The sequence below is a fragment of the Haliotis cracherodii genome, unplaced genomic scaffold (assembly GCF_022045235.1).
Source record: "Haliotis cracherodii isolate W230 unplaced genomic scaffold, xgHalCrac1.p SCAF_11, whole genome shotgun sequence".
Taxonomy (NCBI): Eukaryota; Metazoa; Mollusca; class Gastropoda; order Lepetellida; family Haliotidae; genus Haliotis; species Haliotis cracherodii.
In genome coordinates this window covers 41102332-41246510 of record NW_027266266.1, presented here as the reverse complement: position 1 = coordinate 41246510, position 144179 = coordinate 41102332, and the positions used below count along the sequence as shown (strand labels likewise).

The following is a 144179-nucleotide window of genomic DNA, read 5'->3' as shown; positions in this document are numbered from 1 at the left end:
TTGTAAATATTGTTAAGTCAGTAGGTATATTTTTCAAACAAATTTCTACAAGATTTCTATCATGAATTCAGCAAATGTGGAGTCAGTCACGTAACTACAGCTATACTTGCCGCCAAAAGAAACGCAAACAATAGAAACGTATAGAGAAGTGTGTATGTTGAGAGGAGTTGTTTCCAATGTGTACCAATAAATGACAAAACTAACAATCAGTCAAGTGTTTCCACAGAGTGACCTTATTCTTATCACGATATGCTGCATGTGATTTCCAAACTTTACACAAATGGTGCATCTCGAATCCTTGATCTATGACGTCACATGTGATGCGTTCATGAGCATCTGTTCACACAACATACCAGTATGTTCCTTTGTGCCTCGAACCAAGCTATTATCTCTTGAATATGAGTAAGTCTTCATATATCAACCATCATGTATGGTATTCGCGTTTCCTTTTGGCGGTGAGTAAATATTTGGTTCAATCAATTGAGCTCTGGTCCAGCTGATCGAAATGCTGAATAAAAACGTCTGTCTGTCTGTCTGTCTGTCTGTCTGTCTGTCTGTCTGTCTGTCTGTCCGTCTGTCTGTGATAAAAAATAAAAATTGTGAAGTTAAAATGCACCCATGCATGGTGGCCGAGAGGTGACATCGCTTTCTCGCTTTCTCGCTCTATCGCTTTCTCACATTCTGGCTTTATCGCTGCATAGCTTTATCGCTCTATCGCTTTCTCGCGGTATAGCCATATTCCCCTGGGTCGCCTGTGCTATGTCTTTCTATACGATAAAAAGTATATACGTAAAACAACATTAATGAATTCTTAAACCTGACCTCGGTGGGCGGAGGCTGAGGTGGGTTTTAGTCATAAAAGAGAGCTGAGATTTTTCCAGTCACATTTCAAACTATACATATGGATGGAATGTTGAATATTATTCTCACTAACTAATTTAACAGTACAGACGTAGGTGCTTTTATAACAATCCATGGATCCCTGCGTAAAAAAGAATTTGATTGATTTATGGCCCTATTTAGGAGTTTTATTGGATCCCCCGCTCCCAGGCCAGGTTATCAAAACAAACTGCAAATAACACTACTCATTAGCGCTGAGTAGTACGTACTTCCTAATAAACAATAGAATTTTCCTAAAAACAACACTCCGGTTATAGCAATGTTTATTCTGATTGCGTCGTAGATGTCATCAAAATGGAAGTCCCCACCCAAGCAGTGGTAATACTACCGGATGTCCATTATGTAATTTCTAGTTTTTTGGATGACATATTGTTCTCAGTAGCCATAAATGCAAAGTTTAATTAATTAAGTCTACTCTCATTTTTTGCATGTATAATTAACTCTAACGTTAATTTCAAGATTTACAGTACATACTATTCAAAATAAGTAAAAGTACACCCGATTATTTCATATGACTATGGTTAGTCATAAGAGAGAGCGATAGAGCGAGAAAGCCATATAGCCAGAAAGCGATAAAGTGATAAAGCAATAAAGCGAGAAAGCGATAAAGCAAGAAAGCGAGAAAGCGATAGCGCAAGAAAGCTATATTTCCCTTAATGCCATACATTAAAACGGTTTTTGCTGATATTTGGTGATCCATTCCTGTAATTCTCACCGTTATTTTGCCTCTTATAATTAGATTTTTTTAACATCGTGTAGTAGATAAATATATTACAAACACATACATAATATTTTTCTCGTTTAGCTTGTATATACACACGTGTTTATTTTCCTGTAGTGTAGTAACCCCCCCGCCCCCCGATCTCCCCCCCCCCCCCCCCCTCCCCCCTATTCCTTCATCAATCTTAAAACTGGTGAAAAAAGAGATCATATATAGGCAAATAATTGTCAGTTTTATCAGCCACTGTTTGTATTGTTTGCAACGTCCAAAGAATTTTTTTCGGTCATTACATTTGGGGTTGAAGCCGAATATGTGCTCGTCCGATTTGTACGTCCACTGAGGTCAGGTTTAATTCATTCATTAATGTTGTTTTACGTATATGTTTTTTTATCGTTTAGAAACACATAACACATGCGACCCATACAGTGGCCAAGAGGGACTTTTGCTATACCACGAGTAAGCGATAGAGCGATATAGCGATAGAGAGATAGAGCGAGGAAGCGAGAAAGCGAGAAAGCGATAGAGCAAGAAAGTGAGAAAGCATTGTCCCCTCTCGGCCACCATGGATAACCCAATAAAACAACGCTGTCTCGTAATTATCCAGTGTATTTTTTTCAGCGTGCCTATACGTATATCGTCAAAGATATTTTCTTACTCGCGGAATGTGGGTATCCCATTCACATGCTCTCTCAGTGAATAGTGCACTTAGGTGCAACATCTCGCTTACTGTAACTTAGTAATACATCACTGTTATGGGTGCATGTGTCATGCGACTGCCTTTAGTAAAGCACACGAATAAATGCTAATTAGAAGTTAGTCGAAACAGCATAGAAGATGCTACGCCTCGGTTTACAACAAGCAATAGACTGTACGCAAGAGATGTAAATCGGAGAAAACTGTCAATACCCAATGTGAATGATAACACGCGAGTATAAGTACCCAATGTGAATGTTTTTACGTGAGTATAAATACTCAACGATAACACGTGAGTATAAAATACCCAGTATGAATAACACATGATAAATATATACTCAAAGTGAATGATAACACACCCAATATGAATGATAACAAGTGAGTATAAATACCCACAGTGAATGATAATACGTGATAAATAAATTATCAAAGTGAATGATAACACATGATTAATATATGATCAAAGTGAATGATAACACATGATAAATAAATGATCAAAGTGAATGATAACAAATCAGTATCGATAACCAATGTGAATGATAACACATGAGTATAAAATACCCAAAGTGAAGCATGACACATGATAAATAAATGTTCAAAGTGAATGATAACACATGATAAATAAATGATCAAAGTGAATGATTACATACCCAGTGTGAATGATAACAAGTGAATATAAATGACCAATATGAATGATAACACATGAGTATAAAATACCCAAAGTGAATGATAACTCATTATAAATAAATGCTCAAAGTGAATGATAACACACGATAATAAATGATCAAAGTGAATGATAACACATGATAATAATGCTAAAAGTGAATGATTACATACCCAGTATGAATGATAACAAGTGAGTATAAATACTCAATGTGAATGATAGCACACGAGTATAGAATACCCAAAGTGAATGATAACACATTATAAATAAATGATCAAAGTGAATGATAACACATGATTAATATATGATCAAAGTGAATGATAACACATGATAAATATATGATCAAAGTGAATGATAACAAATGAGTATAAATAACCAATGTGAATGATAACACATGAGTATAAAATACCCAAAGTGAAGTATGACACATGATAAATAAATGTTCAAAGTGAATGATAACACTTGATAAATAAATGATCAAAGTGAATGATTACATACCCAGTGTGAATGATAACAAGTGAATATAAATAACCAATATAAATGATAACACTTGAGTATAAAATACCCAAAGTGAATGATAACACATTATAAATAAATGCTCAAAGTGAATGATAACACACGATAATAAATGATCAAAGTTAATGATAACACATGATAATAATGCTCAAAGTGAATGATTACATACTCAGTGTGAATGATAACAAGTGAGTATAAATACTCAATGTGAATGATAGCACACGAGTATAGAATACCGGTACCCAAAGTGAATGATAACACATTATAAATAAATGCTCAAAGTGAATGATTACACATGATAATAAATGATCAAAGTGAATGATAACATACCCAGTGTGAATGATAACAAGTGAGTATAAATACTCAATGTGAATGATAACACATGATAATAAATGCTCAAAGTGAATGATAATATACCCAGTGTGAATGATAACAAGTGAGTTTAAATACTCAATGTGAATGATAACATACCCATGTGAATGATAACGTGAGTATAAATAATCGATGTGAATGATAGCACGTGAGTATATATACCCAAGAGCTTAAACAATTATCGTGATCCCTGAGTATTTACAAATGTGTCCATGTTGTTTTGATTAAATTGGCCTTTGCTGTATTTCGATGTTTCTTGGAAAAGTGCTGGTACAGGGGATGTGCAAGTATGTCAGTGAACTATTTCCTCATACATGGTGGTTATGTCGAACATGTGTTTCGGTCCACCGACGTCCTGTTCATATTCGTGCGTGCGTGTCTGTATGTGTGTGTATGAGCGCATGTATGTATGCATGCTTGCGTGCGTGATGGTGAGTGCGTGCGTTTATGTATATTATGTATACTGCTTTATTTAATGGCTACCTCGCCGCCTCTTTAAAGGGAATAGTTAGTTATTTTTTGGTGAGACATTATGACGTAAAAGAAGCACACAAATCAAAACCCTTTTTCCTTTTTCTTTACGTTCTTACTGATGGTTTATTGTTATTCTGCAATGAATTGGAAATTAGTTGATTCTGATTGGTCAATCAGAGGTTACAAATCACAATAACCACCTCTTTTTGAAACAACCGATTTGACGGCCACATCACTACGGAAACCAGCATGTACAGGAAAGTACTTATTTCTGTTATTGTAGCTACACATTTCAAATAATTATAAGTACAATTATAGGTTAGAAAATGAAGAGTTGCGTTTGCTACAATAGTCAAAGTATATGTGACAATAGATTTCGGCCAGAAAACGCGATAGAAATCTAAAAGGATGTATTTCAAGGTTCAGGGACAACTAATGACTTGAGGGTTGGGGCTTTTCTGTACACTACTGTGACGTCATATATATTGCGTCACAATGAGCAGAGTGACGTCATAATAGTGATGCACGTTGTAGAACGAAATTTTGCGGTGCTTTGTTACAACCCTTAATGTAAAATTTACTCTTAATGTAAAAAAAATTACATCAAGGGTTACGTTTTTACATTCAGAGTAACAACCAACAACCCTTAATGTAAAAAATATTTTTTCTACATTAAGGGTTAATATCGTACATATCGCCCCTTAATGTAAAATATTCTTATAAACAAAGGTCCAAGTTCGGGAGGTATTCGGGAGGAATATCTTTGATAAAATATTCACTGGTATGACGTGTTATTGATTTTCGCTACAGATAACATGTTATTACTATTCTGTTGGAAAAAAGTATGTTTGGTTTCAGTAGCGCCACATTATGTGTGTTTACATATATCCAGCCGGAGAGATCGACCTGGTAATAATAACAAAGATAGACAAAATAGGGTACAGATTTTGTTGTATTTGTTTATTGAGTACACTGGAAGAAGACCCAGCTGTTTCTATCATTGTACTTGGATTTGTTTGTTTGTTTGTTTGTTTGCCTGTTGTTTAACGCCGCACCCAGCATTATTCCAGCTACATGACGATGGTCTGTAAACAATCGAGTATTGACCAGGCAATCCAATGGTCGACATCATGAGCATCGATCCACGCATTTGGGATATGAGGACATGCATCAACCAAGTCAGCGAGTCTGACCACCCGATCCCGTTAGTCGCCTCTTACGACAAGCATAGTCGCCTTTTATTGCAAGAATGGGTTCTTGAAGACCTATTCTGTCCCGGATCTTCACAGGTTCATTGTACATGAACAGTAGGACCGGTGTGACGCGGGACTATGTGGAGAACGATGTTATTCACCATGTTGAAAGTAATAATTACTTAATAGATGTTTTTACACAATTTGAGATGGAAAGTTATTCATGTGATAAATTACTTTGGATAAACTCTTTGGGAAATGTGTTCAATTCTGAACATACATATTGTGAATGGAAGATTTGGAACTGACTATCAAATCGGTGACTGAACATTTATTGGGCATTTAGTGAGTGGGTGAGTTGGGTTTAACGCCATTTTAAACAGTATTCCATTTACATCATGGCTTAATGTCAGTTTAATGTGGGGGGAAAGCCCGAAGTGATGCAGGCCTCAGACACTTTACCACTTCGGTGAAACCCACGAGCACGGGTATGGTGCTGACAAACCTAGAAACATAATCGGGGTGAACCGGGATTCGAACCCACAATCACAGGTTTCTGGCGTACCTAAGGGACGCAACTCTGCACAGCGAATCGCGGCGCCTTAGACGATTGGCCACCCGTGCTTCCTATTGGGCATTTAGGGTGTAGTGTGATAGATTATGGTTTGGCATCGAGTGACATGTTCCCCGATGATGATGAATGTCTCTGTCAAAAAGATGAACGGTGCCATTATGTAAATGCGTTCAGAAATAACTAAAGATGACTCATACCTTATTAAGTAAAACAAGGTTTTACAATGAATACAGATAACTGTGTGGAATCAAGAAGGACCATTTTGCACAATGTAAAAGGAGTGAGCTAGAAAATGAAGCAGCGGTAAGCAACGTTTCTGGGACATCATAAAACGTATGTCTGGACGACCGCAACGACCCAACCCAATTGACTGAATTCTGAACCTATGGGTATTCAGGATAATCTTGGTGAGGTGGAGGACATAGTGACAGGTCATGGTTATGTGCAAGAACTGACAATTGAAATATTAGAATCCACAATCACCTGATCCGAACTTTTTGAAAGCATCAGTGCTTGGAAACATAATAAATCAGCTGGCTTGACGACATCTATGGAAGCCATTGAACAAACATGGTTTGAGTGAAATGGGTCAAATGTTACAATCCTTGTACAATAATGTAAAGCCTGTGTTCGTTCAAACAACAGCGTATCTGGTATATTTGTTGCTTCATTGGTGTGAGACAAGGGTGTATGCTTTGTCCCTTTTTGTTTCAGTTTTTTTCATAAACGAATTGGTTACAAAATGGAACAAAACTGTCGTTTTGGTGTTTAGTTACATCCAGAATTTATTTATATTTTTCTACATCTATTAGCGAAAGACCTTACTGTGTACAATTGAAGTTGAATATCTTACATGATGATTGTTGTAAATGGGAAATGCCAGTCAATCTATCGAAAACAAAAATAGTTGTTTTTCAAAAATGGGAGAGTTTTATCACGTTATAAAAAAATGCTATTATGATGGAAATGCGTATGAAGTAGTTACTGGATACAGTTATCTTGGGTTGTATTTTAGCAATAGATTACTGAGATCGAATGCTGATATTTCAATTGAGGCAAGAAAGGTGTTCATGGTCCTGTTAATTAGTATACATTCCTTGAAACGATACTCGCCTCACTTTTACTTAAACTGTTTTGATACAAAGATAACACCAATACTTTTATACGGGGCTGGAATTTGGGGGTTCAGTGACATAGAACCGAGTCTGGCAGATGTTCTATTCGGTCGCTCGCTGTTTTGAAATGTGTCAAATATTGGCTGTCTCTTTATAATATGCAGGAATCTCGTATACCCCAAAAATGGTACAATATGCTGCAGTTAAACAAGGCCACGTAAATTGGGTAACGAAACTTAAATCTGTTACTTTCAGATTAGGATTTGTTGATGTCTGGTACTTTCAAACATGTGGTAATAAAACCGCGTTTTTAAATATGTTACGTCAGCGGTTAAAACTTTTTTTTCGGGTTTGGCATTGTAATTTATGCGAAAAAACCCAAACGGCTTATTATGCACAGTTTAAAACATCCATTTCATGTGAGAACTATTTGAGTAGTCCTGTAAATAAAAACAGGACTCGTTTTGGGTTCAGTTCAATATTCCTCGTGAATTTAGAAAATGTAAAGTTTGTAACCCAAACCATATCGAAAATGAATATCACTTTCTTTCTTTTTTCTATGTTATAGCCATCTGAGCCAATATATTTCCAAATATTCTGAAGTTAAATACACTACTGTCATCGCAAGACCCTATTATCAATATGAACACAGAAAAGTACTTATTTTTACGCCAGTGCTGTAAGAACACAAATATTCAAACTTTGATAATATGCAATTATGTTAAAACTGCTTTTTCAAAAATAAAATGCAAAAGAATGTGTTGTATTTTATACTGTTTGCACCTTAATTGTATTTTATTTGTAAAAAAAGTCCCGTGGCCTACAAGTACTGAATAAAGTGAAGACTAATTATTCGTAATAGCTTCCTTCAACTGTGCGCGTTTATTCAGGAACAACCAAAAGTAGAGCCATTGAACTTGTGTAAGCGCACTACACCTTTCATACTCCAACAACCTCTCAACAACGACAACCTGGTCGTTATTTACAGGTTTAGAATTCATATCCGAATAATGTAAACTTTAAGTGGTTATACTTGACTCGGCACGGTATTTGGGAAATCTAAGGGGTTTCTTTTCTAACCAAACTTCACTGCATTGGAATTCCTTTCGTTTGTAATAGCATATGATTCTGGTGTATGCTTAACTGTCATATGTCATAACTCACAAAATGTCCATTATTTTATGCTTAAAACTCTGTTAATGGACCATTCTAACAACCCAACATCATCTACATCTTAGTCTGATCTGCTTGGGCTGAGTCCTCCTTTCCTTCGTTACGGTATTAGGACAGTAGCCTTGCCTAGCAGAGCATCGAAACATAACCTTTGTAAAACAGCAAGTTTGATAAAAATCTTTTAAAAGTGTTAGGGGTCATAAACCCTTTTATGGAGCCTGAATATAACAACCAGGTGTCGTTGTAGAGAGGGGATTTAAAAATGACTTGTCATTTGCACTTCTAGACAAAGTAACGATCAATTAAATCTGCGAAGTTTCATGAAAGTTCAATAAGTATTATGTCATAGTGATAACCCTTAATGTAAAAAAAAATATTATCTATCACTTCAAAACTTAATGTAAAAAAATGACATTAAGAATATTCTTTACATTTAGAGTCGTAACAAGGGTGAACCCGCAACTCTTAATGTAAAATATGTTTACATTAAGAGTAATTTGTACATTAAGGGTTGTAAATTATCAGCTCAGTGGGCAATTGTAAATGATGCAGTGACTTTTTGTTCAAGTTACAAACACATTTGTTAAAAAATATTTACATACGGTTACATATAATCTTCCTCTCCCGCTCATGTAAAAGAGAGCACTAGTTTAAACTTTTACAAATTGTTTCACATTTCCCTCTATTGTATTTACAAAACGTCGGAAACTCCTTTGCGTCAATATGTTTCAAATTGAACTGGTTTCAATTACGTGTTTCATATTTATAAAAAATTGTTTGGTTACAGTTGACTCGTCTTCCACAACGCTGTGAACAATATTTTCATTCCATGGTCCGTCCACTGTAATTATCCTCGAATAAAGATATTTGCATACATAGCATACTTTGAATCGTGCATGCTACCGTGAGCAGTTTTGTTTGACAGACAAATATCATGTGAGACGCCTTTGCCAGTATAGACGTCCGTTATGAATTGTCCTGGGTTTTACTTTTAATATTGACTTATTTACGCATTTTGGTGTGTGTGTGTGTGTGTGTGTGTGTGTGTGTGTGTGTGTGTGTGTGTGTGTGTGTGTGTGTGTGTGTGTGCATTGGAATTGTTTGTATCCCCACGTCACATGTTTTCAAGCCTAACTCTTTTCGAGCCCCGAAACAATACATGACTATGCGTTTAATGACGTAATCAAGGTGGACGCTTCAAGGTTCACTCAAGACATTAACGTGTTCGCCACATGCCGTTGACGTCATTAAGGTACACGAGGTCAAATATTTAATAAGTAGTACAAGCATACCTCAAAACTGACTTTTTCACTAACGCCCATTTTAATCAAACTTGAACTGATGATAAGTTTGCATCAAAACGTATTCACTGATGATGTATCGGCTGCTGCTGTAAACATGTGACTGATCTTGTGGTTCTTCTATTTTTTATTTGAATATAATGAAATGGCTCGAAATCACGTGACAGGACATTATCAGTCTTGGTTTGACTAGATATGGTCAATTGAAGTGTTAGAAGAAATATATGTTCTCAAAGGGAAGACTTAATTTTAGTGTATTGGGATTGTTATAAGACACGTAATCAGAAATACTTCTAAGGGGCTCGAAACACCGTACTAACAAACTAACAAACAAACAACATAGTAATGATCAGCATAAATGGAAAATACTTGGAGGAATACCAGCGTGAAATAAATATCTTCGCGTACGGTTGGTTGGTTGGTTTGTTGTTTAACGCCGCACTCAGCAATATTCCAGCTATATGACGGCGGTCTGTAAATAATCGAATCTGGAACAGACAATCCAGTGCTTGATACCATGAGCATCGATCCACGCAATTTGGATCGATGATATGCATCAACCAAGTCAGCGAGCCTGACCACCCGATCCCGTTAGTCGCCTTTTACCACAAGCATAGTCACCTTTTACGGCAAGCGTGGGTTGCCGAAGACCTATTCTGCCCCGGATCTTCACGGGTCTCTTCAGTATGTGGTACGGTCGAGTAGCCTAGTGGCCGAAAACCCGGGTTCGATTCCCCACATGGGTACGATGTGTGAAGTCCATTTCTGGTGTCCCCGCCGTGATACTGCTGGAATAGCGGCGTAAAACCATACTCACTCACTCAATATGTAACGGGTAGACAACATGTATAAGATCATACAAATATTTCGATTTCGTAGTATTTATTTCAGCAGTTGTCCCATCATACAATGAAAAAAAATGTGTTCAGCATTGACGACCCTTTGAGTATGAAGATTTGTTTGTTTGCTAACGCCTCACTCCGGAAATATTCTAGCTATTTGACGACGGCTTGTGGATAATGGAATCAGGTCAAACAATCCAGTGATTGATGTAATGAGCAACATCCCACGCTATTGAGGTACTAGGACAGTCCTAGTGACCCGGCCCAGCCTCCCGATACATGAATCCGTACGAACGATCAGGTGCTTGGATCCCCTACAGGATTCAAATCCTTACAAAGACATGGACTAAAAATTGACACTGTAGGCATAGCATGGGTAGAGACATTATACAGTAAAATTCGGATATAACGAACTCGAAGGGACCACTAATTTTACTTCGTTATAACCGTAGTTCGTTATAAGCATATATACAACATAGCTACAGCAATTAGTCGGGACAAAAAAGTAAGTTCGCTATATCCGTCAGTTTGTTATAAGCGTCTTCGTTATAAACGTAGTTTACTGTATATTGAACAAAGAAATAAGAGAACTTAATGGGGGAGGGGGATATATTTTAGAGTTATTTTTATGAAAGTTTGTGCTCTCTTCACTTTAGAAAATCCCCAAAATATTCGTGATCCCTAACTAATTTTGTACAGTATATTTCATGATGGAGACATTGACCTTTAATCCCATCGATTCAGAGCATCTATATGATTACTTCCGTGACCACTCCTGTCATGCAAGGTCACGTCTACTAGCGAATCATGTCATCTCCCTTTCATTGACTGCGCTCCGTCTTTGCGTAAACGATCATAAATAAATAAATTGTGCCGTCATTTCACTGTCAAACTTGCTGTTATTTTTACATGGATATTCTCTAAATGCATGTCTCCCTGGTGTAATGGATAGAGCATATGTGCCGAAAGCGGATAGTCGGGGGTCCGATCGCTGCAATACCAAAAGATGCTAAAAATCCTTACTTATAGTAGAGTAGGTACATAACAGTAATCTGGGGTCTTCATCTCATGGTACAGTATTATATTAACGGTAACAGCCCCGCCAGATCGTAGCTCTCCGCGTGGAACAGTCTGTTTATATGTGCAGATAAAGTTCGTGATAGTGGGGCGTTCAAATAAAAGAATAAAGCAGTAATTCTCTTTTTACAAAGTAAACATGTGGCTATCCCTCCCCTGTGAAGGATATCGGCGCCTATCTTTGCGGTCATCAAGACGGCAGATGACCTTGATCAAGCTGACCTCGTTGTCGGCGTTGTCGGCATTCAAGAGGGATAGAGTTCACTTAGCTTGGGATCGCCCCCCACCCCACCCCCCACCCACCCCCCACCCACACAAACACACACTTCTTCCATTCATATTACATACAACTTCACAACTACATTTTCTGCTATCTATAATGGGATATTAGCGTTCGTTCAATTCGCTAATGGCCGGGTTTTGATTCCCGTATGGGTACAATGAAACCCATTATTGGGTCTTCCACGGTATTGCTGCAATATTGTTAAAAAGGCACACACGCGCGCGCGCAAGCACGCACGCACGCACACGCACGCACACACACACCTGCACGTCGCTATATAAATGCAATATACTTGAATCCCACGTTAAACCCCATCTCACCACCTCTGAATAGGACAGCTGATGTCCAGTACCAATCAACATGGTTCCACACATAACGGTATTGGACGTACGTGCATTCAATTTGAGCATATCATCGAGTCTTTATAAAGTTTTGACTAAGTGATTCAATAATCCATTAACGAGAGATTCAATAATTCATTAAGAGAATCATGAGTTCAGCGATGCTATGTATTTAACGCGACCACCATCACACTGTTATCCTGGTTTAATGAATAGAGAGCAAACACATTCTGGCGATATCGTACAGTGTTCACTGCAGGGTGCATGTTTACACGCGTGCCACTTGTAGTCCATCAGAGACATCGGTGTCTGGGTCATGCCACTATCTCCTGTAACCCTGGAGTGTCATGTTTTTGCTCCTGGCGGATTATTAAACAACATCTTATTAGTCGAACATTAAACAACACACCGCCCTTCTTGTGTTTGCCAATACAATAAGTGGTTGAAACGTTCGCTTTAAACAAGATCTTACAATATTAATAATGAAAGAAGTCTTCGCTCGTCACGACGAAGGACTAGGTTCGATTCCTACATGGGTATAATGTGTGAAGCCCATTTCTGATGTACCCCGCTGTGACATTGCTGGTATATTGCTGACAAAATCTTATTCACTCACTTACTCAATTATGATAATTTTTATATCTCATTACTTATGATGCCATTGTTGCTCTTTCAGTTCGAAATATCACCATGCATTTCAAGCGTTTGCCTCGGACGGTAGACTAACACTTAGTCAATGAAAGCATTTCTTTAAAATATTTTTATATTTTCGAAGGTATCTTTCCTCTTCTTCTCATTTCAGAATGTGATACCAAGGAAACTAGACTTGGTTTAGTTTGATCTAGACTTGCCTAGGCTTTTAGTAAAAAAACATAGATAGATATAAATTCCACAGCCATGGCGCAGGACTAGTCGCACGGATGTCCAAGTCGTCTTAGGCGCCACAATTCTCTCCACGATGTGGCCAACCTTAGGCGTGCCATAATCCTATCATACATACATACTTAACCTTACTTGCCTGTTGACGTGGAGACCGCCTCCTTGGTCTAATGGTAGAGCGTCTGCCCGGAGAGCGGAAGGTCCGGGGTTCGATCCCCAGCCAAGTCATACCAAAAGACGTTAAAAGATGGTACTTGTTGTTACCCTGTCTGGCTCGGCATTGAGGGGCTAAAACAAGGACTGGTCGGCTCGGAGTCAGTGTACTGTGTCTGAATGGGGTATTCATGTTAAACTGCGGCATGGTATCTCAGTGTGCTAGCACTATAAATCGGCACCAGTCCGGACTAGTACAAGCAGCCACACACACACACACACACACACACACACACATAAACGTGCATGCATGCACGTCGCTATATAAGTGCAATAATCTTGGACTCGATGTTAAACCTCATTTCACGTCACCTCACTTCACCTGCTGATGTGGTTGTGGTAACAGAATTACATCATGCCCACTTATCACCGATAATCCCTTGGTTATACTGAACAAACAAGGCATTGGATGACCGGACGTGGGAGAGGACGTTGACCATGGTCATCGTCAGCCATGTGTGGTAGAAGGATAATCTACTTCTTTCTTTTTTTGGCAAGTTGTTTACAGGTATCCAGTTGGAGTGATGTATTGATATGGTGAAGCCTTGATGAAAGAACAGACACGGTTCAGAGCGCACTATAATCTGTATGTTTGTCCTCTATTGACTGGGTAAAATTGCCCTGGGTAAAGAATGTAAACTGTATTGTGCCTGGTGGATTGCTGCAAAGCCATTGACCAGGTGAAAAGAAATGTGCTTTGGCACAAACTATATTTTTCGGGTATTAATTACTCGGATTATGAATCATAATGTACCAAGACGTCAAATCGTGTGAAAGAACGGCGGGTGGTATCGATTCAAAATTATTTGGTTCCACTATCGGTCTTTGGCGAGGGGAAAGCTTATCTCCTATCTTATTTCCTTTGTACATTAGAACTCCATGGTCTAGTGGTAGAGCGTCCCCCCGGAGAGCTGAAGGTCAAGGGTTTCACCGGATGGTACTTGTTGTTACCCTGTCTGACGCTCGGTATCAAGGGGCTAAAACAAGGACTGGTCGGCTCGGAGTCAGTATATTGTGTCTGGGTGGGGTATTCATGTTAAACTGCAGCATGTTGTCTCAGTGAGCTAGCACTATAAAGCGGGGGACGTGTACAAGCAGCCAAACACACACGTGCATGCATCCAACAATCCTGGACGCGACGTTAAACCCCGTTTCACCTCACCTGTTTGTTTATTAATGATGTCGTTGATCATCTCCTTCCGATAGTTTATTTGTTTGTTTGATTGATTGATTGATTGATTGATTGTTTGTTTGTTTGCTTGTTGTTCAATACCGCACTCAGCAGCATTCCAGCTATTATTACATGTGTGACGACAGGATGGGGCAATCTGGACTTGCCAAATAATTCCAGACTAGAGTTGTATTATTTTTTTTATATATTGTTGTTGTTGTTTTGATGTTGTATGTTTGTTTGTTTGTTTGTTTGTTTAACGCCACACTTTTCCAGTAATGTGACGGCTGACAGTAAATAATCGAATCTGGTTCAGGCAAACCAGTGGTTGACATCATGAGCATAGGTCAACGCAATTGAGATAGATGACCTGCATCAACCAAGTGAGGAAGGCAGACCACTAGGTTTTATGTCGCGTCATAATATAATAGGGCAGTGCATTTCTGACACGTGATGTTAACTGACCCGGGAAAATAAGCAACGACACAAGGGTCTGTGGTACAGCAAGATAATGGTACCGACAAATCTAGAACGAACCAGGATTCGAACCCACAATCATAGATTTCTGGCGTGCCCAAAGGAGGCGTGCGTGCCTGCTTGCGTGAGAGTGAGTGAGCGGTAGTATCACGGCCTGCGGTAACAGAAATTGGTCAATCTATTGTACTCATGTAGGGATTTGAACCCGAATCTTCGTCTTGTCGGTAAACGCTTTAACCATTAGGCTACAATACCGCCTTACTCCACGCCCCACAGTCTGTTCAAGACTTTGTCAAACAATCACGATCGGGGCGAACCTGAGCACGTGACCCAGACTCAGCAGATCCTGCTAGCTGGGGCACGAACGGCGCCTTCGACGACTGGTCCAGCCGTGTGATTAAGAGGTGAGGTACATCAGTTTTCAATAAAGGGCTCATTTTCATTTTTTATTTATGAATACATTTTTCACTACAGCGTTTCGGGATATTTGAATACAATATGAATAGATTGACATAAAACATACAGAAATCACTTGAAATGATATCAACAGTCTATGGACTGGTGTAGACACTCGGCTCTCACCCAGTACGATGCGCTTTATAAGGCAACCGGATACTCAAACGTTAAAGGCTTGCAGCATGGGCGTACGTAAATAACCCTATGCAAACACCGCGGTACAGAATTATGCGTTCGTATTGAAATGGAGTTGCTTTACGTGTGAAATCAGTGGTCGATTTTAACCGGTGCGAATCTGGAATACGACGCAATCCGCCATTGAGAATTACGAAGCATTCTATCACTGCCCCGCCTCACCGTTGTGGCAATAATGAACTGACGATGATAAACGAAACAAAACCGATCCTTGGACGGTTAAGGGACGCAACTCTGTACAGGGTGTTACGACACATTACATCACTGCCTCGCACACACCATCCCCAAACCGTTGTGGTAATAATGATATTCATGATAATAATGATTATGATGATGGCGAATCAGGGATACGAAGACACGACCAGCGGATCCTTGGGCGGCCAAGGGACGCAACTCTGCAGTGGGGGAGTTGCGACACATTACATCAGTACCCCGCACGCACCATCCACAACTCCGTTGTAGTAATTATAATGTTCATGATAACGATGATCACGATCACGATGATAGTGAGTGAGTGAGTTAGTGAGTGAATATGGTTTTACGCCGCTTTTAGCAATATTCCAGCAATATCACGGCGGGGGACACCAGAAATAGGCTTCACACATTTAACTACTAGGCTAACCGACCGCCCCTGATGATAGTGAATCAGGGACACGAAACAGCGAGCAACAGATCCTGGGAAGGCTAAGGGAGGCAACTCCTGGGGGTAATAATGAGTGAGTGAGTTTAGCTTAACGCCACTTTTAGCAATATTCCAACAACATCACGGAGGGGGCACCAGAAATTGGCTTCACACATTGTATCCATGTCGGGAATCGAACCCCGGTCATCCGCATGACGAGCGAACGCTTTTACCACTAGACTACCCCACCGCCCGGGGGTTATTATAATCACATCAAGTACATAGTATACCCTCCAGTGGTCAGTGGCCAGTGATCTGAGCAGAGATTATGGGGTTTCAAGTTACAAATCACATTCTGGGCTGGTCACTGTATCTATCAGTTCTATCAGAAAGGGGAAATCTTATTACAAGCAAAAAACACGTTTAACAAAGTATAGAGAGGAATCACTGCATATTCATTACTATGTTTTACCACTGTGTATCGCCATTTCATTTACATATAGTCACTGGAGGGGCAACACAAAACAGACGACGTGCGTGTCACCTGCATCCGCTTCATCTCGACTATCACCAGCATCTTCACCTTGATGTATGAGGCAACATCAGACACCGTCGATATTATAAATCACTTTAAATCGAGTATCAGGAATAGATTCAAGATGTTTCTCGGGAATGTGCGGGTAAACCGTTTCATTCAGGATGCTTAAATATTTTTTAGTTTGTCCGATGACATTTCTTGTTTCAATATATATCTGTGAATGTCAGTATTTTAAAGGAAGTATGTCTTCCCTTGCTGTGTCGCCATGGTTAGTGGGGAGTTTGAATTAAGTCTAGGCATCTTGAGAAATACAGAAAACTACGTCTGGTGACCCTATCATTTTGAAATAAACTTTGTCTCACCTACCCGACAGCCTAAATTAAACTTCTATACATTAGGACTGGGATGGTCTCTGAAGTATGGAAATTAATTATACTTTTATCGAAATCTGATTGTCATAAAGCATGTTTTGAAACCTGATTTTGGTGGATGGTTTGGTTGTGGTGATATATGGATTGATGCTATCTCTGAAAGAGGCATGTTCTCGATGAATGGGTTACACGTACCCGCTAGGGGTCTGCTAATAATGAATGATTCACTAAAATATATCCTGCGGCAATTTACGGCAGCATTTTCAAAATAAACACTGTTTTCAGAAGCAGACATTCTGGATATGGTGTACATCATCTCCATGCTGTGTAGGTATATAAGTATAGGTTTGGGGGCAAAGGACCGTGGTCTAATCGGCCGAGACGCCTTCTTCTGAATCATGTTTGCCAATTAGAATTGCTCAGAGTGAGTTGTGAAATAAAAGTATGAAGTCAAAATATTGCGCACTGAAAGATAATCAGAGAGAGATATATACAAAATGTATACAGAGAGCGAGATATGGAAAGGTAGAAAGAAAGATGGCGAGAGAGTGATAGAGAGAGACATATATTTTAGAAATAGAAACACGTGTTTACGGGTGAGTGAGTATGTGTTTACGCCGCTTTTAGCAATATTCCAGCAATATCACAGCAGGGGTCACCAGAAATGGGCTTCACACATTACATTGTACCCATCTCGGGAATCGAACGCGGGTTTTCGGCGTGACGAGCGAACGCTTTAACCAATATATATATTCAAGCAATATTCGTGCTTGTCAATACTTTATCCACGGATGTAATGAAAAAATAAACGTACATTGTAGTCCTAACTATGATGTAACAGAGAGAGAGAGAGGGAGAGAGAGAGAGAGAGAGAGAGAGAGAGAGAGAGAGAGAAAGAGAGAGAGAGGGAGAGGGGGGGGGAGGGAGAGAGGCTACCCCACCGAGATCCCGAGATCGTCACGCTCATGATCTTATTCCGAATCCCCACGTGAAGGCCAATTCCTGGTGATACTGCTGGTCTATTGGTAAAAGCAGTGGTAGCTCATCCTCACTCACTCTCCCGCAATGGGAAACCTTGCCTGGTGATTCCTAATGAAAAAGGGAGTGGATAAACGTCACTTTGAGTAGTATTTCTGGTAGCTCACGCTTGTCGGCTAGATGAAACCCAAGATTCTGTGTTCTCACAAACAAAGAAACATAATCGTGCTTTTTGGATTCAAACTGTGGGGCGAGTTATGACGGTTTAGACCACCGTGCCATCCTTGCCACTATACTGTTGAGGCCGCGGTCGAATGCATGGCCATAGCTCACAGGTGCGAGTGAGGAAAGGCAGGTTCCATTGTTAACAAATGAAGGACCCTTTGTTGGTATTTTGGCACTAGTGCTCGTGGATCAGCAGTTCACCAAGTGGGGGTAACCTATAATTTATGTATGCAAGCCGTGGGGGGGACAGTATAATGGCTAGTCAGTGGCCCATGTTAACCGAAAACACAAAGGTTATATTCTCGGTGTCAAATCCACGCTGGACATACACATGATAAAGTTGACGATGGTGAAGTTGACGCCACACTCAGTAATATTTATTTCACGCTGGTATTCCTCCAAGTCTTTTCCATTTATACCGTTCTTTAGTATGTTGTTAGTTAGTTAGTTAGTTAGTTAGTTAGTTAGTTAGTTGTCTAACGCCGCTATAAGCAATATTCCAGCTATATGACGGCGGTCTGTAAATAATCGAGTCTGGGCCGGACAATCCAGTGATTGACATCATGAGCATCGATCCATGTAATTGGGATACGATGGCATGCATCAACCAAGTCAGCGAGCCTGACCACCCGTTCCCGTTAGTCGCCTCTTACGACAAGGATAGTCGCTTTTTACGGGATGATGATATTGACAAGTGATGATGATGATGATGATGACGACGACGACGACGACGATGATGATGATGATGATGATGACGATGACGACGACGACGACGACGACGATGATGATGATGATGATGATGATGATATTAACAAAAATCTCCCTACCTTACACACAGGGACGTTTGATCAACCCTTGTAAGTGCGACTTAAAAACTAGTTCCGTGTTTGCAAAATCTCAGTATATATAAACAAAAGTAACCAAAACAATTTGATCTCAATAAGATTCTTCATCATACATTTTTAATATGATTATAAACAAAATCAACTTCAATAAAAAATATTCTTAAAATTTACGAGACTGAAACATTTTTAAGAAAATAACAAACGTCAAGAAGCGATATTAAATCCATAAATGACCATCTGTCATTATTTTGCCTTGTCAATGTACAACTACCGTAAATAGGATGTCAACAGTTTGTGTACGGGCGAGACACTTATGATAAAGGGAGATAATTGGTGGGGAGGTAACTCTTGTAAGACAATAGCTCCGTCAAGGTGTCATATTCACTGCTGTGACATATCAAGTGCTATGTTCACTGAAATGAAAATATCACTTTTCTCAACTTCAGAAAACTCAGTCTTTCACACTGAAGCATATAAATTACAGTAAAATACGTTTATAACGAACACGCTTATAACGAACTGACGGATATAACGAACTTTATTTTTGGTCCCGGCCATTTGCTGTATAGATGCTGTATATATGCTTATGACGAACTATGGTTATAACGAACTAAACTTAGTGGTCGATTTGAGTTCGTTATGACCGTAGTTTACTGTATACTGATATACCCCGCGCCAGAATTACATCACCCCCCCCCCCCCCCTTTCACGATAAATTGCTGGTACATATATCCAAGCGATCAAGCTAACGACCCAGTATAGAAAATACCGTTTTAGATCCTATCGCAAACAAGTTCAACGGCTCCGGAGTTACATAACCAATCCAGTCATCAAATACAAACGCTGGACACAATTGGTCGGTCACCTTGAGCATTGAATTGTTCTCGGCCTTATTCGCATCACAACACATACAGCTCCATTATGTCCAGACTGCCAGCAGCGGTATATCACCTGCCAGACACGATGTAATACACTGGGTAATTTCAACTTAACCTCCTCCTTGTGGGGCCCATAATGACTACCCGAGCGTGGTCAACAGCACTGATATGGGCCCGTTATCAGTGGTGTTTTCTTGGTTGGTTTGTTGTTTAACGCCACACTAAGCAATATTCCAGCTATATGACGGCGGTCTGTAAATAATCGAGTCTGGACCAGACAATCCAGTGATTAATATCATGAGCATCGATCCACGCAATTGGGACCAATGACATGCATCAACCAAGTCAGCGAGTCTGATCATCCGATCCCGTTAGTCGCCTTTTACGACAAGCATAGTCACCTTTTACGGCAAGCATGGGTTGCTGAAGACCTATTCTACCCCGGATCTTCACGGGTCTAGTGTTATCTAATATACTCATAGTGAAATGTTATTGTGATTATATAAGTAACTTGATTGTTGGAGACAACTTATTAAAACTTTATAATAAACTTTAAAAATGATAACTCTTCAAAAATGTCTTCTCAAAAGTGAGGGAGTGAGTGAGTTAAAATTTAACGTCAGCATTATTTCGGCCATATAGCGACGAGAACATGTGTTAATAGCTACAAGCGGGTCATATAAATGCAAAGTTATATTTAAAACAAATTTGTCAAAAATATTTGCCAAGATAGCCAAACAGGGAAGAAAGTAACATTAAATTATGTAAAGGAACACACAAACTCCAAAGCAGAATTCGAATTTGAATTTGAAAAATTCCTAATTTGTCAAAGTTTAATTTAAGAAATCAGTTTTTAAAAATCAATAAAATGATGATGAATTAAAACAAGTAAACGTAACATCTTCAGAGAAACACAGTTTGTTTTTATTGCCTCTAAAAATTAGGAAAATGGTAAACACAAAACTATTCATAGTAACCTTTTCCTTAGGTGTAAACACAACTTTAAAAAGCATAGAATGTGTTACTATCCCATGAAAATGTGAGTGGTATATTGTGAATAGAGAACATTATCTGCCTTACTCAGGATACGGACAAAGGAACGGTGATATATACGAGGCATACGTGATATAGCCACGATACAGATACAACGGGCGCAATGGGGGTTTTAAGAAGAAGAAGAAAGGGAGTGCCGGGGGCAGGGGCAAAGGGAGGGGGGGGGTGCGGGAGAGTTGCTTCCCCCCCCCCCCCCCCCCCCCCCTCGCCCCTGCACCCCGAGTGTGAGAGAGAACACTGGCTCCGTGCTTTCGAACAGTCCTTGTTTTTATCCCCTTTTTTCTCTTACTGTAGACTAACATATTGTCTCTGAAATGAACATATCATATAGAAAAAAACAGTTGTTCAGTTATCTTAATAAAAATCTAATAAAAAGGGAGCCCAGTGATTCTCTTCATTTTCAGATTCCTGATACTGCAGTAATCTAGACTTGCCAAACATTATAGACTTGCATGGGCTGTAGTTGATATTCTTCACGGAGATGGAACAGTCTCATGTTTACTTTGTAAAAAGAGTGATATGGCTCTATTTCTTATTTCACTGCCCCGCTCGAGACCTCCTCTCTGTCACGAACTTTATCGCCACGTATCAGTGGCCTGTTCAACACTGAGAGCTACGACCTGACGCCGCTGTATTACGAGGTGCAGAGCAGGGTCATTACTCGCCACCCCACCACACACACCCCTCCACCACCCTAACGTGTGTCAATGTGCGATGTCACGTGTCAATGTTCGCACCCTCGCTTTTGATGCACGTCATCGATTGTACTGACTTCGTTTATTTGAAATTATTTAATTTACGTTACAAAGTTCGAATTTCAAACAAACATGCATGAAAGGGACATTGCTCCATGGCCACAAGCCTATCCGGGTCTAGACGTTACAACTAGTACCCTGTTTGAAATGGATTGTTTCAATTAAATTGGTGTCATCATTAATCATGGATAGAAATACGGCTTATTAATTTTCCGTGCGTTGATTTTAGGCTTGACTGTGTATTTGTTTCGGTTCATTGAGGTATGAATCGAAAAACCGATGTGCAAACTCTATAGTATACTGACTCCGAGCCGACCAGTCCTTGTTTTAGCCCCTAAATGCCGAGCCCCAGGGTAATAACAAATACCATATTTTAACGATTTTTAGTATGACGCGACCGGGGATCGAACCCCCTTCCGCTCTCCGGGCGGACGGTCTACCACTAGACCACGGAGGCGGTCTAAACCTATATGAGCACGTATTGCACTTTACACATTTCTATTTATATCTACTATATCGAAAATAGCATTCCTTTTGAAATCATATTGTAATGAGGGGGGTGGCATCTCGACAAATACAACAATAAATCAGTTCGATTGTGACTTAAAGTGATCTGTGCTATTCTATCACTGGTCGCAGTGTTTGGTAGAGTCTTGTCTGATCCAGGCTCTTTCACTTACAGACCGCCGTCATATTGCTGGAATATTGTTGAGCGTGGCGTTTACAAACAAACAAATATGACTGGCACTTGAATCAATCAATTCTGTCTCAGAGGTGTGATCTTTTTAAATAATGAATGATAAAGTTGAATGAATGTTGTTTTACGCCGAAGGTAGCAATATTACAAGTGTATCACGGCGATTTGTAAGCGACCGATTTTGAAGCTGACAACTTAATGACTGATCCAGCATACATTTTAACCATCCGATCCTCTCTTCAGTTTGACGAAAACATGACCTCCAGCGGTAATCAATTTCATTAAATAAATATGAAAACTACGACACACGAGGGCAAGGATGTCGTCTAGGGCACCCAATTCGCTATGCAGAGTTGCGTCCCTTGGGATCGTCAGAAACCTATTATTGTAGGTTCGAATACCGGTTCGACCCGATTATGTTTCTAGGTTTGTCAGCACCAGACCCAAAGTGGTAAACGTCTAAGACCTGCGCCACTTCGGGCTTTCCTCCCACATCAACCTGACACACCGTGATATAATGAGATGCTGTTAAAAGGAGCGCTAAACCCAACTCACTCACTCACTACCAGGGGCGGTTGGGTAGCCCAGTGGTTAAAGCGTTCGCTCGTCACGCCGAAGGCCCGGTTTCAATTCCCGACATGGGTACAATGTGTGAAGCCCATGTCTGGTGTCCCCTGCCGTGATATTCACAGGAATATTGCTAAAAGCGGCGTAAAACCATACTCACTCACTCACTCACTCACCCACGCTAATAACATGAGTGACATGAAATGAAATTGAATACCATTGAAATCGACACCCTATGCAATTAACAAGGATTTTTGCGCTAACTGATACCCGGACCAAAGGATAAACATTAAATTCCGCCCGTTGTTTCAAAGTCCGTCAGGAAATACCTCTGCTTGTAATGTGGGAAGTCGGTGCGCTAGATACATTAAGCATTTGATGTATATTTACATATATACTGTACTGAAATGTATCATTTGTCAAACACATTGTGTATTCATATCATAATAACTATGGTATTTTATATTTACATACAAGCACGTGTGGTTAAATATTTGGTTGCAATGTCAGGGGTCTCGTTTCATAGATACTCCCCCTATGAAACTAACAAATATTATTCTACGATTTATAACAATATTCACGCATGATCTATACGGCATTCCAACTTAAATATTTCCATTCACACTGACTAAAAACAGAAAAATTATTAACAGTACACAATAGTGTATGTGAGTTCAAATTTAAGGTCGCATCGGTATTGTTTCAGCCATACAACGACGAACACAATAGTGCATGGAAACAGCACAATCGTATTACAAACTATTGCAATTATCGTATTGAACAGTTCTAATATGTTGTAACTATATTTTCCTATTACGCAATAGGATACCATTCAAAGCGTAAATTATCCGAATAACAATAATTGCATAACTGTTATGCAAAAGTTAAACCCCTCTCAAGCTGCGTAACATGCGAAATTTTATCACGGTTCGGCTACCGTACTTTCTTTGCCGCTAACGAACAGGCTTTGCTCAGAGGGATATTACACGAATCACGTGACCCAGACGAATCCTCATTGAAGATCTTCAGGATAATTGGATGGCTGAAAGCCGTGTGCAAAATATGGTCGTACTATAAGTACCCTAAACTTTTGGTCTAAGATGGTGTGACAGACTTCAGGTTGTAGATTGAAAGCTCCGAGTCAAAAAATGGATTTTCTTAAAGTTCTCGCAGTCGCCGTTGTGGCACTCGTCCAGATGTTTCCTAGCGCCATTGGTAAGTTTCTTAAGCCATTTTTATCTTTTCTCAATATACTGTTATTGCATTTAAAAGTTTAAAACATCTATGAACTTGTGTATTTAAATTTTATAAAGATAGAAATAAGTGCGACGAAAACTGTACTGTAATTTTATTGTTTTTAATGAACCAATGTGTCCATCAAGTATTGCGGCATGATATAACTAAACCATCTTTATTATATATCTATATCTACCTTACACATACATCACTTAACAAAACCTTCTTTTTTGAAACTGAAAACAATTTATTACTATTTTACAAAAACCTATAAAAAAACAAACTTTTATTTTAATTTACAAATGATCAATAGTTTTGCTATGGTATCAAGCTCCCACAGCGGTTGAGAACACTTTTCCAATCTTGATCACCGAGCGATTGTAAATATTTTCGCTTTTCATCCAGCCGCTATAGGAACATAACGGATTCAAAGGGATGTCTTTCCCATCTAACGAAATAGGACATACACACACGCCTTATGCCTTTCTGGTGGTTAAGTGAGGAAATTTTCCTACCACGAGTGCGAAATCCCCTAACTGACTGACAGTGTTCGAGTACACGAAGTATGTGATGTGGTCAGATCCTGTTTTAAAGTGTGCGCTAACACAGTTTGAAGGATCTGGTTTATAACTATGAACTTCGCACTATTTAGGTATTTAACACAATCCGATATACAAGCTTAAATATCGTTTAAATCTTTGTGACACATTTGTATAAAGCTGATATCGTTTAAAAAGTTAAATACAACTGTACTGCGAAGTGTGGTTTACGTGAAGCTGATGTCATTTAAATAAAATTAAGATTCTGTTTTCAATTGTATACGTGTCCTGAAAAATTGGTGTTTTGTCAAACAGTTTTATAGCGTTGATTTAGAATTTAGATTTAGAATGTAGATTTGCAGGTGTGACGCGTAAATGTGTGGTATTTTGGATAATCAAAATATGTTTTCGATTTTCGTTTTCCAACGTCTAGGTCAAAACGTATCTAGGTTAAATAGAAACCGATGGTCGCAGAAAGGGTATTGTTAGAGGGAAGGTGAAGAGAAATTTGGTTTGACGTCGCGTTCAAGATTATTGTACTTATATAGCGGCGTGGATCAGCTTGCCAAGTGTGCATGACACTGCAATCTGCATTATACACTGAAGTTTACGCTGTAGTAGATCGTTTGTTTAGTGTGCAATCATTTATGCAGTGTCATTTATAACACGATATTTGTTTAACTGTAAAGGGTTTTGTTCTAGGTATAAAGCATTACCTCGGCTCCTATTCAAGTAAATCCTATCTCTTCAGATTCCGATAAAATAAAAAAATATCAATACATACCATATCAGTGGAACGCGAAGGTGAGAAATTTGATAATTAATGGCTTACAAATATTGGAGATGTATCTTTCATATTTACTTCGAACAGGGTGGTTTAATGGTCCAGTTCTCGGTCGCTTAGCTGCAGGATCCGCTGATTATTGGTTTAAATCCTAGATCATGGTCCTTGCTCTGCGAGCATTAGTCTCGTGATGGAGGTCCACGGGTGAACGAACATCTATAATCTGTTCCACTTTGGGCTAACTCCTACATGACGTCATTGTGCTGTAATACAGATTAGTTACTACTGAAAGCAGCATTAGCCCCTACTCACACACTAACACTTTCTCCCAGGGTGGTTCTCTTCAGTTTGTCAACTTCGCGCTCGATTTCCGTACGAAAACACTGCGAGCCTAGGGGTGTCGGGTTGAGTTCGGGCGAGTTCATTTTTTCATATAGGGCGAAAGGGAGACTATAACTGTTTCTAAGTATATTTACGATGCTATTTAGTTGTTACGATGAGAACATATATTTAATTTTCTTAAACTTGAATTAAACCCGGAAGACGAGTAATTAATATCGTATTTATATCAACAGCGTTAGGATTAAAACACAGGCGGTCTTGTAGGTTTAGTTTATTGTGTCAATAAGCGAAGCATGCAGGGAAGGCGGAGTGAACACTATTTGATTTGTTTGTTTGTTTTTTTGCTGTTTAACGCCGCACTCAGCAGTATTCCAGCCATATGACGGCGGTCTGTAAATAATCGAGTCTTGACCAGACAACCCAGTGATTGACATCATGAACAATTGGGATACGATGACATTCTTCAACCAAGTCAGCGAGCCTGACCACCCGATCCCGTCAGTCGCTTCTTACGACAAGCATAGTCGCCTTTTACGGCAAGCATGGGTTGCTGAAGATCTATTCTATCCGGATCTTCACGGGTTGAACACTATTTGAATGGTATCCCTCCCAAGTTATTTAGATCAGGTTATATTTATTTATTCAGATGATTATTTTATATCCTTGGATGAAAAAATGTAATTGAATCTTTTTCTAGGTAACCATATTCATAAAAAAAATATTAAATTGGTACCACGTGAGAAAGAACGTATTCCGCGATCACGGTTGATGGCGAGTTACAGAAACACGTTTCCATAGTTCTGCACTACGCCAGAGTGCACTCGTTGTCGGTGTTGTACGACTGTGTCCCAGGAAATGTCTGCCAGTTTCCACGAGTGACTAAGATTGAGGTACGTGATCTGCTCGGAAGTGAAATGGGTGGTACGGGGTTGACAGCCAACATATGCCTGTTCAGGGACGTAGATTTAAGGCAAGAAATACACTGTCGGCAGTACTTGTATGCAACGGCCAGGAGAAACTTCCTGCTTGATTGTTTGTCGTATGTCATCGTGACCCGATGGTGTGTTTGCGTGGACATGGCCCGATTCCTGCCAAGATCGCCGGGATAACGATGTACTATAGCTATATTATATCCGGATTGTAACTGATAAATTGGACAATAACCAATCATAGATGTTCAAGGGGTACATCTTAAAAAAGAGCGACATTAATGGGATTTCGGTAGCTTTTTACGTATGTACGTTCTCGTTTTATATAGAGATAGGCCTTAATTGAAGTTTGGGGCAGGAGGCGCCCAATGGTTTAAGGTGTAGTTGCGTCCCTTTCGATGCGCTAGGATCCGATAATCATGAGTTCGACTCAAAGATTCGTCCAGATCATGAACATGGGTTAATAAGCACCTTACTCCTTGGTTTCACCAAAGTGAGGTCAGGTCAGGTGAAATCGAGTTTAACGTCGCGTCCAAGATAATGTGTGTGTGTGTGTGTGTGTGTGTGTGTGTGTGTGTGTGTGTGTGTGTGTGTGTACTTGTTCTAGTTCGGACTGATGCCGATTTATAGTGCGAGCCGCAGTTTAACATGAATACCCAACTTAGACCCGTCTAATGACTCCGAGCCGACCAGTCCTTGTTTTAGCCCCGAGCGCCAGACAGGGTAACAACAAGTAACATCTTTTAATGTATGTTGGTATGACGCGGCCGAGGATCGAACCCCGGACCTTCCGCTCTCCGTGCGTACGCTCTACCACAAGACCACGGCGGTCTAACCAAAGTCATAAACGTCTAAACGATAAGCGCCACTTGGGGTTTTATTTTTTAACCCATAAACAAAACGATACATGTCAATATATTGTCCAGAACCCTAAAATATGAAGACACTCTCATTGGGCGGATATACCATATTATTCGAAAACTATTCATTCAAAAGGTGAAACAAAATACAGTCGAAACGAGAATACTCACAGCGTGCTCTTTGCCGATATGAATCATTAAAAAATATCCACATACGTGTTTCTCGTTCCCAACGCGTGATCTCTGTTGCGTCAGCTATTTACGGATTCTATGTGAAAAGAATGAGGTGGGATGTGTAACAACTATCCCAAACTATACATTGAGGACAACTTGGCCGACTACAAGCGCATGCAACAAAGTATGGTGATCACCAGGGCCAAAATTATTTTCGGTTTCGTTCGCACTTCTAAATTAGTCACAATTCAACTGTCCCTATATCTACAGTCCAGGGTAGGAGAATGAGAAACTATCCTGTACAGTCAATCAATCGTTAAACTTATATATCAGCCTTTCCGGGCCTAAAAAATGTATCGTAAAGATATTCAAATGTCATTTTAATGTAGAGTGTTAAAGCTATTTCCCGACGCTTACCACTTTGGCGGAAGCCACGAGCACGGGTTTGGTGCTAACACCCTTGAAACATAATCAGGGGAAATATCGGACCCAGGTTTCTGACACGCCCAAGGGACTCAATACAACACCAGCAAGTCGAGGCGCCTTCGATGACATACCCGCCCTGGAGCCCTCATTCTGCATAATGTCTGACAAAGTTCGGAGATATGTCTTTTCAGTGTGCCCTTGCAATGCTCTATCAGAAAATGGGCCAGGTTTGTTTTGCTACCCAGCTGGAAACGCCCAACTGCAAATGCCATTCCTACATGTTGTTAAGGTGTGATTTACTGGAGCATATGTTTATATCACCAGTACCAGTACCAATGCTGTCCCTGTTAATGTTATCCTTGTTAAACTGTATCGTAAACGTTCATGTGTTTAATGTAGTCAGTGCTTTCGCTGTTTGGGGAATGTGACAGGCAGTCAACCAATTGGTTTACGAACTAAAAGCCACGTCCTTGAAACCAGAAACCAGTTCAGCCCAGTGCAACAAAGGGAGTCAACTCTGTATCCTCATGGGCTTGAATTTGTAATTGAACAAGGACTGTTTTTCGTCACATTTTGGGGAACGGTTTGTTTGTTTGTTGTTTAACGCCGCACTCAGCAATATTCCAGCTATATGATGGCGGTCTGTAAATAACCGAGTCTGGACCAGGCAATCCAGTGATTGACATCATGAGCATCGATCCACGCAATTGGGATACGATGACATGCACCAACCAAGGCAGCGAGCCTGACCATCCGATCCCTTTAGTCGCCTTTTACGACAAGCATAGTTGCATTTTACGGCAAGCTTTGGTTGCTGAAGACCTATTCTAACCCGGATCTTCCTGATGCCGGGGAATGCTGGCTCAGTGGTCTAAGGTGCCGCAGTTCGCGTCCGTGACGCGTCAATTGAACCCAGGACCAGGTGTTTGAATCCCGGAATCGCCCTATCATCACTGGTTCCCCCATCACCATGGCCCAAATGCACAAAGCAATCTTAGCACTAAGATGATCGTTACTCACATACTTTAACATAGGCTTACGATAGTCTTAGCGCTAAGATCGCTTTGTGCAAATGGGGTCACGTGGGTTTCACGGAAAGCCTGCTTCGTTTTCGGCCATCAGGTTGACACACCATGATATACCGAAATACTGTTCAAAGTTGCGTTGACGCCAAATCACTGTCGTTATTTCTCACAGGCTCTTGACATATCAATTCGCTGAAGGGGGCATCAGTCATCTGAGGCGCCACGGTTCGCTTTGCAGAGTTGCCTCCCTTGGGCACTACAGAAACCTATGATCGTGGGTTTGAATTATGTTTCTAGGTTTGTCAGCACCATAACCGTACTCGTGGGTTTCACCAAAGTGGGAAACGTCTGAGACCTGCACCACTTCGGGCTTTCCTCCCACATTAAACTGACACGCCGTGATATAACTGGAATACTGTTTAAAGCGGCTTTAAAACCAACTCACCCGCTCAACACATAAACTGATTGGTAATTGTCCTTTGTTCGCTCATGTGATATATGACGTAGATGGAATCTCCCTATTCGTGCGTTATACCTCAGCACTTTGTGTTGTTTGACGTTAATCGCTAAACATAGATCATTACACGGTGACCCCAGCACGTAAACAACCTATGTTCCCAGATACATTACTTTTTTTACCAGCGCAAACAATTGGCTTGTTATCACAGCTTGAAAACATTACTACAGACACCCGACAATTGAAACACAAATACCTATTCAGGGCTCTTAGTTCACGCACATGCGCCAAACTCGGGTGTTCATATCACTTGCTGACTTGGGTCTTTTTCAGTCACCTTATTTACATTCTTAGTGCATTTCTACGCGTTCCCAGTTCAAGGTAACAAAGTGAATAATGGACAAAGTAAACAGCCCATCCCAAACCCAATTGACCTATGACTCTAGACTCTCTAGGCAAAGGCCCGTGAAGTTAACGTGAAGATCTTAGACGGCTACTGAATCGAATTGCAAGGCAAAACACCGACAGCATGAATGCAATTGTGTAAATGTATGAATGAATGAATGAATGAATGAATGAATGGACGACGCGATAGGAAAACGACATATCAAAATTTATCCTCGTCAATAGGTTTACAGGGGTTAGTGAATGCTAAAATTATTCAGTATCATGTTTAATGTATACTAAATATTGTTTTAAGTGTTGTTTAGTTCGAGTCAAACTAGATTCTCTCTTATCGTGTATGTACCCCTTCATGAACAACGCAGTTACAAATAGAACTATTTGAACGAGATAATTTAGGCCACGAAATTCTAGATACAAAAAGCATAAAGTCATTTTTCCAATATCTCTTGTTTAAAATACTGGTAAGAATATCCGACGTTTACGTGAAGAAAATAGGTCAAAGATAATCTCCTTGTTGAATGCCTGTTACCATAAAGCAATATTTATTAAATTTACCTGACTATAAAGAGCCGTGTGCCTACGTACATACCATAAAAGTTAGCTTGAAGTGGGGCACATGAAATTAACATAAAATTTCTAAACATTAAAAGAGTACATTGACACACATGAAAAGGACATTTTTTTTGTAAAGCTCATAGGAATAATACCAATGACAAACACCAAATGGTCGTGGTCTACTCTACCACACAAAGCGACCAGTAACGGAACAGCACAGAACACTTGAAGCCACAATCGAACTGGTTTATTGTTTTATTTGATGTAAACTTGTTTTAAATGCAGGTATAAAATAATTGCAGGTGTTTTCTTATAATATATGTACAGCATTCTCCTCAGGGACAGTATGCGTGGGGGTGCTGAATGACCACCCCACCCCCACCCTACCCCGTTATATGATCTCAAAAGGAAAACTATTAATTGTGTAAAGTGTGATACCTGCTAATATAGGTTAAGAGATTACGTGGCAAGTAGGCGTAAATACACAACACTGTAAAGCTAAATGTGGGTTAGGTAAATGAATGTTTGCAAAGTAAGATAGTCGACAAAACTGTAGTACCTTTTCACAAAGTCCAATGAAATGTTAAGGTTGAGACGGATTAATTTCTGACTAAATATGTACAAAAGTATTTTTTGCCGCATGATACAAATAGATTATTTCCCTCTTTAAGTACATGGGACAGTTTACACACATGTAGCACGAGCTTGCCTATTAAAGGCGTCCTAGACAGTTGGATTGAAGTCATTATCAAAGCACTGAAAATAAATAAGATGTATTTCTACCCAGTGATTAATGATGACGCAAATTTATTTGAAACAATCTATTTCAAACAGGGTGGTAGTTATAACGCCTATACCCGAACAGGGTCGTGGCCATGGAGCATCGTTCCTTTCATACATATTGATTTAAAATTCGAATTTAACGTAAATTGAATAATTTCAAATAAATGAAGTCAGCACAATCGATGACGTGCAACAATAGCGAGGGTCGCGAACATTGACCTGTCACCTCGTACACACGTTGAAGACACCCGCGGGGAGGTGGTGTGCGATCAGATAACTCGCTGGGGTGATATATTAGCGAGTGTCATCAACATGCGTCTCAACCAATAAAAGAGCGATTAAGACTTCATACAAGCATCCTGTGGGAAAGGTACCAAGAAAGGGTTTTGTGTAATGTGAGATTGTCGGAGATGGGGTGTAGCGTAAATCACGACGTCTGATCTTTCCTGTAGACTCTCCACTGTATCGTTGTGAAAGTCCAGTTCAAATCTCGATCAGTTAAACACCCCTGGATTTGGGCAAGGGTTGGCTTTCAGCGAGAACAAGAAACGTGAAACGTCATGTGACAAGGCGTCTGTTGAATGGCACTTGGAGTTTTCAATTGTGTTCTTTCATTAATACGACGCTACATTCTGTTTCTAATTCCCTGTTCTAATCTTGGGGGTAACAATACAACCCACAATCCTACATTACGTAATAGCACAGCTCAGTACATTTGAATTGGATTGCTTTCAATGCATAATCTGTTCGTTCTTTGATACGACGTACTATAGAAACACAAGACGAATTTGACGTAAAGGGGTAGCAATAAAACGTCCTAACTAGGCGTCCTGTAATAGCGTTCTTATCTCTTGAGTGGTTTTCTATACACGTTCATTTTGAAACATAAAGGTGACGGATAATGCAACCTCAACCCATTATTCATACACGCCAGAGTGAAAGCCATTAAACCTTTAATTGTCACATATAAATATCTGTATTGCGCTAGTCATTATCAACACCAAAGGACAATTTACTTTTTGTACGAGTACGTCTTGTAAGATTTGTTAATGGTCGACCGAGAATGCAATGGCATGTTTGGGATTTATTGGCACTTGTGTTTATTCTTGAGGGTCCTTATAATAGAATGAAAAAATCACAGGTGGATTTCAATCCAGTTTTATTTATACATGTACTCTTGAAAATACTAGCTGTTTTCTCATCTTATTTATAAATCAAATGTATATTAACATGACACAGTTTTCTATGGGCTATATACATTGTATATGTATATTGTAAGCACGTGTTTATGACTCACTATCAAATAGTGACGGTACCGGATGTTGTCGAATACCAGAACATATCCTGCCCCACTAATACATGCAAAGGCACGTCAATTGTTCACCAAAAATATGGGAATTGCATCGGACATCATTTTTGTCACTGATGCGTCAAATTTGGAAGTGACCTCCACATTTCTACATAAAACGTTTCGAAATCTTTACTGAGATCTCGAATGTTGGAACGTGTTGTAATTGTATGGTTCTGATATTTACTGGCGCGACCATTTTGACGTTAAATAATTCTCATAGCGACAGGACTGTGATTAAAAACCAATAGATCGTTAGCAAGATGATTGTATAATTCGAAATGTAAATAACCGTCACATGTATTAAGCTTATAATTCCCCACTTACAACCGCCTTGGACCGTTATTATAGACACATACGTGGTTGCTGCACGAATAGTTGGATCTGATTATATATCATTATTTAGCCGTGTTCCGGGCCGTCCTACTCGTATACGGGCCCTTTCATGGACAAATTAAGACATTTTAACCAGGTTTTTTACGTCCAAATCCCTGAGAGAGTACGTGATAGTTTGTGCATTATTTATTATTTAAAGAGTGTTAGTTATCGTGACGTTTAACATTTACAAGCGTGGGTTAAGAGACCAACAAGGAAGCTACACTCACAATATCAACGTTAAAATATTCAAATCAGCTTATGTTAAGAAACGAGCAAAGGTAGAATGCGTAACTCAAGACGAATTCAGTAGTAGTAGTAGTAGTAGTAGTAGTAGTAGTAGTAGTAGTAGTAGAAGTAGTAGTAGTAGTAGTAGTATCATCATAATTATTATTATTATTATTATTATTATCATCATCATCATTATTATTAGCTTATTTAAGTAAAAGCATTATAGTAACCTCTCTATTGGATCAGACGGACACTTGATATCGACATATCTTGCTTAAAGCTTTTCAAACTCCCCAAATGTCACGTTGAAATGATCGCCGACACGGCGCATGTTATTTTGACCCAGAAACTGTACCGTATATTTTGTGCAAGCGTTGAAAAGGTTCTTGTGTCTTCAAAGGTTCAAAGGTTTTCGTAAGTGGGGGGAGATGTATATACTTTATGGTTTCCACGTTTTACTAAGCATACCCACTCCTTCACAAACCTCGTGATTGTGCGGGGTCATTTGGACATCTTTTGAATTTCTGGCGCCACCCTTGTGTTAAAAAACTAAGTAAGCTAACTCTTGTTGGCATAACCAAGGACCTCTCCGTAGCGAAGAAGAGACAGATTATACAATTCAATCGTTACTCATCTGAAGTTATCTTACTCATGGCGGTTTACATTCGCTAAAATAATTGCCGTGTTGAAAATATAGATACCCTTTTCCGTTAAGCTTATATTCAGCATAAATGTCCAGAAAGTTCAATGCTCTCAATGTTGCTTGCTGTCGCTTCCCTAGACTAACATTTAGTCTCTGAAATCTTATATTACACAATATCCTTCTTGACTCTAAAAATATAAAAAAAATTCCCTATGCTGATTTGTGGAATAGAGCTAGCTTGAGCTGGTTAGACTAGCTTTTGTATGCATTTCTAGATTATTTTTTTTTCATAAAATAAATATATTCCACGGTCATTGTGCAGGACTATCGCTTCCCCATTCGTTAGTTTCCGTAATCTGCACGAAGACGGGAGGGCACGAGTGGTCACGAATGAGTTCTTGCAGTTACAGTTGGAAGGTTATGGATAAGATAGGAGCGGGCTGCATGTTTTAACTGATGATCCGAATGTAATAAAATGTGGATCAAAATAGGGTGTCTGCGCTGTGCCTAAACTCATTTTGATAGTGTGGGGTCCTGATGGAATTCCCACCTAGCTCGTGCAGAACACCTGATATCATTTACTGGTGATATCAGGGTGATATCGTGATGAAGACCGTGAACGGTGGAATTAGTTTCCCAGGGAAACTGGCAGGCCAACTGCCCCTGTCAGGACTTTCATCTGATAAGGTCTCTTACTGTCCAACAAGTGACCATGCTGATACTCTGCTGTGTACCAGATGTTCAACAGTCAAAACACAAATGGGGGGCACGGGTGGCCCAGTCGTCTAAGGCGCCGCGATTCGCTGTGCAGAGTTGCGTCCCTTGGGCACGCCAGAAACCTATGATTGTGGGTTCGAATCCCGGTTCGCCCCGATTATGTTTCTAGGTTTGTCAGCACCATACCCGTGCTCGTGGGTTTCACCGAAGTGGTAAACGTCTGAGACCTGCATCACTTCGGGCTTTCCTCCCACATAAAGCGGACACGCCGCGATATAACTGGAATATTGTTAAAAGCGGCGTTAAACCCAACTCACTCACTCACTCACTCAAAACACAAATGTTCAGGATGTCTAATCAGGTCAACTAGGCAAAGTCTACACACAGGTTTATTTGGCTATTATCTGCTGATAATAATAATGATAATAATAATAATAATGAGGCGACTAATGGGATCGAGGGGTCAGGCTCGCTGACTTGGTTGATGCATGTCATCGATCTCAATTGCATGGATCGATGCTCATGATGTCAATCACTGGATTGTCCGGTCCAGACTCGATTATTTTACAGACTGCCGTCATATAGCTGTAATATTGCTGAGTGCGGTGTTAAACAAGAAATATAATCTTATATGTTGAACATTACAGGTATCATTCCTTGGAATGTTTTTGGCTTTTGATGCAAACGAGTTATCAATAATCTTCTCAAGTAATTAGCAAAAGAAGCATTGGTCACTTCTTTGGTCATCAATATCATGGAGATTCCTGGCACCTCTGATATAAAACTGACTACCAGTTAAGATGGCAGTGGCTTATTTCCAGATGCATAGATATCCTCCCGGCGATTCCTACCGACTACCCCAACCTCCCTCAATATTTTCCGTATTCCGTCATATTCTCGATCGGTCTTTCATTACAAGATATTTACTTTCTGTTGTATGCTTAACAGGAGGCCTTAATAATACCTTAGCACAACAAACTGGTCTAAGCCTGGGTTCTACAAATTAGGGAGCACCCCCACCCCCCTTATAAAATCAATGGTTGCCCAGTTTATAAACAGAAAAAGTCTTTGTTCGTAAATTGTGTAAGAGCTTCAGTTTGTGTGGACTTGTACAGCGTCTACGTACTCGTAATCCGACATTAGTATGCAAAACTCTTTTCCAGTTTTACTTTCGACTTAACAAGACAAGCAAACATTGCACATTTAAATAATAATCTGTTCAGTAAACATTGAAATTTCTACTGCGATTCACCACACGCTGTTTGAGATATCAGGTCAGATTCTGGTGTCCTCGATCCAGGCGTGTGTTCATAACGTCATGGCCCTGTATCGGGATTCGTATCTCTGCACGTTAACCTTCTTTCTGCCAAACCCTTAACGAGTGTTCATAAATCTGACGAGAAACGCAATTAGTTGTAAGTTAAAGATGAAAAGACGTGTTCTATTTGATTAGACAACCATTGGTCTGCGGGAGGATGAAAGTAAGTTGGCCTGGCTCACGTGGAGAAATGTGTTGCCATGGATACGGGGCTAGATGTTATGGTTTGAGCAAATTTGGTATAGTTTTGTTTTACAATTTTTTATTTCTTTTTTACAGTACAGTTTAGGAAATAATCCCTTAGTGAATGTGCACTTTCTTGAAATGTTATAGTGGTATAGAAGTACGTTGTTGAGTTGAAGAACATACATGTACCAGTTGCTAAGATACTAACACATTTGGCTTTTAACGTGATGCAACACACATACGTTGGTTGGTTGATTGGTTTGTTGTTTAACGCCGCACTCAGCAATATTCCAGCTATATGACGGCGGTCTGTAAATAATCGAGTCTGAACCAGACAATCCAGTGATTAGTATCATGAACATCGATCTACGCAATTCGGATCGATGACATGCTTCAACCAAGTCAGCGAGCCTGACCACCCGATCCCGTTAGTCGCCTTTTACGACAAGCATAGTTGCCTTTTACAGCAAGCATGGGTTGCTGAAGACCTATTCTACACCGGCGTCTTCACGGGTCCAACAACACATACGGTTACATACTGGCGTGAACCTTTGTTATCTATTCATCAAACAAAATTCTCAACAGAAGTTTATTTGCAATCAGGGGCGGTCGGGTAGCCTAGTGGTTAAAGCGTTAGCTCGGAAAATAACCTCGTCCTGAAAACAATCGTCACATGACGCGTTTTAAATGACCCTCACTATAATGAGAAACATTTATTTCACTTTTCATGGCCTTACAAAATAATCATAACCGAATTATATCGTATTTTCCTGTTGCACTAAACGCCTTCGTGTAAATGTCTAAGCCATACTGATATTTTACCACAATCACCTGACGCAGTCAGTTCCCGTAGAGAGGAACATGTCTGTTAATAGCTGTTCCCGAGTTTCCTCTTTTCCCGTCGTTAATAGGTCACCGCCCTTCCATAACACACACCCCCCCCCCCCCCCCCCCCCCCCCCCCCCCAACCTTTATGTCCCTTACTAGCTGTTTTCTTCTCCCTTCGTGAGTTAAAAGTCACTGCCCCTCCATACGGTGTCTAGCCGGGAGAGCCACATTTCAGAAATGGCTATTGCCGGTAGAGCCACATTTTCAGCTGAGTGCATTTCACCTATTCTAGCGGGTAATAATTAATTAATCCGATTACCGATACCTGTATATGAGTGTCCCACATTTTAATTATACTCCTAATTTAATACTCCCAGACTGAGGGAGGCGACCAGTTCCTACACCGTGTTAGTGACGACATCCTCATCTTCACTGCAGACAAGAACATTGAACATTTGTGTACTGCAGACATTGTATTTTGTGATGGTATATTTTGGGGCCTGTAACCCTCCATACACACCATACACACCATACACCCCCACCCCCACCCCCACCCCCACCCCCACCCCCGGGCCACATCCCGAATTTGTGAGAAGAAATCGTGCGTGTGGTGTATGTATAGGTTTTCGGTCTAGTCATTAATTCCCCAGGTCAAGTGTTAGGCCCTATTAAGCCTGCAACAAATCGTATAGCTGCCAAACGAAATCAAAGTTTACACTGCAAATAAATTGTTTACCAGAGCGTCGAAGCACCCACGGCGCCATGATCCAATTATATCAGGGGCGTATCTAGCAAGGGGGTTGTGCATTAATTATTCCCGGAATTCGATTTTCCCCAAAACTTACACATTTTTTTTTATCGTATTTCTCTCACTGTTGTTTCTGTTTAATGGGACGAAAACTCGCAACCCCTTACATCCCCTTGATCTTTTGTAAGATGATAGAAACCTTTCAGTTATGCAATGTATCTATCCTAGTTGTCCCGTTTGTAAATAACGATGAATTATACCCCTTCATCATCAAAGGCGACACAGGCCCCGCAATTCGTTGTGCAGAGTTGCGTCCCTCTGACGTATCAGTAACCTGGCATCATGGATTCGAATCACATATTCACTTTTATTATGTTTCTAGGTTTGTGAACATCATGCCCCTGCTCGTGGGTTTCACCAAAATGGCAAACGTCCAATATTGGCACCACTTCGGCATTCCGTAAAAACCTTAGATTTAGTTTTTCAATGTATTAGAGACGATTTTGAAATTTTGCAATTCTAAAAAACACAATGAACTAAATATTATCATCGCAAGTTTTTCCTCTATTCTGCCCTCACACGTATTGAGTGAGTGAGTGAGTGAGTGAGGTGAGTATGATGTTGCGACGTTTTTTTAGCAATATTCCAGCAATATCAAGACCGGGACAACAGAAATGGGCTTCACACACTGTACCCATGCAACGAATATATCTGGAAATGCTGACGACTCACTACTTAGGGAAAAGAACAACAGGTACTTTTGTGCGGTAATGAGGAGAAATATCTTGGTAGATATATATGGCTCATGCTTGGAAGACGTGGTCGGAACGTACGGTATGGAAGCGCAGAAGGGTAATCTCTGAATTGCGAAGTCTTGCAATCTCCATCACCGTTATCTGGAACAGTCGCTGACTGCCGTTGTCATTCTCCCGTTGTTACATCAGCCGAAACAATGTATCCAGGGTAACTTAGAAGTTTCGTAACACTGACTTTTGACAAATGAAGATTTCGACCCAAATTGTCCTTCACGATTGCTCGGATATGAAACCACGCCATAGAAAATGCATTAACTCGTTTGGTCGTGTTTGATGTTGATAATCTCACCTGTCAAACTCTCCACAAGGCAGAGTATCTGTTTTCTCTTAGTCAGCTACAATTGTTTTAGATTACAAAGTACTGGAGAGTTCACAGATGGCGAAGATAACGAACTCGCCCGCAGTGGAATTCTGATATTAGCGTTCAATACGTGACAGACTGATTTATGACAAAGTGTGATTTTCGAATAGTAATTGTTTGTTCACTGATTGGGTACAACAGCAAGCTGTATTCGATTGGTTCGCCAACTCTGAAAGAAATATTCGAAAACTTCAAACAAGTCTATAATACTTAGGCAAGTCTAGATCTGAAGACATTCCATGGACACCTTTCAATTATCTTTTAAAAGAAAATGTAAAACAATTGGGCGGTGGGATAGCCTAGTGGCAAAAGCGATCGCTCATCTCGCCGAAGACCCGGGTTCGATTCCCCACAATGTGTGTTCATGTTTTCATCACTTGTTTGTGTGTACCTAGACTAACGTCTAGTCTCTGAAATGAACATATCGTACAGAAAAAAAACAGTTGTTCAGTTATCTTAAAAAAATATAGTAAAAGGAGCCCAGTGACTCTCTTCATTTTCAGATACTGCAGTAATCTAGACTTGCCAAACATTATAGACTTGCATGGGCTGTATTTGATATATTTGTATCAGGGTCTGTAAGACAGACTAGTGTGTACCAGACGCTTTAAATTACAGGACGCCGGTCCACAGCTCGAATATTGCACACTTCTCACTTGGGAATTTCGTTATTACCTTTTCGCAGAATTAGGTCTTTAATAAGATCATTATATATAATCATTTATTAATATGTATTTGTCAATGTAACATATACCTCCCCGTTCATTTCGTTCTCATTATCATTATTCAAACCCTACCTTGCTACTTTTACCAGAATAGCTACAGATGTCAACATCGGCTTATGATACTACTCGATGGGGGCCTTTGTACACATTATGTAAGCCCTGTACGTGTCTGTTTTAATTGATAAACGGTATTCGCCGAGGAAAGCTACACTTGTTTACTCGAGGTTTATACAAACCCACACATCTGTTTCCTGTGTCTGTTACGTGTCTACCATCACTGTATCCCAAAGCGGGCTGCAGTTTCTCAGGAGCTCCGACTCCGAAGAACGTACCTAGTTCGGTCGACTCAGACAGCTTGTGTTATTTACGAGATCTGGGGAAAGTCACTTTTGTATCCGAGATACTAATGATTGAACATGCCTGTGCTGATTACAGACACTTCGGGTCTTGGTTACGGGAATTTACGACATCTGAGGAATGTCACTTTTTTCATACCCGATACAATGCTAATTGTTTGAGTGAGAGAGTGAGTGAGTTACAATTTAACGTCACATCGGCTAATTATTTGTGCATGATAAGGTTATATTGTATCTTCATCGAAAATGATGTTGGTGTGAACTTTGTTAAACGAACACGACCATTTAGTCTTAATGCTGTGATTAAAGCCCCCCGTCTTGACGCCAATGTAAGAGACCCGTGAAGAATCCGGGGTAGAATAGGTCTTCCGAAACCCATGCTTGCCGTAAAAGGCGACTATGCTTGTCGTAAAAGGCGACTAACGGGATCGGGTGGTCAGGTGCGCTGACTTGGTAAATGCATGTCATCGATCCCAATTGCGTGGATCGATGCTCATGTTATCAAACACTGGGTTGTCTGGTCCCGGCTCTATTATTTACAGACAGCCGTCATGTAGTTGGAATATTGCTGAGTGCGGCGTTAAACAACAAAGCATCCAAATCGTGTTCGATTCCCAGTGTACACACATATATAACCAGTCTTGTGTTCCCGTCGTGAACCAACGCCGCTGAACAGACGGCAGTCAAGAAATAATATGATAGACATCCTACTTTCCGTACCACCTCTGTTAGGAGCCTCTGCATATATATTTGCTAAGGGATGATCCCTTAATTACATACTTTGATATCCGGATTATTTCACTGTAAAGGTTCTGTCCGCATTAACGAAATTTCACTGTTACCGGGGGCGGTCGGGTAGCCTAGAGATTAAAGCGTTCGCTCATCACGCCGAAGACCCGGGTTCGATTCCCGACATGGGTAGAATGTGTGAAGCCCATTTCTGGTGTCCCCCGCCGTGATATTGCTCGAATATTGCTAAAAGAGGCGTAAAACCGTTCTCACTCACTCACTGTAACCGAGGAAAAATGAAAATAAAAACCTTTTTATTGAAAAGGGAGTAAAAATGTGAACGAAGTCGTTTACGATTGAAACTATCTGTTGTATGCATCAATTACCAGAGGGTTTGACTCGCGTTAGTTTTAGGCCAGGCAAATGTGAGGATTATCGTATGTTAATCAATACTCTTCATCGGAAGGGCAAAACCAGTCAAGTGATATACTGCAGACAACAACGTTGTGTGAGACATTATCAGGACTTGGACATCGATAGATAAGAGCAACGACTTTTCAAATAGCCCATGGCTTGTTCGTGGCTGTATCAGTTCATATTTAACTGTAATAAAAAAAAAAATCGGCTAGCAGGTGATAAAAGAAGCAATGACCTGAACCTGTGACCTTAGGGCGGGTTCGACACTATTTTGAAAATAACGTTTAGATTTGGCAGTGAAAATACAGTTTACTAATACAAGACATTAAATTTATACACCGCTCCCAAAGCTGAAAATATATTGTCAAGAAATGTCTGGGAATGTTTTACACATTACTTTCGAAATCAGAGACCATTTTTTATATGTATTCACTAAAGGGGCCATTACACCAAACGGCGCTCGCTCTGCGCTCCATCTGCGTCCTAAAATGTGACTAGAGCGCAGTGGGGTCGCCATACTCAAGAAAACTCTCTTTTGGTGTAATCTCTCATACGACCGTTCTGCCTTCCTTCTGCGACTAAAAATGTTACTTTTGTCAATGTCACTGCGTTCCCTGAACGACCTAGGCGTTCACTGTGCGATATCTCTGCGCTCCCTCTGCGTCTCCTCTGCGTTCCCTCTGCGTTCCCTCTGCCGCCGTTCTGCCTCCCTTGAGCGACTTACATCGACGGCGATCTCACTGCGACTGTTTTAAGCAGGTTCAAAACTTTTCAGCGACAGTGGCGCTCTTGGCGATGGCTGAGCGTTCCCTCTGCCTCCCATGTGTGCTCTACGCGACCGTTCTGCGACCCCTCTGCCTTCAACGCCGACCTGGCAAAACTTAAGAACGCAGAACTTTCGCAGAAAGGTCGCCGTCCGGTGTAATGGGGGTATAAGTGTTCAATCGGATCTAGTCCGTTACCTACACTGCGGGATTGAGCTTAGCCGATTGGAAAGGCGTTGTCATTTTTGAATGCACGAGAAGGTGCACCTATCTGACCGAACTGGAGAGCCGTGATATGTGATTGTTTGGCAGTTGTGGATGCATTGTATAATTGCATAAAAACCACGTCAGCATACGAACCTGAATTTGTTGACAATTCATGATTATGACTATGAGTACTCTATTAATCATGCTAGGTGGGGATCAAAGATAATTATATATAATTAAATTAAATATTAGAATCGTACCACCTGGATAAGTGCAGATTCAGTCACATCTTTCAGTTTCCCAAGGGAATTGACGAGAGCCACTGAACACCGTCACATGAGCACTCCTCTGGGCAAAACTTTTATATATAGTCATTGCTTTACGTTGGCATAAAAAGCGAACTTTTGTTTAGCCCCCGGGAACAGCTTCAAAAACAAGTATCTATTTGGAAAGATAACGAGGTCTATATATAGTGGCAGCTAGAACACATCCGGGTCTCGGACCGCCTCCGTGATCTAGTGGTAGAGCGTCCGCCCGGGGAGCGAAAGTTATGGGTTCGATCCCCGGCCGCGACATACCAAAAGGCGTTAAAAGATGGTACTCGTTGTTACCCTGGTGGTGCTCGGCATTAAGGTCGGCTAGGAGTCGGTCTACTGTTCCTGAGTGGGGTATTCAAGTTAAACTGCGGCATGGTATCTCAGTTGGCTAGCACTATAGAATTCGGTATTAGTCAGGACTAGTTCAAGCAGCCAAACACACATACGTGCATGCACGTCGCTATATAAGTGCAATAATCTTGGACACGACGTTAAACCCCATTTCACCTCACCTCACCTGTCAAGCAATCGGCGAGGTCAGACACACACTGTAACCTCGCGATCCCCATTTAACAATTCACGCGGGTCCCAATTCAATGTTATCTGACAAGTGCTGTTTAATATGACAATACACGCCCATCCTCCACAGTTCGTACTATATATAAATCGTTTTCCGATGAGTGGGCAGCGGTCAAGTGTCCGAATCTAAGAACTTCCGAATACGTTGTTATCGGCTTCTGACTGTTGGCTTCCGGCTTGTTATGGTACTTCCGGTATAGAGGTCATGAGAACGGGTCTGAACATGATGTAAGTGATGAACTAGCGTTCATACTCATTGTATTCGTTTCTTTAACGTTATACGCTGACACAAGTATTTTGAAATCCAAACAATAATCGCTATACTGCCTTTTTAAGTCCACGTTTATTGGGTTTTTATAAATCTGCCCTTTTTTAAATCTCCCGCCGATAGCAGGACTGACCCAATCGCTTATTAAGCTGTGCAGAGTTTAACGCCGATTTGAACATTATTTCAACCATATCAATGCGGGTCAGCTAATGGGAGGAAAGACCGAAGTGATGTAGGTCAAGACGTTTACCACTTCGGTGAAATCTACGAGCACGGGTAAGGTGCTGACAAACCTAGATACATAATTTGAGTGAATCTGGGATACGGAACCTTTATTATAGGTTTCTGGTACGCCAAAGGGACGCCACTCTGCCAAACGAATTGCGGGGCCTTAGACAACTGGGCCACCCGCCACCCTGTTCATATCAGGGCATTTTAAACCGAATAGGATATAAAAAAATACTACTAGTTTTGAATATGAAGTGTGCATGTCCGATGTGTGCGGAGTGCTTTCGCGTATCTCCGAAGTTAATGTCCTATGTTGTGCGGAACGCATGTCAGATGTTCATGTCCGATGTGTTCTGATTAAAGGTCCGATGTGTGCTGGTTGTATGTACCATATGTGCTGATAGTATGCCCGATATGTGCGGAGTGATTGTCCGATGTGGGCCGATCACATGTCTGCATTATGTGCCCTTGTGATCTTTGCCAGTATCGCCACAGAAATACAACGCCGTGCATGAGACAGGTTCCGCCAAGCCATCAATTATGAAAAGCCTTTCTAGTAATGTATAAATTATTCACTGTCTGCCACAATACAAGCATGCGTGATCAGCTCGGGCAACCCGATTTTACCTCCCGCCATTGTTAGTGATGTCATCGGTGAACTTTGCACGTGGTGGTCGCACTCGTTATTAAAAGCCTGAAGATTGAAAGCGATACCATTTCAAAATCTAAATATTATCAAAACGGCAGTAGTGAAGCTGAAATTTCACTGATCTTTATAACAGGTGCGTCAGTGTAAGAAATACCCTCAGCTAACGCCTTTGCACAACCTTAAAGGTTTGAGTCAGCTCTAAAATTATTAAATCTGAAATATTCAATATGACATCATGATTATTTAATTTTATTAACTAATCATATACCATTAAAGTATTATGATAATCGTCAAACGATATTTGTCAAAAATATTTCTTTTTTGATTTTTTTTTGTTCAATTCATGGCTCACCCAAACGAAACATTTTAAATGAACTTAGGTGATATAGATTATCTTTTTGGAAGACGCCTCTCTCTTAATCCATTTTCAGGGGGCACGGGTGGCCCAGTCGTCTAAGCTGCGTCCCTTCGACACGCCAGAAACCTATGATTGTGGGTTCGAATCCCGATTCGCCCTATTATGTTTCTAGGTTTGTCAGCACCATACCCGTGCTCGTGGGTTACACCGAAGTGGTAAATATCTGAGACCTGCATCACTTCGGGCTTTCCTCCAACATTAAGCTGACACGCCGCGATATAACTGGAATAATGTTAAAAGCGGCGTTAAACCCAACTCACTCACTCACTTCACTAATCCATTTTCAGAAATTTAATATTCTTTTACCACTTTTGTGAAGCACAGTAGCGACGACGAGGTGCTGACCATTAGCAGCACCCGCTTAGAAATCGAACTCTCATCTACCGAATCCTGACAGGACTAAGGGAAGCAACTCCGCAGAGCGATTGCGACCCCATAGATTATTTCATTTTTGCGTCTGGGTCACTTTAAACCACATATTCCAAGTTAAAAATCGTTGTTGTCGGATCAAGTATGTCGGGTTTCACATATTTTTTAGACTGTCACAACATTAGACACGCCTTGTTGTTCTTGGTTTGATGACGGTAATGTTTACCCTCCATACGCCCTTGGTGATATTATTTTTGTCGCGCCGAATCACCTGTGACATTTACATGGTTGATCAAAGCCTTTCTCGCGTCTCCAAAGAAAGATTTGAACTTTTGTTCTCCGCCTTCCCGGTTATTCGTATTTTTGAAAAAATCTGAATTAAATCCAAAATATACTTGCACTTCATATAACACAGAGACCAACCCTGCAAATAAACATCCTGGTTCCCTGCAGGTCATAATTTAAAAGGCGAATTGAGAATTTTGTTTGATGAATAGATAAATAGATGAATAGAAGGTTCACGCCAGTATGTAACCGTATGTGTGTTGGACCCGTGAAGAATCCGGGTAGAATAGGTCTCCAGCAACCCATGCTTGCTGTAAAAGGTGACTATGCTTGTAAAAGGCGACTAACGGGATCGGGTGGTCAGGGTCGCTGACTTGGTTGATGCATGTTATCGTAGATGTATGCTCGTGATGTCAATCACTGGAAGGGCGGTCGTTTAGCTTTGTGGTTAAAGCGTTAGCTCTTCACGTCGAAGACCCGGGTTCGATTCCCGACATGGGTACAATGTGTGAAGCCCATTTCTGGTGTCCCCCGCCGTGATATTGCTCGAATATTGCTAAAAGCAGCGTATAACCATACTCACTCACTCAATCACTCAATCACTGGAATGTCTGGTCCAGACGCGATTATGTGCAGACCGCCGTCATGTAGCTGGAATATTGCTGAGTGCGGCGTAAAACAACAAAGCATCCAAACCGTGTTCGATTCCCAGTGTACACACATATATAACCAGTCTTGTGTTCCCGTCGTGAACCAACGCCGCTGAACACACGGCAGTCAAGAAATAATATGATAGACATCCTGCTTCCCGTACCACTTCTGTTAGGAGCCTCTGCATATATATTAACAAACAAACAAATAAACCCAAGAAAACAAACAAGCAATGGGGTCTAACTGAACCCACAAGAGGTGAATCTGACACGACAAAGAAAATAATTGTAGTCATGTTGCTCAATTCACACCTTTCGATTCTAAATATAGATGCGTGGGAAAATTGTCACCTTTCAAAATCAAAGGTCACTTTATTCATATAATCAATATCAATCAATTTTGGAGGTTTACCCCTGACCGTGACCCCACCCATCCTTAAAATACCATAATTTAATAATGATAATACCACGCATGTCAAATAGTCGAATAAATGTCACATACTCGAGTACATTATACGAAAATGATTTAGCCATTATTCCATGCCATTTGATCCATGCAAGATGTCCCATTTCTTCCCAAACAAATTCAAACATGCACGGAGATCATTGAAGCTTGACCGGAGGAAACTGGACACACAAGACACCGCTTTCTATTATCCTGAGAAAGTGTCTGTGTAAGACGCCACAATCTATTCACTTCAATTACAAATGATAAAGAGTTAATATCCTTGTTTATGGTGCCTGAGAAATACACCTACTTAGTGAATTGCAAGTGTTTCCCCCCTTCAGCTCTATGGTAATGACGCGACACTCTCCAGCTGGGGGCTTGCTGTGCGATTGTGGCCCGCCCGGTTCACCTTCGTTTACCACACCCAGTATGACAGCCTAAATCCCACAATGAAGTGTGGATATTGTCAAATGAGGCGACCTTGGCTATACTGAATTCACATGTCACATGCATGGTTGGTCTTGCAAGGCTTGCTTCGAGCTCCAATGGCGATGACCGCGGGTTGACACTGCAGATAATGCTTTTTCTTATTGTGTGAAACTATCAAGTTTTTTATATCCTTCGTCAACAACTTATCCCGGGGCGATAAGAATCTATATAATCCTTATATGTTGCACGCCAGAAACCTATGATTGTGGGTTCGAAGCCCGGTTCGCCCCGATTATGTTTCTAGGTTTGTCAGCACCATACCCGTGCTCATGGGTTTCACCCAAGTGGTAAACGTCTGAGACCTGCATCACTTCGGGCTTTCCTCCCAATTTAAGCTGACACGCCGCGATATAACTGGAATACTGTTAAAAGCGGCGTTAAACCCAACTCACTCATTCACTCCCTTAAACTTCAGAAATGATTTTCACTTAAATAGGTGATCGAAACGGTAGTCATTTGAATTAAGAGCTCCGCAATTCCCTGTGCAAAGTTGCGTCCTATAGGCACTCCAGCAATCATGACCGTGGGTTCGAATCCCGGTTTGCCCCGACTATGTTTCTAGGTTTGTCAGCACCATGTCCGTGCTCGTGGCTTTCACGAATGTGGTAAAAGCGTGACATTATTTTTATAATAATATGATAATTAAGGTAATATTTATTCACCGAGGGGCACTGTGTCCTTGCCGTCTATTTAGCCGCAATTCACTGTGAAGAGGTGCGTCCCTTGGCCACGACAGAAACTGATGAACGTGGGTTCGAATACCGTTTCGCCCCGATTTAAAGCGGCGTTAAACAAACTCACGCTTTCACTAAAATAATAATGCAAGCTCCAACGTTCACACCGTTTGACTCTCACTGTATGAAGGTTTATACTCCTGTGGACTCACGCCCTAGGAGCACGGGGCCTAGTCGTCTTTGGCTCCGAAATTCGCTGTGATTAGTTGCTTCCCTTTGGAACGCCAGAAACCTATGTTCATCTGCCTCCATTCTGTCGGATCACATTATCTGCACTACTTGAAATCCCATTCCGATATATATATAGCCAATTTCGGTGACGACAGAACGCAATCTCCAAAGCCTGTGAAATAGACACGAGTTGAAGAGATTTTCATCCTTAGATCTCTTGAAGATGGATACTTGTTAGTGTAAATTGACGTGGCTGTATTACATACGCTTCATGAAATTGATTATTTCCAAAATTTCAAGGCACATAATTGACGTGTGTTTATATACAGAAAATATACAAGTACACCTGTTTCCGACAAGCTTTGCTTTGCGACTAGAATTTATGATAAAATGACAAATTAACCTTGAATCACATCTATAAAAAAATGTTTAATAGAGCTATTTGTGGATACGGTGCAGTCTGAGCGCGAAGTGGTAGACTGACAACAATATGCAGGGGAGATATTCGTCTTTGATATTCCTTGATTTAAACAATAACTATTCCTTTAGATGTGACACACAAACTTTTTGAATAGTAAAATCAACACAGGAAATATAACAGCGTCATCGAGAAACACAGGTGCATGAATAAATAATATGAGTCGTAGGTTGATGTTTATTTTGAGGGTTATATCAAACTGTGACACTGACCTAGCTATTTGCGGCACTAGAAAAGTTTATTTAGTCATCCGAACGAGAAAATGCAAATGCCTTTTTATACTTTTCATCAGCCATTTCCTTAATTGAGCCAATATTTGTTCAGCGTTTTCGTGACGTAGTGCCGTGGTGTCGCTAAACCGCTGGGATTATTGTAAAGATACGAGGTCACATATGAGTAGGGATAGGAAAATCCCTGCTTACACCCCCAGAATATCAAAGGGTGGGTCCCTTAGTGCATTTTCGGGGTGTATATTTCACTTGAGAAACTCTCACAACAGGGCAACAGAGCACCTCTTGTTTTAGCATGTAAGCTGTTTGCAGCACATATACAAACGGAGAGTTATTATCCTTTGGTATATAAATGACGTCAATCTCTGACTTGATAACAAGCGAATGGCAAGCCAGCCTTCGCATCGTTACAAACGGGCCAGTTACCGCTCGAGTGCGGTGGAGGCGTGTGCATCTACCGAAACCTTTTAGGGCCACTTCTTTTTTTCGAGAATACTTAGTTGAAATTTCAACATACATACAAATTTTGACTTATTATCTTGAAACGTTAGGATTATTATCTTGAAATTACAACTTAGTATATATCCTGAAATTCAAACTTTGTATCTTGAAATTTCAAGAAATTAACAAGTGGCCCTAAAAGGCTTCCGTACATTTCTCTCGTGGGTGGTATATTTAACGGGAGATATCGCAAAGCGCCAGCCTACACAGCCACCAGTCGGGGTTATCACAAAGAAACTACTCCAAGGCATCCGATCTGATGCGATTTCTTGACATGAAACAGGCACCTCGTGTTCCAAGTGGTGGCCTTTGAAGACAGCATGGTTGAATGTTAACTAACGCTTTGACTTATGCTTAGTCTCTGAAATATATATTTTTGTTAGAAACAAGCTACTCCCTTTTAAATTGAAAAGGAGCCTCAGTGACATTGGACCTGATCCTGAGGGAAATATAGACTTGCTTCATTTAGAGCTATATCATTACAGTAAGGGCTGGGCAGAACGGAAAATATAGGGTGGCACAGCCACAGCAATTTGCATGTCAGGTTCTGCTTGGACTAAGAAGAAGACTTTAAATGTTAGCATCGAAATTCTAAGGTGGCCGCCAAACTTCATTAATTGTTAGAGGGCACGGGTGGCCCAGTCGCCTAAGGCGCCGCAACTCGCTGTTGCGTCTCTTGGGCACACCAGAAACCTATGATTGTGGGTTCGAATCCCGGTTCGCCCCGATTATGTTTCTAGGTTTTCAGCACCATACCCGTGTTTGTGGGTTTCACCGAAGTGGTAAACGTCAGAGACCTGCATCATTTCGGGCTTTCCTCTCACATTAAGCTGACACGCCATGAAAAAAGCGGCGTTAAACACAACTCACTCACTCACCTTAAGTGTTACGATATTGTATACTTTTTCTTGCATTTATAGATAATTTCTAAGATCAAATACCCTTCTTATGAACTTCTTTTTGTTTGCAGGATCCTCTTGGGGCTATTTCGGCGCTCACGGTAAGTGTTGGTCGTCAGAATTATTTCAAATTCAGTCATCGTCAGACAGGGTAACAACAAGTACCATCTTTTAACGTCTTTTGGTATGACGCGGCCGGAGGCGGTCCGCCGTGATATAACTGAAATACTGATAAGCGGCGTTAAGAGAAACACACTCACTTCACGCATTGATCTGCTTTTTCTCCAGGCCCCAGTCATTGGACCGACGTCAGCGCAACATGCGGGTTGTCGAGTCAGTCCCCCATCAACATCGTCCCCACTGACGCCACCTTGTCAACCCTAGCCCCCTTCACCCTGGACAAGTTTGACACCACAACAGCGTTGACCCTCGACCTTGTTAACAATGGCCACACAGGTGAGAAAAGTGCCTACATTTCCAGGTACACAACCTGGGTCAAACAAACCAGTGATCGATAGTGTAAGCACCGAACAGGCCAGCGAAGTGCGTTGACAAAAAAAACCATAAAACTATATTTTGGAACAGTATTCGTTGATGTTTTCAATATATTTATTGGTTTCAGTATAAAACATCGAGTTACAACAAGAGTAAATGTCAGTTTATTCTCACCCCTTCTTCTTCAGCCCAGATGAATATCGCAGGGGCATCGGTCAAGGTGTCAGGGGGAGGTCTGACTGGAGATTATAACACTGCCCAGCTGCACTTTCACTGGGGCAAAACCGATGCAGTGGGATCTGAACACACCGTGGATGGAAATCGATTCCCAATGGAGGTTGGTTTCTAGCGAACACCGTAACGCCTTGGCTATCCACCGTCTCCGCAATAGCTGACGTTAAGTCGCTGACGGTAACGTCATACACTAACAACAGCAAGTCGCGTATCAGTAGTTGTTATCTGTTGTTATCTTTCATACTAGGTGACTTGCTGTTCTGATATCTCCATCTCCCTCACTCGACTTTCTGCATCGCGAGCGTATCTTATTGTTAAATATATTTACAATGTATACACACCAGTTTTGACGTACATACCACCATAAACACATTAAAGTCGTTTCTTAAATAAATACTATCATATACATCATGGCGTGTGGTTATTAAATAATATTATCGAATATGACATATGAAACATATCGTATCACGATATGTATTGAACATTGGGAAAATGTCGGGATATGTGGTTAAGCGTGAGATAACTTCACTGTACCTTAAATTAATACAGGTCCTGATGCTAGGTAAATATCGCAACGTGTTTCGAAAATTGCGGTAAATACCCGACATGTATCGGCATTAGGGTTTGTATCACATCGTAATGTGAAGGCCGTAGTACATCGTGGGGTAAATATCGCTATAGGTATCGAACATCGGGGTAATATCGCGATATTTATCGAAAATTAAGGTAAAGATCGCGATATGTATCCGATATCGGGGTAATATCGCGATATGTATCGAACATTGAGGTAAAGATCGCGATATGTATCCAACATCGGGGTAATATCGCGATATGTATCGAACATCGGGTAAATATCGTAATAAGTATCGCATCGTGATACGTATCGCAAAGATTTCCAATTCATTGACTTCACACTTCATCGTTTCCAGATGCACATCGTCAACTACAAGTCCACCTACAGCGGCGTCTCCGATGCAGCAGGCCACTCCGACGGCCTTGCCGTCCTTGGTTTCTTCTTCGAGGTAAAAAGTATTTCTTGTGTGTGCCTTACCCTCATTGCATTTTTTTACCATAGAGACAACTGAATACTTTCGTGAACGTATCTATTAAACGACAGAGTGTTACGAACAGGACGATTATAACCACAGCTCAGGGAAGGTGTGCTCCGGATGTGTCGAACTGCGAAGTACCCACAGTTTGTTATATCCGAAGTTCGACTCTTTCATGAACAAAAATGTTAATCATCATTTCTGAATGATTAAAGTTCGTAATAAACTACACTTCGTTATAACCGATTAGTCCACAGCTATAGTAGTGTCTGATATCAAACACGAAATATGACTCTGGCGAATAATTTATCCCATAGTAATTGCCCGATATTTTGTGCTGACGAGACAAGAGACAAATGAATCCTTTTCAATACTGGGGCGGTCGGGTAGCCTGGTGGTTATAGCGTTCGCTCGCCACGCCGAAGACCCGGGTTCGATTCCCGACATGGGTACAATGTGTGAAGCCCATTTCTGGTGTCCCCCGCCGTGATATTGCTGGAATATTGCTAAAAGCGGCGTAAAACCATACACACTCACTTTTCAATATTGGTGGTTGAAAGGATGTAACTTGCATTGTAACCATTGCAGATTGGTGACACCAGCCACCCTGGCATCCAGAAGATCGTTGATGCTCTTCCAAGCGTCACTGCCAAAGGTAATATAAAACGTCAGCGATGCAGAATAACCAGATTCCATTGGGCGTAAAATGCAAAATAGAGGGAGAAATTATATGAATGGATCACTGAAAATCCATGATGACACTCGGTGTTCGCGAAAGGGTAAGCATGTCCTTCTCTACAGGTAGCACCCGCCACTCAAACAAATCCCGGTATTGACAGATATTTCAGATTATGCCTACCGATTAACTTATCTTGTAGCAATGCTCCAGCAGCAATGACACGAAATGTCCCCAAATGACAAATCTTGTTGATGAAATGATGATCATTATGATGGTGGCGATAATACGTGAGTGAGTACAGGTTTACGCCGTAATGTCAGGTCGCGATTTGCTGCGCACAATGTAACCATTGGGGTTCGAACCGGGTCTTCGCTGTGACGAGCGTACTCGGAACCACTCCTCCACCCTGTGACGATATAGGATAGCAATGATGAACGTGATAATGATTGCTGCTGCTGATATTCATGATGATGATGATATTCAGGACGATGATATTCATGATTATGGGGATATTCATGATGATGGGGATATTCATGATGATGATATTCATGAGGATGGGATATTCATGATGATATTCATGATGATGATTATATTCATGATGATATTCATGATGATGGGTATATTCATGATGATGGGGCTATTGGGGATATTCATGATGATGGGGATATTCATGATGATGGGTATATTCATGATGATGATATTCATGATGATGGGGATATTCATGATGATGGGGATATTCATGATGATGGGATATTCATGATGATGGGGATATTCATGATGATGATATTCAAGATGATGATGATATTCAAGATGATGATATTTATGATTATGGGGATATTCATGATGATTGAGATATTCATGATGATGGGGATATTCATGATGATTGGATATTCATGATGATGGGGATATTCATGATGATGATATTCAAGATGACGGGGATATTCATGATGGATATATTCATGATGATGGGGATATTCATGATGATGATATTCATGATGATGGGGATATTCATGAAGATGGGGATATTCATGATGATGATATTCATGATGATGGGGATATTCATGATGACGATGATGGTATTCATGTAAATATTTATGTTTCACAGATGCCACTACCAGTGTGACAGCATTCATGCTGAATGAACTTCTTCCTTCTTCCTTCGGCGAGTTCTACCGCTATTCCGGCAGCCTTACCACCCCCAACTGCAACGAGGTCGTCACGTGGTCCGTCTTCCCACAAACAATCAAGATCACATCTGCACAGGTACGATCGCTTTCCCTCCTTGATAAAATGTTTAGGTGCGTATTTTAGCTAAATAATACCCGTTCAAGTGTTGAACTTTTATTTATATCGTATTTCAATTATCAATTGCGTGGATCGATGCTCATGACATCTGTCACTGGATTGTCTTGTCTGGACTCGAGATCGTAATCGTAATCACATAACTGAAATATTGCTGTGTACGACGTTGAACAACAAATAACAAATATTCTATCGATCACAGTACATGACACCTCTGAGAAGTGCTTTCCAACACACACCCATACTGTGCGGGATTGATGTTGGCTATGTGTGCCCAGTTGGTTTGAAAGCGGCAAGTTGATCGGCTATCGAACGATATTATTTAATTTCCGTAAATAATTGGGTTGATGTTTTATTTTTTTAAATTATTATTATTATTATTATTTTTATTTTTATTATTATTATTTTTATTTATATTATCACAAACATAATTCCGTGATGATGTAACAAAAACTAACATCCGGATACATGTTTCTTATAGATGGCTGTATTCCGAACGCTGCAAGCTGGGGAACAGAACGACGACGGCAACAACAACATGTACAACAACTACCGCCCCGTGCAACAACTGGGGAGCCGAAAGCTGTACGCCAACTTCAACCCTAACGCTGGTGCCCGTCCCTCTGTCCATCTGTCACTCGCTCTTTTCGCTCTTCTATCATGCCTTCTGTTGCGCATGTTCTAAAAGCTTCTCAATGACCATTTCTCAGGGATTTCTATATGACATTATGGAAACCCAAAAAACGCGAGAGTTATTTCCCTTTTCATTACCAGTCTCCATGGGAGATAACTCTCTCCGTTTGTTCTTAGTGAATACCTGCGATAAGAAAATAACACGGTTTACAAAACTGTAAAAGGAGCTACACATGCAATGTGTGACTTGACCAAAATGTTTGTCAGTGGTCCTATTTGAGACATATGTAAGTGTAACAAATACTAGATGTGCATAATATATAGATACGGTGCCTTGAAGATGCTGTAGTCTGTGGACTGGTGCCCACTTTTAGCCAACAGGTTAATAGTTTATGGACTCATAAACCACAAGATTTGAGCTTTGTAGTAGTGTTCAGGGACTACAAGAAACTTACCAGGGATGAATAATCCGAACTGAATCCGAGCGATTCATAAAATAGAGGAGATTTTATAGACACACTTTAATCATAATGAACCTCCGAAATTTATGGTTTACATTTAAATGGTAAAAATATCCATTTAAAAAAACAGATTGGCTCACTTTCAGTCTAATGACGCTATAACAACGTCATTTATGTTGCATTTAATGTTTATATATTCCAATCACGAGATGATCTTAATGACCAGTTTATAATGCATAGCGTTAAGGATTTCACCTTAATTTATACTCCCTGGATTTCTTAAACTAATCAACATTTTGCACGGTGCCTTGTATTGCCTTATGCCAGTGCCTTTGGTCACATGACATGAATTCTACTTTCACTTTTTCTGTACAATTTGTTCTCGGTATGAACGGTGATGTGTTGTTTGATTATTGTGCATCTGTCATGTTTGGAAATTTCATTTATTTATATTATTTTGTTTGCATTCTAAAAAGAAAGTGTTACGCGGTTTTAAGTTTTATTTTGAGTGTGAACTAAAGCCTTAACCTTGCACTGTAAAACATAAAACATAAATGAGTCATTTGACTCCAAACATGGACTGTATGTCCGATCCTATGTTAACTAGCCTGTTCACTGGCATCCACTAGTTACTTCTACCATTCTTGCATGAACAGTACAGAATGAAATTGAATTAAAACAAATGCCACATTTACTATTGCTGATACACTTGCAATCCCTAAAACAAACGATGTTATGGGCGGTTTTACAGTGCAATACTTTACTGTACAGATGTAATCAGGTTTAACCTACGTTTGTATTATCTTGCTCAATCAATTTTGGTGGAATTATGTTTGCTTTGTTTTGATGTTTTGTCATTTATTTGTGAATTAATACATACATTACATTAACGTATGCGCAATCGAGCATAAGAGACAATCAGTCAACAGTGGCCACATATGAATCTTAAGCTCTCTGCCTTATTAGAAAGCGTTTCTAGGCTAAAGAGATAGTAGTATTTTTGTTTATAAGAAGAAATGTATTTGTAGTAACCTGTGTGGGTAATTACTGTTATTACCTTTAACAAAAGTAAAAACGACAAGAATCGGCACAGGTGGACATGGGATGTGAGAGTTACGTCCCATGGTTCAAGATCCGGTGGTCTTGAATTCGAATCCCATACCCGTGCTTAAAAGCGGTGAACGTCTATGAAATGAGCCACTTATTCGGTGTGAGGTATGACTGAAAAATTGTTGATAAAAACTCACTCACTCACTCACTCCTTTCGTGTATTTCAGCTATGGCGTTTCCATGACATATAAGTCTGCTCGACACTCTCTGATATTGTGTAGCAATTATTACCGTAGTTATTATAGCAGTGGTCACGTGCTAACTAAGCGGTCAGATCAACTTCAGTGTTCTGTCTTGTGTCAAATGTATTGCTTATACGGAATATAAGGAGTAGCTTAGTGTAAGATTAAGGAAAACACTGTGTACGTTTATCCGAAGTGAATTAGCCAGTAATCATGCGCGCTTACGTCATGACCTTCAAATGATTTCACGTGTGAACCATACACAAGCAGTGAGCTCAAAGATTTTAGCATTCTCTCTACCCCATGGGCTCTCGTTTCGGTAAACCTACGGTAATCCCTGAATCCATTCAGTTTTCGCAATCTTGAATTACCTGCCCTTGATTTACATTAACATTTACCGACCAATTAAACGTAGAGATACGGAAAAGTGAGGGAGTAACAAAAGCCCCCAGTTTTAATGGACATAAATAAATCCTTTCCATCAAAAAGATTTTTGAGGGCTTTCATTTGCCTTTCGGTCATTCTATCAATATCGAATTTCTCGCAAACTCTATAGTTATCAATGGGACAGGCCGCCATGATGTTAATCGGCAACCCAACAGGCTGGTTTGTCACTCACATTCTGATTGGTCGTTAGACAGAGAAGCGTAGCCAATCAAATTGGCGAACGGAAATCAAGGGTGGGTAATTTGAGATTGTGAGAACCACGGGAATAGCTCCAGGGGTGTGTTTACCGAAAAGCGAGCCCTGGACATACAGAGGACAAGGTGTGAGAGCTGAGGGTCATTTCTGTCGAAGCAAATGTTGGAGCATGCTTGATTTAACCCCTGGCAGTCCATCTGTTCAACGCTAATGCCAGACGCTCGCATGCGTGGTTGTATTTGAAGAGTGTTCTTGTCAAGGTTTCTCATTTGAAATCGTTTGCCCAAATTTTAATTTATTTGCCTCGTGATCTGGCAAACGTTTACCTCGATTTGTGTACACAGAATGGGTGTCTGGATAACTGACATGTGTTCATATAAACGGGGCGATGAAGGGAGTGAACTCTCCCTGATGTGCTCTGACACGTGACAGAAGTGAAGTTGGTGTGTACATTAGTTGAAGCCAAGATATGAATAAATTATTTTCTAACAATGCCTCGTCTTTTGTTGAATATACATAAATAATAGTGACATTTTATAAAGTCGTATTAATCTCAATTGCGTAGATAGATGCTCATTATGTCAATCACTGGATTATTAACAGACCGCTGTCATATAGATGGATTATTGATGAGTGGGGCGTAAACAACAAATAAACAAAGAATTTTAAAGTTGAGTTTAGGGGGAATGGTCGGAAAATGCGTTATGGATGAAATATTTTCATTGGCAGGGTTAAAGTCATTATAGAAGATTTATTTAATAGTTTACACTCCTTTGTGTATAAGAACCGGTTTCGCATTGGATATACATGTGTTCGGTTTAGTGATTTTGATCTATTTAATTTCCAAAACCGTTAATCCATAGTTATCTTGCTTCTTCTGTTGGCGATTATACCTGCGCTTCTAGTGATGCCGATTCGCACCCGACACCTATCGGTCAAGCTTTTCTGCGATTATGTGATTCTAAAAGAAAGCCGCTGAATCGATGAATAGACAGATTTAACTGAAACAAATCTCTAATGCGCCGGAGATTTTCTTTTTTCACTTTTTAAAAAATATATTTATATTTAGATTACTTTTAAATACAGTTAGGCAGTTTGTTCATGTCTGCCCGCCTCCGTGCTCTAGTGGTACAGCGTCCGCCCGGAGAGCGGAAGGGCCGGGGTTCGATACCCGGCCGCGCCATACCAAAAGACGTTAAAAGATGGTACTTGTTGTTACCCTGTCTGGCACTCGGCATTAAGGGGCTAAAACAAGGACTGGTCGGCTCGGAGTCAGAATACTTTGTCTGAGTGGGGTATTCATGTTAAACTGCGGCATGGTATCTCAGTGAGCTAGCACTATAAATCGGCATCAGTCCGGACAAGTACAAGCAGCCACACAAACACAAACACGTACATGCACGTCGCTATATGAGTGCAATAATCTTGAACGCGACGTTAAACCCCATTTCACCTCACCTTGTTCATGTCTGGGAGTAGGTACTATAACAGGTTGGCAACAAAACCCAAACAATTATTCATTACAAGCAACATCTTCTTATCATCTAGTTAGAGTTATAGCATTCTACCATATGCGTGGTGTTTTGTTTCTGCCGCCAGAGGAGTACACATGGTTGATGTCACAGACTTAATTGCCGTGATTAATAGCCGGCCTAACAACCTGCAAGTTGTGGGAAGCTAGCCTTGTCCTCGTTCCAACCTTGAGAGAGGCTGGATTAGAAATCGGTCCTGTTTATGTAGGGTTGGTTAAAAGGGAGTCGGATACTGTAGCGGCCGCTTGAAATAGAGTGCCGGAGTATTATTCGACTGGTTTAGACAGAGTGGCGGATCATGCACAGATCGGATCAGAGTGCCGGATCATGTTAAGGTCGGTTAAGAGTCCAGGATCTTGTAGAGATCGGTTTAGACAGAGTGCCGGGTCATGTAGACATCGGTTTAGACAGAGTGCCGGATCAAGTAGAGATCGGTTTGGAAAGAGTGCCGGATCATGTAGAGATCGGTTTGGAAAGAGTGCCAGATCATGTAGAGATCGGTTTAGACAGAGTGCCGGATCATGTAGAGATCGGTTTAGACAGAGTGACGGATCATGTAGAGATCGGTTTAGACAGAGTGACGGGTCATGTAGACATCGGTTTAGACAGAGTACCGGATTATACACAGATCGGTTCAGATAGAGTGCCGGATGATACGCAGATCGGTTTAGACAGAGCGCCGGATCACACACAGATCGGTTTATACAGAGTGCCGGATTATACACAGATCGGTTTAGACAGAGCGCCGGATCATGTACAGATCGGTTTATACAGAGTGCCGGATTATACACAGATCGGTTTAGATAGAGTGCCGGATCATACGCAGATCGGTTTAGACAGAGCGCCGGATCATACACAGATCGGTTTAGACAGAGCGCTGGATGATACACAGATCGGTTTAGACAGAGTGCCAGATCATGTAGAGATCGGTTTAGACATTGTGCCGGATCATGTAGAGACTGGTTTAGACAAAGTGCCAGATCATACACAGATCAGTTTAGACGGAGTGCCGGATCATGTAGAGATCGGTTTAGACAGAGTGCCGGATCATACACAGATCGGTTTAGACAGAGGCCGGATCATGTAGAGATCGTTTTAGACAGAGTCCAGGATCATGTAGAGATCGGTTTAGAAAGAGTGCCGGATCATGTAGAGATCGGTTTAGACGGAGTGCCGGATCATACACAGATCGGTTTAGACAGAGCGCGGGATCATGTAGAGATCGGTTTAGACAGAGTGCCGGATCATAGACAGATTGGTTTAGACAGAGTGCCGGATCATGTAGAGATCAGTTTAGACATTGTGCCGGATCATGTAGAGACTGGTTTAGACAAAGTGCCAGATCATACACAGATCAGTTTAGACGGAGTGCCGGATCATGTAGAGATCGGTTTAGACAGAGTGCCAGATCATACACAGATCGGTTTAGACAGAGTGCCGGATCATGTAGAGATCGGTTTAGACAGAGTGCCGGATCATACACAGATCGGTTTAGACAGAGTGCCGGATCATGTAGAGATCGGTTTAGACAGAGTGCCAGATCATACACAGATCAGTTTAGACAGAGTGCCGGATCATGTAGAGATCGGTTTAGACAGAGTGCCGGATCATACACAGATCGGTTTAGACAGAGTGCCGGATCATGTAGAGATCGGTTTAGACAGAGTGCCAGATGATACACAGATCAGTTTAGACAGAGTGCCGGATCATGTAGAGATCGGTTTAGACAGAGTGCCAGATCATACACAGATCAGTTTAGACAGAGTGCCGGATCATGTAGAGATCGGTTTAGACAGAGTGCCAGATCATACACAGATCAGTTTAGACAGAGTGCCGGATCATGTAGAGATCGGTTTAGACAGAGTGCCAGATCATACACAGATCAGTTTAGACAGAGTGCCGGATCATGTAGAGATCGGTTTAGACAGAGTGCCAGATCATACACAGATCAGTTTAGACAGAGCGCGGGATCATGTAGAGATCGGTTTAGACAGAGTGCCGGATCATACACAGATCGGTTTAGACAGAGTGCCGGATCATGTAGAGATCGTTTTAGACAGAGTCCAGGATCATGTAGAGATCGGTTTAGAAAGAGGCCGGATCATGTAGAGATCGGTTTAGACAGAGTGCCGGATCATGTAGAGATCGGTTTAGACAGAGGCCGGATCATGTAGAGATCGGTTTAGACAGAGTGACGGATCATGTAGAGATCGGTTTAGAAAGAGTGCCGGATCATGTAGAGATCGGTTTATACAGAGTGCCGGATCATACACAGATCGGTTTAGACAGAGGCCGGATAATGTAGAGATCGGTTTAGACAGAGTGCCGGATCATGTAGAGATCGGTTTAGACAGAGTCCAGGATCATGTAGAGATCGGTTTAGAAAGAGTGCCAGATCATGTAGAGATCGGTTTAGACAGAGTGCCGGATCATGTAGAGATCGGTTTAGACGGAGTGCCGGATCATACACAGATCGGTTTAGAAAGAGTGACGGGTCATGTAGACATCGGTTTAGACAGAGTGACGGATCATGTAGAGATCGGTTTGGAAAGAGTGCCGGATCATGTAGAGATCGGTTTAGACAGTGTCGGATCATGTAGAGATCGGTTTAGACGGAGTGCCGGATCATGTAGAGATCGGTTTAGACAGAGTGCCGTATTATGTAGATATCAGTTTAGACAGAGTGCCGGATAATACATAGATCGGTTTAGACAGTGTGCTAGATTATGTAGAGATTGGTTTAGACAGAGTGCTGTATCATGTAGAGATCGGGATATAGGTAGATGTGCAGCAGGCACGCTCTGTGCGGAACAATATCAGGTTTGGCTGTTGAGTCTACCCAATGAATGTAGGTAATGTATCGTTGTAAATGTATAGTGTTGTTGTGGTGACATACAATGAGGCAGTATTGTTTAGTGTGATGTAGGCCTAGCAAATACTGAGATATCAATGCCAATGAGGAAAAAGACTTACCCTTATTTCATATATAGAAAACATAATTAAACTTCTTTGGACCAATATATATATTATATATATATGTGTGTGTGTGTGTGCTTCTGTTGTGTGATCGTGTGTGATACCTGTACGTTCGTGACTATTACTCGTGAATTGGTTGCGTTGCAGCATAACATATATACAAGTGTAATAAACAATATTGGCGTTTGTCTAATATTTATTTTATATTTCTAAAGAAAATATAGAGAGCCTGCGATTTAGATATTCTTCGAATGTATTTCAAACAGAAAATAAGGTGCGGATTTACAGACCGGATAATTCGTATTTATTCGGATAGCTTACAGAACTTACAACACGTCCGTTACGTGTACGGTGAAAACTCGTGACTTCAAAACTATGGGAAGACATTATGTAGTGCTATCCCTCGTTAGAGATAAGCGGTTGCCGAATTCGACCAAAGTACCGATATGTATTCTGCCGTTGTCATAACAGTTGTCTTCAGTTATGTTCTCTACAAAGATTAATCGAGTCAAAGGGAATTTGAGTTAACGAAGAAGAAGAAGAAGAAGAAGAAGAAAATGGGTTTTTTTATGAATCACCGTTGTGACATGAAGAAGTTGACAAGCGAGACATATATACAAAGAAATCAGTCTCATTAAAATCAGATCTTAGTTCTCTCTACCGCTAAACAAAGATCTGAGGACATCCCATTAAGGGTCACGTCAGAATGACCTTTCGTCCAACCAATCAGAGCGTCGCTTACCAGATCATGAAAGTGACTGTCGGAATTTGTTTTCTAATCATGCAACCACGAATTATTTAACAAGGGGTATTCCGAACGACAGTTACGGGATTTATGATTATATCCATACAATCTTCACCATCTATAAGCCATTCCAGAATATTCTTCTTATCAGTTTTAATTTTTTAAATCGAGAATGCGCCAAAATATGTTTCGAAGCGTAGTCGCCAGTTTGAAACTAGTGTCGTAAAGCTAGAGAAAGCTGCCTTCTGACTGGCTAATGACGATTTCTTGTCCGTCATTTCATTGGTCGGTCAAAATTCGCGGAAGGTCGTTCTGACGTGACCCGTAATAGGATGTCCTCAGATCTTTGTTTAGCGGTAGCGAAAACTAAGGTCTGATTTTAAGTTGTGATTCGAGTTAACGAGTTATCACTGCCCATATTGTCAGACATCCTGAACAAACACCTCTCGTCTTAAGCCTGGTGTTTGGCCATATTTCGGTGAAAACTCTTCGCGAATGCGAGAATTAGAGAACTGTCGATATTGAATGTGTTGTTTGGACGCTTTGAATTAAAAAGAACCAGTAAAAATCAAGAAAAATGTGTTGGTAATACGTGTTAAAACGGATCATAATCAACATCTACTGTCCTGTGTACGGTGGATGGGGATGCGTCATCAAGGATGACGTAATCAGTTCTGAATGTCCAATCCGTCTGTGATGCTCGCTGAAAAAACGTGAAATATAATTAGGGTCAAATGTATCGTTCCCGTAGTTTCTGTTGGAAGTATTTTCTGAGGAAATATTTACAAAATTACTAATCTCTGACCAGGAAAGGGCGTGTTTTGTCATGAACAGTTTCTACAATTTGCGTCAACTAACGTGCCTATACGACGCTATGCAGCATCAATGCCTCTTTTTTCCACTACAATGTGTGAACGAATTAGGGCGTATGCATCAATTCATCTATAACACATGGCGCACAAGGCAGTAAAACATTTTCCAGAAATATGTGGCTATTATGAAAGAGATTTTTATTGAATAATTATGGAATTGAATTTGGATTTGAATTATATATATAAATGATCATGAAAGAAAATACAAAATGGATGGAAGTCGTTCATTACCATTGTATACCATTGATAGTTTTTCATTATCATTATTATTATCTTATTAATATTGTTGTTGCTGTTGCTGTTGCTGTTTATGATGATCATCATCTCTCGCTTGCTGTTGCCATGTTGTTGGTTCAAAAACAGAAAATATGTCGTTTAACAGTTTAATATCTCATGTCTTAAATGTGTGTCAAATAATCATAATAAACTTTCGAAATGTTATTTGATTGACGCTGTCTTTCTCCCGTCTTCTTTGCACACCATAAACATTAAGGGCAGCTAAGATGGTAAACATTTCCTTCCGAGTGTATTCGTGAGGTTTAACGCCGCTTTGAACAGTATTCCAGTTATATCACGGCGTGTCAGCTTAATGTGGGAGGAACGCCCGAAGTGATGCAGGTCTTAGACGTTTACCACTTCGGTGAAACCCAAGAGCACAGGTATGGTGCTGACAAACCTAGAAACATAATCGGTGCGATCAAAGACCCAAGGGACGCAACTCTGCACTGACGACAGCCATTTCGATACAACAATCTTCCGCCATATGACAGGAGGTCCAGTGAGTGAGTGGATGTTGTTTAACGCTGCAGATTGCAATATTACAGATGTATCGCGACGAACTTTAAATAATCGTGTGTTGACAACACAAACCAGTGGTTGACAGCATGAGCACCGATGACACGCAATCATCAGGTAAGCTTACCACTAACCATCGCGCACGACAAGTATCATTACTAGGGGTCTATTTCAGCAGGAATTTCCCGCGGGGGGAGAACAAGCCAACCTCCCGTGGTGGTTCTGGGTTTGAATAGGTCCCCAATAACCTAGGTGCCTGTCGTAAGAGGCGACCAAATGGATCGGCTGGTCAAGATGGGCTGCTGGGTTGATGGCGTGCCAATGTACCCGACGGCGCAGATCGTTGCTTTCAATATTAATTACTACATTGTTTAGTCCAGATTCGATTATGAAGATGCTGGAATATAGCTGACTGACAAAGCAAAAACAACATCAACAACAACATACCAACATTTTTTTCATCATTGAGCACCTGTTGTTTAACGTCGTATTCAGCAATTATCCAGCTATAAGACGGTGACACAGAACCGGCAAAAACACATTGATTGACTCAATGTCATCTCGAGGTGAGGTCAAAATGAGATGAATCAGCTTTCATCCAAGCCCGAGCAACCAAGTCAAAAGTAAGACACATCATAGACGAATCTAAAAAAAAGGTCATGGCAGACCTTCTGCAAATCTCTAAAGTCAGTTGGGCTTTAGTGCTGTTCTTCCCCTTCCCCGCGAAATAGACAACTGCCTTCGCAGACTCATTTCAAAGGGCAGTTGACTCGTGGGGTAATGAGTGAGTGAGTGAGTTGGGTTTAACGCCGCTTTTAACAGTATCTCAGTTATATCGCGGCGTGTCAGCTTATTGTGGGGGGAAAGCCCGAAGTGATGCATGTCTCAGACGTTTACCACCTCGGTGAAACCCACGAGCTCGGGTATGGTGCGAACAAACCGAGAAACATTATCGGGTAGAACCGGGATTCCAACCCACAATCATAGGTCGCTGGCATGCCCAAGGGACAGCGAATCGCGGTGCCTTAGACGACTGGGCCACCCGTGCCCTCTAACAACTAAGGAAGTTTGGCGGCCACCTTAGATTTTCGATTGCTAACATTTTAAGTCTTCCTCTTAGTCCAAGCAGAACCTGACATGCAAATTGCTGTGGCTGTGCCATCCTATATTTTCCCTTCTGCCCAGCCCTTACTGTAATGATATAGCTCTAAATGAAGCAAGTCTATATTTCCCTCAGGATCAGGTCCAATGTCACTGAGGCTCCTTTTCAATTTAAAAGGGAGTAGCTTGTTTCTAACAAAAATATAAATTTCAGAGACTAAGCATAAGTCAAAGCGTTAGTTAACATTCAACCACACTGTCTTCAAAGGCCACCACTGCCCAGCCCTTACTGTAATGATATAGCCCTGTTCCTTAATCTGCTTAGTTCAAGTTTTGGCTATTCTTGGGTTGACCAAGATGTTGGATGTATAGTTAGTTTTCTTCACCTTATTCAAACCAGATTGAAAGATATGTACAGCCAAGAATGGTCTAATATATTATCATTTAGTGAGGTGAAATGGGGATTAACGTCGCGTCCAAGATTATTGCACTTATATAGCGACGTGCATGTACGTGTGTGTGTTTGTGTGGCTCCTTCTACTAGTCCGGACTGATGCCGATTTATAGTGCTAGCTCACTGAGATACCATGCCGCAGTTTAACATGAATACCCCTCTCAGACACAGTATACTGACTCCGAGCCGACCAGTCCTTGTTTAAACCCCTTAATGCCGAGCGTTAGACAGGGTAACAACAAGTACCATCTTTTCTTGGTATGACGCGGCCGGGGATCGAACCCCGGACCTTCCGCTCTCCGGGCGGACGCTCTACCACTAGACCACGGAGGCGGTCCTATCATTTAGTACTAGATATGAATATTATACACTTTTTAAGATATGCCTAGAAGCAGAGAAATACTTGTGTACGCTGTGTACATTTGCTGCCGATTTTGCTCGTGTTCGTGTTGGATGTACAAAAGTTTAATATTTACACTGGGAGACACCACAAAATTCACAAATAGATTAAGTACATTTTGTAATGGAAGATCCGTATCATTTCACCTGTATATTTCCATCCTTAAAAGATATTCGAAAGAAATGCATACCAAATAAGTATGCAATTCGACCGCCAGCCCAACAATTTATTCACCTTATGACAAATTATCAAGATTTAAATCTGTTGTCTTACATTTCAAATACGCCTTCAAGACCAGAAATGTACTGACACGAAACATGGGGATCGATTTGTAAAATGATCCTGTACTGCATTGTATGCATCTCATGTGTTTGGGGCAATGGCCTTTCATACAACAAACTTTTTTTTAAAAAACATACCAAAAAATACCTCACCTACAGAGAAGTCGTAAAACTGCTGGAACAATGCCGAAGCAACGTAAAATTTTATGCCAATTCCACAGAAAGATTCGTGTTTCAAAAGGTCAAACGTTTTCCCGATAGACGTCATTGTACGCGTGATAAACCACGACGTTGGCTCCCTGACAGCGATTTCTGGATAATTCTGGTCATTAACAACGTGTCCAATTGCATCCAGTAACTTCAATAATTGTTCAAATTACAATGATGTATTACGCATGCTCTGCAAGTCAATATCGCCTGTTGTCGGTTGATTAGTCTTTAATGATTTGTTCAATGTGGCTCAATATCATGAACTGAAATCGGTACCCACTTGAAGGAGTGGTTTGATATTTTATTTTTAAAGAAATACCTCCTAGGCACGTTTACCCATAAATCTGACAGTCCTAGCTGTCGATGTCGATATGGATATAGATATAGGTATAGTGTTTTCAGTTATTAATTGGATTCACTCAAAAGAACATGACAGCTGTAACACGATAAAGTGCCAACCTGAACACATGTCAAGATTGTTAGTCACACGCAAAATTATGTTTTTTATAGTTAACAAACTGATATTGAATTATAATTGATTACATTCTGGAGATTAATTTTCTATTGTCTACTTGTATACTTGTAAAAGCAAATGAAATTTACAGCACTATATTCCATCTTACACCACATTTAACGTTGATATATTATATTATACATCAATTTTAATTACTTTATGATAACACTGATATGATATGCCGGGTTGGGGAGTAGTGGGTAGAAGTTCTGGACACGATGCCAGACGAGCCCCGATGCAGAGTGCTTGCTGACTATGTGACCACCAACTGGATCGAAGGGCGTCTTCAGCTACATCAGTGGAACCACCACGATGCGGTCTAAGGACCAACTATCACCTTGAGGGTTGACTCGGTCGCCTTAAGAAGATAGTTGCCGAGGCTTACCTTTCAATCTTCCAGCTTGTCAACTTCCCGAGATCAGAACAGAAGACCATGGCTGCTCTAATACGAGGCTGGAGGCAAGAGGCCCCCTAAGAGGCGAATGTACAGATATATTGAGACCAAATTCCAGCAGTTGACTCCGGACTGACAGGATTTCAGGATGGGATTTGCGGAAAAAGTTTTGAAATGGTCCCCCGACAATAATCGTTTATTGCCATAGTTCACATAATCCGATGAACAGTCAACTACGGTTATAAAGAACTCAAAGGGACCACTAATTTTAGTTCGTTATAACCGTAGTTCGTTATAAGCATATATACAGGAAATATACAGCGAATGGATGGGATCAAAACACATTTCGTTATATCCGTCAGTTCGTTATAAGCGTGTTCGTTATAAACGTAGTGTACTGTACCTGCCTGGAGTTTCAACAGGCCGACCTGCATTCTGTTGGTTTCCAAGCTGAACGCATGTCGGCCCCGTGGTACCTCGCCCTCTAGATGCAAGTCTACAAATACACCAATGCACCGGAGTAGGGAGCTATCGGGCGAACCAGCCTTGCCTTTTTAAAGCATACTCACCTGGATGAGTGGGTGAATTAGTGAGTTAGGATGGGTTTTGCGTAGTTATGTCATAGGGCGTCAACTTAATGTTAGGTTAAGATTAAATGAGGTTTAACGTTGCGTCCAAAATTATTGCACTTATATAGCGACGTGCATGCACGTTTCTGTGTGTACCTGCTTGTTCTGGACTGATACCGATTCATAGTGCGAGCCCACTGAGATACTATGCCGCAGTCTAACATAAATACCCCACTCAGACACAGTATACTGACTCCGAGCCGGCCTGTACTTGTTTTAGCCCCTTAATGCCGAGCGCCAGACAGGGAAACAACAAGTAACATCTTTTAACGTCTTTTGGCATGACGCGGCCGGGGATTGAACCCATGATATTCGCTCTCCAGGCGGACGCTCTACCACTAAACCACGGAGGCGGTCTTCAACTAAATGTGGCAGAAAAGTGACACAGGTGTACCATTTTGGTGAAACCTATGAGCACAGGTATCATGCAGCGTTAGAAATTGGCACTAGTCCTATAGTCCTTACCAAACTGCCCATTAGCAAAGGTATCCTGAGGACAAGTAGAAATTGTCCCATTTTAAGGGTTTTGCTATATGTCATCATTTTAAGGACTAGTGGACAAAAACTGTTAGTTTCTAACCCTGGGTATGTTGCTTACAAGACAAGGATCAAAATCGGTACGAATCTTGAATTCGAAACAACGATCAACAGATCCTGGTACGACTAAGGGACGCAACCCTGCATAGCAAACGTCGGCCTCTACATGAAAGCGGGTTGTGCATTACAGTTGAACCAATGTTTAGCTGCTATATATGTTGGATAGGGAAATGCGTGAGAAGAAAGCATTAATAATGATGTAAATATATCGGTCAGGGGCACAGGTGGCCCAGTCACCAAAGTGGTAAACGTCTGAGACAAGCATCACTTCAAGCTTTCCTCCAAAATCAAGCTGACACGCTGTGACTGCCATACTCTTCAAAGCGGCGTTAAACCTAAACTCACTCACTCACTCTTTATCGGAGAAGACTAAAATGAACGTAAAACGTCCTAGGGCCATGATATTATCACAGGAACGAAAGGGCGCTGCAATGTCTACGCTAGTCTGGGTTGTTTTTTTAAACACAGACGCAATCTTTTTTAAGCATCCCTGTTCGTAACGCTGCATTTGACACCATCTATTGACAAGTGCATGCTTTCAGTGTTTTTCGAACTATGGAACATGTGACTCGACGAAGGCTGCATAAACGGCATTGCGTAATCAAAAGATTGTTTGTTTCAGCAGGTTCCGCCACGTGCCACAATGCTAAGAATTTGTTTGTTTCGAATGTCTCAGCTTACATACTGTCTCATGTAAGCATCAATAAACCTGTGTCCTATGCGTTTTATGTCCATTACCAGGGAACAAATAACAAAACCATGTACGCCTAAATTACAGGTGTGACGCACCCATGTTATGGGAGACATCAGTTACATGTCCCATTGCACGTAGCTTCTACCCTATATCATATACAAGTATCTGAAAAGAAAACTTTGAGTGAGTGAGTGAGTGAGTTGGTTTGGGTGAGTGGGTGAGTGAGTGAGTGAGCCCATAATGGTGCTCGGTCATGTATTTGTTTATTTGTTTGTTGTTTAACGCCGCAATCAGCAATATTCCGGCTACATGATGGCGCTCTCGACTCCAAATCATTGAGCTTACATATTGCTGCGTGTGGCGTTAAACAACAAACACGACAAGAATGGATACTTGGGGGTATTCTTGTAAACTTAGTATTAAATAAGAGGGATGTAACAATTATTTTCAATATCGAACAGGGGTTCAGAGAGCAGGCAAATCTCCACCCATCTTTCAAAGCATACCAATCATTTATACATTCTAAACCTCTATTTGTGATAAGATCTGCTGGACGTAACATGTATTAGAACGCTATGACTACCTAATTTTGGTGATAAGTACTGACCCCATCTTCAGAGTGAGTGAGTGAGTGACAAAAATTAAGACGACTGATCTAATGCGTAAAAGGACGATAACTTCCTGTGAAATGAATTTTGGGCGTGTAAATGGGCGATATATGCACGACACCGTCGGGTAAGGTTGCCCTTGGTATGGTCCGCAGGGGAACTTTGCGGGCCAGTCCAATATCCGCATGTCTTCTCGTCGGAGATAATTGGTGACGACCTGGGCACAATGTGGACTGGCATTTTCATCTTATGGTTCAATTTTTATGCCGATATTTAGCAAATAGAAAAACGACAGAACGCAGACTGTCGTCAACATATCGCTCAGGAAAATGTTCATTAGCAATAACAAAATCAGTTCGCCTGTCATGTGTGATTCAGCCCCTAACGACCACATACCGATCATCGTCAAGAGATACCGGGGTAACACCGGGTAAGGTGGGGTGAAATTGGGTTTAACGTCGCGTCCAAGATGATTGCCTTTATATGGCGACGTGCATGTACGTGTGTGTGTACCTGCTTGTACTGGTCCGGACTGATGCCGATTTATAGTGATAGCTCACTGAGATACCATGCCGCAGTTTAACATGAATATCCCAGTCAGACACAGTATACTGACTCCGAGCTGACCAGTACTTGTTTTAGCCCCTTAATGCTGAGCGCCAGACAGTACCATCTTTTAACGCCGTTTGGTATGACGCGGCCGGGGACGAAACCCCGGACATTCCGCTCTCCGGGCGGACGCTCTACCACTAGACCACGGAGGCGGTCAAGAATGTTAAGGGAACTCACAATCACTAATGCATTTGAGCTATGCACACACTTGATATATAAGTGCCATAAACTTTGACGCGACGTTAAACCCAATGTCACCTCACCCTTACATACTTTGAAGTAGCCACGCCATACTTTAGTTTCTGTGCGCACGTGCAACACGTCCTGTTCATGAATGTGAAATTTCATTGTGATTCGATGTTGCGTTCAGATGCAACGACACAGTGTTGTAAATGTATACCTCAACGATAGCCACATTTATTTCCATGGTTCGCTTACTGTTTGTCGGTAGTATCTGGGTCACCTACTTCTTTGAAAAAACTTCAGGTAAAACAGTCCCAGGCAAAAAACAAAATCAGATTTCAGTTGTCTCATTCAAGGTCAAGGCAATGTGGTGAGTGAGTGAGTGAATGAGTGGAGTGAGTGATGGAGTGAGTGGGTGAGTGGGTGAGTGGGTGAGTGGGTGAGTAAGCCCATAATGGTGCTCGGTCATGTATTTGTTTATTTGTTTGTTGTTTAACGCCGCAATCAGCAATATTCCAGCTACATGATGGCGCTCTCGACTCGACGTCATTGAGCTTACATATTGCTGGGTGTGGCGTTAAACAACAAACACGACAAGAATGGATACTTGGGGATATTCTTGTAAACTTAAGTATTAAGTATTAAATATGAGGGATGTAACAATTTTTTTCAATATCGAACAGGGGTTCAGAGTGCAGGCAAATCTACACCGACCTTTCAAAGCATACCAATCATTTATACATTCTTAACCTCTATTTGTGATAAGATCTACTGGACGTAACATGTATTAGAACGCTATGACTACCTAATTCTGGTGATAAGTACTGACCCCGTCTTCAGCAACGCATGCTTGCCGTAAAAGGCGACTGATGGAATCGGGTGTTCGGGCTCGCTTTAGAAACAAGTGAAATCGATAAGGCCTCGGTTCGCCCTCTTTTCGCTCTGATATTGGTACAGCCAGCAATTTGGAAACTGTCCCACGCAGAAACTTCGAAAACGATGAAGCCTGCATGGTCATGTACACAAGGGCAGATAACCCCAGTACAAAACCAGTCTGGAAAGCTTCATTCGCTGCTGTTGACTTCTGTTCGTTTGTTTGTGTGTTTGTTTGTTGTTTAACACCGCACCGCACTACTATTCCGGGCGGTCGGGTAGCCTAGTGGTTAAAGCGTTCGCTCGTCACGCCGAAGACCCGAGTTCGATTCCCGACATGGGTACAATGTGTGAAGCCTATTTCTGGTGTCCCCCGCCGTGATAAAGCGGCCTAAAGCCATACTCACTCACTCACTGTACTATTCCAGCATTTTGACGTAGATCTGAAAATAATCGAGAATGGACCAGACAATCCAGTGATTGACATCATGAGCATCAATCCACGCAATTGGGATACGATGACATGCATCAACCAAGTCAGAGAGACTGACAGCCCGATCCCGTTAGTCGCCTCTTACCACAAGCATAGTCGACTTTTACAGCAAGCATCAGTTGCTTGAAGGCCTATTTCTATCCCGGATCTTCACGGGTCTGAATTCTGTTCAAATATGTACATCAATTTACATTTACTTGTAGTTCAATCCTTTGCTGCCCCTACCAACATATTTGCAAAATGTTCTGCACTCAGTAAACTTTCTAACAAAAGATAATTTTTATATCTTTTGACAATGTACTTTTTGAATAGGCATATTTCTAGTGAGACAGTTCACCTACGTGCCTATTACTCGTTATTCAGTCACCTGCTCAAGCCAATTAAGCATCAGATAACAAGCAAACCCCATGTGATGTTTCCAAGGCCACTCCTTACGTAGTTGTGTTCTTCTGTTCCTCTTCAATGCTTTTCAAAAGTTAAATCCACATGCACCACACACGCAGTCCCCAAACCTGGAATCATCAAAGGAGAGTCATCTGACGTCTTGAGATAAGGTGTCAGACCCCTATTTACACATGTATTCAACAACACAAAACTGTGTTGCAACACCAGGGTGACGTGGGACCTTGACCCTCTTGTTTGACATCTTTTAGAAAATAGGACACCTGCTTCTTTACATGTGAATAAACCATGCAGATAAATCAGGTTTCAGACAAACAGGTCAAGGTGTTGAACACAATAACCGACATTTCAGTGTTCTGGGCCAGCAACTGCATCTGACTACTGTGAGTGTACTTTTAAATGAGTGGTTGAGCATGGTTCTCTGCCGCTTTTTACAATAGTCCAGCAATATCAGGGCGGGGACACCAGAAATGGGCTTTACACATTGTACCCATGTGGAAATCGAACCCGGGTCTTCGGCGTGACTAGCGAAGGTTTCAACTTCGAGGCTACCCCACTGCACTTGCTAATCAAAGAAACATGACATATCCTATTATAAATCACCAAAGTGAGGGAGCGAGGGAGTGAGGAAGTGAGTTTACGACTGCCTTGAAAATCTGTTACATATTATTCAAATCATGTTAATATAATTGAAATGTCATGGAAAGACACCTTTTACTTACAGCTAAATTTCGAATCATGGTTTCACCATCAAAAATCTGGTCAAGTAATTCCAGAAATGATATGGAATAAGGAATTTATTTAATATGAAACGTTGCTTGTCAACGTGATGCGTCATGCTATCCCATTCTATGAATTTCGCAGGTAGTTTTCACACCTCCTACAATTTTCACCACTAATTTGCCATTCACGTAAAATGGAATCTGTTCCGGCACATTGTCGAGACTGATACTTATCTGGCGTTGAAGTCTTTAATAGCACGTTGATCAGGCCAGTGTTTTAGTGCAATTGCCCATTGGTGATGTCAGTCACTGTCTGTGGCACATGTAACAAAACCTGTGGGTCATGCAACAGTATCTCTGGCAATCTAACAATCCCTGGGACATGCAGCAATACCCATGGGACATATCTTTGGGACTTGTAACAATATCTCTGGGACACGTGGCAATACCTTTGGGTCAACTCCTATGGCAATGTAATGATTCCTATAGGACATGTAACAATTCCTGTGTCAACGTAAAGATTACTATGGCAATGCAAAGATTCCTATGAGACAAGTAAAGATTCCTATGGGACATGTAACGATTCCTATGGGACCAGTAAAGATTCCTATAGGACAAGTAAAGATTCCTATGTGACATGTAACGATTCCTATGGGACAAGTAAAGATTCCTATAGGACATGTAACGATTACTATGGGATATGTGACAACCCCTATGGCAATGTAATGATTCCTATAGGACATGTAACGATTACTATGGGATATGTGACAACTCCTATGGCAATGTAATGACTCCTATAGGACACATAACGATTACTATTGGATATGTGACAACTCCTATGGCAATGTAATGATTCCTATAGGACATGTAACGATTCCTATGGGACAAGTAAAGATTCCTATAGGACAAGTAAAGATTCCTATAGGATAAGTAAAGATTGCTATGGGACAAGTAAAGATTCCTATAGGACATGTAGCAATATCTCTGGGGCTTGTTATGATACTGACCAGCAATAATGCATTTAAAGTACATGTGGTTATGCTACACATACAAATCCCAAGCATCAGCTCCAGACTATGACAAAACGAAATAATTTTCAAACAAATTTATTTCATCTTATCATATATTCTTTTCACAAGGTAAATCATAAACATAAAATTACACAATTCAAAGAAAATTCTAGATTTTCTGTTTTAAGCAGCAAAATGACAGTTAGTTATATCTGGAACCTATTGTAACTAAACTTGTGACATAGATACGAATCTAGCACCGATTATGGTCCATAAGTCTGTCTTTTGTGCCTTCAGTTCTCTTTAAAAAATCATATATAGCAATGATGGGTAATCCAATTCTATGGTGTGTCTGCATTAGTTTCAAAATGAACTTTAATCGTCATTGAACTTCAACAACTTTGAAGTTTCATGCTTCTATATACCTTAATAACAATGACATCACTTCCGGTTCTGGAAAACATGAGCAATGCAGTACAATCTTGAAACAAAGTCCTATACTTCAGGATATGTTACAAACAAAGCTTTAAGTTCTTCCAGTAAAATGACATCACGTCCGGTTCTGGAAAACATGAGCAATGCAGTACAACCTTGAAACAAAGTCCTATACTTCAGGATATGTTACAAACAAAGCTTTAAGCTCTTCCAGTAAAATGGCATCACTTCTGGTTTTGCAGTACAACTTTGAAACAGAAAGTCCTATGCCTGTTGTTACCTTAACAACAAAGCTATGAAGCACTTCTGGTACTATGAAGCTATGAGTGAGTGAGTGAGTGAGTGAGTGAGTGAGTGAGTGAGTGAGTGAGTGAGTGAGTTTGGTTTTACGCCGCTTTTAGCAATATTCCAGCAATATCACGGTGGGGGACACCAGAAATGGGCTTCACACATAGTACCCATGTCGGGAATCGAACCCGGGTCTTCGGCGTGACGAGCGAACGCTTTAACCACTAGGCTACCCGACCGCCCCTATGAAGCTATGAAGCACTTCTGGTACTATGAAGCTATGAAGCACTTCTGGTACTATGAAGCTATGAAGCACTTCTGGTACCATGAAGCTATGAAGCACTTCTGGTACTGTGAAGCTATGAAGCACATTGACCTTCAATCTCAGCCATGAACTCATTAGAAATAATGTTTATAAAGTTTCATCAAACGCTTAGTCTAAATGCAGATGTGTGTACATCCAATCACAAGTGAGTCCTAAAATTTTGACGTTTTATAATTTGACCTCAAATAACCTTGACATAATACAGATGTTGATATGATCCAGACCCGCCTTAGAGATCATGTATACTAAGTTTCATCAAATTCCATTCATAAATACTTATCGTGTACACAATCTTTTTGGTAACCAGGTTCATACTTGACCTATAATGTCTTCCAATCACAAGTCCTTACTAATGGATACCGTATTTGACGTAATAAGCGCCCCGCTCTAAACAGTTCAGACCATCAGCATAAACCCCTGAAATTAATCTTTCAACTGTTTTTTTTTTCACCAAAATAATACTCTAATATGAGTCCCCTATTTCTAATTTTGAGAGCGCCCTGGGCGCTTATTACGTCGAATACGGTATTTGTGTAACAGTTATTAAATGTCAAACATTGAAGGTAAGAATCAATATTATTGTTACTTCCTGTGCGACTGTGATCGTTAATTGTAACGAGAAATGAAATATTGCGATCAACCAATGCATCAGTGTATCATAGCTCTACTACCCATAACCACTTCCATTCAGCTTTAATCGGTTGATATTTGAAATGAGTGAGTATGGTTTTATGCCACTTTTAGCAATATTCCAGCAATAGCACGACAGGGGACACCAGGTATGGGCTTCACACATTGTACCCACGTGGGGCCTTCAGCGTGACGAGAGAACGCTTTAACCACTAAGGTATCCCAGAGCCCCATATTTGAAATGAACACATGGGTGAATGAAATTGACAACAGTGGTTAACATTGACTAACATACATCAACTGTCAAGGTTGCATACTGACATCACATATTTGAAAGGCATCCAGTTATGAGGTATATTATGATAAGGCCAGGTAACCAGAATGGTTTAAAGCATATGGGTCTGTGAATTGTGATATAACATTGTGGTCAGCAACATTACAGCAAGGCCATGACAGCAATAGCACAGTAACATCCACTCTGGATCTGGGCCCCGTTCCTGATAGATCTTAGCACTACGATGATCGTAAGCCTATGTTAAAGTATGGGACTTACGATCACCTAAGTGCTAAGATCCTTTTGAGGAACGGGGCCCTGCTTCATAACACACACCTTCATTAAACAAATCACTTCCAATAACAAACTGCACCATCTTAAAGAGCTCATCTTCCCAAGTCAAGGGAGTTTACTGACTGAAGTCCAGTTTCCACCCTTGCCGAACGGGGGTGGAATTCTGGGCAAGCAGTGGCTATTACAAGTTATGTCCCGTCTATGTCCTTCCTCTTGACCAATCAGAATCCACATCTCATATCACTTGCATTTGCTTCAAACAAAATTGCAGCCCCCAGTGAAGACAATCTGATAGATAATCAAGACCTATATTGTAATAAAACAGGTCTTACCTCGTGAAGTGCATGAAATCATGTGGGCACCTTGATTTAAAAAGATGAAAAGATTTGGAAAACGTCGGTTGACGCTAAATTGATGGTGCACGTTTTGCAAATCCTGCAATCGACAGAAATCTGGAAGGCAGTTTACGAACCAGATGTTGATTTTGTTACGCAATTTTGAATGGACTATGAAAAGACTTGTTAGTCCAGCCAAAACATAACTGCACATTTCCAGCCTAGATCGTCGAGGTCGGAAACTGAACTTTTATAGTCAGTTAACTCCCTTGCCTCGGGAAGATGTAAGAGCTGGGATTAATACCACCTTGAACAGTGTTTCTGTTATAACACTCTATGTGAATTTGACGTTGGAAGAAAGTGATGCACATTTTAGATTTTACCACTTAGGCGAGACCAAGAAGCACGGGTATGATGCTGATATACAAAGAAACAAAGAAACATAATCAGACCGAACCAGGATTCAAACCCCAATCATAGCTTCCTGGCATGCCTGAGGGACACAACTCTGCACAGTGAAATGTGGTGCCTTTGACAACTGGGCCCCCCGTGCCCTTGCTGAAGAAACTAAGTCCTGAAACAAATGCATCCTGAAATTTACTCATAGGTCGAAAATAATAGTTCTGTAACATATGTCATAAACATAACAAATTCTAAAATAATAATTTTTGTGGCTCATATACTAGTATGTATGAGCTCCTCCAAACATTTGCAAAGTTTGAAAAGTTTGCAAAGTTGTTAGCAATTTTGAAACTTAATGCAAGGTGAGTGAGTGAGTGAGTGAGTATGGTTTTATGCCGCTTTTAGCAATATTCCAGCAATATCACAGCGGGGGACACCAGAAATGGGCTTCACACATTGTACCCATGTCGGGATTCGAACTCGGGTCTTCGGTGTGACGAGCGATTGCTTTAACCACAAGGCTACCCACACAACTTTTGATAGGGAAAATCAGAAAATTACATTCCATTTAAATACACGTCATCATATATTAACCAATCACAGCCTTGGTCTCACATTAGTTTGGTTACAAGGCTTGTTCGGCTGTGTAATGCACTGTCATCGATTGATAATGTGAATAGGTCAGCGATCGGACGATCGGAAGTTTGTTTCCTTATATAGAATCCACATGTTTAACATCCAGTTGTAAATAATACACTATGCTTCGATACATTAACACTTAAAAGTATTTTTATTTTTTTACGCATGATCACCCACGATCAGCGTTACATAGATCTCCATGTGAAATAATTGCGCCACTGTTCCATTCACTACCATCATTACATAATGTGAACATCAGCAATGAATATCTGTACAACGCTCTTTCCTAGAACGTAGACGATACTTTCATGTACGTAGATGATATCTTTTTTTAGACTGTGGCACTAATACGTTTAGTAAATAATACCTGTGTGATCCTACTGGGAGAACAGGGATATTTTAATGCATTACATTACTTATGAACGTTACCGAATAACTAACAAACATTACCAAAAAATGTTCAGAGTATGTAAAATACCAACAATTAGACAAATCAAACAGATATTCCCTAATATGCTACTCAAAAGAAGGTACAGACTCCCACTTCTTTCGTATTACTAATGTGAATCAACAGTCATTTCAACAGATTATGACAGATTAAATACAGTGACATAAAAGAATTGGGTGTTCCTTATATTCTTTTGAGTAGTATACAATGTGACATGACAAATTAACAAAATGTTTAAAAAATATAGAAACATCAATTAAAGCCTTTTTGAAAACTTGACTAAACTGGAAAATATTGTAGTGTTACCTTTGTTACCAAATACTTTGTGCAGAGTTGTGTCACTTAGTTTCTTCAGAGTGCAGAGTTGTGTCCCTTCATTACCACACCCGAAGTCCAGTAAACTTAGTTTAATGTGTTTCAGAGATTTTCCATAATAAACCTTAAAGCACTAAAACCCTCCTTGACCCTTCATCCCTGATATAGGCGCAAGAAGTCGCCCTGAAAAGGCTTAAAAACAATAAAGAAGTTGTTAACCAAAAGAAATTTCATGGTGCCATGTTAATTTATCTTGTAAATACAAATTGGTTTCAGGAACTCTCCACAGCACTCTGAAAGCTCAGACAATATTATACAATTGATATACTGATATCATATACTGAATCAGCTGGAGCAGACAAGAATTAACGCAATAGAACCAGGGAACTTGTCATTAATATCGAATTCAATACAGGCCTCAAAGTTGTGACTAAAACTAATCTAGTATCATAAATTGTATCATTCTTCGAGTCAAAAGTAACAAAAATCAAGTACAGTTTCAATTAATACACAATTTCATGACTAGTGCTGTAACTTGTACATATTGTAATAGTTATTTGGTCAAATGCTTTTGGCTACCTACAATATTGGCTTGACTTCTTGATTTTAACAATGGCTACCTGGAAAAAATACTTGTAGCCATATGGCTACTTGGTAAAAATGTAAACTTTGAGGCCTGCAATATATAATGAATACAATATAAATGCCATGGATATCAAACGTGTGACAAAGAACTGAAATTTTACTGATCACTACATGTAACTAAAATGACAATCTCGTTAAAATCAGATCCTAGTTCTCGCTACTGCTAAACAAAGATCTGAGGACATCCCATTACAGGTCACATCAGAAGGACCTTTCATCCAACCAATCACAGTGTCACTTGCCAGATCAGGAAAGGGAAGTTTGAAACCAGACTGCTTTCTGACTGGCTAATATCAACTTCTTGTTCATTTCATTGGTCAGTCAAAGTTCTCAAGGTCGTTCTGACGTGACCCTCAGATCTTTGTTTAGCAGTAGCGAGAACTAGGATCTGATCTTGAAGAGATTGCTATAATGAAAGACTGATGGGATTAGTTTGCTCTAATCATACTCCAATCTATGATAATATAATTTGATTAACATTTACAACATTTTAAGTTACGACAAATGCAATACATATGATGCTAACACCATTAATGTTTGAGGCTTTGTAGAACAAGTACCCGACAGACAACCTTATACCTAAACATATTGGAGATAATATTTAAGAGCAATAGACAAAACTCTTGCAATAAATAACAAAATATCAAGAACCAACTAAATGCAACACATATTGATATGTTCCTGACAGAAACTAAATACAGGGTGCGTTATCTGAAATCGAAGCCCGGTGGAGGATTGATAGGAGAGGTCTGTTCAATAGATACTTTTGCATTATCGGAACTAGCATTGAAACCGGGCGGGGGGCCCTTTATATGTATACCTGGTGGTGAATTAATGCCTGGAGGTGGGCCCTGTACCTTGGACATATTTTCAAGATTTGGAGGGTTACTGTTTTCTTTTGAAGATTCAGAATTTTCATGATGATCCTTAGTACGAGGAAATTCTTTTCTTTCGTATCTCTTGTCTTTTTTAAATTCATTGCATACATTCATTCCTTTGTTGCCATCATTTTCTTCATCTTTTGCTCTAGCTCTCCCTCGACCTGACCTTGAATGACCTCCTCGACCTTGACCTCGACCTCTTGAAAAAGTTGTACCAGCTTTAGAACCTTTGTAATCATGATTTGCAGATTTAGGAACATGTATTCTTTCGTTGTCCCAGTTTTCTGTGGTGGATGACCCCTGACCTCTCTGATCTTGATGTCCTTGACCCTGCCCATCGGAATCAGCCTTACCTCGAGTCCAGTTCCTACCTTGGGAAGGTTTGCTACTATAATATCTATCACCTCTCCAGTTTGCCTTCCCATAACTTCTATTACTATATGTCTGTTCTTCTTCAAACTCTTCTCTCCTCTGACCGTCTTGTCTTGGACCATCTCTCCTTCTATGGTCCTTCCTCTGTTGACTCCTTGGGGCCTTGCCATCACTTATCTCCACATCAGCCCCTTCGTGGTTCCGGCTCTCAGAATGAGAAGATTTATAAATCCTTTCACCACTCTCAGCATGACCTCTCTCCTGACTTTCATTCTTAAAGGTTTCTTCACGATCAGACTCTTGTTTCCCTCTTGTAGCAGAACCACCTAGATCAGTCCTTTCCTCCTCCCAGTTTTCACTGTGATCAATATCTCTACCCTGAGGGTGGTGTCGGCCCCTGCTGAACCCATCCCCTGCCTCCCTGCTCCAATCTCTCGGACTACTCTTCCTGTACTCCCCATTTTCCATCCTAGTTCTGTCCTTGTAGTTTTGACCTCTTCTTTCAGTTTTAGTTTGTGTTCCCATCCCTGATTCTGATTCAGGGGACACTACTCTATCCTCACTTGGTCTTTCTTTACCCAAGGGGATTTCACCATTGTTCACAACACTGTCCATTTCATTAGCATTATTTGAATTCCTATTCCCATTCCTCACAAATCGTTTTCTTGTTGGTTTAGAATGATTTTTTTCAACATTTTCAACTTGATTCAACATCTCAGAATGATCAAAAGCATCCTTTTTCACCTCTGAATGGTCGTTCCTGCCCTTTTCCCTTCTCTCTCTATCAATATTTCTCTGATAACCTTCAAATCTTCTTCCATCTCTCTGATCCCTACCTGATCCACCCCTCTGATTCTCTTCTCCATCATTTCTTCTTCTCCATTTATCTCGGTCTCTTCCTCCATAGTATTCTTTTCTTCTCTCTCTACCAAAATTTATGTCTCTTTCTCTCCGCCCAACATCGTGTGACTTTTTCTCAGAAACATGGGAAGTAACTCTATCCACTTTCTGAGAGTTGTCTCCCCCTTTCTGTTTACTTTCCGTTGTGGAGTTCATGTGTTCACTGTTTGGACTCTTTCTCCCTTGATAGCCACTATTTGGTCTATCTCTCCTTGGATGGCCTTTATATTTTGCAACAATTCTATCATTTTGCCGATGTCGATGATCCGATTTAGTCTTTTCAGACTTGGAATCTGCATCTTTGGCTTGCTTCTCGTGTTCATTCTCATCTGTATTTTCTTTTTCTACTTTGAGGTTTACGACTGTTTCCTGAAAACAAATAGAGACTGATAAATACCTTTGTCAACAGTCAAAAAATCATTCTAGAACTAAATTCAGGGATGAAATTATTTTTTTTCGATGTTAGCCTTGAGTCTGAGGGTATATATGATTTATGCATATATTGTAGTAGTATGAATCCCAAAAGTGACCCTTGACGTAACGAAATGCACAGAATTCCCAACCATGCATATTCACATCATACGTCATCATCCTTAACACAAAGAAAAGAAAAAGGAACGCAATGGAAATAGAATCGTAGGCAGACGTTCCAGCCCTATCAGTGAATGCATGTTGTTTTATGACAAACAAGTGCAAAGTAAGCAATAGCCCAGCTACATAACAACACACTTTTCTTGCTTTTGTGAGTGGACTGCATAAATATGAAAATATTCAGAATCTTTTGAAGCCAATATTACATCAATAAAATCAGTGTCATTTGATGAGTGGAGAGCGAGTTGGGTTTAACGCCGCTTTTAACAGTATTCCAGTTATATCGCAGTGTGTCAGTTTAAAATGGAGGAAAGCCCGGAGTGATGCAGGTCTCAGACGTTTACCCCTTCAGTGAAACCCACGAGCACGGGTAAAGGTTCTGACAAACCTAGAAACATAATCAGGGCGAACAGGGATTCAAACCCACAATCATAGGTTTCTGGCCTGCCCAAAGGGACACAGCTCTGCACAGAGAATCGTGGTGCCTTAGACAACAGGGCCACGTCTGAGACCTGCATCACTTCAGGCTTTCCTCCCATGTTAAGCTGACATGCCGTGATATAACTGGAATACTGTTAAAAGTGACGTTAACCCCATCTCACTCACTCATAATGACATGCTTTAAATGTTCAAGGGGAACAGTTGAAACAGACTAGAGCCCATGCCCCAATACCCCGGAGTGATCCCCATGCCCCATACTCCCTCACATCCTTCACTGTAAGACAGCAGATGCAGCATTGACAGTAGTGATAGAAAGGTAAGGTGGTGGAGGCAGACAAACTCTGGGTGGGCCTAAAGTTTGTTTGTTTGAAAACAGGCTTCCTTCAGGTCAAGGCAGATAAGATGGTCCCTCGGGTGGAGCTTTCTGTTGACTTTCGATTGTCAAAATCACACAAAGGCCGGCAGTAAGAGCAAAGCCGATGTGGGTCTTTCCCCAACTTGGGGCGTTTACAGAAATCACAACGTATAGAATACATTCCGCCAAAAACGTAAACAGCGTATAGGAAAACCAGGATAAAGTCAATCCATAACATGTTACCGGAAACAAGGTGAACCATGTGCCCAAACACAACCACAGTGTGTAGAGTGCCTGGCAGGCAAGAAAAACATATTACATCTAATTAATAGGAAATATGTTACAAGGAGTTCATTTACATGAAATAAATGAGCGATTCACTAAAAGTTTGGAAAAACTACAGCAAAAGTTGCAGTTTTACACACAAATCATAAGTAAACAACTTGTTAAAAGCATGACAGCGACCATGGCACGAAATAGGCTTAGTTACGTGCACACTGAACAATGTTAAACAATAAAAAGCAGAAATACATAGAAGAGTAGTGTATATATATGCCAGGGGAACGATATCCTGGTAGAACCCCAACAGAAAAAGTCAAGAAACGAAGACTTCGAATATAAGAACTAGTGATGAAACGATACATCGGTACACCATGAGTTTTCACACGCTGATACGATATACAATAAAAAAGATTCTGTATCAATACAAGATGACATACTTGCTGAAATACATTATGGCTCGTTCCCCTGGCGTTTTTGTCAGTCAGAAATTGCAAACTGTGTTGTAATTAAGTTCACAACTAAAAAGACCTGCAACGAACACATTTGTACAGCTAGCTTTTCCTTTTGAACCTGTAGACAAAGATTGAGTGAGTGAGTGAGTGAGTGAGTGAGTGAGTGAGTGAGTGAGTGAGTGAGTGAGGTGAAATTGGTTTTAACGTCGCGTCCAAGATTATTGCACTTATATAGCTACGTGCATGCATGTGTGTGTGTGTTTGTGGCTGCTTGTACTAGTCCGGACTGATGCCGATTTATAGTGCTAGCGGTCAGACACAGTATACTGACTCTGAGATGACCAGTCCTTGTTTTAGCCCCTTAATGCCAAGCGCCAGACAGGGTAACAACAAGTACCATCTTTTAACGTCTTTTGGTATGACGCGGCCGGTGAGTGAGTGAGTGAGTGAGTGAGTGAGTGAGTGAGAGTGTGGTTTTATGCTGCTTGCTTACATGGTTGGGTAACCCAAGAGCAGGGGTATGATGCTGACAAACCTAGTAACTTAATCAGTTCCAAATGGGATATGAACCCACGCTTCTAGGTTTCTGACATGCCAAAGGGATGCAACTCTGCACAGCAAGTTAGATGACTAGGCCTCCTGTGCCCCACACCAATTATAAGTGACAATGCACATATATATCACCTCATTGTTAAGGGATGTTTCTTGAATAATCAAAACAATTAAATAATAGGCAGTAAAAACTTATCACTAGTCAGCATGAAACAAAAAAAATTAAAAATGTAGACTTATTGCAAGAAATTTCCCCAGTATTCCTACCCTTAAGGGCGATATTCAACAAATAGTACATCTTATGACTTCTTGGAATATGGCGCAAGGGAGATAATAATCAACACTATATAGATCAATCGGCGTCTTAAGTCAGGCTACGAGGATCATTTAAAATGTTCGCTTAGGACAAGTAAACATCGTGTACGTGTGTGTGTTTGTGTGGCTGATGCCGATTTATAGTGCTAGCTCACTGAGATACCATGCCGCAGTTTAACATCAACACCCCACTCAGACACAGTATACAGACTCCGACCAGTCCTTGTTTTAGCCCCTTAATGCCGAGCGCCAGACAGGGTAACAACAAGTACCATCTTTTAACGTCTTTTTGTATGAAGCGGCCGGGGATCGAACCCCGAATCTTCCTCTCTCCGGGCAGACGCTCTACCACGAGACCATGGAGGTGGTCAAACATCCAAAGATGTTAGTCTTCATTGACTATGAGCATTTGAGGGCTTTAATTGCATAACCAGTTGCTGCAAATTGAAAATAAAATAAAACAGGAACTTCACGAAAACAACGTTAACATTTTAGTCTTTGTCAAGCTGGACTAGCTACAAACTCTGATGACAAGTGAAATAAGATTTCCACTCAGTCGTAGAAGATGATTCAGAAGAACTTTGTTATTATTTCTAATACAGTTCCAAATGTATCGAGTTGTTTTCAATCTGCTTACCTCATTGACGAGAAATCTGTTTTTCTCTGCCTCCAGGTCAATGATTCCTCCCTTGGCCTTCTGCTTGGCATACAGGTCGGCCATGTCCCGCTGCAGCTGCACCATGGCAGACGAGGGAGTGTAATGGACCGCGTCAGCATCCGCTGCAGGAGCTTCCTTCAACTCATCAAGGTCGAACGTTATCTCGTCTCGACAAACAGGACACACCACCTGAATGAGGAGAAGTGAGGAAGGAATTTCAGAAAACAAAATAATTTGTCACAAGCTGATTGACTAACATAACAGGATTTGGACAATCTCAGTAAAATCAGATCTGCGTCTCCTTACCGCTAAACAAAGATCGTACGACATCCCATTATGGGTCACGTCAGAATTACCTTTCATCATTGTTCATCTGACCAATAAGAGCATTGCTTACCAAATCAGGAAAGTGACATTTAGAATGTGTTTTCTAATCATACGACCTCGAAAAGGTTAACACCAGGCATTCCAAACGACTGTTACGGGCTGTACGACTGGTTCTATCATAATCTATTTCTCACTTCAATGGGATAAACATTTAAAATGCAAGAGACTTTCCATAGCCAGTGGGAAGTACTGCCATACAATATCGGGCATCTTTCAGACATTCCAAAATGTTCTTTAGTTCAGTTTTCAATTTTGAATCAAAACCTTTCTTAAAATATTTTAATCTTGAAAGGAAGTCTCCAGTTTGAAACTTGTGCCACATAGCTCGAGAAAACTACTTTCTGATTAGCTAATGTTGACATCTTATTAGTATTTCATTGATCAGTCAAAAGTCGCAAAAGGTTTATTCTGACGTGACCTGTAATGGGAGAGTCCTTAGATCTTTAGTAGTCGAAGCGAGCACTAAAATATGATTTGTTCCGTAACTGCCTGCTAAGAGCTCCTAGTTTGGAATCATAGATCAATCCCTGGAAGAAAGAAATGTATTTCTAAGTTGAGAGTCCTGGGCCCACTTGCACAAAACGATCTTAGCGCTAAGACTATCATAAGCCTATGTTAAAGTATGGGAGTTAAGATCATCTTAGCGCTAAGATCGCTTTGTGCAAGTGGACCCTGGTCCCCTGCCTACCTTGGGTTGTTGGCGCTCGTTGTTGAGATGCATGACCTTGACATCAGGTTCTTGTGCGAGGGCGTGTTCCACGTATCTGGCCAGACAGGCCATGTGGAAGTAGTGGTAGCAGTCTGTGCGTGTAAACATATCCCCCTCGTGGAAGTGCTCCAAGCACACAACACAAGGGCACCGCGGGATGTTGCCTTCCGTCAGGATCTCCTTGGCCATCTGGACATTGGGACATGATTTTATCAGAGATCTATTTCATAGGCGACACTAGGATATGGTCTGGTATACAACGATACAGCAACGAAAATCTAGGAACAAGTCAGTCATCGTTTTGTACCCAGGGTACATTGTGATGGTAAACTCACCGACTGTTTTTTTGTTTGTTTGTTTGTTGTTTAAACCAGCACTCAGCAATATTCCCGCTACATGACGACAGCGGGGATTGACATCATGAGCATCGATCCATGCAATTGGGATACGATGACATGCATCAACCAAGTCAGCGAGACTGACCATCCGATCCATTTAGTCGCCTGTTACAACCAGCATAGGTTGCTGGGAATCATATTCTTACCCAGAATGCCCATATGAATGTGGCTTGTGTGTTTAACATTTATACATTCTAAGTGACCGAGTGCCCACCTCAATGAGTTCATACAACATGGCTCCACCCGTCCTTTCTTCAGCCAGGTCATGCATGTCCTCCTGTAATCTGGAGTAGACAACATCATTTCAGCATCATCTACATCTTCAAAACCTTCTAATAATCAACAAAAGAGGAACGGTCTAGGGAGGTCTGGGGGCATGCCCCCCATAAATTTTTTAAATATTTGATTGCATTTTACGCAATTTTGTGCAGTTTGGACATCATTCACACTAAGAAATGTAATTAAATTAAGTCAATGGCAAAAGTCAGTAAGTCAAATCAACAAAGATGGCAGATGCAGTAAAATTTCGAAGTTAAATAAGTTCTTTCAAAAAATCCGGCATAGCTTCCGCGCACACCTGCCAGGTCTGGGAGAAATACTGCCATAAACTTCAACCTCCATCCCCCAGACACAAGGACAACTGTCACAACCATGCAATGTCTGCATCTTTTCTCCCAATACCAATTATATCTCACCAATCGTTCGGCCATTACATAAATCTGCACTATCCAGCTAAATCTATCGGGAACAACTAAATAGACACTTCGCTCTTAAAAATAATTACGACATCATCAAGTTGTAAGCTCATGTTCGAATCTCCAGCCTGAATTTCTTTGTTTTTCTCATTTGATTCAGTAGCAATAACGTAGAAGTCCCATTCTGCTTTAAAATTCTTCCAGCTAGTGGAAACATCAACCGTAAGTTTCATTTCTTGTGGTGCGGGAATGTGATACGACGCCCTTGTGGAATCAACGTGTTCTCAACAATGAACGCTTGATAAGAGTTTGAAAGTTCTAAATATCTGCAATGCTTTTAAAGTTCATCAACGGAATCAGCCACCTCTGACACCATGTTTCACTTGATCAATGAGCGTCAAGCTACTTTATATAAGCTTGATTGATTAATAAAAATCAAAAACAAAGTCTTCATTTGACTCATGTATTCAGAAACATACTACATCTGGTTACAAGGCATTACGTCACAGGAAGGTAATTCCCGGGCTATATATAGATTGTATACGGGAATTCCACATGCACCAACAAACATCATCAAGTTGCGAGCTCATGTTTGAATCTACAGGATGATGTCGTGATAGAACAATTCAAAAACTGACATAATCATGATAATCAGAACCAGAACATTTGTTTTAGCCCCGGAAGTAAAACAACTGGTGCCATCATTTCTATCAAACAACTGCAGGAATGAAGGAGTCAAGCAGAAAGAGCCATCAGATTTACAGGTTAAGCCAGCGGTAGAAACTATTGTTTTCAATCCACTAGTCCTTATAATGATAAGATATAGCAAAGCAGGGTTAGAAACTAACAGTTTTTGTCCACTAGTCCTTATAATGATAACATATAGCAAAACCCTTAAAATGGGCCAATTTCTACTATTCCTTAGTATACCTTTACTATTGGGCAGTTTGGTAAGGACTACAGGACTAGTGCCAATTTCTAACGCTGCAAAGCCCATAAAAATAGCAAATTTCTCGTGCCTTTGACGCCTTAACTATTGGGCAGTTTGCCAAACTACAGCATTAGTGCCATTTTCTGACACTGTTTAGCATGTGAAAGCAGTAACCCTGTAACACTGAGTACGCTCCCCTGTTTGTAAATTCTCTAAGCATCAAGGGCACTTATTATGGGAAATATGGTACATCATCTACTAGAAATGTGTGGTATGGAGAAAATACCAACACAAAGAATGTTACCGATGTTGGAAACCGAACCCTGATCTTTAAACAGAAACTTCCGGACATCTTCCCATCCTTCTTCTATAATATTTACCTCTGAACTTCCTCTTCAGCAAGGCCTCTTGGATTCTTGATGATGATTTCTGGAACTTCATCTGGATACTGAAAGTTAGTGAAACAGTGCATTACAGTGCATAGAACAGTACACTACAACTGGACACTGGGATGAAACTAATTATGGGGATATTCATGCATCATCTATTTATCAATGTACCGGGTATATTGACCTTGATGGCATCTTTTCACCACAAGATATTCACTTAATCTTAGTCTGGTTTCATATCGGTATATTTTCTAGGACATTGACTGATCGTTTGTTTGTTTGTTGTTTAATGCCGCACTCAGCATTATTCCAGCTATATGACGGCGGTCTGAAAATAACGGAGTCTGGACTAGACAATCCAGTGATTGACATCATGAACATTGTTCCACGCAATTGGGATATGATGACATGCTGCAAGCAAGTCAGCAAGCCTGACCACCCGATCCCATTAGTTGCTTCTTACAACAAGCATTGTCGTCCTTTACGACAAGCATAGTCGCCTTTTATGTCAAGCATAGGTTGCTGAAGACCTATTCTACCCCGGATTTTCACAGGTACATTGACTGATTGTCGTCCAAAAAGGCCTCAAGATATTTTTCAAATTTGGTAATCATGGAAAACATAAAGAAGAATGTCTTATCAAATCATGAAAATATCTTATAGACATTTGTCTCAAGCAAACACTGACAGGTTGCATGAAATGTCATAGCTGTTTTCAAGGGTTTTAATTAGCCCCTTCGTCACTTGTCAAATTTACACACCGCAAAATAAAAATACATATCTAATCACTGTGAATTGGTGTCTTTTTGACCATGCATGGATTAAATACAAAACTTAGGGCTTCAAAGTTTTTTGGGTCATTCCACATGTTGTTTGTTCTGTTTGTAATATTCCAGCTAAATCACGGAGGCCTCGAGTCTGATCAGCCAATCCAGTGATTGTTATTGTGAGAAACTATCCACACTGTTGATTACATTAAAAGTACAAGATTCCTGAATCAGTAACCATGGTAACCTGTTTGTAAGGTAACCAATGAAAGATGAAAACTCTTACAACTTCGGAGAGCTTGAAGACAAGGGTCATGCACACGAATTGTTTGGTGACATCGTCCCCTGTTGCAGGATGCAGATTGAGATGCAGCACTGATGGCTGACCACTGAAATACAGAACACAGATATCACAGAATTTTCCCCTCAATACAACAAACATGACAGGGCTCTATTTAACTAGATAAACATGAACCAGTGCAACCAATTATTGAAATGTGCAACCAATTATTGAAATGTGCAACCTAATATTTATGTCCACATGTACCAAGTGCATGAAAATAAAAATCAAATCTGTGCCTGACTAACTATTATGTGCATTTCCACACAACAACGATCTTTGAACACTCTCAGTATCGCTAAAGTTTATTTACCATACAACATCACTAATACCCATTTTACGTGTAATTTGTCATCTTTTCTCTGGCTTGACAAAATCAAACTGTGGGAACTTCAAGGTTATGTGCACTTGTTCCAAGGCCATTACGTTTTATAATCATCAAAGAGCTGAGATCATATTTATTTAAAATAAAGATATGTAAACCTGTCGAAACAAATATGATCTCGGCTCTCTGATGACTCTACAAACCCAGGTTGCACCCTGGTCCCATCAATTTATCAAAATTAAAATAAAGTTCTTAAACTAGCATAATTTTGATAAATTTATGGGACCAAGGTGCAATCTGGGTTTGTCTGGTGCAACTAGGTTTTCAACTAGACAAACAATTGCAGGGTTTTTACATGCTGACGAAATGTGGGTCCAGGAAAGCAGAATTATATTCTTTATACCAAATTCTTGACAAGGTCCTGTAATTAAAGTAACTACTGCATGTTACGCTACAGTATACTGCACCATTTCATTAATTTACCAGTGTTTACAGGACCCCCACATTACCTGCAAGGTCCCTTGAAAATGATTATTGGAGGTCCCCTGTATTAAATTCCACACCACACAGTTTGCAGGTCTTTTCTAGACCCAAAATATAGTGTCCAATACTAATCTAAATTTAGAATAGAAGCAAATACCATATTTGACGTAATAAGTGCCCAGGGCGCTCTCAAAAATAGAAATAGGGGGCTCTTATTAGAATATAATTTTCATGAAAAAAAAAAACAGAGTTGAAAGATTGAAATTTCGTGGTTTATGCTGACAGCCTGAAATGATATATGCATATTGTACACAATAGATAGATATATTATTCAAGAAATTAAGTGCCCATAATTAAGGGTGCATATAAAACATATGTGCATATTATAGACGAATAAATAAGTCTTGTGTACATTGATCAATCGGAAAGGGTGCTAATTGGGATTGTTCACTAGCCAATATATTAACAAATATAGCCATGGGTGCTTATTAGAGCAGGGCGCTTATAACATCAAATATGGTACTTTATATTGTGAGTTCTGGCGATGCAAAATGTTTGGCTGTTTGAATCAAGAAAATGAATAACTAAATTGTTGTTTTCATGTTACATATTCTGGTAAGCATGGTAAGAAATACATTAAAGGTTCAGAATATCAATGGTTGATTTTCCAACATGGAAATCCCCAGTAAAAACATAATCATGATAATATGAGAGTAAACTGACTATAAAAGTCCAGTTTCCACCCTTGCCGAACTAGGCTGGTGTTATGGAGTTACATTTTGGCTGGACTAACGAGTCTATACATAATTCAGTCAAAATCGCGCACCAAAATCGAAATCCGGATTGTAAACTGTCATGCAGTTTTTGGTTGACTGCAGGATTTGCAAAGTATGTGCTCCACTAACTCTTTGTCAACAAATATTTTCTGAATCTTTTCATGTTGTTTATGGAGGTGCTAACGTGATTTGATGCAATTGGTGATGTTAGACTCGTTTTATCACAATATAGATCTTGATTATCGATCAGATCGTCTTGACTTGGCGCCACCGTTTTGCTTGAAGCAAATGGATGTGATGAGAGATGGAATGTGATTGGTCCATAGGAGAGGCAGAGAAGGGACATTACTCATAATAGCCACTGGTGGCGCTACAATCAAGCCCAGGGATTCCAGCCTAGTTCGGCAAGGGTGGAAACTGGACAGTTAACTCTCTTGCCCCGGGAAGATGGATATTGATCATGAAATGTAGAATACTAAAAAGTATGAGTAGGAACTACCATAACAAACCAAAATCATGTTAGCAAAAGGAAATCTTGGAAAACACAGTGAAAAACACCAACACTGAAACAAATAGTAAAATTATGAAATATAATCTATCATAACAAATGCAATAAATTGTGAAACAATAATACCGTGTAATACTCATCCCTGTTTAGCTGATATTTGTGCTTGGATATGTCAGATGATATGTACATCTTATGTTCCATTGGGTATTTGTTTTGCCATATGCAAATGAATTTAGACTTAAAAAATATTAACAAAATTGCAGCTATCAAAATTCACCTTGAACATGTAAAGTAAGTCATAGTGAGTGAGTGAGTGAGTGGGTGGTTGGGTGGGTGGGTGAGTGAGTGAGTGAGTGAGTGAGTGAGTGAGTGAGTGAGTGAGTGAGTGAGTGAGTGAGTGAGTGAGTGAGTGAGTGAGTGAGTGAGTGGGTGGGTGGGTGGGTGGGTGGGTGGGTGGGTGGGTGGGTGGGTGGGTGGGTGAGTGAGTGAGTGAGTGAGTGAGTGGGGGTTAACAGTGCTTTTAACAGTATTCCAGTTATATCACGGTGGGTAAAGCCTGAAGTGATGCAGGTCTCTTCACACCCTACCCACAATCGTAGGTTCTTGGGTTGCCCAAGGGACGCAACTCTACACAGTGAATTGCAGCGCCTTAGACGACTGGGCAACCCCTGGCCCCATGTCATAATGATTTACATGATTAAGTAGTTTACAACCTCTCCTGTGTATCTATCCCATCTCACCTTTCACCATCATCAATTGTCAGTTCATGGATGTAGATAGCTCTCAGAACATCAAGCTCTTCCTGCAGGACGCTGCAAATCAAATGCTAATCATACAGAATATGGAAACTAGCATTGGGAATCGGATTAGAGTTTGTCATAAATTGCTTATTACATTGTAAAATATGTTCTATACTGGAAAGGTAAAAAGATCAATTTTTTAATCATGTGACACAATGGGAGACGAATGAGTTGGATTCAAGTCATTCCAAACCCAAATTGTTTATCTGTAAACACAAATAATAAGATGTGCAGACAATTAAGCAGTAGATAGTTAACCTAATTACACACAGATAGTCTCTGTTCGGCCAAAGGTAAGCCGTCTCATGTACATGTTATGTCTATGTCTCCATCTTAGCATAAATGAAATTTCATTCGGTTGAACAGAGTGAATTAGACTGAACTTGATTTCTCTTGAAGGTCAAGCCAGATATAAAGGGAGGTTATTCACGGTAGAGGGCGCCACTGTGAGGGGTATATATAGGAATTGTAAAGCTTGGGTAGTTCAGTCTCTCCTGTGGTGTCGCCGTTACAGTGCGGTCTTTTTGTTTTATGTTTATGTCCTGTGCATTATGGTTATAATCATTTTCTCTTGTCAGGGGTTGGCAGTCTTGCTGCAAGACAAATGTCATCACAGTGACGTGGATGGTTTCGTGCCACAAAGCATGGATGGTACCTGGTACATGCATGTATCTTACAGTAAGATGTTACAGTGTCGGTGACTGGCGTGGTTCTGAAATTATATGGATCAAGGCTAGTGACGCTACTGGGTTTGTAAAAGGAAATTTCAGTGCAGAGTAAATGCCTTGGCAAGTGCCACAGGGGAAGCCACATTGTGTGTGTTTGTTGTTTATATCTGGCTTGACGAGGTTTCGGAAGAGAACATCTAAACATAGTCCAAAAATGGACAGCAGGGCCCTGTCCCGCAAACCGATCTTAGCACAAAGGGGATCATAACTCCCATACTTTAACAGAGGCTTATAATCACCAATGTGCTAATATTGCTTTGTGGAGCACAGTTCTGCTCTAAGCAATTGCTATTTCTATCCGTCATTTCCAACCCGCACATTATCAGAGCTCCAGATAACTTTTTGAGTAATTGAGTTTTTACTCTAGGGTTTCTATTTTAATTGGGTTATTGCATTTTTCATTGGGTAACCACTTTTCACTCATCCATGGTGATGTCAGGTAAATCGATACTTTTTTTACTGAATTTTTAGTTTCAAGGTAGAAAAAGTGACTGTCATACATGTATGCGCACAAATGTCAATACTCAGGACTGACCACTAGGTATATGAGTACTTATATTTGTGCTAGCACCAACACTGTGGTAAAGTGTAGGCTGATTAACGTTTGGACTTAATTGGAATTGGTGCTCTCAGTAAGGGGTAAAATACCCCAAAGAAATACCCTAATTAACGCACGACAGCATCTCATTAACGGCCTTTATTTCAATGTCCTCATTTGAACAGACTGCGGCGAGAAGCATACGTCATCAGAACATCGACTTAAAATTTATTTGAGTAAACATCAAAACAGCTCCCTTGTTGTCAGCCTGCATCAGAATCACGTCTGACGATGTTATACTGTTACCCCAGCAAATAGTCAAAACAACAGTCAACGTGAACGCCGAATCAGCTGTGGATTGCATAAGACTTTGAAACCTACTTTGAAGGCGTTGAAGGTGAAAGTCTTTTCATTTACCCATATTTCAACATATCTGACATAAATATACTTCGCAGATATTTTCCATGATAAAACACACGCTTCGACATATATAATAAACAGCTATTTTATTCTAAATGCTTGTTAAATCAAGATTGCTGACCTGTCTGGACCGATGCTGTCACTGCGAGCTGCCATGTTTACGATCTGCAGTAACTATCCGACTGACGTTTCTTGGTCCTATTTGTGATCACCAGTTCTAATAAAAAATAATATCCTCCTAAATTCATTTTATTGCATTTGTATGAACTTCAAACGTGTACAAAATGAATCACAAAATTTTGTTGTGCTCACCCGGGAATACGCGCACCTTGCTTTTCTAATCCCGCAGTTGGATGGTGTTTACAAAATGGCGGACAGAAAAACATCAGAACATTTCCACAATCTTAAGGATGGCTCAGATCAAAAGCGGCCGTAAGCGTTACTTGATTTGTATGCTGTCACAATTTTACATGCTTTATGCACCAGGGGCAGTTGTTATTTTCTGCATATATAGGAGGGTTCATGCAGTTTGCATATGCGTAAAGTCGGGCACTGGAGCATGTATTGCCATACACGCCGCTGTCAACTTAACTCAACGTTTTGCGTTGAAATATGGAAGTCAGTTAATGCGGTTTCCGGAATAGGTTATTAGTGTGCATTATCAAACATGTTATGGTACACGCTGCCTCCTATTTCAAAGTTTATACACTATACGAGCAGATGAAGGTGTAACTGCACCGTCTATATTTAGTTCCGAGTTTTGACATCTGGGAAGTTGTGCTAATTATAAGCATGACACTTGCTGGCTAATACAAAGTTCAAGAGGGACTGGTAAAGAGGTACTTGTGTTTATATCATATTGCTACCTGGTCTTACCATTTTGTTAAAACACTGTTTTCAGGTACCACCAATGATGATGAAAGATTTAAGTGTCATTGTTAAAGTTCTGAGAAGCCAGACCTTTAACATACTTAGGCATATTTATGATTTTTATTCAAGAATGGTATGAATGTACTGGCTGCATGATTAATACGTATATTGTCTACAGTAGATAACAAAGAGAAGTTTCAGAAGAGTGGATACATTATTGCAGTGGTCGAAGTAAATGTAATGTAGATTAAGAATTTCTCAAATCATGTTCATGATGTTAATATAGCTGTAACAAATATGATGACTTGGTCGAAGTGGGGAAGTGGGGTAGCCTTGTGGTTGAAGTGCTTGCTCGTCAAGCCGAAGACCCAGGTGTGAAGCCCATTTGGTGGTGTCCCCTACTGTGATATTGCTGGAATATTGCGAAATGCTTGGTTGAAGTGACATGTGTTTGCCCCTCACAGGACCCCCCCCCCCCCCCCAAAAGAAGAAGAGAACTTCATGCTTAATTTACATTTTTGCACAAAGTGCAGTGTTAAAATACCTCTGAAACTAGGAACTTTAAAAACTAAAAGAAAATTAAAAATCCAATTGGCTTGACAAGGGCTAGAATCCTAGATACATGTATGTCCCTTCAATGCATTAATGACTTTAGAAATCAGATACAGCTCGTTAATCATTTGGTATGTTTGTACTAACAGGTTTAAGCACCTTAGTGTTAATTAAACAATTTAAGTGAATATGGCAGTGATCCCAGTTGTCATACCTACCACTGCAAGTACTGGTAATTATCTGGTATTGTCTTTTTGTCCAATTAATTAGGAACTGTGGAAGACAGTAGAAAACACTTCTGTAAATTGGTTGTCAGGCTCTCATAAAGCCTAAAACTGTCATGGAGTGTCAGAAATTGGCACTAGTCCTGTAGCTCTTGCCAAACTGCCCAGTTGTTAAGGTATCATAAGGACTACTAGACATTTGCAATTTTTAAGGGCTTTGCTGTATGATATCATTATAAGCTGATGGACTTAAAATGTTAGTTTCTACCGCTGGCATGCCATATTTATTTATAGTGACTTGACAGCTATTTGCTGAGAGGTAGACCATGATGAAGGCAAATACTGTGATAGTGTAAGGAAGAATATTGCAAAGTTGTTCAATCAGGAAATATTTATTCCTCCTCACAGGATTGATGTCCCATTGTGCATGTGATTTTGCATGCTGTGTACTTTGTTTATGTTTCCAGGAGTATAGTATGTGTTGATGATCCGGGGGGAGTACTGACTAGGGCTGGGACGAGTCCAAATTGATTACCCGGGTACCCACCTCCCTATAACCCGACCCCACCCGGGTACCCAGTGTAGGTCTCAGGAGATGTCTCAAAATGTCCAATTGGGAACATTTTTAGCATAGCCCTGGCAAAACGTATTTAGATACATGTATTAAACAATCTGGTCATTCATACACTGAAGTTGAAATAAGTTATATCTTTATTCAACCATATGAAAAATCAGAAGGAATGGGAGCACAGTCAGAAAGAAACGCGAACATTATTGACTTGTAGTGTTTTAGATATTTTTGTCATTAAACAATATATCACGTGGCTTACCACGGGTCTGGGTAGTCCCGTTGGTACCCGGGTACCCGAGTTACCCGTCCCAGCCCTAGTACTGACAATTTAAATGTTATATTAATTTATTGGAATATACAGTGGCTAACAATACATATTAGAAACTTCAAGACAAAATGCTGAAACTGAACAAATGCTGACTGGGATGTTAATCTAATTTTGAACGTAAAAAAAATATGTTTTATCAGTTTAGTTATCATGTATTGAAACAAAATGTTGATAACTAAAGTAGTGTCTGTTTGTTCTTGAACTGTTTTAACCAGGATGCATTTTTAGCAAGCTTAGTGTTGACATTTATATTTCTGTGTGATAATTTTGTATTCTTGTTAAGCAAGTTATGTGTGTCTGATGTAAACAACATTTTTAGACACTGGTTCAATACCATTGTATCAACATTTGACATTGTCTAGCTCACTGGACAAAATGTATTGCAATTATGTAGTGTGTTCATACTAGTATATCGTTACATCCCTCTTGCTTGTTTCTAGGATGGTGATCCAGTCTGCCCCACGACACCACCATGATACCTTTACTGATAGTGGTTCAAATGGCGTGAAGGACACAGAGAAACACAGACATAAAGAGTCGAAAAAATCTCACCATTCAAAATCCCAGCCAAAACTTCAACCGAGTGGTTCTGAATCCCAGGTTTATACCCTTCATGAAAGTTCCCCTTTTGATTCCACAAAATACTCAACATCTACCTCATCCATGGAAGCAGCACATCACAAGAAGCGTCTGAAAACATCACTTCCCAAACCGAAACACGAGCTAGATGTGCACCGTCATGATTTAAGCGATGTGATGCCCAAGTCCCAAGCCAGTCAGTCAACATTGGAAGCCCTGATGGCAAGGAGCCCTGTCTCACAAGACCGAGTGATCCCCATCTCCAACCGAGCGAGCCCTGTGGGTTCCTTCATCCCCTCGCCCCCACATACAAAGAGTGCCTCTTTAAGCAGAGATATATCACCGTCGCGAATCACACAACAAGTTGTATCAGCCCTGTCAGAAAGTTACCCCCCACCTCTGCTTCATTCTGCTCTCACCGGCATGCTGACGCAGTCCCCGGCCAGTTCTCCATCCCCACCCAACAGAACTGTGGTTAGGAACGCACCGCCATCTCGGGAACAAGAGCATCATGGTAGACTCAGCAGTCAGACGATCCGACACTTACAAGAGTCTCAGCTACAACGAAAGGCCCAGACCATCAGACAACCGGGAGTCCATATACAGACCAGACTACCTCCTGGTACCCAGGCAGCTGAAGGTCCAGTGGATCATATAACATTTAGATCTGTATCCCCCAAAAGCAGACAAGTATCTCATGAGCCTCATGTAGAAAGAGTAGTGTTCAGGTCAGTTTCTCCCAAAGGCATCCAGAGATCTCACATACCAGCTGGGGAAAGAGGAGCTTTGCCCTTCAGGTCTGTGTCTCCTAAAAGTGTTCAGTCGTCTCATATCGTTGAAGGTGGTGTACCATTTCGATCTGTGTCCCCGCGGCGGAGCCATGTGCCTCATCCTGGGAGGCAAGTTAAAGAAGAGCCAAGGGGTTTTGTTGTGGAAGGACCTAATACAGCATTGTCAGCAAATAGTTCAGCTCCACAACAAACTGACTTAAACATGCCGGTGTATACCAGCTCTGTTTTGAACAATGTTCCCAACACTGTTGTCTATTCGCAATCCTTTGGTCGTGCTCCACCTATATCATCTGCGGGTACCGTGTCATTATCAGGATCGATTCCGTCAGTCCGAGAGGGACCGCCTGGTGTGAGAATAGTTCATTCATCTGAGGGTCTACAGAAAGTCATTGTGTCATTAGGAGAGAATCCAGGGCCAATGTCTCGTGAATTGGCTGAAAGATTAGAAGCAGAGCTCCGAAGTCATCATCAAAGCCACAGACGCACACCTTCACCTGTTCCCTCATCTTCAACTAGACCAGCCAAAGAGCACATACCCCCTTCATCCTATGCAAGACACCCCTCTTCTTCACCCCTGACAATCCACAAAACTCCATCCCCCTCCCATGCAGGACATCGAACCCACGGCCATTCCTCCTCCCCACAGACAATCCACAGGACACCGTCACCCTCCCATGCAGGGCATCGAACGCAGGGCCACATATCCCCTGTGTCTCATGCACAGGGGAAGGTGTCGCCTGTGCCGACTCGCAACATAGTGTCCTCAGCTCACAGGATCCACGGACATGTCTCTCCAGGCCCACACAGCCAGGACAAAGGGCCTGTCCTGACCCAACCCCTTGGACGCTTCTCACCCTCACCCACATCAGCTTACCGGGGTCATGTGTCCCCAGTTCAGACCCCAGAGCAGCAGAGAATGGGCAGCTCTCCTCCCCCAGCTCACAAACACCCTGAACTCCCTCCTACGTGTCGGTCAAGACAGCCGGCTGTTGATCTCACCAAAACTCATCACAGATACGCCAATGAGTGTATCCCTTCTCCGGCACAGAGATATCCCGATATGCCCTCAGTGCTACCATCTTCTATTGCTCACAGTTCCACTCAAGAAGCCAGGTCAGTAAATGTACTATTTTCACAAGCGCAGGGACAAGTCAGTGTTACACCCCGTCAACATCCACAGGAAGGGCAGCAGGGATCAAAGAAAGATCGTAAAACAGATATTCACCATGACACACAACCTACCTTCCAACCTGCAAGCCAGGGCCAGCCATATTCAACTGCAGGGGAGACACAGCTAGCCTCTCGCCTAGCTACATCCCAAACCAAGCCTTTGCCCCCAAGTCATATTAACCCCTTCACCTTTCCGGTCAAAATGATGGTAACCACCCACGCACCTGCCCCGATCCCTTCATACACAGTCAACAGCAGCTCACACCAGCCTGAGCAGCGGACTCCTCTGACGGCTCCCTTCTATCCACGCTCCACCTCCGACATTTCCGATTTGCAGCGGAAAACAGAAAAAGAGAATATGAATGACATGCCCCGTCTTGTGCCGGAATTACCACTGGTGAAGAAGGAGGAGAACTCAGGAAGTTTCACAGGGTTCAACCATGTTAATGAATCTCCGCAGTGTGAGGCATCGTCTTCGGTAAGAACACCCAAATATATATATCAATGCTTTAACATTAAGAATTGATTTTCATGTAGTTGTGCAGATCCATAGAGATAGTTAGCCATGTGGGTTTTCATATCATAAATGTCATGGTGACATGATACAATTTTTTAACTTATCCTGTCCCACACTATGCATTCCTTCCTTCTTCTTTCGATACCATTGTGGAAACGTGCTTGAATAAAGTTTCCAACTTCAATAAACATTTCACCTGAACACATGCCAGCATCACCATGGTCACCACCCAAACAAATGGGTCATGCACTGTAATCCTGTGCAAGTGATCTGACACGACTTGATCACCTGACTACCTCTGCCACATCATACTCTTTCTCATTGCAACCCTGTGGAGGTGTGTGATGAGTTCTAGAGAATACATTTTTGTTTTTTGGGTTTGTTTTTCCGTGAGCTAATTGAAGAAGAGGATGGGAACGGAACATGGCCTGTATAAGTTGCAGACATACTTACTCCAATGCTGATCCTCGTGATCGTTGCTGTGATTGTCGCGGCCTTTGCCTTAGGGACCACAGATGTGCCCAGTGTTCTTACCTCTCTGAGGAAGCTTGCCGTTTATGTTGTTGCAAACATGGCAAATGCCACAAACGTAATATTGACCGCTGGTCTAAATCTAAGGACATGGAGCACGATCCTTCCTCTGCCCAAAAGCCCAAACTTGTCACCAAGCCGGCTTTTCCATCCACCTTAACAGTTGTGAAACAACCTCCTGCGTTAACCATCCTTGTCAGTTGAAGATGATGGGATCTTGGACAGTTTCCTCACTGAAGACTTTCCCACCAAAATGGACCAGTTTTCCCCAGTGTGCTCGTTACCATGCCATGCATGTCATCAGCTGAGATTCACCAATTATCCCAGGATCGACATCAATGTAATGTTTATTGGGATTGCCATAGCTGGGCTATACCCCTCCCCTTTGGGTTGGTACAGTCATATGTGCTTCTCTCCTTATCCATGGCCTGGTCGTTGCACATCGATACCCATCATATCCAGATTACAGATCTCTGTCTGATTACTATTGCTATACACCACCCCGGGAGTGACATCAGGATTGACATTGATACGCAGATCGTCGTTGACTTCCGTCTCATCCTTGAGGGTCCTGTCTGGCTACTATCGCTATACACCACCCCGAGAGCGACATCAGGATTGACATTGATACGCGGATCGTCATTGACTTCAGTCTCATCCTTGAGGTTCCTTCCCTGTAAACACCTGTTCAAACCGACACTCCTGCAGCAGATCAATATCATTCTACCCATATTACCTCTCCTGGTCGGTTAATAGATCATCATCGATACCAATTTTCTAAGGATCGACATCGATACTGATTGCCTACGGATCAACATCGGGATCAACATCAATACCTTCCTCTAATAGATCGACATTGGGAGCAATATCGACACCCCTCTCCTCAGGGTTGACATGAACATCGATACATGTTCTATCTATAAACGAGGTCAGCAATGTCCCTAACTTTCCGAGACAGATTTATAACCTGTCTTTGCAATTGTCAAGCATCAGTGGTGTTTCAAGGCTTCATTGAAGACTTCTCTACTATCATCAGCCAAGAAACCTAAAGAACAGGCACTCCATTGTTGCTGTATCTCCCTAACCTATTTTCTAGACATCTGCAAACATCATTTCACTGTCGATCGTGGAGGACGCACTATCCGTTTAATTCTTCACAGCCCGATTTTTCTGCCTTTACGATGACCGTGGCCTCGCGTGCTTGAGGATACACGATCGCCTTCTACAGTCGTCTTGCATTCAGCTGACCATTGTATGATCAAGACTAGTTATTCTATGGCATAGCAATATCAAGAGAATAACGATCAACTGGATCGTGCGCCAAACTTTTATTGGTGTGTGAGACAGAGATTTGCCGATTCTGTAATTTCCGACTTATCAACTTGCATCAAATATCACGGAGACAGGATGATTTATGCAGCAAAGTGACTGGATCACTCACTTTCAGTTAGACCTCGATGACTACACGTCATGACAGCGTTTGACAATGCACAGTTTTGAAAACACCACCTCACCTCAGGATCGACCCTGCTTTGTACACTCATTTGACCAGGGATTATATGATAGCCTCTGCCTACATGATGCGTATGACTCATCTTTGCATATGACTCGTTTCCAGAAGTCACTTGTCAACTGAGGGTATTCGAACAGAGTAGCCAAGACCTTCATTGAGGCTCCCCGCACCGCCACACAGGCCTTATGTGACCATTAATGGAAGGCATTCAAAGCTTATTGATGGGCTTGTGACATCATCTAGCCGACCACTGCTTCTCTTAAACAGGTCACCCAGTGTCTGCAACAACTGAGATCACTTCGGAAGCTTAAGGGCTCTACGTTAGCCACGTATCTCGCTGTGATCAACTCTGTCATTGCTATTACAACTGGATCTAAGATCTCCAGGTTTGCTGAGCTACAGTTCCTCATTCGGTCCACCAAGTTAGCTGACCAGTCGTCTTGATCCACTTGGGATCCTCTGCCATCTGAACTCTGCATGAACCACTTGCTGAGAAGGACTTTCAGTTGATCACCCTCAACAAGCTGAAGACGTTTTCTCTCTTGGTCCTTACAACTGCTGCTAGAATGAGATAGATCCAAGCTCTTGATGTTAACAGGGTCCTGTTTGAGAGAACACTTAATGGGAAGGCCTTTCTGGGGCTTTGTTGGGACCTACCTCAACGCAAAGAATCAGCTTCGGGGACGGCCAGACAAGTTGTTCAACATGCCGTCATTGGCGCCATCCTGAACCCAGATGATCATGCCCGGTTAAAGATCGCGGCATCTACGTCAAGATGGCAATGCCACTTTGGTGCACCCACAAGAAACTGTTTTTCCCACTTTCCACGGCGGCCTGTACAGAATTTTCCCGAACCATGGTCTCCTTTTCACTCTGCTCAACAACCCTTGGGGCCTACGTGACATCCAATCCACATGAAACTGGAGCCGTTGCCTCTACCATGCACAGCAACTGCACCCTGTTCAACATCATGGAAGGATCTTTTTAGGAATCTGACACTGTCTTCGCTTTCCACTGTCTTTGCGAGTCACCGGTGTTCAGGGCCTCTACAGTTGACGGCTGCAAACAAGCACAGATAGACAATACTATGTAGCTGTTCCTGCAGCCCAGTACTCTGTATCCTGTACATACAGATCATTCATTGGAGCATCCTTCCTTTGTTTATTGTCATTATTTTGGTTCCCAGAATGAATACCCAGTTGAGGGTGAGATTCCCCGTCTGTAGAGACTCCAGTCTTCAACATTGAAGTTGCCGCAAGGCACGGTTGTTTTGGCGGTGTCCCTGACCACCTCCGTGGTCTAGTGGTAGAGCTTCCGCCCGGAGAGCGGAAGGTCCGGGAATCGATCCCCGACCGCGTCATACCAAAAGACATTAAAAGATGGTACTTGTTGGTACCCTGTCTGGTGCTCGGCATTAAGGGGCTAAAACAAGGACTGGTCGGCTCGGAGTCAGTATACTGTGTCTGAGTGGGGTATTCATGTTAAACTGCGGCATGGTAGCTCAGTGAGGTAGCACTGTAAATCGGCATCAGTCCGGACTAGTACAAGCAGCCACACAAACACAGACACAAACATGCACGTTGCTATATAAGTGCAATAATCTTGGACGAGACGTTAAACCCCATTTCACCTCACCACCTTTGGCGATCTGATCACCTGATCTGATCACCTCTGTTTTAGGTACATAATGTCTTAGTATTGGTTTGATGATCCTCTTGTGGATGTTGTCGATCGTTCCTCTTCTCTTGGCATGCTTCAATCCTGCGGGCATGATTATAGCTGTGACAAAGCGTTAAAAGAGATACACCACTTCCGGGTTGGTTATGAGTCATACACTGAACAGATCTCTATTCAAAGCTATGATGTCATTTGTGTATCGATGTCCTACGTGAAAATACGGAACACATGTTCTACCCGATTTCACGATGAGACAACTAGCATAAAAGGGTCACATCGCCTGTTGTGGTGTTTTTACCTCCTCACAACTTCCTGTCTTTATGACACAAGGCAGTGTTATAGATTCTATGTTTGTATCACTGTAATACCAACTTCCTTGTGTATGGCTCATGGTTGTTGTCTCTACAGGCTAGGGTATCCGCGTCCAACCATGGGATAAATGTATCGTGTGAGATGGGATAAGTTTTGTAAATTTTACATTTGATATACTTATCCTATCTTACACACTATATGCCCGCCCGAACATCCCCGAATCACAGCTCTAGCCTGTCAGCTCTAAGAAACAGGATGGTAGTCAGATGATTAAGTCGTGAAAGGTCATAAGCACAGGATTACAGGGCGTGACCCATTTGTTTAGGTACTGACCATGTTGATGCTGGAGTGTTTGGGTGAAATGTTTTTAGAAGCTGGAAACTTGGTTCAAGCACGATTCCACGTAAGGATCGAAAGAAGAAATGCAAAGTTTGAGATAGGATAAGTATATTAATAATCAGTTTTATTAAACGCAACAAGCCTTTCGTAGTCATGATAACAAAAATTGTTCCTATTATATCATATTTAAGGTACTGAAACACAATCTTTTTCGTGTGATTAATTCATTCTTATCATAATCAATGACTAAAGTAACTTTAGAAACGGTTGAGGAATACAGATTGTATACACGGAAGTGATGTGATCCCCTGTTGCCATGGTTACAGTTGAGTCCCTTCAACATGAGGCTGCAGAACCTAGCCAACTTCCCTGTCAACAACACAACGTACAGGTCTGCATATAGGGCGCAGTCTGTAGCTGTCCAGAGAGCCAAGTGAGTGCCCATCAGTTTACACAGATTCTCCCAGATGTGGAATAAAATGAAACCTTTACCTTATCCTGAGTCATACAATTTGTTTATCTCATCTCATTCTGAAAAAGTAGTGGAAACTAGCCAACTTTCAGTGTGTGTATTTTTTTAGAAAAAAAACGTTCTTGTCCTTAAAAGATGTTAAGAAGACCTTACTTTCTTCAGGGATTTATCTAGACCTTCTCAGAGACCGATATTCGACCCAAAGCCTGCAGGAAATGAGAAAAATTTGGCAATTCCTCAATATTGACAGAAATAAGAGCATTGAAATAAAAAGAAATTGCAGGGGGACAATATCACAATTTTTTTCCCAATTTGCCTGCCAAGGACACTTAGATTGGAATCCTACTTAAATCCCTGTTCTTAGGAACAAATCTTTTTACTAATTAGAGAAGAGCTAAGTAGCCCTTTCACCTACCATTTCATGTGGAATAGGTCTTCAGCAACCCGTGCTTGCCATAAAAGGCAACTATGCTTGTCGTAGGAGGCGACTAACAGGATCGGGTGGTCACGCTCGCTGACTTGGTTGATGCATATCATCGATCCCAAATGCGTGGATTGATGCTCATGATATCAATCACTGGATTGTCTGGTCCAGACTCGATTATTTACAGACCGCCGTCATATAGCTGGAATATTGCTGAGTGCGGCGTTAAACAACAAACCAACCAACCAACCGAAAAACACTGTGTTCCTCATGATAAAGAAGTTGACATCCATATAGTCTCTTCCTTATGCACAAACCTGTAATGTACTGACAAAGGTTTGACTTCATCAACATGTGAGCCTTTATAATCCAGCACAGTTGTGTTTCCAGGGCCTGTTCAATAACCAGTGCTGCTAAGTCCCTCGACATCCTCCGGCAGAACCTTCAGAGGAGCTTAAACAAAGAGCTGGATGTAATCGTGCAGAATTACGTTGAGGTGAGCAGAAAAACATGGTTACCTGATGTATGTGTCCCGCTGTGTTGATTAGATTAGGTTCCCATCGACCTGTGTTGGTCATGGAGGCGTCCAAATGGATCTGTGGTCGGGGCAGTGAGGTAGCCCATGGTTAATGCTGTTGCTCGTCCTGTCAGTGGTCCAGATTTGATCCCCCACAAGGCTCCCAATTGCGTAGATCAGTGCTCATGATGTAAACCACTGGATTGTCTGGTCTAGACTCGATTACTGACAGATCGTCGTCATTTGGCTAGAATGTTACTGAGTGTGGCATTAATCAACAAACAACCAAATCATAGGATGAGACTAAATTGTGAGGTGAAACTGGTTGATTGCAGCAATATCTTGTCAGCTGGGCCACACAGAGAAATTCCTGAGACCTAGGCTGGCCTAGTTACATGAAGATCAGGGGTAGAATAGGTCTTCAGCAGCCCATTCTTGCCGTAAAAGGCAACTATGCTTGTCATAAGAGGCAACTAATGGGATCGGAAAGTCAGGCCCGCTGACTTAGTTGAAGCATGTCATCGATCCCAATTGTGTTGATCGATGCTCATGATATCCATCACTGGATTGTCTGGTCCAGACTTGATTATTTACAGACCGCCGTCATATAGCTGGAATATTGCTGAGTGTGGCGGAAAACAACAAACTTAACCAAACCAAAACATATTGTTTGTGTCTTATCATTTCAGAAGTTTTTCAAACCTGCTGTATCCAACATTCGGCTGAACAACGGACAGAACGCTGTCAGTGATGACCACATCCATGCTGTGTGTAGACAGATGCTGGAGGAGGTATATGCAGTCACAATTCACACAAACAATTCATTAACGAGATCTACAGGACTTGCTGATATATGGACATATATATATGTAAATCTCTTGTTAATCCATTATGTGCATGTGGTGACAGTAAGTAGCTGTATTTTTACAGATTCATGATTTATTTCCCATTCAGGCAAAGAAGATGTACGTGAGCGAACCTCGGCGAAGTGTGACCCCTGTAAGAGACGACACTGACACTGTGTCCGAGAATGGCAGCAACTGTGGACGGAGAACGATGGTAAGTCACAGGCTTCTCACCTGCTCATGGCGTGTGGTCCCCGTGGGGATTCTAGTTAAGAATATAGGTCCCCAGCAACATCAAGTGGTGAGTTGGGGCGGTGGGGGTAGCCGAGTGGTTAAGGTGTTTGCTTGTCCCACCGAAGACCCAGGTTCGATTCCCCACATGGGTACAATGTGTAAAGCCCATTTCTGGTGCGCCCTGCTGTGATATTGCTGGAATATTGCTAAAATTGGCGTAAAACAATTCTTACTCACTCACTCGAAGTGGTGAGGCTCGATGGTTGATTGCGTGTCATCATACCCCAACGGTGTTGATCATTGCTCATAATATCAATCACTGGATTGTCTAGTTCAGATTGGATTATTTACAGGCCACCATCATACAGCTGAAATAGTGCTAGCGCTGGGTCAAAGAACAAACAAAAACAGGGTGTTGTGATGAATCATGTAACAATGAGCTTATCAGTCTTTGGCTTTTCTGGACCGCCTCCGTAGTCTAGTGGTAGAGCATCCGCCCGGAGAGCGGAATGTGCGGGGTTCAATCCCCGGCCGTGTCATACCAAAAGACATTAAAAGATGGTACTTGTTGTTACCCTGTCTGGCGCTCGGCATTAAGGGGCTAAAACAAGGAGTGGTCAGCTCGGAGTCAGTATACTGTGTCTGAGTGGGGTATTCATGTTAAACTGGTATCTCAGTGAGCTAGCACTATAAATCGGCACCAGTCCAGTCAAGTACAAGCAGCCCCCCACACACAGCATGCACGTTGCTATAGAAGTGCTATAATCTTGGACGAGACGTTAAACCCCATTACACCCACCTTTGCTTTGCTGAGGTAGGGATCGGGGCAGAATAGGCCACACTTTAGCATCAGGTGTCGATGAAGTATGGCATGGCTCATTGTGGGTCATATCCCAGTATAATGGACCACTGCTCGTGTTATCCAGCACTGGTTTGGCACACCAGACTGATAATTACAGGCCACTGTGATATAGCTTGAATATACCTTGCAAACCGATGTTGAACAACGTCAATGTTTTTCAAAATCTTAAAATGTTCACTTAATGTGGGAAAAACACAATAGAGTGATGAATAGATGAGTGAAAAAGTATTGGTTACCCAATGAAAAATGTAATAACACAATAAAATAGAAACCCTAGAGTAAAAACTCAATTGCTCAAAAAGTTATCTGGAGTTCTGCACTCTCTGATAGGAATAGTGTGATCAGTCTTGTTTCGTCCCAAGCAGCCATGTTGCCCTGATATGCTGCACAGACACATGGGATTCTTGTTTCTTGCTTCTGTAGTATATGTGGTTATGTGCAGGGTACTGTCCGAAGGCGTCGCCCGTCTGACAGCAACTCGGAGGCAGGAAGTGACATCAGCCAGCCCAAGAAGAAGGTGAGGAAAGTTAGTCGAAAATTATTTCCTTATTCTCTTGTCTCTCTGTCTGTTTATTGTCTTTCAATATCTAATGGATTGTAAACTCTTTGATAATTAGAAAATTCCGAAAAGAAAATCAAACTTCTGCTTTAAAAATTGCTTAATTCCGAGGTATTCTGGAAGATTTATTAATATCTGTTTATTTTATGAATAGTTTCTGTAAAAGTCATTAGTTTTCACCCAATCTATGACATTTTTACATTTTTCATGCCAGCATTTACATTTAATGTACGCTTCCTTTTCATTTGTTTAAATTCATTTCTTGTGTTAATCCTTATTTTGTAACACACCATTCTACTAGTAGATTTCCATCTTTGTAGAATCGTTGTCTTTATTGTCATTATTTTTGTTTCAGAGGAAAGGACGGCCACCTCTTCACCAATCAGGGTATGTACAGATGTGAAGCACTGTGCTTGCTATACACGGAATGTGGTGCTTAGGCATCAGCTTTCATATTTTCCAGGTTACAAATTAGACCAACCTGATCCAAAAGTCAAGAAATAGGATAACATAGTTTGATTAGAAAAGTATAAGTACACAGCGAAAAAAACATTCAAAATTAGAGTGACTGTTAGCTTGTTAGATAGTAATTGCTCAAATGCATTGTTTGTGATGTGTTTCAGTAAGAGACTACAAACATCCTGTACTTTAAGCACTTGTTTTTTACAGTAGTCAGCCAATCACAAGGGCGTCACTTACGGTTCTGGTGGATGCTTGGATGCACCAGAATCAAAAGTGATGCCATCTTGGAAATCATGTTATAATCACTAAAGATTAAGGAACAACTATTTGACTTTGCGAATTTAAAAAAAAATAATATTTTTTTTATTACCGTTAATTTTTTTTTTAAACTTCTGCGTAGCATTGAAGGAGATGGAATAATGTGATTATTTCTTGCGAACTATATTAAAGTCTCTTATGAATATAGTGTGTTGTTTTTATTTGTTTTTATAAAATAATAGTTGAGCACCTGTTTATGTTTATTTTAAAAGAAAATATACTCACACATACTTTTCACTTATTTGCATGAATTATAGTTTTTATGATATTCAATACTTTTTCTGCAGGAGAGGCACACCACTGAAGTCTATTAAGCCAAATGAACCGGTCCGACGGGAGGGGCCAAAGGTAGGTTGGAAGTCATACTGTTATGATCTTATTGACAGTCTTATTACAATAGAAAGCTGCAGGTACAATACATATCTTTATCTTGATTTGTATGATACAGGAACTGAGAATGTTCTTAAGAGATCCAGATCACCATACTATTGAGCTGCTTGCTTGCAATGAACACATGAGAAAATGCATCTAAGCAAAGGTGTTTATTGACTTGAAAAGTCCAGTTTCCACCCTTGTCGAACTAGTCTGGAATTTCATGGCTCCGTCGTAGCGCCACCTGTGGCTGTTACCAGTTATGTCCCTTCAATTTCCCTCCTATTGACCAGATTCCGCCTCTCATATCACTTATAAAGACGCTGCATATTTACCTTTTCAGTTTGTGTATGTTTTATGTCTCTACAGAACCTTAGTGATCTAGTGCAGGCATCATGTATACATGAAGTCTACTGCAGGGAATAATGCATAAAAAAGTGCTACTCTCACATGGATATTAATCACTGTAAAGCTTATGTGAAATTTGACACTCTTGGGCAGATGCAAAGTAGATCCGGGGTAGAATAGGTCTTTAACAACCCATACTTGCCCTAAAAGGCGCTTGTACTTGTCGCCCAAGGTGATCGGGTGGTCAGGTTCGCTGACTTGGTTGATGCATGTCATCGATCCCAATTGCGTGGATGGATGCTCATGATATTAATCACTGGATTGTCTGGTCCAGACTCGATTATTTACAGACAGCTGCTTATAGCTGGAATATTGCTGAGTGCGGCGTTTAACAACAAACCAACCGACCAACCAGATGCAACTAAAAAGTCAGCTGAAGGGGCATAAAGGTTCACTCCTTGGATTAAGAGTAACTAATAAACAGTATTAAAAAGGGAGTAAAATTGTTCCCGATGTTAGTACTCAATGGTTGGTGTTTATCAGTAGCCCTCTTCAGGAACAAGAAACATATGTTTATAATCCTCCTGACATTCATATGCGTGAAGATCCAGGTTAGAATTGATCTTCAGCAACCCATGCTTGTCCTAAGAGGCCATGAACATGATCAGGTGAGGTTGCTGACTTGGTTGATGCATGTCATCGTACCCAAAATGTGTACATCAATGTTTATGATGTCAATCACTGGATTATCTGGTCCAGACTCGATTATTACACACACAGCCATCATATAGTCATGTGTGGCGCTAAACAATGAACAAATCCTAAAATTTGTGAGTTCTGATTCTTTATTTTTTTCCTTTCAGTGGGATCCGGAGAGAATTGTCACAGAAACCAAATTTGTGATGGGAGCAAGGGCTAACAAGTGAGTGAACAGATGTACAATCATCTCCTGTATGTTGCACTCTCTGTAGGGAGGGTAGCTTTGTGGGTAAAGCGTTCGCTCGTCACACCGAAGACCCGGGTTCGATTCCCGACATGGGTACAATGTGTGAAGCCCATTTCTGGTGACCCCCACTGTGATATTGCTGGAATATTGCTAAAAGCGGCGTAAAGCCATACTGACTCTGTAGAGAGGGAGGGACAGGTGGCTCTACCGTGTCATGTGCTGTAATTCACTGTGAAGACTAGGTCCTTCAGGATTAACATGTTGTGGATCATATGAATGTTTCTGTGTCAGATTTCACCAGTGGTTGTACCAATGCTTGTTGTGAGAGGTGACTGAAGTGGAGAGGGCAGTCCGACTCTGAGACTTGACTTGTTAAAGCAGCATTTAACATTGTGTGATTTCAGAGCTCTTGGCCTTGGTGCAACTCGAGGACGACTGTACATAAAACACCCGGACATATTCAAGGTATGTTTCACGTCGTGTGAAGAAAGAGTTATCTGTCAGCTTCTGTTGGCATTAGGCAGCTGACAAGTCTGAGATGGATATGATGAAGGTTATTCAGATTCAATTTTGTTCCTGTTACCATGGTTACATGTTGATTTATTAGCTCCTATTTATGTACAATATGGAACTGACTTAGTTGTATTTCTAGCGACTGCCGGGGGCATGGGTGGCCCAGTCGTCTAAGGCGCCGCGATTCGCTGTGCAGAGTGGGCATGCCAGAAACCTATGATTGTGGGTTCGAATTTCGGTTCACTCCGATTATGTTTCTAGGTTTGTCAGCACCATACCTGTGCTCGTGGGTTTCATGGAAGTGGTAATTTTCTGAGACCTGCATCACTTCGGGCTTTCCTCCCACATTAAGCTGACATGCCGTGATATAACTGGAATACTGTTAAAAGCAGTGTTAAACCCAAATCACTCACTCACTTGACGTCATCAAACTGTGGGTACATTAAGATTATGTGCACATGTTCCTATTAGGTTTAACAGCAATAGGTCATCAATTTATGTAAAATCATGGTACAGTCATCAGAGATCTATCTAGGTTTCTATGTGAACATGCACCTGGTGCAAGTTAAATCAAGTTCCTTAAGTCGAGCCCTGTCACTACTAAGCTGTATCATTGATTGTAACACTGTCTGGTGCATCAGTACTCAGGTGACCAGGACGACAAGGCGTGGCTGTACGAGCATCACCTGATGCCTGCCACAGGCGGCAAGGCCTACATGTTGATGGTGGAGGACATACAGGACCTCAGTCGGACAGACGAGTACAGGTAGGACGTCCTCAAATGCAGCGTCACACATCTCAGTGTTGTGCGTACACACACAGCAGGACATTTCTCGGTTATGGATACCGACAGCATCAGACATCTCAGTCTTTTGTACATCATACACAACTGTGTGAAATGAATTATAGCTTAGTGTATTAGACACACAGCATTGGACATCTAACATAGTTGTTTGTTAACACATTCCACATAGGTGTACACAGTGACAGGACGTCTTGCACAGTTGTGTAAGCACAGAGATAAGACATCTTGTTAACTAGGGGGCGGTCGGGTAGCCTAGTGGTTAAAGCGTTGGCTCGTCACGCCGAAGACCCGGGTTCAATTCCCAAATGGGTACAATGTGTGAAGCCCATTTCTGGTGTCCCCCGCCGTGATATTGCTAAAAGCGGCGTAAAACCATACTCATTAATTCATTCATTCATTCTTGTTAACTAGGCAAAGCATGGTATTTGATAGGGGAGATACCCATTTTGGACACAAGTGAAGAATGTCTGTTTAAAAAGATATTGTCTTCAGATATGTAGATGAGGTTACCATTTGGCCAGTGCATGTTAAATCAGGGTGTTGAATGTAGAATTTGGTTTCATTGGCAACATAAATAAGGTTTATACGGCTCAGAATAGAAGGGGCATTGTTTTAAAAGTAGCTTTTGTGAAGATTTACTGTATCAATCTTCTTATGTCTATAGGATAAGATGGATATTGGATGGGTTTTTGTAACAGACGAAATTCTTTTAGCTAAAATGTAGTCATGAATTATGATTAAGTATTGATAGATGTATTTAACATCTATAAAAGTTGGCAGTGCTCATGCTTTGCAAATCCTGCACAGCAGTTTTCAAACCGGATGTCAATTTCATAACGCGATTTTGATTGGACTATGCATAGACTTGTTAGTCCAGCCAAATATATAACTCTGTAATTCCAGCACCTTCGGTAAGGGTGGAAACTGAATTTTTTATAGTCGGATAACTCCCTTGCCTCAGGAAGATGGTATTTAAAAGTTTTGTTCCACTTCATTCTAGTACATGTAAATGAGAATCTTCTGAGGAGAGAATTTCGACCCATAGTGCCTTTTCTCCTGGAGCTCTGTGTTCCCAGTTTTTGTTTGAGAAGCCTGCATGTGTAAACAGCCTTTCAAATTCACGTTATGCCCCTAGTCCGATACTGCTAAATCGTGCTGAGGACAAGTAAAAATCGTCCTCATTGATCTGAACCAGTTCTCAAGGCTTCAATGTTGCTGACCTAATAACACGGATAGAAAATATAAACATGGCAGACCTTTAATGTTGTTGAAGCAGGACAAGTGAAATAAGCTACCCACTAGCCCTCTAATCTAATCTTTGAAACAACAAATTGCTAAGGCCGTGTAACCTGTATTGTGTCCAGGGACAGCCCCAACCTGTTGATGGATGAACTGTACGGGTTCACCGTGCCCGACTGGATCCTCGCCAAGATGAAGATTCAGATGAATGCCATGAGGACAGATGTCAGCCGGGCCAAGTTCCACCGCAGTCGCTCGGGCACTCCAACTGACATGACTGCATACAGGGTAGGTTGTATGGACTGCATACAGGGTAGGTCATAGTGAGTGCATCTATAGCAACTGCATATAGAGTAGGTCATAGGGACAGCATGATTCAAATTGCCTTCATACAGGGTAGGTCATAGCAACTGCATACAGAGTAGGTAATAGGGACATCATCATTCAAATTGCCTTCATACAGGGTAGGTCATAGCAACTGCATACAGAGTAGGTAATAGGGACATCATTCAAATTGACCTCATACAGGGTAGGTCATAGCAACTGCATACAGAGTAGGTAATAGGGACAGCATCATTCAAATTGACTTCATACAGGGTAGGTCATAGCAACTGCATACAGAGTAGGTAATAAGGACAGCATGATTCAAATTGACCTCATACAGGGTAGGTCTTAGGGACTACATTCAGGGTAGGTCTCAGAGACTGCATTCAGGGTAGGTCATAGCAACTGCATCATTCTTACCTGACTTTCTTCAGTGTAGGTCATAGGGACTGCATCAGTCATATCTGACATCATTCAGGATAGGTCGTAGAGACTACATCATTCAGACATGATTGTTCAGATAGGTGATAGGGACAACATCATCCAGGATAGGTCATAGGGACTACATCATTCATACGGGGGCGGGGGGTGTCTTATACACAGGGTTGAGTATTTTATGGGGTTTTTTCTGCAACACAGTCATTACTGTGGGCACGGAACACCGGAAATACCATGTCAACAAATCCATACCGAAATACTCAAATTATCATGTAATTACACTGTCTGGTTGTGGAAAGAGTTCATAATATATCTGGACTTATGTTGGTAATCTATTTAATAATTTTATTCAACATTTCATTCAATATTGTTTCAATTCATTTCGGCAAAATGGTATGTGAAGTGATTGGAAGATCACACAACTCACCGTTATTTACACCAACCACGGTCATATTACCGCTATTGACGCCTTGAAACGAACTTTAGTGGATAGAGAATGGATATATATCATATCATAAATGCCATACATTGAATCGCTGAAAGTCATACTTGTTGTTATTTGACTATTATATGTCAACATTAAGTTTTTGCAACTGAGGGCGCATAGATGGTGATTGGTCAAATTCTTCCATTCGAAAACATTTCCGGCAATGGCTGTCAGCTGAACCAAAGTGCTACGCTTATGGTTATTAATTCATTTCACATATATATAGTAAAGCTGCAACTACACATGATTTTGGAATAAATTATTCCTGACAAAATAATGGTTTCAGATACCATTCTTCCACTCATTGTATCAAAATTCTTTAAAGTTATATTATTGGCCGAATCACCGGTAGATTCCGAGAAAAGTTTATACAGCTGAATGCTACTTCAAGGTTAGTTTACAAGACAAGACGCGAGGTAATCTTAATCTCTGCATATAAAACAATGCCAATCAGAACAGGAAATACAATTTATGTAACAGCGGTACTCTCAAAGATAAGGGAGTACTTGTTGGGTTCAAAGGGATTTATTTTCAATGGGTGTAGAGTGAGAACTACAAGGTAGTCCAGATCTGCCCTAAAACATACATAATTTGATATAAACAAGATGGGTATGGACAGTATAGAGGGACTAGATAACAGCAATACAAATAATACATTTAGATCTATAGTTCCTTACTTTTGGCATATATATGAACAAATCCTTCCAGATAAAACAAATTACACTATATATAGTTAATCATGCACAATTAATAAAACATAAATAGCATACCTTGTCTCAGGGACGCAGGCTGGACTTTCGCTTACAGAGGTACTGTGAATAGCCCTGCACAAATAAGTAAACTACATAAATATTTTACTTAGCCACAGTTACACTAGCATGTATGGAATACAAGCTTTATAAATTCTATTAAATACTATACATATATATATGATACATATACATATATCACTTCTAACCAGTTTATATCCATTTGAAAAAATGTGCACTTGGCTAATACCTCAGTCAAATACACAGTTAAGTTGAATTGAGAATAGATAACAATGTCATAATACAATGCTAGCTAAAATACTATATCCAACAACAATGCTTAAAATACATAGTTAACTAAGCTTCCAGATAAATAAAGTAATAATTAGATGAACTTACCCTGTATGATTCAGTGTAGAGAATGTGCTGAGAATATGTGCTGACTGACCAGTAGAAGTTGTGATCAGGGTATCCACCTGATTGCAGAGAACATGCAAAAAAGCTTGATAACAAAGAGCACCTAATCACAGGCCAAGCCCTGAACGACCCTGTGACAATAGCCATGAACCTAAGAACCAAATGGCTGAACTACCCAAGCTTACCTGTGAATTTAGTAGATTTGAGCAAGTGCTGAAGTTAACACAAGTATTTAGGAAAATAAATGTTAAATATTTAGGTTAGCTTATTAATTTAATTCATGCTTGGTTACTATAATGATACTATAAAATCTAACACTATTCTATTTACCAGCATACTGCTACATTTAATCGGCTAATCATTATATTTAGTGATGTTTTATCTCACATTTGTATTGACCATGTTAAATTGATATAATCTGTTCCATTTCCCTGAATTCGCTGAAGGGCTATGATGTAATTATACCCCCGTTTACGAAGTAAATTGGGGGTATATAGCGTTCCGTTCGTCCGTCCTTCCGCCCATCCGAGCTTTTGTACGGCCCATAACTTTTTAACCATGCGCCTTAGCTTCACCAAACTTGCTACATACATTAACCACAATGAGTACTTGTGCCTTTTGCTAGTTTTAAGATTCTGAACTTTTTAATTTTTGCCTTTTTCATGGAAACATTAGAAACTTAAACTTTCAGGGTGGGTGTTTTGTACGGCCCATATCTTTTTAACTATGCACCCTAGCTTCATCAAGCTTGCTACACACATTTACCACAATGAGTACTTGTGCCTTTTGCTAGTTTGAAGATTCTGAATTGTTTTATTTTTGCCGTTTCCATGGAATCATTGTGAAACATAAATTTTGGGTAGAGTTTTTATACGATCCATGTTTACAATATTATGTATCCTAGCTTCAGCAAACTTGCTACATTAACCACTATGATTGTTTTTTATCTTTTATAAGATTCTGAAAGTTTTCTCTTTTGCTGTTTTCATGGAAACATGATGGAATTTAGAAATTTTGATGACTGGTTTTGTATAACTATTATATTTTACAAAATTGTTTCCACACATGTAGATCATCATCAGTATCTGTGCTTTGTGTTAGTTTGAATTTATGAATTCTTTACCATATCTGTTACGGCTAGATGGAATATATTAATTTATTGATTTTCTTATATGATATTGTTCCATTTTTTATGTGTTTTTATATCAACAATTTTTGGTCCTTTTGATAATTCTTCTTATGTAACTCCTCAATCAAATTTTTATTCTAAGGTGTTCGTGGTGATCTACTTCCTCGTAGTGAACACTGGTAACATGGTAGATGAGGGGGGGGCAATTGTCACTTGAACTCAATCTTAGTTTTTAAAACATTGAAGTTATAATCAGTTAGAAATATGTAATATTTCATTAATTAACAAACTATTTACTATTTGTTGTTGACCAGCGGTGATAACAGGGGTTAGTGAGATTTGCTCACTTCTTTCTTGTTTTTTTTCTGCGGAAGACAAACACATTTTTATTGCAAATGTAGAGATTTTGTATGCACTAGTGATGTGCTATATTTCGATTCGCTTTATAGCCGGGCTATACAAATTAGCATCGATTTCCCGCTTATTTTATGAGACAAATAGCCTCTGCATTGTCCCTCATACAGTACACAAATACCACTGAATTTGTATTTGAATACCATCATAATGTCTAGTGATGTTGTATTGAAAATTTAATGTTTTCATTGACCAATTTGCAAACATCAAAGCAGGCACTTTAACTCCTTTAGCTGCCATGACCATAACACACGAGATGCGCAGTAAAGCAGTGCCCATGAAAAGGGAAGTAACTGCATGTTATATTGGATTGCATTGTTTTTAAGTATTGTAGCATTTCACAGTTGAGGTCGTGTGTTCGAGATGAGGAACATTTAAGGAATTATTTTTTGGGGAAAATGGAAATAAAAACGAAACGTGGGGCAGACTTTATGATGATGCGGCGGTGCCTGAGAACCAAGAATATTTATTTTTTTAGCTTCACTGAAAAATGTTTGCTATAATTATGTTTTCATTCTAAAATACAGAATGAGAGTTATGTCCCTTTCAGAGACCTGTGATGAAGTTTTCAATACTGTTGTGATTGCAATGTTTTGCAGGTCTATAAAAGTGTAACACTAGTATTAAAAGCGTTCCCTCTCAGGAAGCACCATTTGTTAAAATCGGAATTGTCTTCTTGCAGGAAATGGAGGAGGAACCACCCAAGGCGCTTCCTTTCTCCAATTTCAGTGATAACACCTCCACATATCCCACGTCGAAGTCAGACATTCAGGTAATATAGCAGGCGTAGACTGAGTCAATGTTGTTTTACGCCACACCCAGAAATAATCCAGCTTTATCATGGTGGGCTGCAAATAATTGAGGCTGGCTATTTGCCAGACAGCTTGTAACAAACCCTTCAGTGAGGATTAAACTACTGCGTATGACCTCCCATTGGTGAGGCTCCAGTTACACTTGACAAGAGCGTGTTTTTTTTAATTGGAAATATCATTAAGCATGTATAAACTGTGTTTATCATCCAAAACTGGCCTACTATTTACAAACTCCAAATGCTGGAAGAAGAATGTTGGATGATAAATATGATCTTGCACTCACGTCTTTTGATATCAAATATATGAACGCTTTATATATGAACATTTATGAACTCACGTAAATATATTTGAGACCTGTGAAGGAGTTAGAAAAGGTCTTCAGCATCCCATGCTTGCCGTAAAAAGAAATTATGCTTGTCAAAAGAGGCAACAAACAGGATTGGGTGTTCAGGCTCGCTGACTTGGTTGATGCATGTCATCATATCCCAATTGCGTAGATTGATGCTCATGATGTCAATCACTGGATTGTCTGGTCCAGACTCAATTATTTACAGACTGCCATAATATAGCTGGAACATTGCTAAGTGCGGCGTTATACAACAAACAAATAAACAAGATATATTTTGATATCTCTGTATATGTTTGAGTAAAGATAAAGCTTCAGTCAACTTCAGTGAACGCATGATCTGATTGTTTGATACATTTATCTAAATAGTTTTAGCCAGGGCTGCGGTAAAACAATAACCAATCAGACATTTTGTTCCCTACTCTTGAGACTTGCAGTGCGTACCTGGGTAGGGTCGGATTAAAGGGGGTCGGGTACCCTGGTAGTAAATTTGGACTCGTCCAAGGCCTACATGAGATCAATGTTATGAACACTAGCTCATTAGAGCTTGTCCATTTATGAGATGGGGGTTGGGTTGGCTGGGGGGTGAGATCGGTCTCAGGACTAGCATAAGTTGCTACATCTTCTCAAACTGGGTCTTTGGACCAGTTGCAAAACTTTGCATCTACTTTTATGACCTGTCTCTTTATGTAAATGTTTAAATCTACTCAAATGCCAGTGTTGATAAGGCTGAATGTTAAGCTTGGTCCCAGCTGTGGTGTCCTTTCATAAGAAGTGCTGGCACCACAGTTATTGATGTATCATTGTGTAAAATTGTAAAGCAAGTATGCATATTGTGTGTGAACATATTTTACCCTTTTTGAATGTTTTGATTTAGGACCCGTGTTTGACTTGTATGATTTAAATTTCAAATAGTTTGACTTTTGATGTTGCAGGTATTCCAGAACTATGAGGTGAGCTACAGAGCCTGTTGGAACTACTTAAATAACTTGTGTCAGACCTTGTCAGTATAAGACCTTAGAGGCAAGGAAAACACCATGTACTTGGCAAAGAAGTAGATGACAAATTAATTTTAGTGTTTTACTTGGCCGGCAGACAAAAACCTGTTTTTTTAGAGGGGTTTTCCACTTTTAAAAAACATATTGAGCAGGCAGATCTGTGATCCATGTGTTGAAAATGGCCGCCTTCATAGAAAAGAGAAAAAATCAGTCTCTGACTAAGTGGGCACAAATAGTCCGGGAAAATGAGGATGTGTGTCCCAACATGGGAAGTGCAGCTTGACTCTCAATGCAGGGATGAGAGTTTTCAGCAGGTCATGGGGAATTCCGCCGAGTACATCACATCAAAAGTCATTTTTGAGATACATGCCATTACTTGAATATTTTTTTTGGATAAACCCATTTTCATCCCTGGCAATGGCCTGTTCAGCAAACAGTATTCCTCATCATTTCATGAACACCTGGCCTGTGAAGACGCCGGGGTAGAATAGGTCTTCAGCAACCCATGCTTGCTGTAAAAGGTGACGATGCTTATCGTAAGAGGCGACTAACGGGATCGGGTGGTCAGGCTCACTGACTTGGTTGATGCATGTCATCAATCCCAATTGCGTGGAACGATGCTCATGATATTATTCACTGGATTGTTTGGTCCAAACTCGATTATTTACAGACCGCCGTCATTTAGCTGGAATATTGCTGAGTGCGGTGTTCAACAACCAACCAACCAACCAATCATGAACACCTTCTGGGGTAAATCAGCCCAGCTGAAATATAGTCAAGCAGGGGTTACGGGTGGCCAACTCCTCTATGCAATTCTCTGTGCAGACTTAAGTCCCTTGGGCACACCAGAAACCTATGATCGTGGTTCGAATCCCGGTTCGCCTTGATTATGTTACACTAAAGTGTGAACATCTAAGACCTGCATCACTTCAGGCTTTCCTCCCACATCTAGCTGACAACCCATGATATAACTGGAATACTGTTCAAAGTGGCGTTTAACAAACTCACACACTCAATATTGTCAATCTATGTCATCCCCATTCTTTGAATGTTTGCAGAGTATAACCTCTGCTTTTGACCTCTGTCAGTGGATACGCGTCAGGGTGCCAGATGCAGCACAATACAATGTGCCAAGTCACACCCTCAGGCGTACCAGAAACCTGTGATTGTGCTTTCAAATGTATTTCCCTCAGTTTCCTTGGTAACACTCTCATTCTGTTATCCTTCAGATATCCCCATCAGCTGGTGATGATATGGAGTTCCTGTCCACTGCTGATAATGACTCGGCCGCGCCCGATCTCTCCCCGTTCAACGTCACGGGGGGTTTTGACGACACAAACTCTCCCTCCCCTGAAGTCGACAATTTAGACGACCCGACCTTCGTCTTGAAGTAAATCATCCAGCAGAGAATTAACTTGAATCATTCTATCCTATATTTTTGCAATAGTGTTGACAGTGCAATTGTCCCTTGCTTTGTATGCTTTCTCAAGTCACGATGACGTCGTAATTAAAAATGAATGGTTTTCCGACTTTCGTTGTACAAATTCGAACAAAAATTCTTGTGTGCCATATTCCTGTTACCATGGTTACTGTTGAACTTGTCAAATTGTACATCTTCTTTAGAACCCTTGTGCATCTGTCTTTTTAAAATATTTTCATCTTTAACACCTGTTGTGTTTCCAATCTTGCTGATTTACACCAAAATGTACATGTTTGTTTTTCATAAAAAATCACTGGATTTTTTTTGTAATAGATGAATTATGAATGGTGTCAAGATACATGTTTCTTCTTGTTGATGAATTGAGTTTATAAGCGTATGGAGACAATATTCAATGATTTAAGTATTATGCATTTTAAATTTAAACTGAGGATATTCCAGTTCAAAGAGTATGAATTAGTAATAGTGAATGAAATGAATAGCATGTAATTTCCCTGATTTATCTCACCTGAGTTTAATTCAGGGGTATTAAAGGGTCGTAATCGGTCATCCAGGTAACTGTATTCTGGTGCTGTCATTATTTCATGTTGTTCACTTATATATTTGATAATGAGACATTGTTGACCAGTAGGAAATAAGTTTTTATGAGTATTTACACAAGAATACTAGGACCAACTGCTTTTTAATGAGCTTTGATCACCACATTGTTTGCTAACATTTGAACATTGACGTCATAATGTACTACCAACAGGCTAGACACTGTTGGGCAAATCTAACTAGTCCACAGCTAATTTCGGACTAGTTGATCATGTAAAATAGCAAGATTCTTTAAAAAAAACGACTAGTCCCTCTAGATTTTCACTCAAGTCTCGCCCCTGACATGAAATATCGTGATTATTATTTAATGAAGACAGGTACTATTACAAACAAACTGTTCATTACCAGCATGAATTGAAAGAAAACAACATGCACATGTAGTATTTAAAGACCTATTGACCTAGGGGGGCATGGGTGGCCCAGTTGTCTAAGGCGCTGCGATTCGCTGTGCAGAGTTGCATCCCTTGGGCACGCCAGAAACCTATGATTGTGGGTTCGAATCCCGGTTCGCCCTGATTATGTTCTAGGTTTGTCAGCACCATACCCGTGCTCGTGGGTTTCACCGAAGTCTGAGACCTGCATCACTTCGAGCTTTCCTCCCACATGATACTGACACGCCGCGATATAACTGGAATACTGTTAAAAGCCGTGTTAAACCCAACTCACTCAGCCTATTGACCTAGTTTGAGGCTCTACGCTATAGCTGCTCACAATCACCTGACTGCCTTGCCTTACCCAAATTGTAACTACGTGATCAGAACTCTAATGATCGCTAACAAAATGAATATTTCTTGAACAGCACACTTTGCAATTTTTGTCATTAGAAGCAAGTAATATTCCTTATGGCGGTAATGACTTGTTTATGCCGCTATCTTCATGCATCGATATTTCACGATATTTCAAGTGTCAAGGTCAAAATTCCAGGACTAACAAACAAGCGGCCAAGTCTATCTCTGGCCATATAACATCATCTTTGATTAAGGATCAATCAGGTAGATACTCATCCCCAAACAATTCAACTGTTACTTCAAGAAATTATTTATCAATTGTTAACGGGGTTAGTTTGTTGAACATTTTTAAAGGACTGTTTAACTGTTTTATCATCATTGCTCAGTATTCGTAGTTAAGTTGCTATATAAGTGCTTGTACACGACAGACGTTTATTATAACGGTTTTACAGAATCAGTGTAAATGTTTGTTGTAGGTTCTTTTCTATGAAACCATGTTATCTGTTTCTTGAAAATGTATTTGTTGTGTAACGATTGTTGTAAGATATTCTTGTGTACATATGGATCTGAATTACTCGGTCATTTTGGTGAAATCGTGGTTTAATTCCTCACCTTGTACATTCTTACGATGTTAATAGCACTAATACGGTTTGTAGTGAAAAGAAAATATATTTATCTAAATACTTTGTATGATGTGTCATTGTATGGACATCAACCCCTCCAGGCCTTTTGCCTATTTGTATATAGCTAACGACTCCTGACAGTTAACATATAGATGTAACTACTAACTATCTATCATTAATTCATACATTCTCATTCAACATTTGTTTGCACGATTTAGGTTTCTAGATGTAGCATTCCCTTTAGCAATTACTGTATAGAGCTGCACATCAATCTCATTAAAATCAGATCTAAGCTCTCGCTGCCGCTAAGCAAAGATCTGAGGACATCCCTTTACGGGTCACGTCAGAATGACCTTTCGCGAACTTTGACCGACCACTGAAGTGACTAACATGAAGACGACATCAGCCAATTAGAAAGCAGCTTTCTTGAGCTTTTCAGCACCTGGCGACTTCCATTTCAGACAGCGCTTGAAAAATATGTTGATTAAAATTTTGAAAACTGAACAAATGAACATTCCGGAATGTCTAACATATGTCTTCTTTTAGTGGCATTTAGAAGTTGGAGTGATGAAGTAAGACGAGTTCTATGGATGAACAACTTCTTTATTACAATTAGTGCGACGTTTCGGTGTAGATCCTAACACCTTTATCAAGCAATAGATGGATAGGGCTTACTTACTTACTTATATTGGAGATTTAACGTGCGCTTTCCGACTGCAAGCCTATGTCGCACACGGGCCGGCCAGGCCATTTAATGTGTTTCCAAAAAGGGGAAAAGTGAGTATGTGCAACCCAGAAGGGGGGCTTTAGGGGTTGCTTATATAGTAATTTTGAAATTTTGAGATTTGGAAAGAATGCCAAGAGTGGGTGGGGGACGAACTAAGGGAGCTGTGTGTGTTGGGTGGTTATCAAATAAGGTAGTTTTGGTTTTAATATTTTATTTGGGGTTTAAAGTAAAGTAAGTAAGTAAGCCCTATCCATCTATTGCTTGATAAAGGTATTAGGATCTACACCGAAACGTCGCACTAATTGTAATAAAGAAGTTGTTCATCCATAGAACTCGTCTTACTTCGTCTAATATATGGTTGAGTTTGTATGGCAGTGCTTTCCGCGTATTGTGCAACGCCTCCCCCGTTCAAATTTTTGTCCCACGGAAGCGAGAGACAGACCATAGTTTTGACGGAATCAGTCGTAACTGTCGGAATACCCAGTGTTAACGTTTTCAAGGTTGCATAATTAGAAAACATTCCGACTGTCAATTTCATGATCTGGTAAGCGATGCTTTGAGTGGTCGGATGAAAAGTTGTTCTGACGTGACCCATTATGGGATGTTCTCAGATCTTTGTTTAGCGATAGCGAGAACTAAGATCTGATTTTTTATGAGATTGAGCTGCACGTTTGTTGATACAGCGTTAAACAATAATCACTCTCTCCCACCCTCAGCAAATCAGGCAATCTTCAAGCATCTTCAAGCATCTTCAAGCATCTTCAAATGAAAAGTGCAATAGAAATAAGTAGTTTATTATTATTGTTTCATTTGATTAACTTATGAATGAGTTCTACCAAATGTGACGGAAGTATTGAATATGGCTCTAGTTTCAGACAATACTTGAATGATGCTAAACTATTTCAAATAAGAAAGGTTTGCTGACAGCATATTTTGAGAGTGCCAGATCAAATTTGCATGGTCTAATTGATAGCGGATGGTCATTCCTGAATAAATCATTTATTCCCAGGCATTGACCTAAAGAGCATGAGACTATTAATACACGCAAATAAATTCTTTCTATTCCATAAGAAGGAGGTAGAGACTGTCAAATGATTTATATTCTTTAACGAAATAATGGAATGGGTTGACAAAAAAGTTTATATTTATTTTGGAATAAGGATTAGGTCATGCTGTTTTGGCAGATTTCTTCCTAATAATGGATAATTGTTCCTCGTCATTAGATATTTAATGTGAGTTGAAATGTCCGTTTTTGTGATAATGGTCCCACTGAAGTGCAATGCCACTGTCAAACAAAGCAGAATTTCTGAAGTTCAAATGCAATGCAAACTGTTTATCTTTGTGCTAGATTGTGCCAAATATTGACTCGCATGGAAGGACTTTCTCGCAGGGTACCGAGTGAAATTGTTTGGTGGTTATCTGTGGATATCTTTGACAATGAACTTATCAGATCTGTTCTGTTAACGCTCCCATTAGCTGAAGGTCAGAAATATTTAATTTTTTTGCAGATGAATGAGCAGTGAATATTCAGTTCAATACTGCTTTAGATGAAATAATTTGCTATCTGCTTAAAAAAAACAACCTCTTTAATTTAGAATTAATTACATTGACTGAATCATGACATTTGATTCCCAGAATGTATTGCATAAGTACACACCCATCACGCATCATTTCTTGGAGATATATTTATATCATTTTGTGCTATGTTTTGTTTGTAGAAATTGTTCTATTTATATTTACATTCACGAAACAATATTAAAAGAATTGCTGCTCTCAAACACAAATTACATTGACTCCCCAATCAAAGGAAAAGTTAAATTATTCTATCTGTTGAAACCAGGATTTGCTTGTCTTGTTATCTTGTATAAGTTAGACACCATTTGGCTAAAAAATAATAGTCTTGGTTCTCTGGCACCACCTGCATTATCATAAAGTCTGCCGCACGTTTTGTTTATATTTCCATTTTCAGAAAAATAGAACAAATCCTGATACTTGAAAAGAATGTGGTCCAGTATGGCTCACAGTTACTTCCCTTTACATGCGCACTGCTTTACTGTGCATCTTGTGTGATGGTCATGGTGGCAATAGGAGTTTGTATGCTTGTTTATGAAGGGAGGCCCTTTCCCAGGTTGATGTTACAACTGTTTATTTGGTTACATACTAGTTTGAACAAGCAAAACAAAAACAAAAAAACACCAGCCTGCACTATATTTTCAAAAGTCATTGCCTGAGAACCAATTCTTTTACGTTTTTAAGCCTTATCTTCTGATCATGGGATGGGAGATGGGATAGCCTAGTGGTTAAAGCGTTCAGCCGTCACGCCGAAGACCTGGGTTCAATTCCTAACATGTGTGAAGCCCATTTCTTGTGTCCCCCGCCGTGATATTGCTGGAATATTGCTAAGAGTGGTGTGAAACCGAACGAACAGACTCTGATCATGGGTTTGAATGTAGAGTGACCTGGGCCCATTTGCACAAAGCGATCTTAGCGCTAAGACTATTGTAAGCCTATGCTGACATATGGGAGTTACAATCATCTTAGCGCTAAGATCGCTTTGTGCAAGTGGGCCCTGAACAAGATCCTGAATCTGCCTACAGCAAAGTGCTGTATGTCTACAACTCTCATCACTGAGAAATGTGATAAAAGTGATGTTCAAAGAGGCAAGAAACTGAATAGGCAATCATATGGAGCTGGCTCACTCAACTGTGCTAAAACGTTCATGAATTCATTGATTCATTGAACATGTTTTGTTCTGGTTCATGTTCATCAGATCCAGATTTCAGGATCTGTCCGAAAACAGCTTCACATTGTCAACTAGCGGACAATATGGTAATTCCAGATTTGATGTCAAGAAGGCTGGAAATAAAATGTTATGTCTTGTAATTTTTCGACAAATTTTAATTTCAGCTGTGTGAATTGGGTATTTTACAATGTTTTCGAAGTAAAACTAAAAAGAAATTAATGACAGGTTTGCAAGTACTTGTACATGTTGGTTTCCGTAAACTGTGGAATTTTAGTGGAAGTTTGACAGGGGACGTGGAATGACTTGAGATTGGCTTCGGAACAACTTATTTATGGAGAGTTTTCACGTGTTTTCATGTGTTGTTGATGTTTTCATTATGCATAATTACCAAGGAGGAGGAGCAGGGACACGAAGTGTATTTTCTCCATGTTTTCATTCCTGTGACAAATGCTGATATACTGTAGGTTTCATATTCCTGGTTTGTTTTGTAGATTGTCCATTGAGTGTACATAATGTCCTATCAACTACTGATATCATAACAGTTACCAAAAACATTCTGGCAAAATTTGATGATGATTCTTAGAAGTTTGAGACTCAACTACCAATGGCTCTACGTTTACTTGTCAAGACTCATTTTACGCACAAAAATCCAAATACAAAATTCGACATATTTTGTGAAATATGAATGCTGCATATTCTTTCACCTATTTACAGTTCACTAAGAAACTCAGATATTCTTTTTTGATAATATCGTCCGGTGTAAATACTTGGTCGTCGGTCAGCATGTTGGTTTGAGGTCTTCATCAAAGCCGCTTGTACTTTGGTGCAAGGTGAGAGCTTCTCCAAACTGGTCACATGACATGCCACCACAATGCACACCTAATGCATTCAATTGCAGTCTGGGGGGCACGGGTGTCCCAGTCGTCTTTGGCGCCGCGATTCGCTGGGCAGAGTTGCGTCCCTTGGACATGCCAGAAACCTATGATTGTGGGTTCGAATCTCGGTTCACCCTGAGACTTGCATCACTTCGGGCTTTCCTCCCACATTAAGCTGACACGCCATGATATAACTGCAATACTGTTAAAAGCAGTGTTAAACCCAACTCACTCACTCACTCAATTGCAGTCTGTATAAGTCAGTATCAAGAACTCACATCTTCTAATTCATATTGAAGTTTCTTGTTAAGTCTGTGAGTCAAAAGTCGCCCTTCTGACATGGATTTAATACAATACAGGCGACTTAGGGCAAAGACCATCGCAGGTTCTGTACTTTTCACACTGACGTATGACAGTCGTAGTGATAAAATCAGTCTGGAAAAAATTGCATCTTCCATACTTTAACACTGACTTTTGACAATCGTAGCAATGGTAAAGTATGGAAGTTTTGTGGAATGTGGCCCCGGGTGCCCTGGGAGATACAACCATAGAGCTACAACTGTCGTAGATATATGTTAAACTACGGCAGTTACGATCACCTTAGCGCAAAGATCGCTTTGTACAAGGGCAACCAGGGCAGTAACTACTGAGTAATTAATTACTCTGTCAAAGACCTATATATAACATGAAACTGGGCATTACAAAGCCAGCATGTGAAGAAACTGCTCTATGTAAGTCCCTGACTGCATTCAGACCACCTAGTGTTGTGTGTCAGTGCTACAGTGTTCCTTGTTACTGTCTTGATTAATCTTGGGGCACGGGTGGCCCAGTCGTCTAAGGTGCCGCGATTCGCTGTGCAGAGTTGCGCCCCTTGGGCACGCCAGAAACCTATGATTGTGGGTTTGAATCTCGGTTCACCCTGATTATGTTTCCAGGTTTGTCAGCACCTTACCCGTGCTCGTGGGTTTCACCAAAGTGGTAAACGTCCGAGACCTGCATCACTTCAGGCTTTCCTGCCACATTAAGCTGACACGCTGCGATATAACTGGAATACTGTTAAAAGCAGCGTTAAACCCAACTCACTCACTCACTTGATTAATCTAGATTCATGATAAATCTTTATCTGACCTACTACATACAGATGGTGGCATCAGTGGTGGTTTTGTCTGAAGAAATGTCGCTATTGAGTTGATGGTGGACCATTGTAGATATACACATTTTTAGACCAGAAGTGCAGCATTTGGCAAACAGGTTTTACCAGTACATGTGTCACAAACTTTCATTTAGAAAATATTTTAGGTTCAGCGAAGGTTGCAACAGTTTTACAAAAGAAAACTCTAAGTTGTTTCGATTGGATTGTGTGTTTGTTTACCCATGAAGTTGACAAGTTGACATGAGAAATATACAAGCTCTACCAGTTGGTGCTAGATATATAGACTGGTACTAACATGAAACAGATTAGGTCTTTGCTGAAACTGACAAGATGGTGCCGATATGTACATACGACCATCCTTTCCTGTGATACATGGACTTAACACATATTGCCTATATCTGCCAATCAAGTCATAATACTGTTGTGTATTTCGCCAGTGTCAACAGTTGACATCCATTTCACTGTGGGGCTTTTGTTGTTTGTTTCATTGTTTGTTTGATCTATCTCCACCTCTCACGCTCTTCCCACGTCAATATTACTTGTTGTTTAGAGTATGGTAACTTAGTTACAATAAATCGTCAATATCAAGTCCTTTTTGTTGTCTTTGGTAAGGGGGGCGGTCAGGTAGCCTAGTGGTTAAAGCGTTCGCACGTCACGCCAAGACCCGGGTTCGATTCCAACATGGGTACAATGTGTGAAGTCCCATTTCTGGTGTCCCCCTCAGTGATATTGTTTGAATATTGCTAAAAGCAGCGTAAAACCATTTTCACTCACTCTAAGGTAAGCTATAAATCGTCAATATCAAGTCCTTTTTGTTGTCTTTGGTAAGGGGGGCGGTCAGGTAGCCTAGTGGTTTAAGCGTTCGCTCGTCACGCCAAAGACCCGGGTTAGATTCCGACATGGGTACAATGTGTGAAGTCCATTTCTGGTGTCCGCCTCAGTGATATTGCTTTAATATAGCTAAACGCAGCGTAAAAACATTTTCACTCACTCTAAGGTAAGCAGCTGATACCACTGTGGGGATTCTGCGTTGGAATCGGGCGAAGAAGACAATGCTGGGAGTAAGAGGCAACAAAATGGATTGGTAGGTCAGGCTCGGTGACTTGGTTGATAGTGTGTCATTGTACCCCAACGGTGTGGATCGTTGTTCACAATATCAATCACTGGATAGTCTGATGCATATTCGTTTGTATGCAGGCCACAGTGATATAGCTGCAATAAAAACCTTTGGAAATGATCTTTATTTTTTTCTAAAAATGGAGGCACGGGTGGACAAGTCGTCTATGGCGCCGCGATTTGCTGTGCAGAGTTGCGTCCCATGGGCACGCCAGAAACCTATGATTGTGGGTTCGCACCGATTATGTTTCTAGGTTTGTCAGCACCGTGCTTGTGGGTTTCACTGAAGTGGTAAACGTCTCAGACCTGCATCACTTCAGGCTTTCCTCCATCATTAAGCTGACATGCCGTGATATAACTGGAATAAAGTTAAAAGCGGCGTTAAACCCAACTCAGTCAGTTTTCTAAAAATCTTATTCTAAAACTACATTCTTTAGCTCTTTTGGTGGTACAATTCCTGAAATCTGCACTGTTCAGTTGTCAAAGTTAAGAATTCTGCATAAATTGCATGTGCATTAGGGATTCAAGCACACAGGTTACACAAGATATTGCAGTTATGTCACATGCTTCAAGTACCTCATCCCCCGGTTGGGATTGGTGTAGTCTAGTGGTCAAAGTTTTTGCTCATGATCTGATGGCCTGTGTTTGATTCCCTACAATGGTACCGTCTGTGATGGGGCGTCCGGGTAGCCAAGTGGTTAAAGCGTTCGCTCGTCACGACAAAGTCCCGGGTTCGATTCCCGACATGGGTACAATGTGTGAAGCCCATTTGTGGCGTCCCCCACGGTGATATTGCTGGAATATTGCTATAAGTGGCGTAAAATCACACTAACACACTCACTCACAATCTGTGAAAATTCTGAAAAGCATCAGACAGTCATACTCACAATATTTTTATATGTGTTGTGGAAGGTACTGATTGCCAATGCATGGTATACAATGGGATTCTTTGTGTTGAACATACATACACGAAAGCAATATTGTTATTGTGAGGTTATATTTTAAGCTTAGCCATCCTTGTTATTCTGGGTATCAGAATATGCTTGTCTGTGTACTAGTCTGTGTCTGTCTGAGTTCAAACCCGATGAGATACCATTGGCAGTTCAACATGCATACCTCTCTCAGACAGTGAAAACAGACTCGAGCCGACCAGCTCGTTTTAGCCTCTGAATGCCCAGCGACAGGCAGTGTAGCAACAAATACCACCTTTTGACGTCTTTTGGTATGACGCGGGGATCGAACCCTTTGCATCCCCTGGGTGAAGTAGCTCTGTATAGACTTGTGATTCTGGGTATTAGATTTTGCTTGTGACTGTCTGTCTGTGTACTAGTCCTAATGAGTTCTAGCCCACTGAGATACCATGCTAGTTTCAAATGGATAAATGGGCGGTCGGGTAGCCTAGTGGTTAAAGCATTCGCTCGTCACGCCGAAGACCCGGGTTCGATTCCAAACATGGGTACAATGTGTGAAGCCCATTTCTGGTGTCCCCCGCTGTGATATTGCTGGAATATTGCTAAAAGCGGCGTTAACCCATACTCACTCACTCACTCAAATGGATACCCCTCGCAGAGGAAGTGAAAACAGATCTCGAGCCCACCAGTCCCTGTTTTAGCATCCGAATGCTCAGCGCTAGACAGGGCAACCACCCTTTAACGTCTTTTGGTAAGACGCAGGGATCGAACCAACAGACCTTCCGGTCCGGGCAGATGCTCTATCCACTAAACCACGTAGAGGGGCCTTATACACTTGAACCAGAATTAAAATGATGATAATATACGGGCGTGATAACCGCTTCTTTGCATCTTCTGGATGAATCAGCTCTGTATAGACTTGATATTGTGACTAACAAATGTGGCACCAGAAATTTCCGTTGAAATGTCAAAATAAAGTTATTAAAAAATTATTACTGTACTGTATTACAACACGACATCAACAATTGATAACTGCCCCAAACGTATTGCTGTTAATACTAAAAAAGACCGGCATTGCCATTGTAGGTACATTGCTGGACTATGTGGGCAATTAATTCGATCAGTGGTTTGTCTGGTCCAGATTTGATTATTTACAGGCCACCTGTAGCTGAAATATTGATGAGTGCGGCTCTAAATATACAAGAATATACACAAGGTCTTACATTTTGGTTTGCTTAGTTTACGAATCCGCCGACCTTCAAAATTGGAAGGGGGCACGGGTGGCCCAGTCGTCTAAAGGGGCCGCGATTCGCTGTGCAGAGTTGCGTCCCTTGGGCACGCCGGAAACCTATGATTGTGGGTTCGAATCCCGGTTCGCCCCGATTATGTTTCTAGGTTTGTCAGCACCATACCCGTGCTCGTGGGTTTCACCGAAGTGGTAAACGTCTGAGACCTGCATCACTTGGGCTTTCTTCCCAAATTAAGCTGACACGCCGCGATATAACTGGAGTACTGTTAAAAGTGGCTTTAAACCCAACTCACTCACTCAAAATTGAAAATTCTGGAATAGAAATAAAGTTAGAGGAACAAAACCATTATATTCAGCCGATAGTAAAGATCGCTTTGACCACAGGACCATGTAACAATAAAAATATGAAAAGTCGCAAAAAAATCATAGACGAAGCCAAAGGCAAGGCCTCGTCGATGATTTTTTTTGCGACTTTTTGTTATTTTTATTGTTACATGGTCCTGTGCTTTGACAATATAAATAATCCCAGGGATTTTATATGACTAAAACTGATTTTATTTCCAACTCACTCTCTCACTCAAGAATGAAGTCACGAACTGTGAATCTGTTAATAAACGCAATGAAACTACATCTTTATTTCCAGCCATATTTGGGCGTTGAGGTATCCAACTGGTTAAGGCGTTAGCTCGTCACGCCGAAGGTCCGGGTTTGATTCCCCACTTGGGTACAATGTGCGAAGCTTATTTATGGCTCCCAACGCTGTGATATTGCTGGAATATTTCTATAAGCGGCGTAAAGCAATACTCACTCACTATTACCAAACTTGGATTTCTTTCAGAACACTCGTCACACACGGAAACTATCGAGTACAACCGAATAGTCATGCAAAAATAGAAGCCGACACCTGCTAACCCTCAACAGCACACTAATGTGGAAAAGCCGCAGCAAGTCTGCTTTCGACCCCTGCTAAGATCAGTTTATCACCAACTGGGTCAAACACATATTCTCTGCTTGGATTACGCGTATACGTCAGTTTGTCTGGATACGACCTACTTTCCCGGACCTCAACACAACAAGGACTGTGTAAAATAATAACAAGGCCATCCGTTCCGGCTTGGTGGATCGCAATTCCCGTCCTCACCAGTGGCCGCATTCTATGATGGTGGAACTCCCGTAGATATATATAGCCGTGCTTCAAAGTTATCTATAGACAGCAGCATGCCAGGTAAGTGCTGAATGTCAAACCATCCCCCTACATCCATGTACATCAACGTGCAGCATCTCCATACTCCATTGCTGAACAGTGAAATATATAGGCAACTTGATACGACGCTTGATACCATATGGCGACATGATACTCGCCTGTCTCTAATGGTATAGCTATTATTGAGTATCCGGTTTCAATCACCGGGATTCAGAGGAAATATTTGACAGATGCCATCAATTTTATTTCCATGCTTCGTCCCACCCGTCTGGGATCCAGGTTAGGATTTTTCCTAATGTTTTACCTTACCGACTGGTCAGGTCCGTTGACAGGGTCGGTTAGTTATTGCATGTTATCGAACTCCGACGGCGTGGGCGTTGCTTGCAATATCAATCACTTGTTTTGTTTAGAATTGAATAATCATTCGCCGTGATATCATGATAGCATTGATAGAGGATGAAATTGTTATATACAGTAGGACATGGATATAACGAACTGCAAGGGACCAGAGAAATCAGTTCGTTATATCCGTTCTTCGTTGTATACGTTTTCACTCTGAGACGTCCGCCATCTTGGATACAATAAAACACCATACACGTAATTGCAGCAATGACTTATACAGGAGATAAATCGGGGATTTTTTAACAGTTCGTTGTATCCGTTTGTTCGCTATATCCGTGTTCGTTATATCCGTGTTCTACTGTATCTGTACATTGGTCAGGGGGCACGGATGGATCGTTGTTCACAATATCAATCACTGGATGGTCTGTGCATACTCGTTTGGTTAAAGTCCAAGGTGAAAAAGCTGCAATATTGCTGAGTGCAGCGTTAAAAAACACACTGACGGGTTGTTTATGTGACAGACTTATATTCACACAGAAACAAATTAAGAACCTTTGTAAATGGTCTTAATTTGTGGCTGAAAATGTTATTCTAAAAATACATTCTCTCTGCATATTGCAGAAAGCTAGTTTAATTATATCTACCATAGTCAACACCTTTCGGTCATACTATCAAAAAGGCTAGCCAACTGGTAACCCAACTGTCGATATTTGTTCAAACTATGGGTCATTTACTGTTCCGCCAAGTGACCAGTTGGTGTGATCACCTCAGGAAGGACTTTGGCCACATCGCATGTTGATCTCGTTACCACAACATCCAATCACATACAAGAAGTTAACCGCGCGTTATATATCACCGACTGACTCCGTTAGTGTAACACGCACGCTCCGCCTTATATAGGAGTTGACAAGATGGCCACTGGCAGTGAAGGTACGTGTGGCATCAGGTTCCCGATATAGCAATAAATACAATAACATGAATAAAACTAATGTTACATATGGGATTACACTTTCTTAGTAAAGTACAGATTCTAGTACTTTTTTGGGTTGAGTCCCGTCCGAGAATCGAATCCCCACCTGCGAGGGTGAGGCTCCTAATCGCCAGCACACTAAGTCAGCGATCTAACCCACTCAGCCACCGAGGCTTCCACAAAAATGGAAGTCCAACAACTGGTAGTCTAGATCACGTACTTTGAGTACCCCCCTGACAAGTGTAAATTGGCACGGCTCCCATGGCCGAAAGCTATGAATACACAATGCCATTTAGAAAGTGGTCAGATGTAACTAATGTTATATCCCGGACGGGACTCAACCCCAAAAAGTAGTAGAATCTGTACTTTACTAAGAAAGTGTTATCCCAAATATAACATTAGTTACATTTGACCACTTTCTAAATGGCATTGTGTATTAATATGAATAAAGTTTAAACTGATACTTGTCACTCAACTGACAATTCCAGATACAACACTTTTGAGAGATGTTTTGCGTCACTCGGCTTACAGTAACAGCAAACAATTGGCTTGCAAACAATCGTCAGCACCCAGATGGATAGTGTAAATCCTGCTGGCGTTACGTGGTTCATGTACCGTGCAGTGCCCCGTTACACAAAGCGATCTTAACGCCACAACTGTCGTAAGTCAGTGTTAAAGAATGGGAGTTACGATCGACTTAGTGCTAAGGTCGCTTTGTGGAACTGGGCCCAGGTAGTAGAGGTACCGGGGCGGTCGGGTAGCCTAGTGGTTAAAGTGTTCGCTCGTCACGCCGAAGACCTGGGTTCGATTCCCGACATGGGTACAATGTGTGAAGCCCCATTTTTGGTGTCCCCCGCCGTGATGTTGCTGGAATATTGCTAAAAGCGGCGTAAAACCATACTCACTCACTCACTCACTAGTAGAGGTAACGTAAGTCTCCCAGTAAGGTGGCCTAGTTTTGGTAACTAGCGACCTATAGCCCGAGTTTTATATTGTGTTGTTGTTTAATCGTCTGTTCTTGGTATTCTTTTCAAACTTGTATTGAATATGGATCTGTGGTGTTACTGCTTGTTATTCTGTCCTTTGATGACATGATTTTAGAAAATATAAGTGCATTACTCTGTCAAGTCAAAATATGGTTGAAATATTGCTGACGGGAAAACTTTAACTTACATTAATTCCATAGGTCATCTCGCTCAAGAGAAATCCTTTTGAAATTTGATTCACTAGTTTACTAGTTCACGTGACTATCACATTACACCACATTATCTAAAATAATACATCAAATGTATACCTAATTTCTATTCACCATAAAAAGCTTTTCTCAAAATGTCATGTTGCACGAAGTATATGCCGTGGAATCGGCAGACGAGCGGTTTACCTTGAAACACTTACAACATCACAACTCCATTGCTGCACGAAGGTATTATCGGAAAAGTGAGTGTGAGTGAGTATGGTTTTACGTCGCTTTAAGCAATATTCCAGCAATATCGCGGCGGGGGAAACCAGAAATGAGCTTCACACATAGTACCCATGTCGGCAATCGAATCCGGGTCTTCGGCGTGACGAGCGAACGCTTTAACCTCAAGGCTACCCGACCGCCCCTTTTAATCGGAATAAGCCGAGTAACTCCGAATGGTCGTGAGAATAGTTGATCGTGATTCCAGGGGCTGGTTTGCCGGTCCCAGATTCACTCAATCATAACACTATTAATATATTTCAACAACCAGAGGTTATTTCCCCCCGACAATATATTGTTTACGAAAGCCTATTATGGTCAAAATTGAAAAGACACGAAAAGAAATTCGTTATAACGGAATAAAAAGATTAGTTATTACGGAAATATTTTCATTATAATGGAAAAAAAGATTCGTTATTTTGAAAACAAATTCGTTATAACGGCAAAAAAAGATTCGTTATTACGGAAATAATTTCGTTATAACGGAAAAAAAGATTCGTTATTACAATAATAAATTCCTTATAACGGAAAAAAAATCGGAAAAAGAGATTCGTTATCACGGAAATAATTTCGTTATAACGGATAAAAGATTCGTTATTTACGCTATAACGTATCTTTTTTTCGTAATAACGAATCTTTTTTTCCGTTATGACGAATATCTTTTCGTGTCCTTTCCATATTTCAGTTTTGACCCAAATAGGCTTTCGTAATTGTTCGCTTATTATGCTGGATATCCTGACGCCCATTGATAGATTCCACAGAAACCAAAGCTCTTTTTTTTTTACTGTCAGTGAAAGCTCGGGTTCATGTTCTTTATCCATGTCAAAGGATAGTTGAAACCTCATTTATCAAAAACAAGTTCCACTGTTATTGTTTGTTTCATTTCCAGGTTCTCTGAAAGGTCTTGTTGCCTTGGTAACAGGTGCAACAAGTGGCATAGGCCTGGGCATCGCGCACAGTCTGGCCAGGAGGGGTTGCAGCATCGTCGTGAATGGACTTGGGGATGCGAAGCTGTTCGCGGAAATCAAGGAGGACTTTGTGAAGTACGAGTCGTGAATCAAAGGGGGGATAACTCATCTTCTTTTACCCTGTGGGGTCGAATAGGTCTACTGCATGCTTGCTGTAAAAGGCGATCCATGCTTGTCGGAAGAGTTGACTAACGGGATCTGACGGTATCAGGTGGTAAGGCTCGCTGACTTGGTTGATGCATGTTATCGTATCCCATATTGCGTGGGACCCGTGAAGATTCCGGGGTGGAATAGGTCTTCAGCAACCCATGCTTGCCGTAAACGGCGTCTATGCTTGTCGTAAAAGGCGACTAACGGGATCGGGTGGTCAGGCTCGCTGACTTGGTTGATGCATGTCATCGATCCCAATTGCTTGGATCGATGCTCATGATATTAATCACTGGATCGTCTGGTCCAGACTCGATTATTTGCAGACTGCCGTCATATAGCTGGAATATTGCTGAGTGCGGCGTTAAACAACAAACGAACAAAATCATTCAGCCTGTGTATTGATAAACACATTGGAACTATTAACGACTATTTCTACGTCGTAAACGATGCTATAATTGCCCTCCAGTATGCGCGTGAGGGGTGGGGGCGTGTGCTGGGATTTTATCGAAAACAATAAATATCAATCACTGGATTGTTTGGACTCGATTTATAACAACGCCGTCATATAGCTGCAACATTGCCGAGTTTGGCGTGTCACAACTAACAAACAAACAAACATTTTGTGTTACAGGCAACACGGGGTTGACACACATTTTTCAGGGGAAAATCTCGCGAAGCTGAGCGAGATACAGAAACTACACGGCGATGTCATTAAACTCTACCCTAGGGGAGTGGACATTCTGGTAAATAACGCAGGTATTTGAATATTTGCCACTGACTGAACACACTTCTATTGTGTGAAGCAGCATGTCAGTGCTCGCTATTGTTTCAACAGTAATGTACCCTTTCCATATTCACAAGACACCTCTGTTAAAAACAGAAAACAAACCTATGTATGTGCAAATATCCTACATCAAGGTATTGTATACAAACCAGCTATATGTATGTATGTATGTATGTGTGTGTGTGTGTGTGTGTGTGTGTGTGTGTGTGTAAATATCCTACCTCAAGGTATTGTATATAAACCAGCGAGGTATTGGCGATGCATCGATCGAGTATCGATTTGTCTTACATGTGTTTACAAACTGGTACAGATCAACAGTTTCGTTATATGCTATTCAATATGATGGTGTATTATGATAAAGTTAAAGGTGGCTCAGTCGTCTAAGGCGCCGCGATTCGCTGTGCAGAGTTGCGTCCCTTGGGCACGCCAGAAACCTATGATTGTGGGTTCGAATCCCAGTTCGCCCCGATTAGGTTTCTAGGTTTGTCAGCACCAAACCGAGGCTCGTGGGTTTCACCGAAGTGGTAAACGTCTGAGACCTGCATCACTTCGGGCTTTCCTCCCAGCTGACACGCCGTGATATGACTGGAATAATGTTAAAAGCGGCGTTAAACCCAACTCACTCACTCACACATGGCGCAAGACTACCGCCAAGCCGCTGATGGTGTTGACTACGTTCTCCTTGCAGGGTTCCAGCATGTGTGCCCTGTTGAGAGTTTCCCGACTGAGAAGTGGGATTCCATGATTGCGGTGATGCTGACAGCGCCGTTCCACCTGACCCAGATGTTCCTGCCGCACATGAGAGCCAAGGGTCGGTACTCGAAAAGGTCAAAGAGATCAGCTCTCTCCATGCGCTTTTCAAACGAGAATCTGAGCGTCTCACTAATAACATAGCACAGGGGAGACTAATGACAGTCATGGCATGTGAGATTCAAGTCATTCATAATCTGCGCTGTGCGACCGTAAACTCTATGATGTAGATCGGTCTCTCAGTTAATTATCATAATAAGACACTTTCATATAAGTTTCTGTTTTTGAAGTCTACATTAAGACTGACAGGAAACAGGGTCCAGGCACTGAAACCTAGTCCCCCGTTAATACACGTTATGACCGTGATGGGGGTTCGATCCCCAGCCGCATCATACCAAAGGATAAAGGACGTACTTGTTGTTACCCTGCCTGGCCTTCGACATTAAGAGGCTAAAACAAGGACTGGTCGGCTCGGAGTCGGTATACCGTGTCTGAGTCGGGTATTCATGTTAAACTGCGGCATGGTATCTCAGCACTAACACTATAAGCACTAACACAAGCACACACACACACACACACACGCACGCACGCACGCACGCACGCACGCACTCGCAATAATCTTGAACACGACGTAAAACCCCATTTCACCTCACGTCACCCCAAACAAACTGCAAAAGAGTTCGTCGCGTAAAACTGTCACGTCGGAGCCTTTGATATTGGCGTCTGATAAATCAGTATTGGTCTCGAATGAAGAATGTTTCGTTAGCCAACATAAACGGTAGCTGATATATAAACAATGAATATTTCTGTTACAAAATTATCCTTGCTTCAGGATGGGGGCGCATCATCAACATGTCTTCGTGCCATGGTCACGTGGCTTCAGCCAACAAATCAGCGTACGTCTCCGCAAAACATGGCATCATAGGACTTACTAAGGTAATGGCTGATAACAACAGGGACTTTGTTATTATAAATCTATTGAAGCTTTAAATCTAGAACCCGATATGACGTCGTACGGTATTTACCGTAATACAGTGGTATATGTCATATCATGAACACATTATCTTCCCGATGTAAGTGAGTTTACTGACTATAATAGTCCAGAGTCCACCCTGGCTGGAATTCCAAAGTTACATTTTGGCTGGACTAACGAGTCTATGCATAGTTAAGTCAAAATTGCATAACGAAGTAGACAGCCGGCCTACAACGTGGATGGGGGCACGGGTCGCCCAGTCGTCTAAGGCGCCGCGATTCGCTGTGCAGAGTTGCGTCCCTTGGGCACGCCAGAAACCTATGATGGCTCGAATCACGGTTTGCCCCGATTATGTTTCTAGGTTTGTCAGCACCATACCCGTGATCGTGGGTTTCACCGAAGTGGTAAACGTCAGAGTCCTGCATCACTTCGGGCTTTCCTCCCACATTAAGCTGACACGCCGCGATATAACTGGAATACTGTTAAAAGTGGCGTTAAACCCAACTCACTCACTCACTACAACGTGGATTTCAACATGCAGATTTCGGTCGACTGCAGGATTTGCAAAACATGTGTACCGCCAACTAAACATCGACAGATATTTGGCAAATCTTTTCATGTTTTTAGTCAAGGTGCTTAAATGTTTTTATGCACCTCGCGGCGTAAGACCCGTTTAATAGATCTTGATTATCGATCAGATCGTTTTGACTGGGCGCCGCCATTTTGTTTGAGAAGCTTGTCGTTTGATATGCGAGATGAAATCTGATTGGTCCGTAGGAGGGACATAGAAGGGACATAACTCGTAATAACCACTGGTGGCGCTACGACCGAGCCTGGACACTCCAGCCTGGTTCGGCAAGGGTGAAAACTGGACTTAGGTATAGGATAAAACACGTTCGAGAGTTGTTATGATATTTAAAACCCGCATCCCTCGGAAAAACCAAAGGGTTTTAAATATCATAACAACACGAGGGGAAGTTTTTTTATTTTACTTAAAAACCGATTTTGAACATTAAAACAACATTTTTCAACATTTTTTATGTTTCGAACATACTTTCCATGAACCTTAGGAAACGGGCGTAAAATATCTGTTGCTGGCGTACGAATCTTGAACAGGACATTCTAAAAAGTAGTGCAGCTTATGAACACCTCTGTAGCCTTGTGGTACACTCACTGGGCTATAGATATGAAGGTTGCGAGTTCGATTCTTGGAAATATAAAGAAAACGTTTGTCATTTGATTTTACATTTCAGTACATGTTACAATCTGAACGGAAGTTATATTCATAAAATACCCAGGACATTATATAAAATCCCTGGGATATTACAACACATTATATAGCAAATATGACTTGAATAATGTTTATGAGATTTAACCCGACTGGAGAACAATAGGATGACGTCACCGGAGGTATATAAAGTCAGTTAACGCCCTTGTCTCGGGAAGACGGAACGCATTTACTGCCGAGCGAAGTCTCACCATCGCCTTCTCACCATCCATCACATCCCTCACACGTACTGGCAAACCTCGGTGTATGGTGGTGTATAATTATTTCTGTGGTCTCGGTGCAATGCCGGTGTATTGGTTGCCTCCAAATACTTTCAAACACTGCTCTAATTCATTCATTAATTCACTGTTCTGCTCTATGTCTATTCTCCTTTACGCAGACGGTTGCCATAGAGACGGCTGGTTCCGGTGTCACGTGTAACGCCATTTGTCCTGGTTATGTTGAAACACCGTGTAAGTAATGAAGCTTCGAGTATAATCTTCATATCACAACACACATGAATGATGTACCGGTGACCATCCGGGTCAGACTTGGTTCTCAGCAACCCACTCTTGTCAGATTTCTCCAGGTACTCGTGAGCCATCAATGCGTTCTTGGACTTCCAGGATCCAAGACAGGGCTCCGAGCCTGCAAGATTCCGGGTTAGAATAGGTCTTCAGCAACCCATACTTGCCGTAAAAGGCGACTATGCTTGTCGTAAAAGGCGACTAACGGGATCAGGTGGTAAGGCTCGCTGACTTGATTGATGCACGTCTTGTATCCCAATTGCGTAGATCGATGCTCATGATGTCAATCACTGGATTGCCTATTGAGAGACTGCCATCAAAGAGCTAGAACATTGCTGAGTGCGGCCTCAACAAACCCACAACAAACAAACCGTGATTGTTGTATGGGACATTGCCATTGTTCCGGCTCACAGTAATTATGTGCAATATGTTCCAGAAAACTCAAATGATATCTTAATAAGTCGAACAAGAAGCAAACACTTGTTTTTGAACAGCAGACTATTTGATACGAGCCATGTCGCGAGAAAAGTGTTTTCCTCTGGCAGTCACTTGCTTGATAATGGTGTTAGAGACCCGTGAAGATTCCGGGGTAGAATAGGTCTTCAGCAACCCGTGCTTGCCGTAAAAGGTGACTATGCTTGTCGTAAAAGGCAACTAACGGGATCGGGTGTTCAGGCTCGCTGACTTGGTTGATGCATGTCATCGATCCCAATTGCTTGGATCGATGCTCATGATGTCAATCGCTGGATTGTCTGGTCCAGACTCGATTATTTACAGACCGCCGTCATATAGCTAGAATTTTGCTGAGTGCGGCGTTAAACAGCAAGCTAACCAACCAACGTGATAATGGTGTTAGAACCTACACCGAAACGTCGCTCTTAATTGTAATAAAGAAGTTGTTCATCCATAAATTCGTATCCCTACTTAGTTTCCAACTGGGTAAAGCTTTAAATGAGTGTACACTACACTGATGTCCAAAAAACATATGTTTGTGTACTTCCAGTGTTTATAAAGCAGGCAGAGGATAGATCTCGAGACCAGGGAATCACATTAGAGCAAGCAAAGGTATGACAATTTACAGGGCCGAAATAGATCAATTTAAAGTGCTTGTTCATTCGAACTCGGCATCGTCCCAACCCAAATAGGTCATCTCAGCTAGAACTCATCCTCGACAATCCAGAGTGTATTAATCTGTTCTATTATGTTCGATGGTCATGTTGAATGTACCGAAAAAATAAGTTGTGTAAAATTATGAAATTTTTGGCTCCTCCTTTTAGAATATATTTTTTTATTTTTTGAAGTAGTGAACAAAAAGCTACTCTCTAACAAGATTCCGAGGCCTCCCAACATCATTACATGCGCGCCCTGCCCTGAAGCTAATATCTGGGATAGATATACTGCACTTACCCAAATTGGATAGATATAAAAAGTTTAAAAAAACTTTCTTATTATTTCAGGCTCAAATTGTCAGCGTCCATGCTTCCAGACAGCCTGTCAAGCTGGAACATGTAAGTATCTTATTTTTTGAAATTAAAATAATTTCCTATTGGATTTGGGTTCAAATACACACAGTGTAAGCAGACTGAGGAAGTTAAACATGTAAATATCGCACTGTGCCGGGAAAAGGCTTGGATAGAATTTTTGGTTGCATTTTTAAGAAAATGTAATAATTTAATCAACTAAGATCGAGGAGAACTGATTATCGTGTAGGAGCATACCTGTCCTACGTATATAAACAGGCAGTATTTTGACATGTTTGTGCGGGTAGCACCAGATTCCTGGGATGAACAATTGGCCACTGTCAAAAGGGTATCATAAGGGTAAAGTCAAGGTCAAGGTCATCTATTATGATGCCAATGCCATTATTCAGTGACAGTATTCCTGACTCTTCTTAAGGATTCGTTTGCTAAAACGATTATTAATCATATTGATGCGATAAACTGAACGGATGAACTTGTAACATGACCTGTTTTTAATTAGCTCCACAAGATCGACCTGCTCAGTATCTGCTCAATAAACGCCTTGGCTGACGTCACAATTAGGTTTATGTAGAGATTTCTGTAATCAAACATCGTACGTTTTGACACATAACTGAATCGGTTAACTTTAATGAAAAGAATGGAACATTTCCTAACTCGAGTGTTGTATTCATATGCTGTGTCTGAAGTTACTTCATACAGGTGGGTCGCACGGGTACCCAAGTCGTCTAAGGCGCCGCGTCCCTTGGGCACACCAGAAACCTATGATTGTGGGTTCGAATCCCCGTTCGCCCCGATTATGTTTCTAGGTTTGTCAGCACCATACCCGTGCTCGTGGGTTTCACCGAAGTGATAAACGTCTGAGACCTGCATCACTTCGGGCTTTCCTCCCACATTAAGCTGACACCCCGCGATATAACTGTAATACTGTTAAAAGCGGCGTTAAACCCAACTCACTCACTCACTCACTCACTCACTCGAGTGAAAATATGTCTTGGACTTCGACACATATGTCTTGGACTTCATAATACACAACTGCTGATAGGTGTCCTAGACATCTTGTCTTTGAAAATCAATAAATTTGCTCTTTTTTTCGTCAAATATTACATTTGGTTAAAAGTCATAATGAAATTTAACAACAGTCCTTTCAATTTTCAGTCACATCAAAAGCATAATTCGATTCATAGTCCTTTCAAATTTATAAGAAACCTTTATTTTGACAGATCGGTGAAATGGCAGCGTTTCTGTGTTCCTCCGCGGCTGACCAAATGACCGGAGCTTCACTCGTTGTGGACGGAGGATGGACCGCGCAGTGAATTGTCGTTGTCATAGAAACGACTTTGTTCACTCCAAATAGGAATTCTCTGGGAAAAAGTTCTCTCTTCGAGTGGTTTATGCGGAGATGGGGCGGACATGGTTTTAGTGATGTGTGAAGATCACATGAATACAAGATGTTCGAATTTTCTTGTCAAAATCCAAATGTCAGTTCCGGCAGTCAATGAGATGGACTGAAAGTAGTTCCGGCAGTCAATGAGATAGACTGAAAGTAGTTCCGGCAGTCAATGAGATAGACTGAAGTAGTTCCTGCAGTCAATGAGATAGACTGAAGTAGTTCCTGCAGTCAATGAGATAGACTGAAAGTAGTCCCGGTAGTCAATGAGATACACTGTAAGTAGTTCCGGTAGTCAATGAGATAGACTGAAAGTAGTTCCGGTAGTCAATGAGATAGACTGAAAGTAGTTCCGGTAGTCAATGAGATAGACTGAAAGTAGTTCCGGTAGTCAATGAGATAGACTGAAAGTAGTCCGGTAGTCAATGAGGTTGACTGAATTAGTTCCTATACAGTCAATGAGGTAGACTGCAAGTAATTCGGGCACAAAGTGTTATTTCAATTTTAAATGTTCAAATAAATTTAGTATTTCATCTGTTTATACATAATATAACAGTTTGCTTACTTCCACTGCCTCCATCACAATCTTCATCAACCTGATCAAGATGAACTATTTATCATCAGTCGTTGGTGGAAATATCAGTATATCTTTGCAATTTCATAAAAATATGATATTTATTCGGTTGATATA

The 144179-nt window shown here is 41.0% G+C and overlaps 4 protein-coding genes across 6 annotated transcripts; 3 read left to right on the top strand and 1 right to left on the bottom strand.

The window, feature by feature from the left end:
* The first annotated feature begins 24144 nt into the window (after positions 1 to 24144).
* Positions 24145 to 57436, top strand: LOC139456504 (carbonic anhydrase-like). The gene is made up of 8 exons (XM_071238254.1): positions 24145 to 24374; positions 50227 to 50256; positions 50444 to 50611; positions 50839 to 50987; positions 51814 to 51906; positions 52522 to 52588; positions 53718 to 53875; positions 54396 to 57436. Exons 1-8 carry the CDS (start codon positions 24308 to 24310, stop codon positions 54597 to 54599), a joined length of 936 nt encoding a protein of 311 aa, XP_071094355.1. The 5' UTR covers positions 24145 to 24307; the 3' UTR covers positions 54600 to 57436.
* A 21353-nt stretch (positions 57437 to 78789) lies between these two features.
* LOC139455807 (zinc finger CCCH domain-containing protein 13-like) lies at positions 78790 to 94218 on the bottom strand. Its single transcript, XM_071237356.1, has 8 exons — positions 94184 to 94218; positions 92317 to 92388; positions 89431 to 89533; positions 88369 to 88436; positions 86577 to 86646; positions 85944 to 86153; positions 84848 to 85057; positions 78790 to 81591 (listed from the first exon to the last, which is right to left on the bottom strand). The coding sequence occupies exons 1-8, from the start codon at positions 94216 to 94218 to the stop codon at positions 79777 to 79779; spliced, it is 2583 nt and encodes an 860-aa protein (XP_071093457.1). The 3' UTR covers positions 78790 to 79776.
* A 193-nt stretch (positions 94219 to 94411) lies between these two features.
* On the top strand, positions 94412 to 121416 carry LOC139456503 (nascent polypeptide-associated complex subunit alpha, muscle-specific form-like). Of its 3 annotated transcripts, none has more exons than XM_071238252.1 (16): positions 94412 to 94494; positions 97048 to 99625; positions 104363 to 104469; positions 105323 to 105428; positions 106139 to 106240; positions 106404 to 106508; positions 107833 to 107907; positions 108305 to 108336; positions 109017 to 109077; positions 110313 to 110371; positions 110800 to 110860; positions 111550 to 111674; positions 113078 to 113240; positions 117593 to 117682; positions 119004 to 119021; positions 120296 to 121416. In XM_071238252.1, the coding sequence occupies exons 1-16, from the start codon at positions 94430 to 94432 to the stop codon at positions 120458 to 120460; spliced, it is 3912 nt and encodes a 1303-aa protein (XP_071094353.1). In that variant the 5' UTR covers positions 94412 to 94429; the 3' UTR covers positions 120461 to 121416. The 3 variants fall into 3 exon arrangements, with proteins under 3 accessions (XP_071094353.1, XP_071094351.1, XP_071094354.1); XM_071238250.1 differs by having other exon boundaries at positions 107833 to 107916; XM_071238253.1 differs by lacking the exon at positions 119004 to 119021 and having other exon boundaries at positions 107833 to 107916.
* A 10702-nt stretch (positions 121417 to 132118) lies between these two features.
* On the top strand, positions 132119 to 143775 carry LOC139455806 (D-beta-hydroxybutyrate dehydrogenase-like). The gene is made up of 9 exons (XM_071237355.1): positions 132119 to 132451; positions 136091 to 136244; positions 136951 to 137075; positions 137792 to 137914; positions 138686 to 138789; positions 140494 to 140566; positions 141624 to 141685; positions 142078 to 142128; positions 143322 to 143775. The coding sequence occupies exons 1-9, from the start codon at positions 132445 to 132447 to the stop codon at positions 143412 to 143414; spliced, it is 792 nt and encodes a 263-aa protein (XP_071093456.1). The 5' UTR covers positions 132119 to 132444; the 3' UTR covers positions 143415 to 143775.
* Positions 143776 to 144179: the final 404 nt, after the last annotated feature.

Excerpts from the sequence above, each read along its gene's own strand:
- LOC139456504 (XM_071238254.1), top strand. The coding sequence starts at position 24,308 with ATGGATTTTCTTAAAGTTCTCGCAGTCGCCGTTGTGGCACTCGTCCAG. Across the intron at positions 50,988-51,813 it reads GAAATCGATTCCCAATGGAG|ATGCACATCGTCAACTACAA; the intron begins GTTGGTTTCTAG and ends CATCGTTTCCAG. Across the intron at positions 52,589-53,717 it reads TCCAAGCGTCACTGCCAAAG|ATGCCACTACCAGTGTGACA; the intron begins GTAATATAAAAC and ends TATGTTTCACAG.
- LOC139456503 (XM_071238250.1), top strand. The coding sequence starts at position 94,430 with ATGGCGGACAGAAAAACATCAGAACATTTCCACAATCTTAAGGATGGC. Across the intron at positions 99,626-104,362 it reads AGTGTGAGGCATCGTCTTCG|TTGAGTCCCTTCAACATGAG; the intron begins GTAAGAACACCC and ends CCATGGTTACAG. Across the intron at positions 110,861-111,549 it reads AACACCCGGACATATTCAAG|TACTCAGGTGACCAGGACGA; the intron begins GTATGTTTCACG and ends CTGGTGCATCAG.
- LOC139455806 (XM_071237355.1), top strand. Across the intron at positions 136,245-136,950 it reads ATCAAGGAGGACTTTGTGAA|GCAACACGGGGTTGACACAC; the intron begins GTACGAGTCGTG and ends TTTGTGTTACAG. Across the intron at positions 137,076-137,791 it reads CATTCTGGTAAATAACGCAG|GGTTCCAGCATGTGTGCCCT; the intron begins GTATTTGAATAT and ends TTCTCCTTGCAG.
- LOC139455807 (XM_071237356.1), bottom strand. The coding sequence starts at position 94,218 with ATGGCAGCTCGCAGTGACAGCATCGGTCCAGACAG. Across the intron at positions 89,534-92,316 it reads ACAATTGATGATGGTGAAAG|TGGTCAGCCATCAGTGCTGC; the intron begins GTGAGATGGGAT and ends TCTGTATTTCAG. Across the intron at positions 86,154-86,576 it reads TGTTGTATGAACTCATTGAG|ATGGCCAAGGAGATCCTGAC; the intron begins GTGGGCACTCGG and ends CCCAATGTCCAG.